The sequence below is a fragment of the Pezoporus occidentalis genome, unplaced genomic scaffold, assembly GCF_034315485.1.
Source record: "Pezoporus occidentalis ecotype Australia unplaced genomic scaffold, CSIRO_AGI_Poc_V1 ctg41, whole genome shotgun sequence".
In the NCBI taxonomy this organism is placed as follows: Eukaryota; Metazoa; Chordata; class Aves; order Psittaciformes; family Psittacidae; genus Pezoporus; species Pezoporus occidentalis.
Window position 1 is genome coordinate 3,307,604 of NW_026915736.1, and position 144,179 is coordinate 3,451,782.

The 144,179-nt window shown below is 38.4% G+C and overlaps 1 protein-coding gene across 6 annotated transcripts; it reads left to right on the forward strand.

Moving 5' to 3' along the window:
- Nucleotides 1–203: 203 nt before the first annotated feature.
- CCSER2 (coiled-coil serine rich protein 2) lies at nucleotides 204–68,272 on the forward strand. Of its 6 annotated transcripts, none has more exons than XM_062634046.1 (12): nucleotides 204–308; nucleotides 13,598–15,068; nucleotides 15,961–16,163; nucleotides 33,731–33,821; nucleotides 36,900–37,062; nucleotides 37,719–37,914; nucleotides 46,642–46,725; nucleotides 48,543–48,629; nucleotides 49,134–49,232; nucleotides 57,315–57,399; nucleotides 62,660–62,699; nucleotides 66,460–66,543. In XM_062634046.1, exons 2-12 carry the CDS (start codon nucleotides 13,637–13,639, stop codon nucleotides 66,521–66,523), a joined length of 2,544 nt encoding a protein of 847 aa, XP_062490030.1. In that variant the 5' UTR covers nucleotides 204–308; nucleotides 13,598–13,636; the 3' UTR covers nucleotides 66,524–66,543. The 6 variants fall into 6 exon arrangements, with proteins under 6 accessions (XP_062490030.1, XP_062490032.1, XP_062490031.1 ...); XM_062634048.1 differs by having other exon boundaries at nucleotides 15,964–16,163; XM_062634047.1 differs by lacking the exon at nucleotides 62,660–62,699 and having other exon boundaries at nucleotides 66,460–66,697.
- The last annotated feature ends 75,907 nt before the right edge of the window (nucleotides 68,273–144,179 follow it).

Sequence of the window (144,179 nt, forward strand, 5' to 3'; positions counted from 1 at the left end):
TCCGCTCCCCGCCACCGCGCCACGTGAGCCGCTTGGAAGCAAGACGCGCCCGCGCAGCGCCCTAACGGACGGCAACGAGGGGCGGCGGCAGTGGCGCTGACGTCACGGTGAGCCGAGGGGGCGCGGAGGCAGGCGGCGCGGCTCCCGGCGCATGCGCGGCGGAGCTGGCGTGCCGACCCTCCCACCGCGGGCGGGGCCGGGCAGGGCCGGGCTGGGCGGGGCGGCGCGCGGCCGGTACCTGAGGGCGCAGAGCGCTGCGGCCCTGCCTGAGGAGGCGGCGGTAGTGCCGGCCTGTGCCCGTCCCGGCGGTGAGTGCAGCGGCCGCGGGGGGGGGCGGGGGGCTTGTCGCGCCGCCCTCCTGTTGCTCTTCCCCTTCCTCTCGCGGTGGGCTGAGCGGCTGGGGGTCCTCTGGTCGGCGCCGAGGGGGGAGCGGTCGTTGCTTCCTCCCTTTGCGCCGCCGCCGCCCCCCCTCGTCCGCCGGGTCTGGGATTGTCGCCTCGGCCAGGGGATGCTGCAGCATCACCGGCCGCGCAGGCCGCAGGAGGCTGAAGAGGGGCGGGCGGGGCAGCCGCCTCCTGCGTGTCCCTGCCGGGCACAGCCTTCACCTTTCTGGGGGCCTGAATGTCAGCTGAGGCTCCCGCAGTGCCGCTGGCTGCGAGCCGTGCCACACGTGTGGCTTCCCCCAGATGGCAGGACACTCGCAGCGGTGCCAGCCAGGCTGGTCGTGCCCGGGGCTTTCGCTCGGCTTCGTCAGCTGAGCTGATCTCGGAGGTTAAAGGCAATCTGGCAAGGCAGGCCTGCCGCTGGGTTCGTCCCTCGATTCCTGCTTTGCAGTGGTTTATGCGTCTTTTAATACTGTTTAGTGAGAGATACCTGCAGGTATATTGGGAACCACCTACTGAAGGCCCTGGTTGCAAAGATCTCTTTGTAGCCCAAAAAAAAGGGGAAGAAGCAAAAGTACCCACAATGTGGTTGTTCATAGACAACAGTTTAAGAATAAATAAAAAAAAAAAGTTGATTATCTAATTTAGCTATAATCTGTAAAGATTTCGATTATAACAACAGGGGATGTTATGTATGACGATTTCGTTTTGATGATGCCAAGACTTTGCAGTCTTCACCCAGTGCCCGATGTTATCAATGTATTCTTTTAAATGTACTTTGACACACAATGAAACGTAAGCACCTTCAGCCTTTAACTTTGAGTTGGAGGAAGTCGAGGTTTTTATCTTCAGTTAAAGAAAGCAAAACTGAGTGGGAACTTAAAGCTGTAGCAAAGAATTACTGTCCAGGCCAGACAACAAATTAAAGAGACAATTGTAGATCTTGTACTCTGTCCAGATGTATGTGGTATAAAGGTATTTACTGCTTTTCAAGGGAATTGGTTCAATTTGTAGGACTTGCGCTTCATATTTATAGTGCGTTTGTTCATGGTGTTTGTGGGCTTTGAGTCCCAATTTGATGCAAAAGAATTTTTCATTATGAAGATATTAAAAGCAAAATTAAGTTGGATCTAAGGTCTCGTTTTGCTACGTTCTGATAATTGAGAAGCACTTTAAGTATTATGTGAAACTATAATAAAATCTCTGGTGGACTAGTTGAAAATACAAAACTCTTCATCCCATTAATGTGAGGTATTAAATATTTACATTTTTTAGTGATACTGAATGACAATTGACAGATATTTTCTTACACATACAATGATCACGTAACTCAAAATTCTGAGGGCCCGTTTTGAATTTAATGATTCCAAGCTGAAGAGGTTATGGCCTGACATGGAAAATTAGTAATAAACAGCTGCCTGAATGTTAACCAAGGATCTACTTTAACATAGAACTTGAAGTAGAAAAAATGTTTTTAAAGTTGAAGTTATTTTTTGCTTACAGTTAGTACTTTTCATTATAGAAATCTCAGTATTTGGGCTCCAAAATCAGTTCAGTATTGTCTTCTAATTGTAAAGCTATTTAAACAGTAGAAATATTTCATGTTTAGAAGATTTCTTATTTGATATTTTTGACCACTATAGAACCTTGTGGTTTTGAAGTAAAGTAATAATATATATGGTTTTAGAAAAAATAGTAATGATGTCAATTAACATGATGATCTCATTTAATATATTGTTATACTAATGAGTAATCTCATTTAATGGTACTGTTCATGTAAAAGCTCAGTGGAGTAAAACCTATTACTTTTGGACCTGATCATCCTTTAAGAAGGATTGGTTATTTGGAATAAACCAGTTACAAAGAAGTGTTGGCACTGGCTCTCCAGATAAAAAGCCATCATGCCATCAGCCTTAATGTGAACACTGCTCACCTAAAATTATTAGACTGTGTGTATCTCTGAAAATGGAAGACAGATGAAGGAATAAAAGATAGCCAGTTGCAGCAGTTGTTGTGGTGTTCTCTTTTAGGTGCTATTTGAAAGTGTAAACAGCAGCACCATCTTAATTAGAAGCTTTCAGGCAGAGTTAAATTCTGTGCCACCAGGGATACTAAGAAGATCAAAATACTAATGATACTTTTGATAATTAGGTTTAAAATGTTGTATTGTATTTCAATTGAAGCAATAAAAAAGAGCTTATGTACATCTCTGGAGATCTGAACACATGTATGTTACAATAAAATCCCAACAGCATTAAAATAATTATTCTAGAGTTGATGTTTAGCTAGTCAGTGTAGGTCTTTGCATTTCTTCACACCTCTGGGACACGTATCTATCTCACTGTTAAACTTCTATCAAATAGGTGTGGTTTTGGAAGGCATCCTGAGAATATTGTTTCTTCCTTGATCCAGAGTAGCTTGATTTGCAGAGATCTGGATTTTGTTCACTAGCTATTCTGTATTCGAAAGGAAGGATTCAGCTAGAGCAGTTCTGAAAATATCCTATAGTAAGTGAAGCAAGAACGTCTTGGGGTGGGGAATGCTTATCCCTGGTCACATGGGGAGCTGGTGTCACAAGTTCTCAGTGAAATGCTTTTTTCACTACAGATTGCTGGGATTTTTATGAGCACTTAGTCCGTGATGAGTTGAGGTAGTCTGCTGCAAAGTGCATTTTATTGGCTTTGATTGAAGCAGAAGTATGGTTAATGTTGGCAGTGTTTTCGCTGCAAGGAGACTCCTTAGCCAGAGGAAAATGGCTGATAAGGTTTTACTTTTATGGGGTGGCTGAACAAGTTAGAGATCTGGAATAACCCTTAAATTGCAAATAATTTCTGAATTCATTCCCTGAAGCAGAAGAACTGTGCTTTTAGGCTAATTAGCCAGATGGCTTGTGACACACACAGCACAAGATAAGCAAAGTGTCAAGGGAGAACTGAACACCCTGAGTTCTCTTGACTCAATATCATGTAGTTTGAGCTGGAGATCCAGGAATCTTGTCTAGATGGATATAGAGATGTGAGCACAATGTTAATTTGTGTGATCTTCCACTCATGTTCTTTTTGTGAATCATATTAAAGACAGTTTTTACTTAAATGTATTTTTTATGTTATATGATGAAATTATTACACAGATGTGTTGATCAGTATTTTTTATGATTTGAAGGAAGCTATGTTTTTTAACTAACCTTGATCTTGATAACCAGCCTTGCATAGGTGGAAACTTGGCAAGACCAAAGCTACTGCTGTTAGTAACAGGAGACTTGAATAAAGGAGCAGAATCTGTACTCCTGCATAGCCTTGTCCATCAGTAAACAGAGTTTAAGGAAAAATCCTGAATGTAAATCTTTCAGTCATGCAAGCTCTCTGCAATCATAGTTTATAAAAATAATACTTTATCATGACTAATTTTGAGATCTTGATTAAACAAAACATGATATATATCAACTTCCTTTAAATTCAAGTGGAATATAAGCACAAATGACTGTCTCTTTGTAACTGCAAGCTAATGTGGGAGAAAATGATCACATGGACAAACTGTCACAAGTAACTGAAGTTATACATGTCAGTTTCGAGACTCTTTTTTTTTTTTTCAATTGCAAATGTGTGAGGCTATAACAAGTATGCATCTTCTGTACTGCAGAAAACTAACCTTGATAGGTATATATAGATAAAACTTTGTGTACCAGAAAATCAGTGAGAAAATACAAAACACGCTTTAAAATACTTGCCGAAGGTTGCCAGTCTGTGGTTACAAAATACATTGATATTTATCATGCTGTGGTGAACTTACAAAGTTGTTTGGTACTGAAATGTTTTTAGAGTTTGGTTTTGAGATTAGGAACAAATTTATAGAAATTAAATCATAGGCAGAGGCTTTACGTGTCTAGCACTACTGAAATTAACTTCAGTAGCAGCCAAATAGTACTTTGAAGGTGTGGGTCAACAATAAGCCAACAATAAGTGTCAACCGGAAGCTGTAATGTGCCAGTATATGTCTGTAGTATTTTTGCTTAAGGGTGAATGTTGAAGAGAAGTCAAACTTCACTTCAAAGAATACAAGTAATCCAGTATCTTCTTGAAAGCATATAGATTTAAACAAAATGATCAGTACAACTTGTATGCTTGGTAGCAAGGAGAGCAGAAATAAGTGGCCAATTCTTCCAATGTAGGGAATCTACAAGTAGTTTTCCCTCAGGAATCTGTGCAAGGCAATGAAATAATCTTCAAAAGAATTATTAGTAGGGCTCTGGAATTCTGTGCTTAAGGTGCTCATAGGTGGAAAAAACTTGGGGTCTCCAGGACAGGTTGGACAAGATAGCAGAGGAGAGATCTGTGGAGGGTTCCTAAACAAACTAGGTAAAATTCAAGAAATCCTATGAATTGAACGTAGTTGAAGATTGAAGAGGTCACATTTTATGCTTGCCTCATTCATCCTCTTCCTGGTGCACTTTTTTTTTAAGGCTGCTACAGGTGACAGTGTGACTTTTTATTCATCAGCTTTAGAATAAGGTTGGCTGCTAGAACTGTATGGCTGAGGGCTGAGCTGGAGAATTGAATCTGGATGTTGAATTTGATCCAAACCAGTTTTAAAGATTTTCTTTGTCAGTTTCTTTCTTTCATATTTTTTTTTATATATATATTTTTTTTTTCTTTTTTTTTTAGTCCAGCAGTGGCTGATGGTTTGACATGTTCTTGTCCCAAGGTTGTGATCTTCTGAAAACTAAACTATGTTGAAACAACATTGGCAATATGTAGAAAAGAAATTCCAAGAACTGTTTTCTTTTATCATCCTTCTGCTTCATCTTGTCTAGTCTTGCTAAATTATCACCTGTGAACCTCTTCAGGCTTACTGAAGATATCTCAGTACCAGCAAGTTTATGAATAGCATGCAGTCTCCTTCAATTATCTCTGCTTGTCATTCGGCTTAACCTATAACCAGAATTCTTTCTCACACAGTGGTGGAAAGAATGAGCGTGTGTGGCTGGAGGGGAAAACAAGATCTTATGTATTAGTGGTAAGCCTTGTTGCAAATTTAAACTAATGGGAATTTTTAATCTGAAGGTACATCTACATATATAAACTGTTCAGCAGTGGTTCAGACGAGTAGTATTGTTTCTGTCATTAGTCATGATATCATCAATACAAAAATATATTGAACCATATCTCTTTGTACCATTGTAAGTTGGTTTTAGCTCAAGACAGCTCGGTGTTCTTAGATGGAGAAGCTACTTCAGTTGAATAAAAGTGGAGGAGTAGGATGGACAAGGTGGCAGTCTCAAAAAACATATTTCCATTTATAATAGGTTGTATTCAAAGTTTCACTTGGCTTCCAGCCTGCCTGTTCTTATCAGCAAGAAAATCCTGCTACAGTAGCATGCATTACTAAGTAGCAGAAAACGGTAACTGGATGCTGACTTTTTAATTTGTTACTGAATCAGTAGCAAGGCAAGTCTTTCATAGTAGGGTTATGAGATGGGAGTAGGGTGTTTGAGTCAGTTGGTGACGCTGAGTTCTGGGAGAAACGGGAGGCTCCTCTCTTTTTAAGTGAAATATTTGGCAGACAACAGCATGTAGTTCCTGCTCATTTGCAGAATGACATTGCTTTTATGTCTGAACTCAGAGATAGATTAATCTGTTTTGTAGGGATAAATTTCAAAAGATTGAATTTGCCAATGTGAAATGCTGTTGCTGGAGGAATAATACCATCAGCAAAAGCAGCGGCGTGTTTCTGCTGTCAGTTGTTTTGGTGCTGACATAATAACGAATTTTTGAAAGGAGAGATTGATACCTACCATGTCCCTTCTAGAAAGTTTGGATTCTAGACTGCAGTTGATGTTTGGGACTATTCAGTCATTATTAACTACAGCATAAAATTTATTTTGCCATTTTGATGTAAATATTAATGTCAGCTTTAAAACTTTCCTTGAAAGGCAGCTATCTACATCAGATGGGAAAGATCAGAGTATTTTGGATATGTATGTAAACACACGCATACATATACACAACTATGGGTTATCTTCCAGGATTAAAATCCTGACAAATACAACCAAGTGTTAAAATGGCATAGGAGAGTAATGTAGATGTGCTTTATAGACACAGTAGTTTTCTTTGTGGGGAGAATAATGCTTGAATAATAGTTTAGTTCTCTGTAGCTGTATGACTTTGTCTTTAGGTTGCGGAGCACTAGATCTGTAAGGCAGACACATAATGTGTGTCTCTTCTTAGTTTGGTTTTACACTTTTTCTTTATTACCCTTCCAAATTTGGTAGCAATTTAGACTGTATTATGTCATCAAAGAATTAGAGCAAATACAGGCTCTTTGTATCTCTTCACCAGCAAAGATTTTGAGAATCATACATTTTTGCTGTTTTAAGAGCTATTAAGCTATTCTATTAAGAAGCTTGGTCTTCATGACTTGTTTGATAAGGTTGAATCTGTTGAATTCATTCTGTTCACAGAAGGCTGTTTCTTCTGCAACATAACAAATGAAGTAATCCATGTAATTCCTTCTTGCTGGAGTGTTTCTGCATTGGAGGTATATTAGTCATGATTACGTCTGTTTTTTCTGCTTATGATTTATTAAAATTTATCCCATCTGCCTCTTACAATGTTTTGAAAGCTGTTCTCTGTTCTTGGAATCAGCAGACTTTATGTAGTGTTTCTTATCAGCTGTACCTTGTGTTCTCTGGATTTCCAATGAAAGCCTTACCATGTTCTGGATCTTGTGTTTTGAAGAGGTGGTTATGAAGGAAGTGCATGGTATTTATAGCGCATGTTATTAATAGTTTATTAACTAGAAAGGATCTGCTGCATTTAGATGAGTGGTTGGAAGAATGCACAAAAGGAAACTTAAGGAAAACCCAGTGTCCACCGCTGTCTGAGCTGGATTTAGTTCTTACTAAAGGCATTTTCCAGAATTTTGACCGAGTCAGAATAGACCTATGTTTTGTCTCTGCTGTGGCAAGAAGCCACAAATTCCCTCTTTGAAGAGGGAATTGCGTATTTCCCCCAGGAGGATGCGTCAGATGATTTGCAGCTTCAGAGAGTCGTGCCTCAGCAGTGCTTTATTCCAGTTGCTAGCTGACCTCTATCCTTCAGAAAAGTTAGGCTGTCAGCACTAATGCAGAAAAGAGTGTTGTTGCATTTCGTGTCTCATTTTTGAATTAACTATAATAACCTCTATTAACACTTAAGAGAAATGTGAAAATACACTGTTTCAAGTCTATTTCTTCCTTTTTGGTGGCCCTGATACTCTGTTTTATTGGGAGTACTATAGCACTGCCACCAACTATCGTCTTCCATCTTATTTTTTTTTCTTCCTGAAGCTGTGCTTTTGCTGCAGCTGGCTAAGCATCTGCACCTTTCCTCCCTTATGCTTTATTACTCGTGTAAGAATGCCAGAAATCAGGACATATTTTACCTATATGAGAAACCTTAATGAAGGCTTTGCTTGTAGTTAAAATTTGCATGACTTTTTATTGAAAAAAAAAAAAATCTTATGGGTTTTATAACTGAAATCCTGTTTTGTTTCAACCTTTTTGATGTAAAAATTTGGGGTTTGAAATGTATAGGCTCTATTTTATTAATAAGGAAAGGTAAAGCGGGCAAATTTTTACAAAGCATGTTCTGGGCAGAGAGCACTTAGCCCGTTTTATTTCCTTGAGATGCCTGATACGCAATGTAAATGGCATTATGGCAGAGTGAATTGAGAGTGTGGCCGTAAGGGATGTGGATGGAGTTTTTGATTGTGGAAGTATTCTGGTAGCTGCCTCCTACAAAGAGAGCTGAATTTCTCTATTTCTTTTTCTCTGGTAAGTGCTTGTGTACTCTAGCCTTAGAAAGCATCAGGAAACAGTATTCTGATGCACAGCAACACCTTTAAAGACTGCAAGGAATGTCACACGTTTTTTGCTGTATTGACTACAGATACTGTCCGATGTTAGAAATACAGAAACCCTAATCTCTTATTATGTCTTTCTTTTTCTGTCTTTATCTCTATTCATTATCATGCTCTGCTTATATTCCTTGACCCTAGTGCCTTCTGACTGACAGTAAATAAAATTCAGCACAACAGCAGCTTGGATAAACTAGTTTGATTGGTGTTTGTAGATCAAACTGTTACAAATGGGTAGAACATCAGCATACCTAAGTGTGAAGGAGGAAGTTTAGAAAAAGTGTTACCTCTAAGCTCTCTGAGATCTGGGAACATAATCTGTAAACTTCAAATATAGAACAAGATGATTTCAGAGATAAGGTACACTAAGCATTGAGTGTCATATGTTATGACTATGGTACCTTCAAAGAATAGACTGTTAAAGAAGTTAGTAGTAATCACTATGCAGATTGGATATAGAACAGACAGTAAAATTCATGGATTACTTCATAAAGCATTGGGAATTGATTTGACAGAAGTGTTTCAGAGGCACTGAAGACAGGAAAAGGAAGGAAGGATTTTACTGCAAAGCTGATAAATCTTACTGGATCTTGGAGTTGAGAGAAAGCAGCTTTTTTACCTGGAGCCAGTCTGTGCAGGGTAAGCAACACAAAAGAATCCGATAGTTGTAAACTTTCAGAAGTGTAATCACTCGGAAGATTTAACTCATACAACATATACAATTTCCTCAGAATTCATCATCTTTAATTCTTCAGAACTTGTCCTGTTCAGAGCAGGTGTTTGCTGGCTAGATCTCATGCTGTTTTTTTTTCAGGTGGTAAGCTCCTGTGGACCTCTTAAAGCTGAAAATTGGCTTGCAGCTATGCTAGCATCTTGCAGTGTTCCTAAGTACTTGCTAAAGACTCTTTCTGCTGTATCTATTTCAAGGTCCTCCCTGGAATATTTTCCCTTATAATTCACTACATCCCTATAGTGGTATAAATAAGGTATTTTCATGTAACTGCCCATTTTAAAATTTCATTTAGAATGTAACAGTAACATCAAGTACTTAATGGCAGAAATATTAACAGAGCTTCATAGCATTTATTCTGTCAGTCTGCCAACACCAAATACCTCCTTTTCCCTGCTCCCCCCAAAAAAGCAAAAACCATCCAAAACCTGATTAATAATTGGTTTTTGCTGATACATGGATAATGATAGGCATGATTTCTTTTGGGGTAGGTAAGGAAGCTTGTGTACCGCTGTAGTTGCCAGGTTCTTACAGACCTACGTGAAAGCACCATTTTTGTTATCCAGAAGCAGCAAGGTGGTGTTAACTATCTTGGTTTTCCAGCACAATCCTGTTACAAGAGGATTGTTGCAAATGTATCAATCCTGTTACTTTAAGTTTGTCTCTGCCTCAAGAAAAATATTATTCATACTGGGAAGGAAGTTGCTCTAAGGAAAGCGTTTTAAGTTAGCTACTCGGTACTTCTGCTTAAGTGGTCTTAAAATCGAGAAAAATAATGAAGCATACATCTGAAACTGTTGACATAGCAATAGCTCTGCAGAATTGCTCATCTGTTGCCAGTCTGTCAGATGCGTTTCATCCAGCAGCTGTTTATTCCATGCTGCTGCGATAGTAGGAGAGGAGTTTGGTCCCACTCAGAGTAATCTGTTTGGAACTTGAAAACGCTGTTTAGCAATCTGGCGGCGTGGATCATAGGGATCACAGTATTTTAAGGTGTCCAAACACTGAAATGTGTGAACCTTAAGCTGTCTTCTGCTGTAATAATAATTCCAAAATGTGTAGGGTGGAGTTTCAGATACAAAGCTAAACTTTGCTGAGAAGCCGATATGTAGGAAGCTGCCTTTCTGGTGGTGTTGAAACAGACTGTGAACAAAGTAAAAGTGAATGTTGTGTTTGCTAGCTGACACTAACATTGGAGGAGCTTGTGGAGGTGTAAATAATCCAATGCAGAAAGCACAAAGGAGAGAAAGAATGAGTATCCTTTCGCTTATCAGCAGGATCTTGAATATCCTTGAAGGTAAGGATGTAGCAGTTTTTCAGTTAACTTAGGTTATACTTCAGAGAGGGTCTGTGGGTTTAATTCCTTTCCCTGGGTCATTATGTAAGGCTTGGCTCTTTATAATTAGCTTAATTCCTGATTAGGCTTGCGTGCACTAGATAATGTATTTCCCAAGGCAAAACATACAAGACTCATTTCCTAAAAGTCTGGGTTTTTTTGTTTTTTTTTTTTTTAAATGTATAGATTGCTGAAGTCTAAAAATACTTCTATTTTCTTTATAATACGGCAGACTACAACTTAAATTATATTGAACCTGAGTTTTGTGGGATGTAGAAATCATACTATAACTTGCAGGTACTGTGCTGCTGGATAAAGGAATGTAATGGTTAGAGTAGTTTTATTTCTAATAGTAAACATATGTCAAGATTGAGGATGTTTAAGAGAATTTAATAAGAAAATTTCCCATTTTCTGGGAAAAGAAACATCTTCCAGACACTGTACTGTTAAGTTTTGGGTTTTTTGTTTTTGGTGGCATTTTATTTCAGGGAAACAAATGCAACCTAAAATTGAAAAGGTGAGACAGTACTTATGCTTAAGTAGCTAATAAAACACAGACAAGTATTACTTGTCTTTTTAATTTAATTATCTGAAGTGTTTTAAGCAATCAGTACACTTTTGAAGATAATGCTTTGTCTTTCCCTAATCAAGGATAAATGAGCAAGCGCCCTTCCTAGAGAACTGAAAGGTCTTCTTTTCAAGTTCAATTTGCAGCATTTGGTGGAGGATTAAAGTAATCTAATTAAATGGCCTCGTTTAAATTTTGCAGTCACCTAAGAGATGGTAGACAGATGTGAAATGGGAATTATCCATAAAGCATGAAAGTTAAATTAGCAACTTTCTAATTTAACTTTTTTTAATTTGGAAGATTTCTTTGAGACTTGAAGATTTTTGTTAGAGTTGGGGTATCTTTTGATGTATACCCAGTATAATGCTTGTTTTGAATGAATTCATCAAGATATTAAAGGCCATGTTTAATACATGAGGTTTTTTGTGTTTTTTTTTCTTTTTTGTTGTTTTTTTTTTTTATTGCCTTCACTGTATATATTTGACAAATATCTGACATTTGATATTAAAGCATAATGATTTTTTTATTTGCAAGTTATATGGGTATACTGTAGGCAAGTTTCTTTTTTATGGTTACAAATACCCAAGCTCTTTTTTATGGTTATAAATACATGACTGATTTGCTGTGAAATTTTTTCCTTTTTTTTTTTTTTTAGTAGGTGGTCATCACACTGTTTTTGAGAGAGGTCTAACATTAGACACCTAAATCCACATACACGCACTTATGTATAATGAGTTTGCAGTTTGCTGTTGCAGGGAGTGGTGGGGGGAAAACTGTTGTGCTGCTTTGTACACCCAGGTGAGGGTGCCTCTGGTGTGCAAGAACTTTTTGAAAACTCTGGATTTGTGTGTTTCTAAATGGAAATGCATTCCATTTGTAGTGTGTGGATTCTGATATTTTCATTATGTAGAAGCCCTTAAATAGCCATGTCTCTGTGTTCTTCATATCTTTTTAATGTGTATCTGCTTACAGAAGTACAGCTCTGGGGCATCCTGTTCATTTACAAAATCCTAAGGGTGCTTCAGTTTGCATGAATTTAAGGCCACTTAAGATTTCTATCTTAAGTGTTACTTTGTGAGGTCTTGCAGACTGGGGAGTGACTCACTTTAAGATAATACTTGCTGTTACACAAGATATTTTCCATACCTTGAATAAATATAATGTTACTTGCTGTATGTTGATTCTCATCATGATTGTTGTGGTTAAATTTTTTTTTTTTTCAGTCCTGCCAGGTGTGTGTAGGTCTGTGAAAAGAGAAACATGGGTAATAGTTTCAGGGAATAATGTGTGAATGACTGTGTCTTTACACTGTTGTAAGACCAGCAAGTGGAACATAGGAAAACATGAAGTATAGGCTAGCAAAAGCGATATTCTTTTACAACTGTCTTGGAAAAAAAACCAGAAACTTGGTCTTGCAAATAGAAAATTTAATACAAAACTTGTCTTAAGATGTGGCATTGAAACTTTGAGACTTCTCAAGGCCTTACCTGAATTGCAAATCTTAATAATAACAGTTAGACAAGTTGTTTGTATTGTATAGCCAGGCAAAATGACAGGCTAAGTACTGTACAAAAGGGTGGTACAGACATTCTCCAAATAGGATGGATAGGTAGATGAGGGAGGAAGAAACAAAAAGCAGTATAACAAAGGAAGGCAAAAAGATATGTCTATAAAGCAGATATGGCTTTGTAAAATTATATGAAATAGACCAAAATGACATGAATGTAAGTTGAGATATTCATTAAAGAATGTAGTGGAGTCTCTGTACTCCAAATCAGGTTTACGGGAGTGAAATTCAAGATACAAGGGAGTGTGTGCATTCTGTGATTGTGCCTTATTTCATACTCTTGTAGCTAGGGTGATGCGTTCATGTATTGCCGCACAGAAGTAAGACTTTAGAATTCACTTACTAACACTGACCTAAACGAACTGTTGCTGTGTACCTGAAGTTTGTACATGAATAAGATAATGACCAAAATAGACTATAATTTTCATTCAGAGAGGAAAAGCTACCTAGGAATATTCATCTTGAACGTGGGACATCAATAAGATCTAGAAAAATAATGCTATGGTGAGGATAAATGATCATTTTTGTATCTCATACCGCAGACATTGGGGAAACTGGAGGGGAAAAAAGCCCAAACAAACATTAGCTCTTAGTCAGATTTTAGATTATAGTTTTTGCAGTTTTACATTGCTGGCCACAGATTTGTGTTATGTTCTATTTGTAGGATTTTTTTAAAATAAAAAGTAATTTAATAATCATAGCACAGTTGAAAAATTCAGTTTACTGCTCAAAATAGGTAAATGGGGGGGGGGAGGGGGGAGGAAACCAAACCCAAAAATACCCACCCAACAACAAACCCAATCCCTTTTTAAGCTTATTTTATAGATTTCTAAGGGAAGGGAAAATAAATAAATAAATAGATAAAGGGCAGTTTATCTAGAGAATGAAAGCTGGGAGCTGGGTGTGACCTGAATAACAATTACTGCCAACTAACTGCTGGTGACTGGTATTTCTCTGGAGTTCACAAAATTTGCATGGGCTAGTTTGTATCACCATACAGGTAGAGTTAGGCACAGGAATGTAATAAATTTATAGATGCAAATGTATATAAAATTATTTTGTTTAATGTGTGGTTGATTCAGGTCTGATATTATTGCTTTTTCTTTTTTTTTTCCCTTAGATTCAAGCACCCTGTAAGGACCAATGTACCACATAGCTCATGGAAGAAAAAAATCAAATCAGGACATCCTTGGTTTCCAGGCTACCGAAATATGGAACGAGAACTTCAGGAAGTGTTTTGCAACCTATGCCAAATGGGACAGCTGTTAGTTTAGCAGGGAATAATGGTGGCAAAAGTTTCAGCAAGCACAATGGCACTGTTCACATGTCTTCGTTTTCTTTCAACTGGAAAAAGTCAAATAAATACCAACTTCATGACCATAATGGGAGAGACACCAACTCTAGAAATAACTGTAATGAAAAATTAATTGATTCTCAGAAGTATTCTCAATCTCAAGGAGCATTGTGTAATGATGTGCTCAGGGTGGGTTTGAACAGTACTGCTTCAGTTACATCAAAAGCAGCAAAACAAACCAATATGTTTGTATCTTCTACTGAGGAATTAAACCCAAAGTCTTTGCCTGGACTCTCTAGTTCAGCAAAATTTGCCAAAGGTACCCCGTCAGGAAGGACCTCTTATTCTGGACTCAGTGCTCCAAAATCACATTTAAATGGATTATACGGAAATAGGACGGTGGTAGGTTTGCAGAGACCTAGAGCTAATTCCAGTTCCACAAGGACAAGTTCAGGAGAAGGCTTGGCACAATCTACAGACAACAGCAAGGCTTTTTCCTGTGAAAAAATGGTAAGATCACAAAGTTTCTCACATTCCATTCAGAATTCTTTCCTTCCCACTGCATCTTTAACCAGGTCACATTCTTTTAATAAAGCTGTGGATCTTACAAGGCCTTATCATACTCAAAATCTAGCTGCCAGGACATCTCAGAGGTCAACTTTGTTGTCAAGAAATGCATGTCAGTTGGATGTACCCAATGGAAATGAACCTGTGAAGTACGGATTTGCCAGACCCTACTCTGGTATGTCAACTTCTTGTTCAAAGAAGCCCCCACTATCAAATGGATCTGGGTCAGCACCTTCTTTTGGATACAGGTTAAGTCGACCTTCTCTGCTGAAGCCTGCCCGGCAGCGATTTGCTGGAAATATCAATAGCAACAACAGGACAACTCCTGACACGTGCATCATGGAGAACTCTGAAATTTCAACAAATATTAACAGAACAGTTGAGAAAAACAGTGTTATAGAGAGCAATGCTCAACGAGCAGAATCTGATGAGGGTTTGCATGAAAGTATGGGAAAACATGGGTCAAAAGTCATGTGTATGAGCGATGATGGAGATGAAATATCTATATCTTCTTTGTCATCCTCTGAAAAAATTGATTTGAGTGAAGACTTCAGTGATGATTTCATAGATATAGAAGACCCAAACAGAACTATACAAATACCAGAAAAGGAAAACTGCCATCAAGAATCAGATCATGGGAATATAATGTCAATCGAACCATTCACTTCTCTCAAGGAAAGTGGAGGATCTTGCTGTAATACTGATGAGTGGCTTGATATAAATGTGTCTGGTAAATACTTTATGTTCTGTTCTGTTTGAAATTTTATGTACTAAAGCAAGATCCTGTAACTGTAATTAAGTTGTTTTATATAATTGCCCGTTGCTTGTGAATTGTTTCAGAATGGAACTTTGCTCTATACTGGCCCATTTGTTTTCTTACAGTGCCTTTTCTCCACGATAGTTCTCCTTCCCAAGCATGACTTTAAAGAACTTTTTTCTGTGGGATAAGAATGAAAGATTCCTCCTTTAACCATGCTTGTGGTATGGTTGTGGGTTTTTTCATATCCTTGCTTTGTGATTCACTTCTCTGGACTGGTGATCTTTTAAGAAAACTTTTTTCTCTCCCTTCCGCCTTTGTAGGCAGAGAACAGCTGTAATGCTGCTGAGTAGTGGGAATAAGTCTAATTTAAATCAGTTAAATTTTAAATGGCAGTGTCACTATTGCCCCTTCCGCCCCATGCATGCTATATTAATTATTTAAAAAATAGTTGAAGAGACAGATGATGTTTTTAAAAGCCGTGTTTTCAAAACAGTGATGGGCTTCCCACATACTTGTTTTGAGAGAACTTACATTTGAAAGATTGGATCCAAAAGATAAACTTTTGGTCCCACCTCTTTTATGTTAAAAACATACTGATTTCTAGAAAGTAGCTTTCATGATGGGTGAATTAGTGCAATGTAAAAGGCCAGGAAAGATGTAGGTTGAAAGAATACTTAGTTGTAGCTACCAAACCAGCTTGAGCTTTTTTTCCCCTCTAGGATGCGTGAACAATACTGTAGAATGCTTTCAGATAGTCTGTTACAGTGTAGTTACAGACAAGTACCAGTAATAGACATCTTAGTATTCATTTTTGAAGTATTGGATTGGTTTTGTTATCTCAACTATTCCTATTTTCTCTAAGCAGTGGATGACAACAGTGAAAGCACAAAGCATACTGCTGAGAATGTGATTTCTCCAGAGATGAATTATAGAGCTGGTTCTTCTTTTGAGCTTTCTCCATCTGACAGCTCTGATGGCACGTATATGTGGGATGAAGAAGGATTGGAACCTATTGGAAGTGTCCATCCATGTGGAAGTTATGAGTCTTCAGAAATGAACAGCATAGTACGTATTTATATGTATAACTTGCTTAAATGCAGCATTTTGAGTTGATTGCTTAAATCTCTTTTGAAAACTGAAATAGTTTAGTTTGGATTTTTGTTGTTGTTTTGTTTGTTTTTGTTTTTTTTTTACTTCAGAATTGTTTCTTCTTTTGTCTGTAGTTGATAGGTTTTTGAAACTTCTTGTTTAGGAAGTTTGTTCCTGGACAGGTGACCTTGAGTCACACTTTTTTTTTTTGTTTTTTTTTCCTTATTCTCAAGTTAGGGCAGAACAGCTCCATCCTTACACAGTCTCATGGTGGTGCTCACAAAGAATAAAGAAAGGAATTTCCACAAATGATAGGTTAAATATCTCCTACCAGTCACTAAACTTAGGAGTGAAAAAGCAAGAAAATAACTATTGCCTGTCTGACTTGTGTCATCTTGTTTGTATACTGTAAATGCATAGGACCCTTCTGAACTGAAGTTTATTTTGATTTCTCAGCTTGTTCAAGCATAGAATCTGTAAGGTAGATACCCGACTGTAGCTCATATAGCAGGACTCTTTGTATGTCTCAGATGTGATACACAAGATGCGTAAGAACCTTTTTTCTTAAAGTTGTAACAGATCTGTAAGAAATCAGTCTGAGGACTGATTCAAATTCAGCCTTAAGAAAGGATGGAGAGTTGTTGCAGTGCTGTGACCCTCCAGCTGAGGTCAGGGAGCCAACCCTGGGATTTTAGTGGGCATGAGGAAAATAACTTACCTGTCTGTTCTTCATCACTTTTCACTGTTCATATTCCTTTACCTGAACAGACTTTTGAATAAAGCAACTCATATTTTAGTAACACAGTATTAAAAATGGGAGCTTCTAAGAGGAAAAAAAAATGGTATAATCAGTGTCATGCTTCATGTATTTTGAGCATGTTAGATACTGTGACACCACTGTGAATTTAGTAATGTACTTTTGGACTTGGTCAGGGTTTGTGGCACTTAGACTTTGATTTGTACTTTTAGCTGGGTTGTTTGCTGTAGTCCCAGAGCAGAACAGCAGAGCTTTCTCCTGAAAATTTGACATAGCTATGTAATTATATTCTTGTGTAACTGCATACAAATAACTGATATTTTTTCAGATACTTATGGTTTGCTTTCTCTTTTAAATAAATGATGTTGAGCGTCAGTGCTTACAGTCTAGAAATGGTTATTAACTTTTTGTTGTAATTGTGGCCAGCTTGGAAAAGCAGTTTGAGACTTGCAGAATGAGTTCTGTAGTTTTACTGATATTGACATACAGGGGACAAAAAAGGGTGCTGTAAAAACAAGCACCCTTTCTGCAAGCACATGCATACACATGCCAGCAAAAAAGTTTTTAAACTTTGCCCTTGAAAAATAATAAATATAGATATTTTGATACATACAGTGTTGTTTGTCAGACAAATAAAAGACACTACTTTCCAGTGTTTTGGACCCTGTGTATCAAGGGGTTTGATACATGTGACCTCCATGTATCTGTATGTGAACTGATAGTGTTCTGATTGACAGAAGCTGTTGAAAGCCTTGTGGAGCAAAGGTACATTAGAAGCTTTTGATATTTTTGTTCACTTTTTTGTTTATTTCTTCCTCTCCTGAAAGTAATTAACTTTTTAATGAGGGCTTAAAAATGAAGGAATGAACTTACTATGCTTTGTGGAAGCAGAGAAAGGAGGAGTTTTAAAGGCTTATGGTTGAATCTAGAAAGTTGTTGTGTTTTCTATCCATTTTAATTTTTATCCTGTTAGTGCTATTTCAGAATCACAGTGTTTACTGTGACTTTTTATCTAAATGAGGGAAGCATCAATAATATTTTATTTTTGTAAGACATAAATGTATTTTCAGTTGGGTTGGGTTTTGAGGGGAAATTGTAGCTCTGAAATGTTTGTTGAATTGGCTTTTAGTGGTGGTTGAGTTTGGTTTTAGTTTTTTTATTCCCTATGCATGTTGTTTTTGGTAGAAAGCATGATACGTTTAAATTCTTTAGCCTAAAGATTGAATAATTTTTTTAATCTGAAGATGCAGAGGAATTTCTGATGCAGTTAGTCATTATTTCTGAAGAATTATATTCTTATGTAGGTTAATGTAACTTTTGTTCCTTGTTTTTCCTTTTTTTTACATGCAATAAGAATAAGGAAGGAAAAAAAATAGAACTAAAGGCTTTGAGAATAATCAGCACATCAGATGCTTTGATTGCTGGGGGATATGTGATCAAATTATGTGGTTTCTATCTTCTGGTGTGGTGAGGGTAAAAGCAGTTAGCATCTGGCAAAATCCAGTGGTTAAGCATTAGAATTGAGAATTTTGAGTGTTTTTGAGCTGATGCCAGTTTAACTAGCCCTTGGAATTAATGTTTCTAGGGAAATCTGCAAAACATATAGTTGGTTCTAGAGTTTCCATGGCATCAAGCTGGAGTGAGTAGAAGCAATGTGGCTGAATTCAGGTAACTAGATGGTGAGTGACTGGTACTGGTTAATGCACAATCAGCCTTTTTCTTATTTCCATCTTACTGTTACATTGTTACTGTATTGACCTTAATATCAACAACTATTAAATATTTTTCCTAAATTTTTCCATAGATGGCAGTGCAGCTCTTGCTGGGTAATCTTAGATTAGGAATGTTTTGACCATTTTTGAAAAGGCAACTTCTGCAGAGGGACGTTAGCTAGGCTTCTGGAGTGACAAGAAGAATAGGAAGATGGTGGAAGGAGCTTGCTGGCTACTCAATCTTTTTATTCCTTTTTTTATTTTTGGGAGGGAGAAGAAAAACAAGTATCTTTGCTCTCAGTAGAGCTTGGTTTTAAGGGCATGGTGTGTGTAGGGAAATAAAATAAAATGCGGCCTCTTTTAGGACAGTCCTTATGTTTTTCACTAGCTGGCCAGATAGCTATGGACCAAATGCAGAATCCGGTGTTGGAGGCTTGAAAGTTATACAAATCTTAATAACCTCTCATAAGATGATGCCATGGGAACTCATGGGAACTGACGGCTAGGTAGGACGTGCACGAGGGGTGGTTTTTTTTTTCGTTTTTTTTTTTTTTTTTTTAGACCTTGTGAGGATTTTTTTTTATGTGTGTGTGTAATGGAAAACAACTTATTCCACTATTCCAACTTCCGTTTCATTTCCAGTTTTGAAGGCAAAAATCAACTGGTTAACATTCTAAGAACTGAACTCCTTTCAAGTCTTCAAGCATTCATTTCATTTCATTGATATTCCTTGTATTTCTTTCGACAACTGATCTTTGCTGCTGAGCACCAAATCGCTGGTGGAATTTCTGCTAATTCTGTGTGAGAAGACTGGTGCTTAGCAGAGCAGCTGTGATGGTTCTGTAAGCCACTGACATAGACAATATTTGTCAATACTTATTCTCAATATTTAGCTGTACTGTTTGCTCACGTTCTCTGTTTCAGCTACATACTGAGCTGCTTTACTGTTTCATGGCAGGAAGCTGGTCAACAATGTGAGGTACAGCTTCCGATGTGTTTTGTGTGTGTTTTTTTTGTTTTTTTTTTTTTTCTGGTGTTTTTTTGGTGTTTGTTTTGGTTTTGTTTAGTTTTTAATATAGGCTTTCATCAATTTTGTCACTAACTATCTTCAGCTCAAGTTAAGGGTATAATTAAAATGTTTTTGCGTTTCACTGCCACTGAGTGGTTGTAATCAAATTTTAGATTACAATTATTCAAAACCAAAAAAGCCTTGCAAACAAAATTAACAGTTTGATTACAGAAAGAGGAAAAATACGCAAACCCAAACCAACAAACAAACAAGAAACCAGAAAGAACCTGAACAAACATTAATGTGGATCTGCACATTTTCTGTGTTTCTAGGCTTGAATTGTGCTTTTGATTGTAATGCAACTGTCTTAATGAAAGAAACCCAAACCACTTTGATTTATAGAGCCAGGCTGAAGTCAAGGTTGAGTTTTTATTTCCTATAAATGAATTTCATTAGAGGGCAAGACTGTATCAGTATATTGCTTGCTTGTGCCTGAGTAGGGTTAGCATTCCCTTAGTAGAAGTCTGTTAGTTACGCATCTGAAGGACTGAATGTCTGATTTCTACGACGATTTTTGTAATAACTGCTTAGGACTGAAATAATTTTATTTCAGAAAGCGGGAAACAAATGTTTTCCTCTTTCCTAGAACGCGAACATGTACTATAGTGTATCATCCTTGCTATGTTTTTGCTTTCATTAGTTTTGTCTGGAAGGATGTTCAAAATACATACAAGCAATGTATCCTAAAACATGCATCCTAATTGAAGTCTCATTGCTCCTTTGCTTGATGACTAATGAAGCTCTTTTGCTGTATCAAAGTTTGATCTAGTTTTTCTCCTGTCCATTGTATGAAGTAGACACATAAAAAAACAAATTTTTGTACATGAACTTTGATTCAGAGTGAAGCTTTGAATATTTCTGGAAAGTCAAAGTTCTCATTTACGTAAAAAATAAGATAGCTAATACAGTTGTGTGCACTGCTCTGAGGTATGTTAATTTTTAAAGGCACTATGATTTTCTAGTGTATAATAGTTTGCAAGAAGTAAAAATTCAGATTGAAAATATTCCAGTAGTTTTGGCTTCTTTCTTTCATACACTCTAGAGAGTATGGTTGTGGTGTTCGGGGTTTTGTTTTTCTTTAAACCAATATCATTTGGGCATATAGGTTTAGAACAGGAAACTGTTTTGAGTGTTCCCTCACTTATCAGGTTGTAACAAGACCCTATGTTAGAAAAAGACTAAAGAGAATCTTCTTACTCCTTGTTACTGTAGACTTCGGTAACAATATGAGTCTTTATTTACTGAAATAAATAAAACAAGTGTTTTGGGTATATACAGAATGAGCATCAATGTAATTATCAGGATATAGGATTCTGGAATAATAATTGAAATCTGGTTTTAAGAGATAGATGTGCTTTAGTTGTTGAGAATTTAATTACCCTTGGAGTGAAATCTGGATCTCATTGGAATGAATCTGTTTTGTCGTTTCTTGGCATGTGGCTAGAATTATTTCTGGAGTGTGAATTTATTATGTTTTTCTCTTCTTCCTAGGTAATTTTTGAAATCTCATAATTCTGTTTTCTTCTATTTTTTCGCTTTGTGATTGAAACTTGGGAAAGGGCAATTCTGAATTAATTTTTGAAACTGGGCAAAATGTTTTCTGGTTTGTGAAGTGTAGATACGCACAGTGAAATATGCTGAAATTTGCTCCACTTAAAAAGGAAATAAACTTGCTAAGGTAGCATTATTTAGTTCAATCACTAATTTCTCACTGTGTAAGAAATTGTGTAATTTACTGTGTTAATTACCTTAATATTTTAATATTTTTAATAGTTCACTTTTCAAAATGACTTTATAGTAAGCTTTAAATTGTCGGTTTGATTTCTCAAATGGCTATTTGTTATGTGAACTCAGACTTGTGTGTATTTCCAATACATTTACTTCTACACAGTGAAGTGTTCTAGGTATTCTACCTATTCTTTAGTTGCACATCCTCCTCAGGGGGTTAATACCAAAGCATAGCTCTCATTGCGTGAGAGGCTAGGCTCTTAAAATTTTGGGTAGATTTGTTACGGCTGTAAAAAAAAAAAAAATGCAAGCTTAAGATAATGTAAAAGTATGGAATAAAACAGCTATTCAGATATACAAGGATTGATTTCAAAGTAACATTTGGGAGACTTTTATGAAGTGTGAACCCCTTAGAGGTTGCCATTTGAGACAAGATATATATTGCCCAGTGTGGATTTTTGATAGAAGTATATAATGGAAGTGCTGAAAATTTTTTTGAAATGGCACAATGCTAATTCCAAACAGATAAATATTGAGTTTCCATGCGGTGCTATCTAGATTTTGTAACAGCCATTGGAAGCATTTTCAGCACAAAATGCTTCTGAATTAAAAGCAGGTTTTATAGGCTTGAACATAATTGTAGACTGAAAATGAGCTGCATTCTCACTAAGTTTTTCATGAAGACTTTTTTCACTGTAGAAGTTAAATTATCTGAACCTTCTGGGAAGTGACTAAGAACAAACTCTGAGAGTGTCAGTCGGTACTTTGTATTGTATCTCCTTCTACATTTCCCTCTGTGCCCAGCATACTGGAGACCATTTTTATGGACAGAGCTGCATAGCACATACCATCACTAATGTGGAATAGCAGCATGAAGTTTTGTATTTTCTGCGCATTTGTTGCATTGATCATCACAGAAATCCTGTCCTGTGAAGGGCAGAGTGAGTAAGTGGTTGTTCACACTCCTTCACCTGAAAGCCTGACTTTTGGGTTTGTAGGCCAAGGTTTTTCTTCGCAAGAGTCATTGAAGTAGCCCATGAAGTCTCCTGTGAGATTGTAGCTCACTGGTGCATTCTAGAAAACAGCAAACAGCATGTCTGAATTTTACTTGTAATATAAAAGGATTTTTTGTAAATATGTTGTCTTGGTAAGCTGCCATTTCTCCTTAGGATGTCTGTGAAAGAGCTTTGCCTTACTCTGTTTTCTAAAATTCATGAAGTGATTCAAACTTCCTGCTCAGAAATACAGTGGTTCTGGGATTGGAATCTCATACAGATGTCAGCCTTGAAAGGTGTTTTTCACTGGCATGCATCTGAGTGCCACTTAGCCGAAGCTGGTGTTGCTGGTAGCCTCTGGTTAAGCTCATAAGGTCATATCTAAGTTCCATGCTCTTTTGTCCCAGCATCTTGATGCCATATTCCAAAATCTGACAAAAATGATGCTGACTCTTAAATTGTACTGTTCTCACTTAATATTTTTCATTAGGTTGATATAATTGCTTTTCTTTTTCCAATATTATAAGTATAAAAATCTCTGGCATTTGTTTTCCATATCATCAGTTTCTAAAAAACTTTCAGTTGCGACTGAAATGTTTTATTAGGAAAACCAGTAGACTGCTTCCAATTTCAAATCCTCAGAAGTCAGTGTCACAGTTTTGTGTTTAGTCTCCATTATGAGCAGATATTTGTGGGCATACTAAATTAGTGGGAGAGGATCCTTAATGTGTCCACGGTTAAGCTTTTAGTCTGAAACTGCAACTGCTATGTGGAAAAAAAAATATCTATTATTACTTGTCAATATGGAACTAAGAGTATAAACTTGTTTCAGTACATTCTGTTAGCAATGTTCCTCAACCAGTCTTTCAGCAGAGTTTGCTGGCAGATGGTTTTCTGCTTGTAGCAGGGAAAGGAAAAGGCATGAAAGTAGCAACTAATTTCAAGGTACTGTCTTCAGAGTGAAAATAGTCACAACCCTCCCATTGCTGCTCTAGTCTCCAACTTCAGAGCTTAACTATTGCAGCAACGGGAGGTAGTAAGAAACTGAATTACTTAATGAGATGGCATTTCTGCCTCTGTCTAATGTGATATGTGTCCCTGCTCTCAAATACTATTAAGAGGTTATGTGACTGTATTACAGTGCACAAACCTCTTGTGATGTTGGTTTGAGAAGCATGACATTTTTGTGAACAAGCTTTTATGGCAAATTACCTTCTTTTCCTTTGGGATTGGAAAGCTTATATGCCTTTGAGAGCTGCTTGGTTCAGAACTGACACAGTAAATCTTCTCATGCTGTTTTAGCTGCTAAAATCAAGGCAAGTTCAGTTGTACTCCTTTGTTTCAGTTGTGGCAGCCGTTAATGACCACTTTGAATTTGGATGATGGAGAGAGCAACAGCTGATGTGTTGGTGTGTGAAATATGAGAATAAATACTGGTAGAAATTAGCTTCTTTCTTTTCATCACCTTGAAAGTGGTGTTTCCTGGATAAGTTGGTAACTGCATATTAAGTGTTAAATTTTAATGTGAGTTTAAGGCTATTCCTTTTTAAATTTTGTTCTTTATTCTAGCAAGTACCATAGCTTTTTCAATAGCAGAAGGACTTCAGAGTTACTCTAGTGTACTTTATATAACTGTGTTGCTGAACTTCTAAGTTTTGCACATTGTTTTCATTATTCCTAGAAAATCTTCAAACCATAGTGAGCAGGTAAACATGTGCCCAAAGAGTAGTGTTAAAGTTGGTGCATTTGTCAAAGTTATGAGTATAAACAAGAAAAGCATTTTCTTAAAAGTATGCAAACCAAATTGACACATACATCTAGAAGCTCTGAGTTTCTGGACACTTTAAAGGTAACTGTGTGCCAATCTAGGTGTTTTTAATGATGTTTCCTTTTTCTTTTTACCTGAATATAAGTTATAGGAGCATTGGTGTTAAATCTTTTTCAAATTGCTTTTTGTTGTCAAGCATCAGAAATTTAGGAGAGGGGCAGTTTTTTAAACATGTTGGGGTCAGTTGTTGTTCTAGTACATACAGCTTTGGTCCCTCTGGATGAAATGTGTGCACCCAATTTCAGTCTTAGTGTTCCTACAGTTCTAGGTATGTGAAGCACTTCTTTTCAAGAACACTTAATATTGCATTGAGGCTGCAATCTGTTATAACTTTGTCATCCCTCTTGAGACACAAAATTCAGCAAAGCACTGTTCTTCCACATATGAGGTGGTTCTCAGTAAACAGCATTTCAGTGTGTTTTATATTCTTGGTTCATATTGAAATGTATCAGGATAATGTAGTGAGAATATAGTTTTGGAAGTGCAGGTGACGGGATGCTTCTGGTGGTATCAGCAGTTCATTTTGAGATTGGTCAAAATAGAATTACTCAAAAGTAGTTAAGATGTAGAATAGAATCATAGAATAGTTAGAGTTGGAAAGGACCTTAAGATCATCTAGTTCCATCCCCCCTGTCATGGGCAGGGACACTTCCCACTAAACTCTGCCACGCAAGGCTCTATCCAACCTGGCCTTGAACACCGCCAGGGATGGAGCATTCACAGCTTCCCTGGGCAACCCATTCCAGTGCCTCACCACCCTTACAGTAAAGAACTTCTTCCTTATATCCAATCTAAACTTCCTCTGGTTAAGTTTCAACCCATTACCCCTTGTCCTATCACTACAGTCCCTTATGAAGAGTCCCTCCACAGCATCCTTGTAGGCCGCCTTCAGATACTGGAAAGCTGCTATGAGATCTCCACACAGCCTTCTCTTCTCCAGGCTGAGCAGCCCCAACTTTCTCAGCCTGTCTTCATACGGGAGGTGCTCCAGTCCCCTGATCATCCTCGTAGCCCTCCTCTGGACTTGTTCCAACAGTTCCATGTCCTTTTTATGTTGAAGACCCCAGAACTGCACACAATACTCCAAGTAAAGTCTCACAAGAGCAGAGCAGAGGGGCAGGATCACCTCCTTCGACCTGCTGGTCACGCTGCTCTTGTTGCAGCCCAGGATACGGTTGGCTTTCTGGGTTGCGAGCGCACACTGCCGGCTCATGTTCATTTTCTCATTGACCAGCGCCCCAAGTCCTTCTCCACAGGGCTGCTCTGAATCTCTTCTCTGCCCAACCTGTAGCTGTGCCTGGGATTACTCCGACACAGGTGTAAGACCTTGCATTTGGCATGATTAAACTTCATAAGGATTTTTTTATTTGAGGATTGTTTTGTTTTTAGTTAGAAACAAATATATTAAGCTGACTGTTTAAGAATAGAACTCATTAATCCTGTGAAGCAAGCCTTATTCACATTCCCCCAAAACCTAGCTAGGGTATAATTCAAATTAACTACACATAATTGACCTGATAGCAACCGTGCCCATGATGTTCCTCTGAATTTTGAGGTTATGGTTTGGTTTCTTTCTCAGTGGGAGTTATTTGAAGCCTCCCAATTTTCCTTTAAGCTGAACTCCACACTGTTAATACAACTGCAAGTCAGTGGAGTAAGGATCTTTCTCAGTTATTTTTGACAATTAACGGGGTGTATAGCAATTACATATTGCTTTATAGTGTAAAGTGGTCAGTTATTTGAAGCAAATCTGTAAAAGTAATGCTGAACTTCTGATATTGGTAGACTTTCTGAAAACAGACTGGAAGCAATCTGTAGAAAAGACTGATTTTCCTCAGCCTCTACTTCTGTGCTACTACTTATGCTTACTGCTGATGGCTTTCTATTGTTGAGCTCGATAATAGATGGGAAACTTCCTGCTAAAAAGCTTCTGCCTATTTCAGAAAAAGTTCTTTTTTCCTGGAATTCTGCAGGAAGATAGTCAACATGCTTCCCTCACCTTATTTCTTTTTTGTAGGTTCATTACCGAAGGCTAGATGGCACTGAAGGAATACTTTTTGTAGCCGTGGGGTTTAACTTGACCAGCATGTTTGGAAAGTGCTGTGGTTTATGAACTGGCGAAGTCTTAACAGAATAGTTAATATTTCTGGTTTTCTTTCTATCATGCTGTTAAGTTTCAGATTTCTGACTGGGTCTAATGGCTGGTTTTGTAATTAAAAAAAACTTTAAAAACCAAAGCTATAGTGGGTAACAACTTCTGCTAATAATTTCCGATCTACATTCAGTAAACCTAGGTAGAACACACAGTGCCTCTATAATGGTGTTTTCAAGAATAGTAAATCGGTATTTAAGACTGTTATATCTAATCGTAAAACGTAAAATATCTTTGATTTTGAGAATAAAGTTTGTTGCATTTGTTGTCTTGGCAACCTTCTGTTACAGAATGTGAACAAAATGATGAAATACATGTTTGGATTTTGGGCTTAATTATCTTTAATGTGACTTGCAATGTACAGTGTTTAAAATAACTCCATTCCTAACCAGTTTTTGGTATCCTGCAGAGCTCTCTCTTTAACCTCTGTGGTTTTCTCTGTTTTGATAACTTTGTTTTTACAGTGTTTTTTTTTTCTCTTCAGCCTATAGTATGTTATGTACCTTCCTATGTCTTTTTCTTCTGTCTGTTTTCTGCCTTCCCTTAACAGTTCAGTTCTTATTTAACATTGCCTTTTTGGAGACTCATATTGAATTCCTATGTCTTTCCTTACTTCTTCTCTACCTGGGCTGTTGCAAAATGCGGAAAATAGCATTGACAAAGACCCTGGAAGTCTCCCTCTTCTCTGTTGTCAGCCTTCAATCATATTTGACGTTTGCAGTCATCTTTTATCTGCCCTCCAGATGTCTGACTCAGTCTGTTTAGGGTTTAATTTTAAAAGCTACTAAATTTTTTCATTCTTTAAGTACCTGAAAATACCCTTTTTTAGCTTCTGTAGTGCTCTCAAATTCTGCAATTGCTCCTTGATTTTTTGGGGGCACATTTTCCCTTTGCTCGTGCTTATCTTATGCTTGTTGAACTTTTTTTCTGTGGTCTTTTTCCTCCTCAAAATATATATGTGTGTGTGTGTGTGTATAGATATTTTATTTTTTTTTTTTTAATGAAAATCCAAAATCTTTAAATTTTAGCACCTCTGCATAGGAGATGCAGCATATGCAACTGCCATAGTAAAGGGGTGTGAAAGTGTCTGGACTTTCATGCATCTAAAACTGTTATTTTTTTCTGAGCATATAGCACATCTAGGTTTTTGCAAAAGTGTGTTTGAAATAAGAAACAGTGCCCCTTTAGTATAGCATAAGACTTGTAATGCACTTTGACACTATAGAGACATAAATCACTTCTAGATGCAAAATAGTACAATTTCTTCTCATTTCAAATGTTAAAGCACAGAGAATCATATAAACACAGTATATTTTCACTATTTTTTCCCAAATTATGCCAGCTCACTGCAGTGATCCCTACTTTCAGTCAAGTCAATGAACTCTTGGAGAAAATAAAAGGCATTCTGTTTTGTAAGTGCGACTACATGTTAATTGTAGTGTTCAAAGTTCACATTAGAAACATCCAGCTGGGAGATCTTAACAGCTGCAGAGACATGACGACTAATAATAAGGTAGTAGTATGTTTCATCTGGGATTTATGACTTTATATCCCACTGTCAACTGCTACATCTTCTGTTGTTTCGAAAGGCTTCCCCCATCTCCCTGAAGAAATGACTTTGATTGCTCTTTTCTCCTGTGTGGTATTATGTGAAATCAACATTGTTAAATTTATGGTAATATAATCATTGCCGTAGTATCATATTCCTGTTAAACACAGTATCATAGCTTCATTGTCATGCTGACATAGACACCAAACATTTCATTTAAATAGGATTTCTTCAGTAGTAGAATGGAGGTGACATCTGACCAGGATGTTTGACTTCTTTTTATGTTTTCCCCTATGGAACGTCACAAAGACATGTCAGCTTTAAATGATTTAGTGAATTTGACAACTGCTTTTCTAAATTTACAGAGCAGTTTGTTGTAATACAGAGATGCTAGTTTTTTTTCAAAGTATTTTTTTTCCCCCCATATAATACAGTATTTTTAAAATGTTGTTTCATGTACTAATTATCCAAAAGACCTATAAAAGTAATGCTGATATTTGGGAGATTCTGGTGGAAATCTCTTCAAAAGGCTTTTATTTATGGAGTTATATATATTTTTTATTTTATTTTAGGACAATTTAAATGTCATTCTTTAAGCCATTGCTTAAAATTGATATGTTAATTAGCTTAACTGTCATAAACTTAAATGTCAAGCTTTCTTCTAGTCTGTGTCCATTAGATCTTTTTAACATAACAACTGAAGAAAAAATTTTGTGTGGACAAACTGCTTTATTTCATTTTTCAGCAGTTTCAAAGAAACTGTTTATCCTGTTACTAAAAACTGAAAATCGGCTCAAGGTAGATGTAGGGAAAAAATAAGCATAAAACATTGTCCATAAAGACTTACAATGTTCAAAATAAGTAAAGCCCCTTTAACTAATGGAAGCCATAACCTTAATTTCATAGTGGTCATTACTGATACTTTCTATAATAAGTGTTCAACAAAAGGAATACGTTGTGGTACTGCAAGAGTAACTACAAGTTTGAAGTCTGATCTAACCTACTGGTGATTTGTTTGTGCAAAGAGATTAAAGTATGACTAAATAAATAGAACATGCTATAATGTGCTGTCATTCAGCAAAGTGACCTGTAATTACTGCTGTATTCATAGGTAAATAACTTTAAGATATATACTGGAAATAACCTAGCGTGTTTATCTTTCATAATATCCATCCAGTTTTAACAGTGAAGTTTTAAAATAAATTAGATTACCTTAATGTCAGATAAAGCTTCTATAAATGCATTGTCCATAACCTTGGAGAGTATTGTATGAATACTAACATCAAAACTAGGTGTGTTGGAAAGGTATTTATATACTGATGCTGTAGATGACGCATTATCTCTTGCTGCCAGCTTTTGAGCTTCTAGATGTGCTTTCTGTAGTTTCATTCATCTTCCCAAAGTGGTGATATCTATCCTGTAATATTGTTTGTAGTTTTTAAGGAGGTATAGTCTTCTGTATTAAATAATCTATATGCATTGCTCTTATAGTCTTTTTTGAACAAGAATTAAAAGATCAAAATAGGATATAGAGCAAACCACAGTGAAGAAATTTGAATGTGTATTCAATTTACTCACTACAGAATACTTGGCATCTGAGCTTTTGCTTCCATTTTCTACTGGCTTCAGAAATGCATAGTATTATTGAAATCAAGACCTAACTCACTAAATTGGTAACGAAAATAATTGTATATTTTCCTTTAACAGCCGATTTTGTAAAGGTAGAATAAATTAATGAGGTCTGAGATCTTAAATTGTGGAAAAAGTTAAAATATTGTTCCAAATATTCACCAACAGTTCATGACTACCTCAGTGCAATTTCTTTTCAAGCAAGATAGCGTACTTTGGTATGAAAAGAAGGGTACTGAATTGGTATTTTGAGACTAGGCTTTTCTCATTTCTGTGAACACTGAAATTTTGAGGGTTGCTTATCTGGAATTGCTTTGCATTTTGCACTAATCCAATGCCCAACTTTATTTCTTTTGAATTCTAATGTAATATGCGCTGTGTTATAAACTTTCACTAGTGCACACCTTGTAGGTTTAATAGGGAGGAAATGTAGGTATCTGTCCTTCTAATTTGGACATGTAATTTAGTTTTAGTTGCATTATATACTTAGTTTAAGAAATGGGAAGGCTAAGGATCGTGTATCTTGCATAGGACTTTTAAGCTAAATTGAACATAAGTTAGTGGGCTGAAAAATACTGCTCTTCAGTGGAAGAGAGAGCTTATGCACATAGTCCGAGGAATTTTTAGAAAGAACTTTTAAAAAATATTCTTAGTGTCCATCATAATGAACTCGAGTAGAATTCATATTGAATATTAAACTTTTTGTCTTCAGATGATTTTGCATCTTGAGAAACATGTTCTGAATGCTACATGTCCAACAAACTAGGCAAAAAGAACCCTCAAGCTATTGTAGGTGAACTGCCAGTATATGCTTGATTAACCTTTGGTAAGACTTGGCACCTGCAGGCAGTCACTTCAGTAAGAATTTGCAGGACATTAAAATAAACTTGCAAAGTGTGGTGTAATTGTTTGCCAGCCTTACCTTTGCCTCTGTTTAGTCTTTTATCACCTCATTATGCAGGGCAAGTGTTACCTGCTGTTGTAGTTCTCTGCTTGCTCAGTGTATGTGACTACTTATGCCACTAATCATACATGAACTGCTTCTCACCTAATGCTTTTCCTGCTCTGATGCTGTAAGAGAACAAAGCACTACTACCTCTGTTAACCTGAAAAATTTCTGGACGGAGATCTTGGACAGCATTGTAGCTTGACTTAAGATTTCACAGTCCCAATTGTAGGTTGTGCCATCTTGAAAATCTTGTGCTAAATCAACCTTGTGAAGCTACATGCCCTTACAGCATGCATTATTCTTTTCAACTATACAAATAAAATAGGATTCATCTCTTACTGTAACTTTTAATAATTGCTGAAACATGTAATATTCTGTGGAGCTGGAGCTGATGCACTTCTGAAGATTGTTTCCTTCTCTGTTTTAACTCATTGCCCAGAGTCACTTCATGATGATAATTTGTTCAGCACATATTATTAACAATGTTACTGCTGTGTAGTTAACTTCAATTCATTATACAGTAGTAATAACAATGGAAATCTGAAAATACAGCGTTTTTGTACTGATCTGTTGATGAAACCATGTTATCTTGCAGCGGTCTCCAGATGATGTTGCTGACATGTACATTTACATTCTGTTTTCCAAGTAGATAACATTGGGAATTACTAAAAATTGAATTGACATGTGGTCTACCTATTACGAAAACTTCACAGTTGTGTTTTCCCACATGGACTCGCTTCAGTGTGGTGCAGGAATGTGTAATTAGGGAAGCATAATGAAATGTTCTGTTGCCAGAAAAATGTATGGCATCTCAAATGCTGACCTTCTCTGTCATCATTAGACTTACGAATTTGTGATACAGAGAGAGTGAAGTGGCTTATCTAGGTTTATTAGTTGACATTCTGACACACACTGTTTTTATATTGTACTCGCTTTAATGCTTGTGCATAGCAATAGCAAAAGTTTTCAACTTCCTTAGATGTTTGTGGCCATTATTTGTGATTTGTCATGCTTATTAATTTTCCTGCAGTAGAAGAAAATAATGCTTGCTTGTACTAATTTGGAAGATCAAAGCATGACATAGAAACAATGTGTCAACTAAAAAACCAAAGCTACCTCTCAATCACACTTATATTTTGCAGGATTGTTTAAAAAATACATACTAGTTAAAATTCTTCTAGTTCCTCTATATATTTACTACTTTTTGTTTTAATTTAAATTTTTTCCAGGAAATTTGTTCTCCCAGATATTCAATCCACATTTCATTTAACTGGCTTCCATTTCTGTGAAGCTTTTCCATAGTGTTTTTTATTGTTACTCATTTTTTTTCAAGTAAATACTTGGGATGCTGTATGTAAACAAAATATTTCAGGTAGGACTTCGGAATACGAGAAAGCCAGATAGTTCTGTCTCAAGTATTCCATCTGTCCTTTATAGTGTTTGTGCTTTACAAAGTACATATTAACTATTTTCATATCATACTCTCCTTTCTAAGTCAATAAATAACTTCCCCGGCAGAACTGTAGAATGTTTAATGTTCTGTGTGTCACAATATCCAAAAACCTTAAAATATACTTAGCTTTTTTCACCATTTGGAACAAGCTTCCCAAGGGAAGTGGTGGAATCACCGTCCCTGGAAGTGTTCAAAAAAGTGTGTAGATGAAGCCCTTAGTGACATAGTTTAGTGGTGGTCTTGGCAGTCCTGTGTTAGTGGTTGGGTTTGATGATCCTAAAAGTCTTTTCCAACCTGGCTGATGTTGTGATTCTATGATTTGTAATAAAATATAGTAGTCCTTTGTGAACATTATAGGAAGACTGCTAAAGAACACTTAGAGCAGCAGTTCAGACATTCCTGTTGATGTTCTTCCTTTTCAGCTATGCATCTCTCACAAAGTGATCTAACAGTAGCCAGCAAAGGGATACCTTTCTAAGTGAATATTGTTTTGCAGTGTATTGGTAGTCCGTATGGAAGTATTTGGTTAAGTATTTAACAATCACTTTATTATCCAGTGTGACATAATTAGTAAAACACTTCATTTACTTTATATTTGGTAAATTTTTCAATATTGTTCCCACGTATCATCTGTAGGTGTAGCTATTAAACCCAAGAAAGAACTGCCTTTCTGCTCTTAAAAAAAGATACAGGTGTGAAGTTCCCAAATCTGTTTCTGTGCCTTGAAGCAATGCCTTTTTTTTGTGGGATATGGAAAATAGAGCTCAATAGTTAGCTGTATAACCGTTAAAATTTTCCTTAGACCAATTTTGTGTTGTAATCATTTAGTATTAATAAGTCTAGCCTTCTTTGAGTAAATAAGTAAAAATGCATTCTGGGTTCTCCGGTCAACTTCCACACTTTGTTGCCTGATGTAGCTTTTCAGTACCATGGTGCTGGCAGCATCCAATTGCTCCGTAAGTTGGAATATTCTACAGCCTTCAACTCTTGAGTTTTTCCTACTTTGGTATTAAAGGAAGAGGGGTTGGTTTCTGCCTTTCTAACACTGAATTGACTTGCCCTGACTACAGTCCTTTAATGCACCTAACTACACGTAATATGTATAATTTCATTTAGTACTATCACACTTCATTGCATTTTTCTTGAACTATTAACACACACACATGCATTGTGACAGTTTGTTAGTTCCTTTAGAAACAGCTTTATGTGAACCACAATCTTAAAGATAAAAGGCAGCAGAGGTTAGTGCTGGTAGTAGCATATTTTGTTTGTTGGCCCAAAAAGTCAAGGTGACATATAGGTTCCCCCTCTTCCTTTCAATGTTATGGTAATATGGTACTAGAGCCAAAATAAGGTGATAGAACATCTTCTAAGTGAGCAAAAAAATTTTGTTTTAAAATGCTTCCAACTGGAGGGAAGGCAGGATATTAATGAAAAGAAAAATCTGAAGTATTCCATAGGTGTGAGGCACAAAAATGTTTTAATCCGTATTTATTTCAACTAGCACTGTTACTGTATCATATTACTAGATGTGTGATGATTGTTGTTTGTATAAATTGTCTCAGGTAAAGTTGATCTTGGCCTCTAAAGAGAAGAAGCTGCTGATAATATTGGATATGTGTACAATGCAAATGTAATAAACCTTTGGAATAAGCTTTTTATGGCAGTAGGGTAAATGAAATATCATGAAAGCATCTGTATCTCATATTTTCTTTCCTGCAGGATATCTTGAATAATCTTGATTCATGTGATCTTGAAGATGATGATCTCATGCTTGATGTGGACCTACCAGAGGACCCACCTCATGATAAAGGTTAGTAAATTAGCCAAGCAATCTTAATGTGAAACTGCAATATGGATTTAGGAGATTTTTGAATTGTATTTTTCTGACTTCTGATTTAATAAGACAATGTATTATTAATTTTTTTTCTGTAAGTAACACCTCTTTTCTGACATGTATGAAATGTAATATTGCTGTTCTGCCAATTACAACTCTTGCATTTGAAGAAATCTCAAGTTAGAAATTTTCTGCCTCATGTAAAAATGCAAACTTGTTGCACTCTGTTTATTAAAATTATTTTGGTAGAATAAATGTCAAACTTTTAAGTTAGTCCTTCAGTTTCATGCTTCAGCTGCACTTGAAAATGCTAGAACAGCATTTTTTTAGCTTTGAATGACAGCCTTATTTTTTATTATTATTTTCTCCTACTAAATGACAATATATCCTAATATATTTTATGCAATTCAGAGTAACAGAAGCCTGAAGATTTACAATATGTTTTTTTCAAGATGTTTTTTATGCACTCTTGTGGTTAGTGTGTGTACTGGCAAACTTTTCATAAAGAGGGTAGTGGTAGCTAGATGCCCTTAAAATAATACAAATGCGGACTAGAATGAACTAGGTAAGGGAGATTATTGTCATGGTTTCTCAAATCCTGTCCTGGAAAACCAGAGACATTTGCTTTTGGGCATTCCTGACCTATTAATAAAAATTGTTACTATCAAGTGATATGGGTATTAGCTTTATTCTCCAAGCTCAATGGAGGCTAATATATTTTGAGGTGAATAGCAACATTGAATGTGGAGCACTGCAGCATCCTACCCTGTAATAACAGGCACAAGTGAAGACTCCTGTATGTATGTTGGATATGAAGCCAAATTATCAGTAAATAAATACAGAATTTACTATGTACCATGGTGGCACATCATGTTTTAACAGCGTGCACATATGAAATGTGAAATTAATCTCTTAAATCTCAGAATAGGTTTTCCAAAGGACTTCTGTGAAGGGTGCTTATTGAAAATAATGCTAATATTCAGCTTTTCTGCCCAGATAAGTGTACAGTTTTTATCTTTTTACTTTTTTAGTTTTCTAGAACAGTTAACAGTCCAAGCCTATGGGATATTCTTTCAATAAGGGTAATTCTAATTCTCTTGGGGAAAAACTAAGAAACATTTTTAAAGGGTAGATCAATTTCTTATAAGTTTCCTTGTTCATAAACATGCACTGCATCTGCATCAGTAATTCTATTTCAAATTACAAATTTAAAGAATATGTGCATTTTAAAGGTGAATGTCACAAAACGAAAAAAAATTAGTTTCCCATTTAATCTAGACACAAATGAGAAATTTTTTAATCCACTGCTTTCTAAATTTCATCAATAAACTTAAATCTACTTCCACTTCCACAGCTAAGTATCAATAATGTTTGTATAGCTGGAATATGCTTTGTGGCTGACAACCTGCTGTGTTTTTTTTTGTTTGTGTTTGTGGTGTTTGTGTTTTTTTTGTGTTTTTTTTTTTGTTTTTTTGTTTGTTGTTTTTTTTGTAAGTTGAGTTTCCGCATAAAGTTAATATGGTATAAACTAGGTGCCTCTGGTATAGTTGTTTCTTGAAATTACTGAATTAGCAAAAAGCATCTGAAAAGACAAATTCAAAAGCCACTTTCAGGCTTTCCTATAAGTAAACATGACTGCATGAAAAAGTCAGTGTCTCAATGTCGTTTTATAAAGCTGGGAATCATAATAATGAAATGGCATATAAAATTATCAAGGGCTTGTTTTGAGTAGACCCAGTTGAATTTTCATGTGTTATGAGCTGTAGAAGGAAGCTTGGAAAGGAAAATAAATTTTCTGTTACTTTCGATGAACAAGATTATTTTCTTAAGTAATTTTTTGATTATCAAAGTAGATGATAAAAACTGAATTGTAGGTATGAGTATTTGTTACAATAATATTTAACAGCATTTGTTGCCAGCACTCTCATAGTTATGTGCGACTTCAGTGACATTGCCTCTTAAGACTTTCCAGGTCCTCAGAAACCCTCCTTGTTTCACTTTGGAGTCTGGGATGCTGCTTAGACGCTATTTATAGAAACAGTTCTAGCTCAACAAGTATGCAGTGAGTGAGGATGGCAGTTTTAAATCACAGGGTAAAACTGGGCTCACTTCCCAACAACACGCAGGCTGGGAACTAAGCAGGAAGGAAGGCCTGTTTATGAGCGTCTTGTGCGCAGCTATGTCTGAGTAGGCAGCCGAATAAAACAATGTTTTCCTGTGTAGAGTTATTCTCCTAGCAAAGAACTGACAATGTGAGCAAAAACTCCTTGGGTAAGTACAGGAGCAAGTGTGATGGCAGGATAGCAGTTTACTACTTTTTTTTTTTTTCCTGTGTCTGACTGCATGGATAGCCTTAGTTTTGGCTTTGTTTCTTGTGGTTTACAAGCTTTGCCAAATACAGCTTTTGTTCCCTCAAGAAGTTCGTGGAATTTGCTCTGCTTTGCTTTGCAGAAGTTAGTGTTTTAAAAAGAGATCATTTTGTTTGTTTTTTTTTAAATTAGGCTTTCTGTCCAAGTAAGTAACGATTAAATGTCTCTGAAGTTGAAAAAAAAATACAAAGATAAATAGGATGAGAGATGTATGTATTTTAAAAAATGAAATGTTCTGTTTGGAATGAAGTACTGGCCTTTTTCTAAAATGTCATCTTTCTGTGTTGTTTGTTTGAGCTTTTTAAAGGCCTGAAAATCCGTCAGTAAGAAAAACAGGAAAACATTACTCTTGGATTTTTTGTGTTTTTTTTCTTCACCATAGCTCTGCCTCCTCCAAATGATTTTCTGCTTAAACTGAAAATACTGTTAAGGTTGATTTCTATAGTTTCTGCTACAGGTTACTGTTATTCTTGTAACAAGTTCATATGCTGGTAGAAGTGTGACATTGTTACAGAAATCTGCTTTACAGTTGTAAGATACATACATTTTTTGAATCAGTTAAAGAAAATAAAGCCCCACAGATTTTACACTGTGTCTGTTACCAGCACATACTCAATATTTTATTTACAAGGTCTTAGGAACAAATTTTACAGCTGCCTTTTTTTTTTCTTTTAACCTTATGTAGAGGAATGTGAAAATATGAGCCGTTATGACAGACAAGACAGAAATGCTAGGCAACATCAGGAGGGATTTTGGAAAAGAGCACCACAGCAGCGATGGAATACGCAGGATCACTATCATCTTGGCCATACTGATCACTGTATCCATGGTAAAAATGATTTAAACAGGTAAAGAACTACTCTTTTATTCCAAATCATTAAAATACTGTCATGAGCAATCTATTTTGGCACTAACAGGTCTCAAGTAATACTGAGTACAAGACATTTTCTGAATAGTTTTATGTCTGTAAATACATGTGTGAGTGGGAGCATCACTGAGTTTTGTAACAATTTGTTTTCAATATTTTTGTTTCTGTCAAGGTTTTTAATCCTAGCATATGTTACTTGTGTTTATATGGTATTATAAATGCTTGACTAAATTATGTGTTCTATGGAAAAACATTACACTGTCTTATTACTTGAATTTTGTAAGTTTAGAGAACTTTTTACTTATTCATGTGCTTTAAATTAAATGTAATCCTATAGTTCTTACAGGCTAGTTTGAATGACAGTTTATAGCAATATTTTTTAGGGTACTGGAGTTACTAGTCCCCAAGAGATGTGTGCAGAGTGGGGAAGAAAGCCCAACATTTAAGTGAAATAGCATTGGCATTTTCTGATTTATTTATTTTCTGCTGTATGCCACGGTATGTGAATATGGCCCACATTACATAACATTTCATTTTTTACTAAATGCTCTCTAGCTCTAGTTTGCAATTGCTGTGGTTTTAAAATATATATGTTTTTTGGTTTGTATTTTTTCCCTTTTTTTTTTTTTTTTTTAGGGGATCAAACTACCTAGAATCTCCTGTTGGTCACTTTGAAAGCTATGGAGCACCAAATTTTTACCAGGCTCCTAGGCAGGTGGTGGGCTTACCAGAGACTACTGTGATGCTTGATGAAATGACCCTTCGGCACATGGTCCAAGACTGCACAGCTGTAAAAACTCAGTTATTGAAACTGAAGAGATTACTGCACCAGGTGAGCTGTTTCAATGGAACAAAAGCAGTGACATACATTTGAGAGTGAGCCTGGATGGCTATTATTCTGTTCAGGCTTATTAGGCTATTGTAATTTCTGTTATACACTGAATTACAGTGTTCAAGAAAATGTGTACTTTTTACTTCCGTCTAAATGAGTACTTTTTCTGCTTTTTCACTACTTTACTAACTGCAAAAAATATTAAATATTGGATTACTGTTCTGCTTCTCTGAGGAAATAATGCTAAATAAGAGAGAAATATCAGTGGATGTCAACACAAGCTTTTATTTATAAAATATTGTATATCCTTAATAAGATCCTAAAAAGCCGGGAGAAAAAAAATTATTAAAAAATGCTAAAATCAATCCCATTGATCAAACTTCTGTTCCGCAAGTCAATGCTAATAGCTTCTTTTTAAGAAGGTATTTGTTTTTCTTACTCTTTTCATCTTCTTTGTGTGTTTTGATAAGAAGCTGAGTAAATCCTACAGGGTCTTCTCTATTAGAAGTGCTCAAATTTAACCTTTCCAGTGTATGAAATTACTGAATTGTTATAACCTTTTAAGGAGCTTTTTCATTTCACTCAAAACTTGGCAAATTGTGGGAGCTGGTAAACTGCTGGATGACTCCACAAGAAGTATGGCATTTCAGCTACAAAAATTGCTTAGCTATTCAAAAAAAAAAAAAGTCGATGAGACATTTTGGAGTCATAGACAAATTAGCATTGAAAAGTATCTGTATGATGTTCTCTTTAACACTAGATATACTTCCATTCTTTTTCTAACAGGATAATGTAGTGTGAATAAGTTTGTGTCTTAAAAGTAAGGTACTAAAACAAAACAGCAAAACAAAAAGCAAATCAACCTAGAGGCTACTTAAAGCGTATGACTGTGCCTGCTAGAAATGTGGCCATTTGTTTCTTGTGGTAACCAAGAATGCTGGAGATGTTTTTCCACTGACAAAATCAGAAATGCAGTTGGAACAAAAATTATGTAGTGTCAAAGGAGGGAGGGTGTGTTCTTAGAACTTAATGCCTCAGTAGTGGACAGTGTGAACTGAGACTCCCAACAGCCTCACGCAGACAATTAGTACATGAGGTAGCAATAAACTCTTTATCCAGAGCTTTAACCCAAGCACAATTAAACAACTAGATAGATGATCTGCCCATGTGTAGTTCATTATGTAAAGGTGTGCATGTTGCAGCCAAATAATGTGTTGCATGCAGAATGTTGAATTTTAAATCTCACTCTAGTTTATAATAGCCAGATTTCTATAAAACTTACAGAAAACAAACCTCCTTGCCTCAGGTAGCTCAGATTAAGCTTTTTTAAAAAAAACCTTAAAATCGCAGAAGAAACTGTTACCTCCCAAGGTGTATGTTCTTCAGAATTTACTGCTTCTTTTGCCAAAAGCTTGATCTTCTCCCCTTCCTCCCTGTAAGTGTGAGTTTTGTAACAATAAATATTATTCTTCCCTTCAAACTTTGCCAAGCATACTTCTCTATATTTTCCTGACCTAAATGTCCCCTTTCTTGATTTGCTGCTTCCAAAACTCATCAATGGACTTTGGAATGTTTATTCTACTCTTGTGTACTTTTTAATGTGTTATCTTTTTGCAGTTACAACTTCTAGCAATATTATTTAATTTGGATAGGTAGAAGTAGAGCTGTAGTCACGTCTTAGGCATGAGGGCTCACAGGAGCAGTTACAGCAAGATAGTAAGATACACTAATTAAAAGCAATTTTATACAATTATCTAATCAACGGTATTGGGGCTTACTATAGAACATAGCGTGTAATGAATATATACCTAGCAGACTCCTAGGAAAACTTAATGTGCTATACTGGATTCTTGCTGTGATGGTAGTTCACATAACTGTATATAAATTGACTATTGCTGCAACAGCAAGGGTTTGGTGTTGTGTTGCCAATTCTGCTTGGAAAAAATAAGTAGTTCTTTGAATAGTCTAGCCTTTTCTGAACTCTGTGTGACCACAGTACACATGCTGTTTACTTACTCCTCACATGCTGCCCTCTTTCTGTATCTTCAAACAGTGAAACCAGGAATAGGTGTTTTATCTCATGCAGAGGTTTAAAATTTTCACTTCAGTAAGTATAACCTCTGACAGGGCAGTAATGTTCACTCTGTAGGAATGGTATAAAAATGTACGTTCTTTTTTTGCACTAAATGCAGTTGTAACTGTTTACAGGAAGAGTTGAACTACTGGTGAATGTTCTCACTTAATATTTAACTGGAGCATTAACTTTATATTGTAAAAAGAAAATGCTTTGGAAGTCTAACTCTAGTAATAATTGACATCTAAATGTTAATGCCTCTTAAACATTGACTGAGGTACTCAATTTGCATGCTTAATAGAAATAAGTTTTCTTCTGATCTTAAAAATATCTTCCTGCTTCCTCCTCAGTTTTTTAAACCTGCTACTCAACTTGACTGATGAGGCTACAGAGCTAAAGTGTTAGAACATCCTTTTTAAAATAAGAATTGTACTATTTCTGGTGCCCTAGAGCCTTTGATCTAGGCAAGGATTGACCCATTCTCTGTAGTAACTTCCTCTCAAGACTGGCAGCAATGATTCACAACCATCTGTCTTATCTCAGATAAGCACTTACTGATATTTAAGGAGAACTGAAAGATGAAGAGGTTCACAGGGCCATGAGATCTGTGAAGCCCTTTTTTGGGGGAGAGGCAAGTCTTATATATTTCTTTTCAACTCACCATTCATGAATGAAAAAAATTTTCAAGTACAAATCTTTATTGTAACTTATCAGGTAGGACTAGTCCATTTATATGAAGAGGTATGAATGAATATGTAATCTATAGTGTGACATTGTTAAATGTACCAATATGTTTTTGCTGAGGCTTTAGATTAGTAAGTGACATACCTTTGAAGTACATATTCATTGTGTTCCCTTCTTTTTGCATCTGTTGAGATCTGCAGGAGATACTTATCTTTGTTATAAGAGGCCTGAACAAACAGATTTAATGAATGAAATACGAAGGTTTGTGTCATGTATTAAGTTGTATGAATTGCACCTACAATTGTTACTTTTTTCCTTAGCCACGAAGTAGTTCACCTCAGTGACTTAACTATAATTGAAAGAGACAGAACCAAAGAAGTAGCAAACAATAGCAGGTAAAATTGGAAAATTTTAAGTTTAAATGGTTAGCTGTTGGATCATTGTTATAACAGCTGGGCAGTGGAAACTGTATGACAGTTGTCTGCAGCAGTATTTGAGTGAAGCTACACTCAAAATGCCAAGGAGTGACCATGTGAATAGCACCCCCTAATTGATGGACACTTAATTTTTTCTGTGTCTGTAAAAAATGTTAGCCGAGGCTACTGTTCAAACGAGAAATTTGTACCAAGGAAAACTTTGATTTGGCATTCAAAGGCTAGACCTTGAGAAAACTTTAATAAACCTTGGTAAACTTTAGAAATATCAACTTCTTCATGAACTGCAGATGCTGGAATGTTGAAAGAATTTTAAAGATTAAATTATTAGTATACTGTTAGTAGCATATTTTTTAAAAAATCCTGGGGATTAAAAGGTATCTTAGGCTGTTAGGGAACAACAAGATAATTTCTGAAAATGCTTTTGCTTCTAATGGGTTACTTTTTGTAAAAGAAGACCTTAAAATACATTAGTATAACAAAAACAATTATTGTTGTTAAGCTTTGAGCTTTATATTTTCTTCTGAGGCAATATGGGAGGAGGTCTCTTCTGAGAGAGGATACCCTTTATCTCATCTCTTCTTCTAGAAGTTCTGTACCTTTTTTTTTTTGTGTGTGTGTGTTTTTGGGTAAAGCCTGAAAGCAATATTACCCAAAGCAAGCAAGGGGAAAAGGGAAGATGGAAAGAAAAGGCAGTAACAACATCTGCACTGTCTGTATGCTGTGTAGGAAGCACATGTTTGTAATGTTGAAATATATTCCAGGATCTATTACAGTCTCTTTAGTCATGGAGCTTGACTTTTCTTTTGATTGTTGGTTTGTTTGTTTGTTTTGGGGTTTATTTATGGTTTGGTGGTTTTTGTTGTTTTTTTTTTTTCTAAAGAGAGGCTCAGAAGATGACAGCATGTAACTGCTGAGAGTTACAGGCCAGTGTGGCATTTTTGAGCTGTTGAACTGTTTATCAGCAAAAACACTGCAGTGCTCAAAGCCCACCAGTCCATTAGGTAAACTGCTGCTGTGTATAATCAGCACAGTAGGTTAGAAAGTTAGCAAGGTTTTTATTAGGATGTTCATGACTAAATACTTGTATCTGATACTACTCTTGGTAAGCCAAATACTAAACACTGTAGTGACAGGTTATTATTTATGAAGTGCAAGTCAGTTCTTTGGGAATTTGGGAAGGTAAAGCAAACACAGGGATATATGTGTGTCATTCATTCTGGAGATTTCACACAAAACACTGGCATGAGACCATATTAAATACAGCCGCTCCAAAATATTAATTTCAATATGTGGCTCTTTGGGTGAGTTGTGCTGTACCTGTGACAGTCATGATGGAGGATTATTCCCATAACCTTTATCTCATGATCTTGGGATGGATTAAAAATGACATGAAGACTTGAGAAGTGTCTTGGACATGTAACATTTGGAACCGGGTATGTAAAAATGTTTTAAATGTAGAAAATAATTGTCCAGAGAAAAAAGGTGCATGACAGCATTATCACTTAGGGAAGAAAGGATTGTTACATATTTTACCTATACGTACAATTAAGAACTGTATCTCTAGATTTCACTGAGTTTGTCCTGAAACAGTAAAATCAACTGGTTTCTAAAAATCTAAGATGATGATACTAATTTTCTGAGTAGGTCCCCTTTGAAAAGAAATATGAAGCTGAAATGATATTAAATCTGAAATCTGACTACTTTGATAGTCAAATCCTTTGGATTTGCTACATAGGCACCTAGTATCAGATATAAATATTAAGTAACCATTACAGAAACCATTGCAAAATACCCACCGAGAAAATCATCTTAAATTTATTAATAACTACATAAAGAGAACAGGTAGCTGGGGGTGTGTGGAATCCACACACAAACTCCCTTCAAACTCTTTTAGAATACTCCAAGACTAATAGGTTGCTCTGGATAAAAAGCTTTACACTAACTTTTTGAAGACAAGTGTGAAGAGGTATTTTGTAATTGCTTCTGACTCCAGTTTTGCTGTAACTTTATAAGCCACTTTAATACATGAGGCATGTGATTACCTCAGTTTGGTACATAGGGATCACCCAAAACTGGACAAAAGCTGAAGTGTATGCTGTTGACTTAAGTCCAGCAAAACCTTTCCAGTAAATGTGATTGAGTTGAAAATCACTGTAGACAAGGAGTGACTCAAATGGGTTGCTGATAAGCATAACGCCAAAAAAAGGACTATGAAATAAGTTGCTGCCATAGTACTTGACTGTTTCTTAAATGAGCAATGTTCTTGATTAAACATCATATGCAACTACATGTATATATGAATTTGTATCTGGTTAAAATAATCAAGCCCGTAACTGAAGACTGTTCCATAATTAATTAAATGGGAGTGTCTGCAACATTAGTCCTCTTGTCAGTTTACATACTGCAAGTTATTTTGAGGCCTAATCTGCAAGTGATGTTTAAAAGTAACTGTACTGGGATTGTCAGAATGTACGAGGTTTCAGTTGTTTGTTGCAATGTTTTAAATTTAGGAAATAGTTACAAATATTGACAACTGTTTCTTCCTTCTGATGCTGCTGTTTTTTTAAAAGCCATTTTCTGCTAAAGCAATTAAAATGTTTTGTTGCTACTTACAAGTAATAGTTTTTCAATGCATTTTGTAAGCATTTTTTTTTTAAATATGACTAACAAACTATTCTGAATTCTTGTTTTTGCAAGCATCTTTTATATTTGGCACAAATGAGGCTAGTGCAACTCCTCTGAAGATGTAATTATACTGTAATAAATAATGTTTTCTACTATTATGAAAATGTTGGTGAGGTAAAAAACCAACTGGTAGCAGCATTTTATAGTGTCTATTGCAATGTCATGGTATCTTTTTATAAAGTTTATTGTTATTTTACCTAGAGGTTAAAAGTATATGTTTTTTCAAAGTTTCTGAAATTTGATGATATCTTAGTGTATAATTTCTAGGCTACCAAAAATAGCACATGCATATAACCAGTTGCTTTTATCTTGTAATTCTGTTGTCTATTTGCGAATTCAAATCTTTGGGAGGGCCTTTTTGTTTTTTTTTTTGTTTGGTTAGTTGGTTTTGTACATGGATAACCTTTATTCTGATAATTTCGTCCTCCCCAGTCTCATTTTAGCAAACGATAAGCAGGAAGGAAAAAGCCGAGCAAGACCATAGCTTAAAGCATTTGTTCACAACTGGATTCTTAAAGTCCCGCAGTTAGTGTTAGAACTGAATTTTATTTCCATTGATGTGTGTGCCTTACATGTGTTAAGATAATTAAGACGGTGGTAAGGGAATTGATGCAAATGAACTTGTTCTTGCTTTGCTAGTGAATATTAGTCAGGTATATTGTTGGAGTACTTGATTTAAATCACCAGAGGATAGTAACATACTAGGTTAACCTTTTCTGTGTTTTTTCCCATTCCTTTGATTAGTCTTTCACAATTATAAATGAGACCATCTATTGTAGCTTTTCTTATGAGTGCATGTGTTTGCATGAATAGTTACTTAAAATAAACAATGTTGATGAATTGTAAAATATAAGAAATATAGTTATTTTATATAAAATAAAACAAAGTATATGTTAATCTGTAAATGATTCTATGATTCTAATTACTCATTTCTTCGAGCATTTTATAAATATTTTTTAAATGTGTTTATTATTTTGCAAATTATTTAAAAATACTGTATTAGAAGTTGTTCATAACATAGACTGTAAACTACTGCTTTGTCAGCCTGTCATTTGCTGGTGATCTGCCCAGAAGGGACATACTGCTACTTGTGAATTGAACACAGCTGTGTGTTGGACAGTGTAAGCTGAAATATTTGCTATGCTAAGGAGTCGGAAGCCTTGCAATTTGACTGCTCTCACAATTAATAGCATTTAAAAGGAAGGGGGGAAAAAAAAGGCCAAGAATTGAAAAGAAAAAGCATAACCCCTCCAAAAACCAACCAACAACAGTAACAAAAAAAAAAAAAACAAACCCAAAGCCAACACAAAAAACAAGCCAAATAGAAACAAACCAATACAAATAACTGCAAATTATAAAATTAAACCCAAGTGAAATTAAATTAACTGTATGTAGTGTGGTAAAAGCAATTTGGAATTGTATGATAGTTCTTGGTACTCTTACCATTTAAGACTGCTGTTGGTTCTGTATATTTTGGTTGCAAGTAATTGGTGACTATAGGAAAAAGTAAAAATTGAATTGTTAAAAGTTCATTTAACTTAATTTTTTGCTTTTTTGCATCTGGACAATCTCAGTGTTTCTCCGCAATTTAGTTAAATTTGTAAGAAATATTTCTTATGGATTAAAAAGGAAAAAAAGATACCTCACAAAGAACATATATAGTCTATTGTTGGTTTTCCCTTTAATTGATCCTTAGCATTTGAGCAGCAGTTTTACTCTTGTGGGTTTTGAGGAGTTGCTGTCTAAGGCTTAGAGTGGTTTTAAACAGGTTTTGAAACATGCTGCTCTCTTATTCTGCAAATTCAGTGTTAAGCAGTGAGGTCACTGGGTAAAGATACTTCAGTCTGAGAACCTGAAAAAATATAAAGTAAAAGATTTGTTTATTTTGTATTTAAGGAGGTAGCAGATGGAGATGGACAGAGAGGGAGGTGGGGGAAAATAAACCTTTTGACATCAAGGAAATGGGGTAATGATATTCCATGACCAAAAAAATAATTGTACTGTCATTTGATATCACAGTGATTAGTCAGGACATCATGGGACAAACCTGAGAACATATCAGAAGAATAAACCATCAGTTTGTTCAGTCTGTGACTTGACTATGCAACCTACCTCAACCTTTTGAGGCTTGAGTGCCACAGGTTTGAGTACTGCACATAATGTCTCTGTGTTCATGTTTGTCACTGGAGTGTAAGTGCTTCAGGACATACCTATGCAATCATCTTTTAGCATCTTTGGTTGTTATTTCTATTTCTACTTGCTGTGCTTAATTTCAGAATTCATGGCTGTCATGGCAGGGGAAAGAATCGTTTTGTGTAGTTAGTTTTTATAATTGATGTTTAGTTCTGATGGCTGTGAATTTGTTTTGTATTAGTCTGCACAGTAGCAAATGTTGCTTTTTTGGTTAAGAATTCCTACCTGAAATGTTTTGGCTGTATATTTTGATACTGCTCAGACATTTGAATGGATGCTAAAGGAAACAAAGCTTTTAAAATCACATAGCATCACTGTTCCTTCCTCGTATAACACATTTGAACACAATGGCCAAATTGTTGCCAGATTTTTGTGCAGAATCATCATACTTTGATATAGCTGCAGCTGTTCCTTGAGCTTTGTGAGGAAAGACTGTTCATGACCCTTATTTGGACACTGCGCACATGCTGCAGCAAGGGAGACTCTCCTGTCAGGGGAGGAAAAAAAAAAAAGGAAACTTCATGGTGGCAGAGTTCAGATATTGTAACTGGTTCCACAGAGAGGTGGTGTATCTCCATCTTTGACAGCAAGTTTGCAAGGGAGTTGTTTCAGCAAGTAATTTGATGTCTTGTTCTTGGTTGTATTCTCTGATAGAATGATGAAAATGTGTCACTCCAGGATATTCGACTCTCAGTTCCGTCAAGTCCAGAACTGCAAGAACATGAAACAATTTTTAAGGTAAATAACACCAATTTACTCTACAGGATAAGAGATACAAACCTGTTTGTGTTTTAGAAACACAAACCAAAAATGTGTATAACTATGTATGTTTCTTAAACACTTTAATCTTTCCAGTTTTGTTAAAATAGGTTTATTTGACCTTTTAAAATACACACTTACAAATGCTAGCACAGTTTAGATAATTAACTTATGTTTTGGTGTTTGTAGCAGTCATGCGGGGATTAACAGTGTAACTTCTCTCAAAAGTTTTCTGCCTACTTGATAAGTGTTAGAATTTGAAAAGACAATTTTTGCTTTAAAGTGGGATCCTACAATATTACTCAGTTACTTACTCTGTTTCCTTATGTTTATTGTAACTTCAGTTTGAAATATCTTTAAAGTAGATTTTTCCCTGAGATAATGCAGGTATTGCAGATGTAACCAATGTGAACTCCACAGTCAAAGATGAGTTTATTTTTTTAGAATGGGTATTAAAGGGAGAAGCAATCACAATGGATGTTCCAAAAAGTATTATCTTTTATGATCATGGACTTGTAATGTCATGCTTTCTACAGTGGTAAGCTTTTCTAGCATTGCTTGGCTCATATTGTAAAGTCAGTATAGAAAGATCACTGATCCCGCACTTATGCGAGGGGAACAATACTTGCTGAAGAGCCAATGGAATTAGAAGTACTTCTTGAAAGCGAAGAACACTTATTTCTGTTTGAAAGGTCATCTGTCCAAAACCTGTTTCAGGGTTTGAGAGGCTTGCCAAAGCTATAGATCCATATACATCATCTTTTAGCAACCCTGGTTTCTATTAACCATGTTAACACTTAAGCTTTCTGTTTTCTTTAACTGTTGTCTGATGTATTTGTTTTGCCTGTGATTCTACAGTCATCTCCCTCAAACTCTTAGAATCTTAGTCTTAATTCCTACAGGAAAAAGTATTGCTTTTTAACTTCTTAACAAAAAAATGCTAGGATTAACTAACTTTTTGAGTTGTCACTTCTTAAATTGATATTGGGATATGGTTTGAAAAATTTTACATCAAATCGGTCTGGGTATTGTTCAAAAGCAGTAACTAATAAAATCTTTGGTGAAACTGAAGTAGTAGATGTATTCTACTAGATTGAAGTATGCCCCTTAAATTATGGCCTAGCCATAATGGCACAGTTATAAACTACATTGAAATGACATTATGATGAAAAATTGTAAAAAAAAAAAAAAAAAAAAGGGGGGGGGGTGAAGGGAGTAAAATCACTCTTGCATATTTACCAATTTTTTGACTTCTGAACTTTGCTACTCAAAAGTCTTCAATTTTTAGTAGGATATATTCAAATCAGTTATGCTGTTTTCTTGCAGTAAATGTACTTATGCATATGTTTCTAAATGATTTTTTCTTGTTTCTGTTGGTTTATATTAATGATTTTTAAATAGCCGTTCACTTAACCTTTAACCTACAGTATATCTTCTTGTTGGATAATGAGAACTATAGGTAGAGTTTGATGGCTAGAGTTGTTCATCTACCTGATGCCAGCTGCTTGTACAGCAGATTAATTACTGTGTGAAAAATACAGTTAATTTACTTACTCTGAAAATCTAGTGGGTCAGCTCAACTCAGTCTCTTACAGGGACTTATAGTCAAGTTTCTCATCATTCTTCAGGTTATATGCCTACAGTCCATCTCGCCACATGAGTAGGAAAAGGAAAGCACGTGCTAATGTTACTGCCAGTCCTCTGTGAATGCCTGATGTAATACGTCCTGTAGAGGTGTAGATTTAGATTGTCTAGCCCTTACAGAAACCCCTGTATTGCCCGTTGTTCTATTGCAGATGGATGATCTGCTGAATGAGATCAGGCAGCTTAAAGATGAACTGAAGAAAAAGGATGAAACAATCAACCAATTAGAGCATCAACTTGTAAGTATAATGCTAACCGCTTAACGAAATCCCAAGTGTGCACTACAGAGTGTAACTTCAATAGGTAATTCTTATGAAGGATTTTAGAAGGCTGAATGTCTCATTTTTTTTGTATGTTTGCATTATAACAAAGGTAGATTTGGGTTCTGTTTAGAATCATCTCACTCATCTGTCTGTGAAGGTTCAGCTAACAGACTGATTCTACATTTCTAGTGTGTAATTATTGAAAGGCAACTTAAAGAGTGTGGCGCCTCAGAAATTTAAGTGAATCAAAAACACTTACCAAAAATAAACATTTATTTTAGATAATTTCTAAATATACTTTTGGTAAAGAAGCAGTTGTACAGCACTGTAAATACTAGTTTCTACAGTTTACTTGTATTGTGCTGAACTGTCAAGTAATATATGGTATTTGAATACTGGGCCTTGAATGTGCTTTTCTAAGAGACTTATTTTCTAATAAATTCTTCTTTCTTTTTTTTTTTCTTTTTGGGGGTGATTAAGGCTACTAGGTCTAACTGCCAGAAAGACAGTCAAAAACCTTCAGGGGCAACATGCATGTATGCTGATAAATTTACGCAAACCTCCTGGAGGAGGAGTTCTGTGAGTAAAACGTGCTGTTTATTCCTGGGTATGATTTTCTGCATTTCATTCCTCAGTTCTACTACTTTTGCAGTCGCACAGATTGGCCTTGCTTAAGAGATACTGTGCTGTCTGTGAGAGTGGTATCCTTCCTGCTCTTCATCTCTTGCATTCTTTTGCAACCCTTTTATTTAAACATTTATTACAAACATTCCTTTTAAAATAAGAAGTCTTCTCTTAAAATAGTCTCCCATTGCGCTATGTAAGTTATAGTCAGTCCAAGCTGTATATCTAATCCTACATAACATATTTTCCTATATCCTCATTTTAAAGTCATAGGTATGTGTATTTGTTTTTTTTATAGTTAAAGTTTCATTTTTGACATTCTCACATTTACTGGGGAAAAGCAACAATGTAATCTAAGTTTCTGTCCATGACTGTAAAAAGAATGGTTAATCTTTTATTTTCATATTTTTAAATTTTTTATTTTTATTTTTATCATTTATTTGAATAACTGGAATCATTCAAAAGATAATTGGTTGAAAATCACTTTGGCAAAGGGCATCTTCATTCCCATATTTTGTTGCATGGGTCACGTTTGCTTCATGTATCTTCATGGAACACTACTAAAATGCTTAAGATGGGGGAGGGACAACATATTTAGTATTAAATAATAATAAGGAATTAGCTTTGAATGATAAAGAAGCATTTTGTCAGTTACCAGCAAATAGTTTTTGGATCTTGAAACTACTGCTCTAGCTAGAGAATTCTAAGAGATTTCTTTAAAAAAGGCTTAAAATGGGTTAGATATTTCTTTGTTTTTACTCTGCCTTGAGTTATTTGATGTTAAGGTTGTAGTACAAATAAATTACCCCTGCTATCCTTTTGAAATTACACTTTTAAATATGTAGTGTTAAAATAAATACCACCATTCTGTATGTTCACCACTTGCTAGCATACAGCGTTATCCTACTGACACCATGCTTTCCAACAGTCTTCTGCTTGATAAGAGCCCAATATAAAAAGATCATAACCTTAAGTAGCTTTTAGTTCCCTTTGACATCTCTGTTTCAGAATGTATGTGTAATGTCTTTGCTTATTCTGTTTGTTTCTGTTTTCCTGTTACTTTGGAGCTTTGGAGCTCTTCTGTTGTTTCTTTTTCCCAAGCTTTAACTTCATATATGTGATCTTCATTAGAAGTTTTTTTTCTTGTGGATATTATTACTATTGTTGTTTCCATGTCCCCTTTTTTTTTCCTTATCAGATTTCCCACATAAATTCAGAAGCAGATTAGTAACCATTGAAAGTTAGTTGCAAAATACAGAGCATTAGTTTGAGCAACCTGTAGTATTAAATGGTAAGACAGAGATATATTGGAAGAAGATGGGGAATGTGAGTTGAATCTTGGGTAAAAGGAGTCATTTAGCCCAATTATTTGTTTTGGTCAGGTTGCTCAGTGTATTTCTTTAACATTATTCAGTAGTTTTGTTTAAAACGACACTTTTGTTCAGGCTAAGGGAGAGGTGATTTTTTTTTAGGCTTTTTTTGGTTTAAATCCTCTATTGTTTTCATGGTTTGGTGTGTGTATGCATGTGGGTATCTATATACACATACATATGTATATGATCCTCATACCTATGTGTGTAGGCATATGATCATTAGATGTATATTGTAAACATCTCTTTTTTTATCTACATAGCAATTTTCAAGTGAAACTTTATAAAGGAATTAGGAAAACTCATGAAGTATTGACAAATTTTCAAAATACATTGCTTTTTCAGGAGCTTTTACAAATAAGTAAATGATACCTGAAAAATTTTGGGGAGAATGTGTGGGATTGCTTTTATTAAATGTTTTATTTTTATACTTGCAATTTTTAGGCTTTCTGTAAGCAAATACAAATTGATACAAGCTCCTTGATGTGGGATTTCTTAAAGTAGGACAGTGATCTTGCTGTTGTAGCCAAGTTTCAGTTCTTGACCTCAGCTTTCTGGTTTTACAGTTTCTCTGATAACATGCATTTGTGTATTTGTATGCTTCCTTGCAAGGCTTAATAGAAGGAGAAATACAGAAAAAACCTTGGCATGAAATCATTGTTGATCTATAACCCAATGATATAAAATGTTGCTTGCAACAGAAAAAAGAGACAATTGGCTCTGTTTTCTTGAGGTATGAATACAATACGCGGAAACAGCAGGAGACACTCAAGTAAACTGTATCTTCATAAAATTAGTTTCACTTTATTGACATTTCTCGTTGGCTTAATATAATGGACTTAAGAGCACAGGCTGGGAAAAGTTAGGTTTATTAGTCCTAAATGTAGTATGAATCATGAAATGTAGTTAATGTATATGAAATCATGAAGTTTTTATACAGGGTACAGTTTTGTAAAACCAAATTGTAATTGAAGTCTTGGCAATGGGAGAACAGCTCCTTTGAAGCTTTTATAAGCTTTTTTTGCTTCTTTAAGCTTGGTAATAGTTATCAAAGTTGATGAATATATAACTATTTCATATTTTCTTATAATTGTTGAACTGCCAGTCACTTTAAATGATGGTAAATATTAGGAAGTTAATTTAGTTTGGTATTCTACCTTCCAAGATTGTGACGGTTACCAAATTCTAGCAGAGCTGATAACTACATGTTGATTTCTGAAGCCTTGGTAAGTGTCTAGGAACACAGAGTAAATTACTGTTTCAAGAAATACTTTAAATGCTTCCAGAAATGTACTTAACAAACATTGTTAATATGTAGTGTTTCATAAAGAATAGATACTAGAATAAACTAGTAAATCAGCTACTAAGGGATTTCAGTTAGGAGTTTAAGACCATATGAGTTGCAATTTAATGCAATTCTACAGTCCATTTGAAATAGCTAGTATTTCTGATCACTTCATGGTTCTCCCAGTAAGTGGGCAAGTGAAATCATTATATGTACTCTTTAAAAAGTCATCTTCTTGTCTGTTTCTTTATTACCAGATATTTCTAGAATATTGCCCATCCTGATGTGATTATAAACTTGTCTGGAAGTTTAGAGTCTTAGAGACCAGTTTTTGAAAATACTTTTAAGGTTGTGGTTTTTTCCTATGTAAGGATAAATATGAACATAAATAGAAGCTATGTAACTTTAGGGTTAATCCTTGAAACTGAACACTTATGTGATAAAACTTAGTGGCTGAAAATAAACGTCAATTAATAGGTAGCTACGTATTGCCTAGATACTGTGTCTGTTACATGGTGTTTTTGGAAGTAGTGTCCTCACAGTATGGTCAAAGTTTACGTCATTTCCAACTGTTTATATAGACAATGAAAGAGAGAAGCATTAATTTTAGTTAGCCATCCTCAGGATAAAAGCTTGGCAAGTATTCACTAACAGGGTAGACCATGATGTTTCTAGAAGAATTTCTTACAAAAGGATCACTTACATGGAATTCACTTCCAGTAAATGGATGTCAATCACTTAACTATCATGGAAGAAAGAAACCAGCACCAAAAACAGGAAGAAGATATTGAAAATAACTTACATTGAACTGAGGTCCAGTTCCTTAGCAAAATGAAACTCCTCCTAGTTCATGGGTGCTCTCTTATGCCCTGTAACAATAGTTTAGTGTACAGGAAAAGTGGATTTTGTACTTCGTACTTGAGTAATACACAGTGATGAGAATAAGCTTTGGTTCCTAACTGTTCATTCTTTTCTGTTGTAAAATGACAACAAAAAACATCAGTTCACATGGAAGCATGTATATTCTTTGCTACACTTCTTCATACTTCAGCGCTCAGCTATTCTTCGCCTTCCACTTAGCTATTGTTCCAGTTTGTCATTCCAAAGCCTTTTATGGTGGTTGTTTTGATGAATTTTTGATAATACTTTGGCAGTCTTTGTACACTGTTGTCATTTTGGTTTTAGTATCTCCTTCCACCTTATCATTGAAAGTCCTATATGCTTTGACCCTGCAAAATGAATTTAAACTTCCAGGTTTTGAAGCCTAGTCACTGTATTAGTGTTTATGTTCACATTTAGACTAGGTTTCTCTCATTGTGTACTATTCTGCTGTTTTCTTGCTGATCTGTTATAATGTACATTCTTGGTGAGACAGAACCACAGCTGGACTAGGTCATCATGTTGTGCATCTGTTTCTTGCACTGTTACAGTGACTGAGCATAACATGTAGGCACATACACATAAGAGAGGTCTTTTAAGCCTTTCACAGGCAATTCATGTTGGTTAAGTATAAACCTGCACATAAGACCTGTTTTGGTTTGGGTTTATTTTATTTTTTCCTGAATACTTCAAGAAAGACTACTGCATATCAGAACTGCTCATTCATAATCCCTTTCTGGGTGTTAGGTTTAGCAAGAGGAGACTGCTGCAAAAACTTTTGGTTTTTGGTTTGCATTGTATATCATTCTAGGTTTGTTCGTGATGTGAAGCTATAAGGTTGTAAGACAACTGGATATGAGATGCAGCAAAAATCAGCTCTTGCAAGTGCTCAGAGGTTCCAGATGTATAGAAAAAGATGGATCTTTTCTGTATTTGTTCCTGCAACAGAAAAGACTTTTAAAGCAGTAGCTGATTAGGATATTGGGAAAAGAGCAAATTGCTGTGCACCAATAGCTTAGAAATCTTGTCCTTTTCTGGCAGAAGCAATTCCTTTTGTTCATGTGGTTGCTTATTCTAAGGTTGAGGCTTCTTCATAGCAATAGTAAACTCTGGCCTTAATATCTTCATAGTAGCCATTAAAATAAAACACATCGTGTCGTGTCCCCCCCCCAAACGTACCACCCTCAACCTTCAGAACTTCGTGATATGTTTAGCAGCGTTTCTACAGTTCATCAGGATCTGTGAAGAACATTCATCATTTTGTTCTGGTTTGTAGGCTGCATTATTTCAGCTTCTGTTATTTTTCTACTCCCAAGTCTCCCATTTTGCCTGATGGTTAAAATTTTGAATCACTTCTTCTTTGGAATGGTTTTGTTATTTAACAATTCTAGCATTTGGGAAATGAGATCAATGGGATTTAAGTTTAGTGGCTGGATACACATAACAACTTGGGGGAGGATCTGTTCTGACTGCTGTCTTATGCTAAAGTGCAGTTGGAAAAACTTGCATCAGATTAGGCTTCAGAACCCAGAAGAATCGCATCAAATGTTTTGGCAATGTTTATTATAGAAGCTGAGGTAAGTCACATTCTCATCTTTCAATTCTAACAGAACTTGCTTATGAGTTTTAGAGACTCTTTAATAAGCATAAAGTAAATTTTCATTCAGGTTTTCCTTCCTTATATTTAGGAGGAAACTGCCACGTTTTCTGTGTATTTTGAATATCTACCATAATCTGAAGAGGTGTGCTTGTTAGTGTGTGTTTCTTTTTTCCTCTTCTTTGGATTTCTTGGGAACCTCAGTTCATATTTGACTAATGAAAGGGGGTGGATGTGAGTTTTTTAAAGGAGAAAGCTTCATAAATTTCCTGGACTCTTGTAAAATACTGTTAAAAGTCATTTTTCAAAAGCCAGGCTTATTTGCAGATACTTACCTCTTCATGTGCTGTATCTGTGGGATCAGTAAAACCTTTATCATTTGTGAAATCAGTGTAAATCGTAACAACCATCTTAGTAAATTCCCAGTGCTGTATTTAGTGGTTATTATTTGGTTCAGTTGATGTTGATTTTAATTACCTTAATTGATACACAATTAAACAGTACTTATGGTTTTTATTTTTTATTATTACTTTTTTTTACAACTAAGACATCTGATATTTATTTGACATATGCCTTTATGGAGCAGTGGAAACTCTCAAGACAGCTGCCAGAGAAAGAGCTAGTTGTTCTTCTCAGACTATAGAATATTCTTCAGCAATCAGGAGAAGGGGACTGAACTGTGCCTGGAGAGCATGTCAGTCTAGCTGACAAAACACTAAAGAAGGCTACTTGCACTTTCTTCGTTTAATTCTCTAGTCAGAGTAATGATTAAATATCATGAAGAACTATCGAGAACACTGTACTTAGTGTGTGGGGCTTTGAAGTGCCAGTATGGATGCTTAAAAATTACTGGAATATATCAAGACATCTAAATATTTCTGTTCTATTATAATGATATAATATCTGCTATGTAGTGCAGCTGGCTTGTACTTCTCTTAATCTCTCTTTTAGAAAGAGGAAGGGAGAGGATGTAAAATTTTCCCCTTTTTCCTTAATGCATTAAAGTTATCAAAGAACTCTGTAAAGAGCTCATTGCCAACTCAAGTCTCTACAAGATGAGACCTATGATCATAATGTGCTTTTTACTATCTGAAGATTCAGTTATGTTTAGAGAATGGAAAGAATTTGTTGTTGTTCCTGACATAATCTAGGAGGGAATGTGAACAGGCCTGAAAAATGAAGTGTTTGTTTGCACAGCACTGTGAAAATACAAAGCTTTTGTTAATGTCTCATCAATCACTGATTGATTAAATTTGTGCTGAGGAATATTGCTGTATTTAACACCTACTTAGCTGATGGAACATATATCATTTTGTCATATAGCTTGACTCAAGCTAGTACTGCTGTTCTTTCATGCAATAGTCTAAAAATTGTGTTGGCATTAATGGCTATTGATGGAGGACTGTAAGAACATGCTAGGTAATCAATATCTCCATCTAGAGTTAATTGGATTAAAGAACTGATTTCATTTTGGATTTTACTCTAGTGATTGTTTTGTGTCTGCTTATGGAGAAGAATAAAGAAGCCTTGTCAGATTTATTATTTTTTTTTTTTAATTTCCTATTCTGGTTTAAAAATATGCTGGCTAGCAAATTCCAAGACTTGCTTAAATGCATGTGTTATTTGAAGTTACATTTTAGCAGCGTTGGCACTTGGAGTAGTGGTGGATAAAATCTAACTAGATTAGGATAACTGGAACATCAGTGTTTAAAATTCTCCTAGGATAAATAAATGCAGAATATCTCTTAATGGAAATAATATGGTACTTAACATTCCTTTAAAAGAAGCATGGAAATAAAATACTTTCTTATTGTTTGTCCAGCTCTGGCAGTATGATCTGCAGCAGATATGCCAGCAGAGAAACTGGAGAGGAGGGGCAAACTTTGTTCCTGTTTTCTTTGATACAGGTGTTCCTTCACATATCTTATGCCTGCTGTCTGAAAGAGTAGCTATAACTGGTTGGTGCTGATATCTGCTTGTTACTGGCAGCTAGGAGGCAATGGCGGTTATTGTTAGCACTGATGTTCATAAAAGCAGAAGTTTTCAGCTGCTAAACAGTGAAGGGGTTATAAAGACTTAAACCTGTCTTGCTTAAATGGGAAATCAGGGTTGTGATTTAAGAGAACAGTTGCAGCTTGGATAGGTTTCTTTTAAGGGTATGGAGAACATGTAAGACTGCATAAAATTACTTTTTCTTGGCTTGAGATTGCAGCTGCTGCAATGTGTCACTTTAGTGGTGATCTGAAACATCTGACAGGCAGACCCTGCATGGCATTAATGTGACAGTTCTCTGATCCTGTAATAGAAGGCCCAAGCTCCAACAGCAAAATGCAAGGAAAGCAGTTATACATTTTTATGTCACCCCTCCTCTTTCACATTCAATAATACTAACAAAAATATGAGTGAAGTAGACTCTAAAGCATGAGGACTTGCTAGAAAATACTTCTGTGCATTAGAAGCTATTCTAAACTATAACTGTGTGGGTTTCCAGTATATTAGTATTAAGCAACTTCGTACTTGGTGAGGCATTTTGAAAGCTGTAAAAATAAAATTTTTAGCATGTGTTTTTAAAATGAAAAGTTCAGCTTCTATACTTGTCCCATGAAAACATCTTTAACAGAAATGGGTGCGTATCTGTTGAACAAAAATGGAGGTATTCTGTAAGATTTCTAACTAGTTTAGGACATCATAAAGCCTTTTGTGGTTTTTTTGGTTTTTTGTTGTTTTTTTTTTGGGCTTCTGATCTTCAGTAGCATGTAGCATTTGCTTTAATGCAGTAGAACAACTGGGAAATATAATGATACATTTCTGGGGAAAAGGAAAAAGAATGGTGTGGCTTTTTGGTGTCTTGTTTTATCCTGTTCTCTTTTTTTATTATACTTCTCCCCCTCTCTCTTTCTGCACAGGGTGGGTATTCTGCTCCCTCCTTCTCTCCCTGGCAGGGCTCATTCCAGGGCATCCCTCGGACTGTTCCACCGCACCGCAGACAGAGTGAGTCTGTACCTCTCACTCATCTCCCTCACCGTGTTCCAGTAGAAGCTTCCCCTTTGCACGCACTGTTCATCTTGTAGTATCCTCCTTTCTCAGGCAGATTTACAGGCATACACAATAGTCTGTGGCTAACCAAAATGCTTCCTTCAACCAGTGTATAAACATCTACAATTTATGTCTTCATAACAGTTATTAAATGCTGACTTACATCAGCAGTTCTTCAGGCAAACCTGAATAGGCCCTTGTTTCCAGTCTTGTCTTACCATAAGTCTTGCTTGCTGCATTTTCCCTTTATTTTCAGTGGCTGTATTATGCTATCCTGTTTGTGTATGTGTTCTGTTTGCTTATAAGTCTGCACATGTGAATATGTTGGATATATTTACATAAATGTCGTGAACATACATAAAAATATTGGTGAGAAAGTGTTTTCATCACCTCTCATGAGAAGTTTCCTTAACTTTTCAGAATGGCTTCCCTAAAACTAATTTCCCCTCCCGCCTGCTCGGTATTTGTTGTAAAAAGGCTTCTAATACATTGAAGTGGCTGTTGCAAAACTTGCATGATTTATTAACATTCCTTATGTGCTAGCTACACTGTGGGCTGATATGAAATGCATTTGTTCTCTTGGCTTGGATCTGCAAAACAAAAGACAATTGCTGATTTAAAAATTGTATGCTTACATAGACATAGCGAAATGGTAAGTCTGACTTTGTGCTTTGGTATTGCATTATAAATAATTGTTCGAAGAAATATAACTAGTTTGTAAAGCTAAAGTTATATTTTTAAAATGTACTGTAATTTGAGAATTACAGTTTGTTCGACTGCCTAGCAAAGACCAAGAGTGTATTTGGACAAGAAATAAAGGAAAAGGTAAAATTACAGAAACAAGTAAGATTTCCAGTCTCATTGGAGATCTGAAGAGTAAGCTTAACCTTGGAATACCAAGCTTATATGTATTTCAGACAGCTATGATCCTAATTCACTTCAATTACAAGGAAAAAAAACAAACAAAACAACACAACCTTGTATTTTGTATATTGTTTCAAATACTCTCTTGATATTTCTGTGACAATGTTCATTTAAACAACTCATCAGGAATGCACAGCCTGTCTCATAGGCTTTTCTCTATGCAATGGAGGGATGTGCTTCATTTCCTGTAATGTTTAATGTGGGAATCTGTGTGCTGTGTGTTAATGAACATAGAACCTGTAAGGTCATCTTGTCTTCTGCTTCTGGGTAGAGGCCAGCAGTATCGCAGCCTGGCTGTTTTGCTGTCCTGTCAGCAGAAAGTCTGAGTTTTAAAAGACCAGTTTTAGACCTGAGGAACATATGAATGTCATGGGTTTGGGACTTGTTGATCCAGGAGTCAGAATGGGAGGATGGTGTCACAGCCGCTAGATGCGTGCCTCTGAGTGTCACATCATTCACATCAACTGCTGTACTGAAGAAAACTTTCCTAATCTCTTACCAATTATTTGAGCCCCCACTAGTCATTCCTCCAATGTTGGAAGCAGCTTCTTTTTCAAGGGTTCTGTGGTGATCTTCCATTACTAAAGGAGGTTGGATTTTTTTAATATACAATCTTACACATTACATTTGAGTAATTACTAGTAAAGGAAATGAAGTAAACGAAAACTAGCCCTTGAGTAATTAACCTAGACTGGTTAGCCTATTACTTAGTGTAATAAATCTCCTATATCTGAGCATTCCTAGCCTTTTTCTTTAAGTGTTAAGTTTGGTCAAAAGATACAGAAAATAAAAAATATAAATTAGGAGGTTTCTTGGACATTTTTGACACTTTTGCAAAATCAGTGATTATTGCTGTGTGAAGAGTCCCATAAAGTAGAATATTACCGGAATTATCACTAGCATCCTTCTTTCACATTACCTCTTCCCTTGGTTGAGTAGTTTTAGGTCTGCTAGTTTTTGAGCGATATGGAATGCCAGATGTGGGATTTTAAGACAAGAACTGAGATAAGTATTGTCATTGAGGATAGGAAAACAGCCTTGAAGTCAGTATTCTTTTGCAGTAGTATAACAAAGGTGATGGGAACATGAAGTAGTCTCAGCTTTTGTTTGGCTGTGTTTTCTGTCTGGAGGTCTTGAAATTCAAGTTTTTTTTTTGTTTGTTTGGTTTTTTTTGCTTTTTTTTATTTTGTTTTTTTTTTTAACCTTCTGGATCCTGAACCTGATACCAACTGCTCTTGTGAATACTGCAGGTTTCTTTCCTGTGTTGTTGAAGGCTGATGGATACATAGATCACTTACAAACACTGTAGATTTCAAGGGTATAAATCTGTAAACTGTTCATATTGTCATATATAAACAACTAAATATTAATTAATTACTGCTGTACAGACCAGTTAATATAACCTTGCTATGTAATACTACAATACTATCATATACTTACAATTCTTTTCTGTTAGCACGAGCTAGAGTGTTAGCATACCTACTGTTTAAGTTGCCCTATGAATTTATCACTGTGCTTTGTTAACACACTTCAGAATTGGATGTATATTTTGCACATTTAATAAGAATTATATTTTAGTATTTCCACTTTTATTGACTTGGAATCATAGAATCATAGAATCGTTAGGGTTGGAAAGGAACTTAAGATCATCTAGTTCCAACCCCCCTGCCCTGGGCAGGGATACCTTACGCTAAATCATATCACCCAAGGCCTATCCAACCTGGTCTTGAACACTGCCAGGGATGGAGCATTCACAACCTCCCTGGGCAACCTATTCCAGTGCCTCACCACCCTAACAGGAAAGAATTTCCTCCTTATATCCAATCTAAACTTCCCCTGTTTAAGTTTTAACCTGTTACCCCTTGTACTATCACTACAGTCCCTAATGAAGAGTCCCTCTCCAGCATCCCTATAGGCCCCCTTCAGATACTGGAAGGCTGCTATGAGGTCTCCATGCAGCCTTCTTTTCTCCAGGCTGAACAGCCCCAACTTCCTCAGCCTATCTTCATACGGGAGGTGCTCCAGTCCCCTGGTCATCCTCGTGGCCCTCCTCCGGACTTGTTCCAACGGTTCCATGTCCTTTTTATGTTGAGGACACCAGAACTGCACACAATACTCCAGGTGAGGTCTCACGAGAGCAGAGCAGAGGGACAGGATCACCTCCTTTGACCTGCTGGTCACACTCCTTTTGATGCAGCCCAGGATACGGTTCATGTTGTTTCAAAAGCCTTGGAAACAATTCTGCATTTTGTATTTCATAAACACTTTCATAATAGTACATTTCTTCTTGTCATTTTATGAACAAAATTGTGTGTGGTTTTTATTCCTATAATTCCCATATGTGTCTTGAATTCAACTTCCTTTATTTTTTTCTTGGTTATGGGATACAATTTGATGATATAGCAATTTTTCTTCAATATAATTTAAACCTTGCATTTGTATTCTGGAGCTTTTATGGTGCAGCTCTAGAAACACAGCATTTAGAATACATATTGTTAATGAACCAAGCATGAAATCCTGTTGTAATACAAGGATATTATAATGCTCTTCTTAGGCCCCTAGCCCCAAGTGCTTCTCCACACAGAGACACTGATGAAAACTGTTTTGTTACTCAAGCATTGCAGTTGTTTACATCTGTGCTTACTGTGCACTTCATGAAAAAATATTTTGTCATTTTGTATGTAAGCAATTCTGTCAGGTGACACGTAGCCAGCAAGAAAGCTGCTTGAATGCACATTGAGTATAAATCAGGTCCAGGCTTTGCTTTCTCATGGTTGCTTTTTGTTTGGTTTTTTTGTTTGTTTGTTTGTTTGATTGTTGTTGTTTTTTTTTAAGGTACCTTGCTTAGCACTGTGGAATATTTCCAAACATTTATTAACTAATTCAGGTTCCACGCAGGGTGTACTAAGTGCTTATGTTAGCGGAACCGAAGCAGTTTCAGAATATTATCTTGGAAGTTTTATGACTTGGGTTAAAAGAGTGACAAATTATTAAAAATTTCCTGGCATTACTGTCCTTTATATGTAATTATTTTTGCTCTGAGAAATCAGTGTTCAGCTATATGAAGAAATTTCTTTTAAGAAAAGTTCCCTTCTCCCATGTTGGGTAGTTGCAGATTGGACTGAAAGAGAAATGTCTTTTATACCTAACTAAATCTATATTTGCAAACAAAACTTTTACATGTTAGTCATATTTGTTGGGGTTTTGCTCCTATATCTGTATCTATGGATGAAATGCCTGCCTTGTAGTTACGTATTTCTTTCAGTAATTTTTCCTTGAGAAAGACAGTATTTTTATTTAAATTGGGATTTCTATACAGATTATGCAGGAAAAAAATAATTTTATGCCGTATTACCATTTGTTTTAGTACCCTCATGCTGTGGTGAATAGTGCTTTAAAAGAAAAAAATTAGGGTTGTATTGTATCGATACTTGAAGTTACAGTCTATCCTGTGGAATCCTATTTTACAATGTTAAAATATTGGTATAATATAGCTAGCTAAAAAGGAGAAAAAAAATAATCCAAAATTAAGGTGTTGGCAAATACCACAGATTTAAGGTGAGAAATCATGGTGTTTGTCAGAGGTAGAAAATAAGAGTTTTCCCATTTGGCCTTTCTTTCTCCCATTTAGCAAGGGTGTGCCTTCAAATGAAGGCCTGGGAAATAACAGCCTATCCTGTGCCAGTGCAGTGAGATAGGGGATGTCAGAACTGATGAGAACAGGAAAAACCTATGTAGTAGGGTTTGTGTGCCTTCCTTTCACCTCATCCTCTACATCTCCCTTCCAAAAGGAAGCCATATTATTTTGGAGTCTCTTCAAGGCTGTGAGTCATTGGGAAGATGGGCTACTGAACAGTACGGGCAGCATGGTCAGAATCTGTCATACAGTGTTTCTTATGATGTTGTTAATTTTAGATATCTAACATGTATGTATGTGAATGCAAATATTTTTGATGTATACAGTTATACACATGAATTTTAGTTACAGGTCTAAACAGTATTTAAAACATAAGAGATTAACTGTGTTAAAAGACTTGAAGTTAGAAGAGCAAAGCTTCTTCCGTGCAGGTCTTGCTATAAATATAGTCTGTACTTCATTATTTAAACACTATTGCTGCCTTTGTTTCTGGAAGGTGGATTAAAAACCAATGGGGAACATGGTAATTGCAATTTAAATGGTGAAAAGTTGTGGTTCTGTCATGGCAACTGCTCATTTGTTTTGTCTTGGTCCTCTGACATCATTGTCCTTGTTTTTTTCTTGTCTCTGCTTTCCCATTATGCTATTGGCAAGGAGTTGAGAAGTTAGTCCATTACTTCTGTGATAAAGCGTGGTACAGTACAACTTCAAATTTCTTCCCATCTCCTCCTCACGCATTTTCATTGGGTTGTTTTATTTTGCCCTATGCATGATGCATGTCTATTGGAGATGTGCATGTGGTTCTAGATTTCTCATTGCTTCACTTCCCTCTTTCCTCATAATACTGCAGGGAAAAAAAAATCTTTATTTTATCTAGAGAGGTATTATGTAGGGAATCAAGCTGGGAATTGATGTTAGACATACAGAATAACCAAAGCAAAACTGAAGGGAATCTTAAAGTAGTGATATTGCAATAAATATCACTGTCATAACCACATTGATTTAACTTCTTTCAATATAGCATACTTGTCTCAGTTTTCCAACACAAAACTAACACAGTCTCAGTGGTTCAATAATTGTGTGATAATGGTAATCCTCTCCGTGGATATGTTGTCATTTTTATCTGGATGATGTGACAGCCAGTTCAGTTTGAGAGATTTACTTTCTTATTTCTCTGAAGTAAATGTGGTAGGGACTATAATTTAGTAATTTTGACTGGTGTATCAGTACATGCAAGTGTTTGGCGCTCTTAGCTCTTACCAGTACAGAAATGTCTGTCGCTTTGTTATGCAAAAAAAGGAGCATGTGCACAAAGTGTTTTGTCTAATGTACTTTGAATTATGGAAGATCTGATTTTCTTCAGTTATGTTATGCCTGAAACGTTTTACAGTCCAACTTTACATTTTAAGAGCATCCCGAAGAAATGCAGGTGTTTGTCCACCTGAATATTTTCTTTATGGGACAAAAATAGAAGTCTCGTTAGCATAGCAGTCTACAAGGAGTCATGGTCTGTCCCACTCCTGAAATATTATCAAAAGCACACTCAGAAATTCAAATTATAAACTTTAAGACTCCCATGAAATAAAAGACTGTGCCTAGAAGGTGGAATGCTTCATCTTTCAGTCCTTCTTCTGTCTTTTTAATGGAATTCACCAAGTATTAGTCCATGAAAAACGTGTATATAAGGCAAACGTAAGCTGTGGATGAAGATAATGCAGTTTTGGTATTGGATACCTTATGAACTTTTGCCTGCATATTTAGGATGAGGTGGTTTTCACCTTTCAGTGTCATCTTGAACGTTAACACATGTAACAATTGGAAGATATTAAAATCTGCAATCGTGAAAATTGGACAGACTTTGACTAAACAGAAATACAAAATTAGAAAACAATACACTATGTAAAACAACTTAGTAAAAATGATACCAGGGCATTAGTGTCCTCGTAATTCTGAGCAGGTAGCTGTTCCCTACCTTTGAATTGCTAAATTCCTGGATATTAAGCTGCTTAGACCCTTTTAGGTTATGAAGAATAAAAAAGAAAATATGTATTTGGCTATTTTTATATGTAAAAATGCAAAGTTGTGCACATTGAAAAGCTGAACTGTTACCTGGTTTTTGTCAGAAGAGCTCAAAATAACATTATCAAAAACTTAACTGCTTTGCTGTATTTCAGTTGGTTTTGTATTTAACTCGGTTTTCCATACAAATCCAGTATCTGCTGTACCTTAGAAATTTTTCATTTTGATGATAAGCTTAACTAGGGTTATTTGATATAAAGTTAAGATTTGTAATGCTCAGATAATTATCTGCATTGTTTGAAGACTAGCATTTAGAAACCTTTTATAGGTGAGGGGGAAGGTTTTCTGATAATTATTTTTACATATTAGAATTTGATACAATACTGTTTGCTATAAATGTACTAATTTTAAACTTCAAGTTTGATTAGAAAACTTTTGTTGAGTATTTTTGTGGGAATCAGCCATATGTTGGTTTGGTTTCTGCATTCATTTTTAACAATTTTGGTTTTGAAGGTGAGGTCTCGAATAAATCATTTTGCTAACATCTCTCTTTTATCTCCTAAGCTGGAAGGATCAGGACTTCTGTAACCCCTACATGAACACTGAAAAATGACAAAAATATCAGGAGAATTTAGGGGTCTTTTAAGCTGTAACTCTATGTATATTGAATTATTAATTATGTTCAGCAATATCTTCACCTAGGATTGCTCTGTTAAGCTTGTCAAGGTGGTGTAAGGAAATCACAAAGTTAAGCTAGTTTTGGTTACATAAGAAATGGTGTTCTGATACTCATTTGACACCAATTTTGAGGGCTTTATTTTATTTTTTCTTCTCCTTCCTGTTTCCAAAACAGTCATATTCTGACTGCTCTTAACACTTAATCTGTCTAACATCAGCACTTGCTGATGTTAGTGGTCCATCTTAGATGTTATCTGTGCTAAGAGGTAGGACTGGTTTATTCCAAGGGGAAAACCGCTAATAAATCAAAATTAGCTTGGAAAACGTTGATATTTCTTTAATTAGCATTGAATTTTTTTCTTGATGAAGAATTTTGAGGATTCACTTTTCAGAAGTAATCCTGCCAAGGAAAAGATGAAAATTTTAAAGAATCCCTAGGCTTGCTATTGTGCTAGAAATGTAACAGGACTCTGGCATGCAGAGCTATCATTACATCTTCCTGCTGATCCTAAGAGCTAAAAAGACCAGCCAAAGAATTGTCTTTCTCAGTTAGAAGTTGTGAATAATTCAAAAGAGCGGCTGAAATGTCATTTTGAGTCAAATCTCTCAAAGAGAAACATAGCTTCTTTTTTTTTTTCATTGACTATATTTCACTAGTAAACAGATATAAGCCTATGTACATATAGTAAATCAGCTGGTAAGAATTTGAGTAGTTTAGGGATAAAACTGGCTTGTAGTAATTTGGTTTCCCTCCTTTATGAAGAAAATGAGAAATTCATCCAAACATGAAACTTCCTAAAACTATGGTTTGAGTTTTAATAGGTTTGGGGTTTTGCCATGAATCACTGAATTTTTTTCTATTTCCTCCAAGACCTGTATAGAAGTTGCAGCTCTAGGATGTGTTTGTGAAGCTAGCACACATATTAATATTTACAGTCTTTTTACAGAGAAGAGTAAAGAGAAAATAGAAATGACCCATAAGAGGTACAGGCAGTTCTCTGATACATGTCTGATTAGATTTTATCTTCACATAAAATGCAAAGTCTTCATTAAGTTATCTTTATCCCTTGGCTGTCAGTGCAGCAGTGTATGATCTCTAGCTTCACGTGCACTCTGTTTTACTGCTTTGCTGAAGGTGGTTTCTTTAGCAGCCTATTTGAAATCCATTCAAAATAATGCACTTGCCTAAGTCTAATCAGTAGCCTAATTACAACATAACTGCATCAGTTTTTCTGCCTTCAGTAACACAAGGAAGATGCACTATAAATTCATGTGGTCCATTAAACTCCTTTCTTGCTCGTACAGTACAGAACACTGCTAAAAGGTTTTGGATAGTAACTTGGGTAAGCAGTGAAGAGAAATTACAAGATGGATACAGTGTAATAGCGATTGCATTTGCTTATTAAGCACTTGAGGCAGAATTGATCAGTACTTGTGTGCCATTCTTAAGCTGTCTTGCAGATTTAGGTGAAATCATCAACCATGCCTTTTACATGTTTCTTTTTTAAAGCTAATCAGTTTCTTTTTTTGTCTTCATGTTGTGTATTTCAGTGCTGCTATAATTTATTCCATTGAAGTTACAAGTCACATTTGTACACATCCCATGAACCATCATGTTTTGCCAAAGTCAAAGTTTTGATTTTAATAAATCAGATATACAGCCTTTATCAAGCATCCAGTCAGCGCACGTTGGATTCAAAATATTAGCTGATGTTTTATTGGCCTAATGTATTTTTGTATTATTTTCTCTTTAACAGCCTCAAATACTACAGCCTTCCAGCAGCCTTCCCAGTTCCACAGACCTCGCCCAGGGAAAATTAATAAAAATACCACATATCGAGGCCCACAGTGAATATCCTAAAGATGGTCTGCATGAAAATAGTAATCATCAGAATCAAAATGCTGCAGATGTCTCTCTCACAAATAGCCTCAATAATGTAAACTCTTTAGTGAGCATACAGTTAAGCATGAAAGATGAGAATGCATCGTATTTGGAAAATTCGAAAAACAAAAGCACTGAAGACCTTGGAGAGGTGGCTAGTAATAAAGAAGGTACATTACTGTCTCGTTCCTGTTTTCAGACCTCCACACGAGCTGATGCTAAAGAGGTACAGACTGAATTAGCTCTGAAAGGTCAACCCTCATTCACAAACCAGGCTTCTCAGCCAAAGACTTCAAGAATTGCAAAGCCCCCAAATGCTTTAGTGCCTCCTACAATGGCCGTTCTCGCACGATCTGCAAACCATTCCACTGCTTCCAAGGAGCGTGAGCTTCTACCATTATGTAGTTCAGCTCAGCTACAGCCAACATCTGGTCAGGATAACCTAAATGGTAAACAGAGTCAGAAAGTGTCTAAACTTCGCCCACCAACTACGTCCTTTGTCAAATCTAAGCAAGTGAGCAGTCAGAAACCCACACCAGTATCCACAGAGCCTCAGAACACCTGTTTGAAGACTAACATCCCAAAGCCACCGGTACAGAGAAAGGAAAACATTCAAACACAGAATACCAGTTTGCATTCTGGGGATAGTTTGTCCTCTAATCGGCATTCCCGCCTCCCTAAACCAAAGACACACTGAGAACATCTCATTGAATGATGCCATACATTAAACTACTATGTTATGACTGCCTTTGAGGCTGCTTTATCTACAGCCTGCAAATCCTGAGTGAATATTAGAAGTAGCATCTTTAATGTTTGCTTACTCATCCTGGTATGTTCAGAGGCTCATGTTATGACCTGTGCAGCTTCTCTATATTGCAGGCCTGTATTAAAGATTGTTATTTCCCAGTGTTCTTAGGAATGAAGCAAATACCGAAGTCTGTGGTGGCCATGAATACCAGAATGCTGCACTATGTATTTCAGGATGGCAGAAATAATTTCTTACCTCTGTTTGTTTGAGTTATGAGACAATGAAATTACTGTTTGTTTTAACTTCTTGGTTCTGAGTACTCACTAGGTTAGAGCAGTGGAAAATTAGACTTGCTAGCAGATGTTTTATTGGCCATAATTCTGACTCTGTATTCCAGAGGCCTATGCAAAAAGTCTTGTATTTATCTTAAGACTGACATATTTAATGTTATTTAATCTGATGGGTTGGGTGGGTTGTGTTTTGTTTTGCTGTAATCTGAAGTTGCTCTATTCTTTATTTATCCTGTTTTCACTGTTCACAGACAATAAGCAGATTTCACAGGGTGAAGTGAATCTTCTCTCTTAAACATCATCATTTATTAAAATACTGTGGTATGTTTTTAGTCTGTTGAATAGACACATTACTGGGTAGATTTTTGAAACGCAGTGCTAAGGATACTCGTGCAAAACCTTCCAAATTAGGCTCTTACAAATTGGTAAGTAGGGAGCCTCTGGGAATAAGGGGTCCATAACACCTGTGTCAAGGTTGCACAACATGCATTTTAATTAATGTTTTTTAACTTTAATTGTACTACTTGTATTTATTGATTTCTTTAATATTGAAAGACTCTGAAGTACCTGACTTGAATTTTGCACAAACTTTGCCATATGTGTAAGAATTTGAAACTATTTTACAGAATAAAACTTGTATGAAAAAGCAACTAATTATAAAAATATGAACCCCACTTGTTTGCTTTGAGCAATCCTATTATGTTCTAGTCCAGAGCTGGACTAGAGTTTGTCAGAGATGTCTATTTTGGGTTGGGGTTTTTTGTTTGTTTTGGTTTTTTGTTTTGTTTCGGTTTGGTTTTTTTTTGTAATTTCTGAAGAAGTGTATGATAACTGGGAAGGAGCTTTTGGGGGAAATAAAGAAAAAATAAAAACCAAACCACAACAACAACAAAAAATAACCAAACCCACACCAACCTGTTCTCTAGGAGAAATATAATTTCTGAAAGTGATCTGGAAATACACGCCCATCGTGGTGCAACTGTGGGACCATGACATTTGTGCTGTGAGTTAAATATGTGCATATCCAGTGAAGCTTTCCAGACACTTAATGTTATGTCCCATCTGCAATTCTGTCTTCTTTCCTCTGGAATATTACTATCGGTTTGGTTGGGTTTTTTTTCTTTTGTTTGGGTTTCCCTCCCCCCCCCTTTTTTTTTCCTGTTCTTGGATTGGATTTAAAATCAGTGGTAATAGGCTCTTGCAATAACTTAGCTCAAAACTGGTTCTTGGACAGCATATCATGTCGGTAAAAGAAACATATTTTTTCTAGGCTTTGGCTATGCGATGTTGAGAGATAGCAGTATTTTCTTTGAAAGAATTAAATTCAATAGGTATAGCCACTTCATAAATAAAATCTACTATCAAATTCTGTAATATAAGCCCTTTAATTAGGGGTATCCTGGTGGATACCTGGGGGGGGGGGATGGGGACGACCCGACATAATTCTCACCTGAATTTCTCAGTACCTAATTAATACCCAAGAAAGTTTTTGGATTGGTCACGCTGTAAATTCTTTTATCTAACAAATAAATGGAAAAATTAAAAGCTTGGGGGTAAAAACAGGTATGGAGGAAGGTCTACTTCAAAACTGATTATATCAATCTGAAATAAGAGACCTGCAGGACTTTCTGCTAACTGGGGCAAAGACAATGCAAGCAAGAAGTAACCAGGGTGACATTGTTACAGTTGATACAGGATCAAAATAACTACAATTCAAGATTGCTGTAACAATTTTTCTCCAGGAAAAAATCCTTCCTTGAAAAGCACTGAATTAGATGGCTTTTGCTGTAAGTATTTACTTTCAATAAGAAAATAAAACTGACTTTTAGCTGGTCTTGGCAGCTAACTGTGTTTCTTGGAAGTTTAAAACTGCTTGAGGGAATGATCAGACTCCTGGTTTATTTTCTGGTCCATATAGATTTCTGTGGAAGGTGGGATTTTTTTACGTTTACTTTTCTTGAAGAGAAGCTGCTTTTATTTTTAGTTTTGTAAGATTTTTGGTAAAAAGATTATTTTCACTTAATGCTATTGACAGATGTTTCACCATGAACTCTTTTGCTTCTTGTTCTAGAAGTATCAGCAGCCTGAATTAATGATGTTAAAATTTTATGTTTACATTTAAAAGTATAGATATCTGCCTGCACCTTTACTGAAAATTAAGGAATGAATTAAAGAGATGATCAGTGTTTTCATAAAAAAAGATAGTTTGTAATTATTTTTTTCCAGAAAAGCAAAACTATATTTATTCTGTTGGGGTTTTGTTTGTTTGTTTGTTGGCTTTTGGTTTTTTTTTTTCTATGTTAAGTATAATTTTTTACTTTTTTATAGCATTTCCGCATTTTGTTCTGACAGATTAGTGAGCTATTGAGCTGGAAACAGCAGGATTTGATCACGGATGCGACAAATGCTAGCCTGAATTGTGTTTGTATTCATCTGCTGAGTTCGCATCCCTCTAAAGACAGCTACGTGTTTGGCTCTTCAGACTTTACCAGGAAAGGCTCTGTTGCATGTATAGTAAGTCCAGAGTATGAGCAAAGCTTGTCAGTAGATGGGCAGCTGAGAGAGAAAAATTGAAGTTTGAAGTTTCACTTCAGTGAAGGACAGGGGTTGGGAGGAGACGGCTAAGAGTGCTCTGTGTAGAGCTTGTCAAATGGGATTAGGCAAGTACTTTCCGGTAATGTATCTGCTTTAATGAAAGGTGCAGATACATAATCAGTACTGGTGCAGATTATCTTAAATGCGTAAATTAAATTATTTGATATCCTTAGGGATTTTTTTTTTAGGTTTCTGAAAGTGGTTTATTGCATTTTTCATTGGATTTCTCAGTCTTGTGCAATATTCACGAAAGTATTAAACTACTGTTCAGTATGTGTGTACAGAGGCAACTACACATTGTAACAAATTAGTAAACACACATTAAAAAAGCGAACCAGAACTGCACTTTAAATGAGCTTAATTGCTTGGAGTTGTGCCTAAAATAATCTAGATGCCTCCTGCTGTCTAGTATTGCTGTTTCCAAGGTATCTTCACAACATTTTCACAGAATCGATAAGCACTGTAGCATGTTTAAAAATATTCATATAGTATACTGAGTTTTTTGTTGTGCAATGACTTAATTTTACTGTGGAATTTTCATACTCATGATGCAGCTGGATTATTACCTTCCCCTTCCCTGAAGCTAGCACTTTCTACTGCAAATCAAGGCCAATGGCAAAAGTTCCCTAGGACTAGCATAACCCTTAGAGAATAATGTTCCCAGTATATGTTTTTATTTGAGGAAAGAAGTGCAATATTATCTCCTGGACCTACCATGAAAATATCATATAGCACTGATTTTATTTTTTTTTTCCACATAGTTGCAAAAAGAGTGGATTCCTCAACTTTACATCTCATAGCAGTGAAACTAAACATAGCAACTAGACTGCATCATAGATCAGTAAAATTCATTTCATCCTTGAACTAAATGCTGATTTGTTGTGATGATGCTAGAAAACTGAATGCCATGTGCGTGATTTACTTTGCATGTCATATCCATATGCACATTCTGAAGTGTCATACTTGGGTAGGTTGCATGTTGGGGGAAGTACTTCTGGTTTTGCACAGCATATAATACTCCTAATATAGACATTTTCTTGCCATACAAATGGAATCTGTTCTTGAATTGGGCTTCCATAGCTATTTCTTGTTACAGTGCTTTTTCTAAGCAGAGTTGATTTAATACATGATCCTGGTGGTAGGTCTCAGTATAGTCATCTCGCAACTATGCTATCAAGGAAATTTAGTCACTGTTGTGGTAAAGCTGCTCACTGCCTACTTAACTGTAAAAGCACCACAATAAAAACAATATAATTCCAGTGTCAGTGAACTCTTAAATTCAGTACTAGCTTAAACAAGAGGTACCCTTACTATCTGCTTCATTTGTTTCATTTTTTTAACCCAGGCCAGAGTAAATACTGTATATTGGATATTTGCTTGTAAAGTTGATTAAAAAAATCTGTATGTAAAAATTCTTTCCTCAGTGTTGCTCTAGTGAATAAAAATAAAAGTCATAATTCTAATAAGTATCTGTGTCTCCTGTCTGTTCACTTGTGTGTTTTTTAAGTCATTGACTGGAGAATTACAAGGCTGTAGACAGGAAATTTTGGGGAAGGGGGAGATTATGCTTATGGTTATTGTGTTTGCTCATGGAATTGTCTTTCTCCAACAGACTTTCAGGCTTTTAAAATGGGACTTTTTATTAAAGAAGAAAAAAAAAAAGGACAAGCTAAACATTTTAATGTATTGTTTCCAGATGAAAAAAGCCTGATGTGGCTAAAGTATGTTATTTCACCTGTACTGCAGAGTTGAGAAGAGTATTTCATAGGGTTTTCTTATGTAATTAACTAGTTAAAATTATTATTAAAAGATATTACTTTGAGAAAATTATTTCCCCACAGGAGTCCAAATCAATGCAATGTATGCATAAATATATACATTCATAAAAGTTTCTTAATCGTATACCAGTATTTTGACCATGGTTTGAATGGTTTATTATTCTTGAGGGAAGGACATCTGCTCCACTAACTTCATCTAACTTTTTTCAGTAAATGAGAGTTCAAGCTTGAAATTTCAATCACAATTTGGGGATTGGTAAAGGGCAGTCCTGTAGTTTGAAGTAAGAACATTTAGAAAATGCTGCAGACACTTCTAATCCTTAACCTAAGGCTTTATTTTGAGCTTCAAGATGATCCTTAAAGACTTCCACAGGCTTTTGGGGTGGGGGAACTCCTGCGTAGGGTTGTCAAGTCCAAACAAGTTTTAGGTACCTTCTTCAATCGAGACCCAAATAGGTAATTACATGTTGTAGGTCCTCTTGCCTTGTAGTTTCTGCTGGATAAGTGTGCTCTTTATTACTTGGTGGACTAGACTGTGTTACTGTAGTGGATAAGTCTATCCACCTAAGTGTGATCATGGGTGTGAAACAGCTGATGCAATGACTATGTAAATAATATCCCTAAAAGCTGTAATTCAGTTTCCCTGTCTTTCCGGCCCTCTCCCATCCAGAAGCAAATGCCTTGAGGCAGTGAAGAGCAAACTTCTGCTGACTGGACTGAGAGCATGGTCTCCTGTCATGCTTTAACCTCAGGTGCGTGGCAACTAAATATCATGCGGCCACTAGCTCACTCTGTGCCTCCGTTCCCTGCCGGTCCGTGGGATGGGAGAATTTGGAAAAGGTAAAACTCGTGGGCTGACATAAGAACAGTTTAATAATTGAAATAAAGTAAAATATAATGACAATAATGAAAAAGGAGATTAAAAATAAAAATGAGAGGAATAAAATCCGAGACAGACAAGTGATGCGCAATACAGTTCCTTGCCACATGCTGAGTGATACCCAGCTTATCCCCAAGCAGCGATTGGTGGCTCCTGGACAACTCCGATTTATATGCTGGGCACGATGTGCAGTGGTGTGGGAATATCTTTTTGGCTAGTTTATGTCAGGTCTTCCATCTCAGCTCCCTCACAGCTTCTTGTGTCCCTCCTCACTGGCAGAGCATGAGAGACAGAGAAGTTCTTGATCAGGGTAAGTGCTACTTAGCAACAGCTAAAACATTGGTGTTTTATCAACATTGCTGCCAGACTGAAGCCAAAACACAGCATTGCATCAGCTACTAGGAAGAAAATTAGCTCTATCACAAAGGAAACAAGGACATCTCCTGACATTGGAGCAGATCTGCTTCATTGTCATTGGACAAAATATTACACGTGAGAAATTTATGACATTCCTTTATTTTGTAACTGAGAATTAACACCCTTGGCACCTTTCCTTGTACAGAAATGGTTTATTTTTAAAAGTATGATTGAACCATAAGAGTAGTTAATATCAAAGCAAAAGTAACATCAACTAGGTTTATGCAGCTGCTGCTTTCCCTAGGTAATGAATTAGCCTATTAGTTTCAAGTAAGAATTGTCTTTTAGCAGAGGATTCTGAATATAAATGTCACAGATCTAAAAATGAGTTAATCAAGTATTAAGTGCTCATTGATCAATGTGAAGCATAAGGCATGGTTTTTCTGGTAGTTGTAGTTATTTTCTGTGAAATCAGAGGCAGTAAGAGTCCTCAGGGCTAGTACATGGGCTAGTTCTGTATGCTTGCTCAAAGTCTTCACTTAGTAGAGTGGGAGTTCTTAGTATGAAGCTTAAGGCAGAAGTAATTGCCTTACATAACAGACCAGACACTCCACTTTAAGAGCTTTTTCGATTTGCTTATTCCAAAGCAGACCAAAACCTTTACTTTAAAGGAAATTACTTTAAAGTACTTTAAAGCTGTTTAAAATTATTCCATCCAACACAGCCTCTGAAAATCACTTCAGTTGTTGAATGCATTTCATTACAGAGGTTGGCTTTTAAAGCCTATTACAATGGCAGCCTCTGAAATGGCCCAAACTGGCAGGCATTTAAAAATAATTGTAGAAATGGGACACTTCAACAATTACTTTACTTGGGTTTTTTGTTTGTTTGTGGGTTGTTTTTTTTTTTCTTTTTTTTTTTTCCTGGAAATTCTTTAGAAATGCAGCAATTTGGGAGAAACATAGAATCACAGAATCAGAGAATAGTTAGGGTTGGAAAGGACCTTAAGATCATCTAGTTCGAACCCCCCTGACGTGGGCAGGGACACCTCACACTAAACCATATCACCCAAGGCCTCGTCCAACCTGGTCTTGAACACCACCAGGGATGGAGCATTCACAACCTCCCTGGGCAACCCATTCCAGCGTGGCCCTCCTCTGGACTTGTTCCAACAGTTCCATGGCCTTTTTATGTTGAGGACACCAGAACTGCACACAATACTCCAGGTGGGCTCTCAGGAGAGCAGACCAGAGGGGCAGGCTCACCTCCTTTGACCTGCTGGTCACGCTCCTTTTGATGCAGCCCAGGATACCGTTGGCTTTCTGGGCTGCAAGCGCACACTGAAGCTGGCTCATGTTCATTTTCTCATCAACCAGCACCCCCAAGTCCATCTCTGCAGGGCTGCTTTGAATCTCTTCTCTAAAGAGAATCTAGATTTCTAGAACGTCTAGATTTCAAGGGAGCTTCACAGCCTTGATAGAATGTGGTTCTCTTAATGCCTCTCCAATCAAAACAATTGTTCAGATTTTATTCTGATGAGACCTAATAAATCATTATCTTGGGTGTTACGGGTAGAAAAAGAGGCACCCTTGAAATCAGCCTGTGTAAGTTTTCCCATTTTCCTTATGATCATCAGTATAGAACTGCTTTCCTGCGCAGACAGTGGTAAGTCTGAGGATGGTAAATACCACTAATTTAGCTACAGCACAAGTCCATGCATATCAAACTATGAGCCTTTAAAGACTTGCATCACTTAGTCTGATAGACTTCAGTGCTTAGTAATATGAAAGCCCAGCGATTCCTAAAATTCTTTGCTCCATTTTAATTGCTACTCAGTTTGACAAACCATAGTAATCATCCAAGCTACCTTTAACCTCTGTGCCTTAATTTCCTTATATATAAAATGAGAATAATATCAGTGGCAGCAAAATCAAGACTATGCTGACAGCATGATAAAATTCCCTGAGGAAGTGAATCCTCCCTCTTTTTCTTGACTATTACGTTAATCTCCCTGCATTTGCCTGCTTAGGGGTCTTCAAAGGCCTGAGCTAGATACAAAGCTCAGGTTTTTAATAAAAAGAAAATCTTGAAATAATTACTTACAAGGCAAGTTTTGTGGATCTTATTGGAACCATTTCAGTAATAGTAGATCCAGTGCATTTACAACTTATTAGGGTTCCACAGCAATTACTTGCAGGAATCCATAAAGTGTAAATGAGAGGGAATAGCGTCTCTGAGTTACACGCAGCACAACAGAACAGTACTCTGAAGCTCTGTAAGAAAGTTCTTATGGCAATATGTATTTCAGACAGTACACCAACAGTACCATGGGCTAGCAGGAACCTGTGTCTATATCTTCCTGAAAGATCTTGGAAGTGTACATTATGTTTATACAAAAAGTTGTGAGTTTATGCAGTAGGTTTGGGGTTTTTTACTTGCTTTCGGCAAACTGATTTGAGTGACCGATTTCTGCGTTCTTCAGGCTGCTACTGGCAACTCTTGAGTTCAGACTTGGGTTAGAAACCCTTTCAAGTTCTACTGTGTAATTTCAGCGGATTGTTGCTGTGTTATTTTTTTTGTACTAGGGTAGCAACATAGAAACCCCTAATCACAGGTGAGAGCTGTTTGTGTGAGATCTTGTATCAAACAGCAGCAGCGAAGCAGTTACTGCTGCAAGATACACAGCAGAAGGCTGTCAAGCCAAGTTGATCCTGCCAGGATCTGAACTTCTGTTTCTGAAAAGTCTGTGATGTTCAAACCATATGCTTATAAGCTGTTGCAGATTTGGTGTCACCATGCAGGGAAGCTTAATAATACACAAGCTCTCTGCTAATAACACTCCTGTGTATTTTATGCTGGCATTCAATTTCTTACTTCAAAAGAGTTGGTTCAGGGTGATGTGTGTGAGCATTATATTAATGGCTGTGGAAAACTCTGTGTGTGGCATTTCTGGGACATGCAGGATATTGAAAGACTACTGTGTAGTTATAGTTCGTATTTATACATGCTAAATATGTATTTCCTTTATGCTTCTAATAACACTTTTTTGAGCTGCTTTGAGGGTGTTAATTTTCTCAGGGATTATCTTTGACAGTTATTATTCTGTTGCGCAATATTGCCTGGTTTCATACAAATGCATTTCTTTTAAAGGAGAAATAGGGTCATGAAGGTCATTTCCACACCACAGTATGCAGTTCTGCTAACACAAAACACTGCAACACCTGTGTTTTGTATGTTTTCCAGAGTCTTATCCTGGAATGTGACTAGTATAGGTACAAACTAAACAAAGAAATTTGAGGAGGGGAGTTAGAAATATACTAGTGGGCACAGCATAAATGTTGTAGAAGGTCTTTCCAGCTGTTAAAATACGTAAGAGCATTGGTCTCTACATAGTGCTAACTGCTCTAAACTGAATACCACTTGCACGGGCCTTACCAAACATGCTTTAGGCAGTGTTTGCAGGGTAAATAACAAGGTCTAATAAAAGTAAAGCACTTGGTAAAGAACTTAGAACTCTACTGACATAAAAGGACAAGAATTAAGTGTTATTCTTTTAATTGTAAATGCGTAAAAAGCAGGTAGGTAAAAGCAAGTAAAATTAACTGCTTTGTCTGGAATAAATCCCATAGAAACATACTTCTGTCTACTCCCTTTCCCTCTTCAGATTGGCATAAAAGAGATCTCACGTTTTCATCTGTTTCAATAGTGAAAATTTCGGTTTTTGCCTTTCCTCCACTCATTTTAATACAGACAGAAGGCTGGACTTTTGCTCATGTGAACAGGAGAGGGCAGTGCAATGCAGGCAGCGGAAATACAGCACCTTTCTAACCATGGAATTTGTGTCTAATTTCTGTATGTCAAAACATCTTCCTAGGCATAGATGGGTCTGTGCCTTTTTGGCTAACATACCAATCATTTCTCTCCTTATCCTGCCCTATTTGCTTTGATGGGACAGCCCTTAAATAAGCAATAGTGATTTATTTTTTTTTCAGTGAGCAGGAGCAACCTTCCTCAGTGAAAAAAATGCTATCATCTGTTTGGAGGTGCAGGAAGTAAAACAGACATTGATAACCTCAATCGAAGAACCTGTAGAACTTGAACAGGAATAATTTAGTTGTTTTCCCTGTTTGGACTCTGTGACAGGCTCGTTTTGTTTCAGCCTGCTGTATTTCTCATTCAGCTCACTGACTGCTCGGGCTGGAAATCCACAAGGGATATGGGAGGTAAAGACTAAACGTGCAAATGTGTTTGCAGCTCCAAGCCCTTGTAGAAATCTTTAACTGCTCTTTCAGTGTGCAGACATACCCTGCAGAGAAACTCCTTGCTGGTGGGAAGCGGCGTTGTCTTTGCTATGCTGCACAATTTCCTGCGCTGATTGTCACTTCTAGAATATTACTTGAGGAGGACCTATGTGTGTTTTCTTTCCTGTCTAACTGAGCATAATCTTTACCGCATATAGTACAGGTTAAATAACCAGAAATCATTATCACTGTTGGGTCATCACTTTTCAGTGAGCTATAAATGAGCCTGATTTTTTGAGTATACTTTAGTTACATCTTTAAAGTAAAAAATTACGCCTAAGGTTCCTTGAATTTAGTATCCGGTCGGTAACACTTCCTCCTTAGACCTTCAGCAGCAGAAGTTATCACTTGCATTGCCTGCTTATACCACCATATTTCATTTCACAGCAGTCTTGGTTGTCTGTTGTTCTGTTAGGATTTGCACTTGGATATGCAGAGGTTATAGCAGTGAGCAGCCTGCTGCAGCAAGCCTTCCGTTCTGCAGAGGAGGAGGCTTTTACATATGAATATGTTGAGAACTTGATTTAATTTGCTTACCACTGAGAATGCACTGAAATCCAATAAGAATATTTAATGTGGAACAAACCTGGGGACGAACTTATTTCTTTGGATTTTATTTTTATGAAACATAAGGCCTGTTGTGATCATATTAATTTAAAGATAATGTTTCCACAAGTAGAGTATGAATTAAGGTTAGAAGAATTTATTAATTATATGTTACCACCCTGAATTAGGATAGAAAAAAAAGCAGGCAATTTTTCAGGGAATTAAATTGGTGATGCATTAGACCTGGGGCTTTGCATTGTGACTTGCTTGTTTGTTTGATTTGTAGCTCAGGCTACAAACTTTGGGCTCAGCCGTTTTTCTCCAGCACACAAGGAAAAAGATTCTTAATGACCCCTAAAATGCACTTGTTTGCAAATTTCCCTTTGAACCTTCAAGTACATTAAGTCCATGTTAGCCTGTCACCACATTCTCATACAAGTTTTTCAGTTCTTATTCACATAATTTTTCCTGGCCTCTCTTCTCTGAAAAACCGGTATTCTTATTTTGACTGATGGCAAAGAAATCCCTCTTAAATGACAATTTTTAATTTTAACAGTAAGCAATCAGGTCTTTGTACCTTAGGTATAAGCTCCGTGGAAATACAACATGGTACTCAACAAATGTGCTTTCTACTGCTAGATCTGCCTGGTGATCTCAGGATAGGAGTGCTTTGTACTATTACCAAGAGCAATTCGTTTTTTCAGACTGAATCCAGCAGAGGGAGTTTTTTGGTCATCTTTGGGTTTTTTTAATGTAATGATGGCTTTTTCTCCTATTTTCCACTGATGCTATAATATGAATTATGGTTGAAATGTGCCACTGAAGCATGAAGAACAGGAAAGCAGTGCTGACTTATGCCACTATAAAAGGCTTGTCAGTAGCTGTTGCAGGCTGGAAGGAAGCTGCATTACCGAAGCTGTATGAGAAAGCTTGTAAAATCTCTTGGAGGAAGGACTGGCTGTGCAATGAGCATGTTTGCCATGCAGCAGAATACAGTGCAGGCTTACCTGAGGCTGCAGCAACCTCAAGACCAGAAGCAGAACACCTACATTAATAACTATGCCTTTCTCATCTACATGACAATTCACAGTAGCTCAGGTTGGTGCTAGTTTAGGCACCTGTTAACCACATCATGTTCCAGTATATATGTGCCTTCCTGTTTCTCTTTGTTTCCCTTTTCTGCCCTTGCAAAATAAATCACAGACAGCAGGGCAGAGCTCACAAAGGCAGTTCTTTTTGAACTTCTAAAGAAAGCATGCATAAGCAGAAGGTACCTAGCCAGGCTTGAACCCCACTGTATGAATGTGTGTGTATTTTCTAACACAAAACGGGGCAGTGGAAGATGCATTTTAATGTTTTCTGTCTTGTCAGCTGTATCATACTCAAAGTAATGCTGGTGCAGGGTCTGGCAGAAAAGGTTGATTTCTATCTAGAACTATTTTGACTGCCTTTCCAAAAGGTTGTTGCTTTTCCTTTGACATCTTCAGTACCACTATGGACCTGACCTGCCCTGTCCAAGTTGGGAGGAGGAGTGCTGGAGGAATTAAGCAGTTGGGATGAGGCGGCTCTGCAGATGTCACCATATCAGTTTCATCCTCTTTCTTTTTTTCCCCTAGGATGTTTTCATACATGGGTACTGACTCTCACCTGCCATGTTTCTCCACAGTCCCCCTAGCTGTTCACATATATGGCTTCCTTTTATCTGTAATTATATGTAAGTGTATCAGCCCAGTAACATAAAGCATTCTGAATCTTTTCCCTTCCTCTCTTTTCTAAAGCTATCTGCTGACAATTTATATAGCTCAGCTTTTGAGCTCCACATCATTTTACCTGTTTTTCTTGTCAGACCTAGATTACATTTGGTCTTGGCACTTACTTGATTATTGGTAACTACTTACTTGTTCCTCTCTTCCACAGTGACCCATGGGCATTACCGAGTTCATCATTTTATGACCTAACTACAGAGGACACAAGCCTTTCACACAAGCCTTTCAACAGCACAGTGCAGGTACACAGTGAATTAACCTTTTACTAACAGAACCAAGGAAATCACTTTTCAGTCCTGAGTCTGCTCCTCAGAGATGTTTCCTTGTCATCTAAAGCCATATTGTCAGTCTCTGTGCTAGTGAGGGTATGGGAATAATTAATTCTCCTCAGCTTTGGGGTTTGAGCTGGTTTGTGGAGAAACTGAGCAAACACTGAATTTATTTTAAGTCAGCTATTGATAAGTCTCTTTAAAGCTGCAGCTTTGATAAAGATTCCACTTGTTTTCTTCCTTTAATTTGATCCATTAAAACGTGCTGTGATAATTGTTCATCACACCTTTGGCACTTGGCCTGTGTTCTGACCAGCTGCAGCTGAGCCTGCTGCCATGGCAGGACACCTGAGCGAGCTCCACTGGAAACACCCAGCCCTGAATCCATCAGCAGCTGGCCCAGCTGCTAGTAGCCATGCACAGATCTGTGGCTTTGTTTTCTTTGTTAATTCTCTTTCTTTGGAAGGTAATGGCCATGGGTTAAGGAGGCAGTTTCCCAGGAGGGTCCATTCATTCAGATATATATTGTTTGATTGGTTTGTTGGGCTCCTTGGGTTCTTTAATTGTTTTGGGGGCTTTTTTTCTGCTGAAGAGCTGAAGTGCCTTCCTGTTGTCAGGAAATCTCTGTCTGTTTGCCCAGGTGATGAATGTTCTGCAGATGTTCTTATTTGCAGGTGCAGCAGTTGTTAAGTTTAAATTGGATGCACACTAGTACTTTGCCCTTCCGTTGGTTGCAATGAGTGCCTGTCACAACTGACCTGACGAATCTCAGATGCTGGACATGACTAGTGCCAGGGATCACAGGAAACTCGCTCCCCCAACTCAGGGGTCTCTCTGACTTTTATGCTTTATGACATTTTCTGTGGCCTGATGTTTTGCAGAAGTTGTGGTTTTGCCTAAGGCAATCCTGAGAGTCCTGTGATCCCTAGGAACACGTTGGGCCTTGTCAGACCAGGAAAGAACCATGAATCAGAGTGCGGTCAAGGTCTGGTGTGGATTTCCACATCTCTGGAGATTTCTGGAAGGTGAATTGCAATCAGTAGGCATTATGCTGGTGGGTGATGGACCCCAACTGCCTTCCTCTCAGTGTGGAGCCAGCTGTGCTCTGGCTGGGGTTTTACATTCTGGGCTGCCTGGGGTAGTGGGTTAGTGGGGTGGCTGCTTGAGGGCACACAGAGCTTGGATTTCTCCTGCAGGATGGCTGGGATGGGAAGAGTCAGGCTGTGCCACAGGGCAGCTGAAGCACCTGGTATTGAACCAGTCTAGGACAACCAGACTCTTGGAAAGGATTAGCAGTATATGTTACTGTGTGTGTGATTCATGAGGGGCTTGAAAGGTTTCTTGGCACTTTTAAATGCTGTTATTTTCACTCTCTAAATAATGGGAAAAAAACGTTGCTCAGTTCTGAAAAAGAAAATTGTTTTCATTTTCTTGTCCTTGTGCTTGAGATGCTCCAAGGAAGCCAGTTCAGTGTCCTTTTACTTTGAACAGCATTGTTGTCAAGTGACACTTGTATCTATTTCAGCAACACCTAATTAGGACCTTATGGACTCACAGAGCTTACTAACATGAATGCCCTGGTCAAATGATGCTATTTTTTCCTGTTCAGGTCCCAGCAATTTTTTTGAGCCAAGGTGAAAGGCACAGTGGCAGACTTGGAGGTTCTGCTGATGTATCTCCTGGGATGGAGCTGGAGACAAAATTCTGACCCAGCATCAGCCACTCCTGCTTTAGTAGATTTAATTCTGCAGTCAAATAATCAAGTAATGGTGTGTGCAATATAGCTGATGTTTGGTATCCTGAATCAAAAGATGAAATGGTTCCTGCATAATGTGAGCATTCTGTGTACTTTGTGTATTTGTGTGTTAATGTTTTTGCATTATATTATTTGCCTCTGCAATGACATTCTTACAGAAAAACAAATGCATTTTGTTTTTCAGTTACAGTGAATTTCCTCACTATTGCCTGATAGCTTATTGCAAAGTTGTGGTTTCTAAACTTACGGATGCAATTGCTTTCAGGTAGTTTCGTGGTCTGTAGCACCAAATGCTTTGCTAAAACCCCAAAAGGTGTTATTTTTGACAGCACAGGGGATATTATGGATGAACAACAAAGATGATTAATGCATCTCTTATAAACACTATCTCTCACTAATCTCTGTGTTTCTGCTGTTGGTTGAATAAAATCCTGCCCACTGAGATTCCTGCTTCAGCTGGTGCTCCTTTGGGTTCTGATAAGTGTGAGGCTTCTGAGCTACTGCTCATTATTATTAATTAAGGATCAGCTCTGTTCTTGGCAACCTCAGGTGCAGCTTCATGAATCAAATGTGCTAAATGGGCTGAGATGATCAATGAAGAGAGGGATCTGTTGCTTTGTAAAACCAAAACCAATGCTTTATAATATAATGACTTTGGAGCTATTTTATTTGTAAGTTAATTGTTCTACGATCAACTATAAGAGGTGGTCCAGGAAGATCTCCTTTCTTTTGACAACTTTTGCTCTATGATTGTCCTTCACTTCCCATTACAACAATTGGGAGACAGATGCATGTTTCTTAATTGGTTTTTAATTACTCTCAGCTCTGGGAGGTGGTGACTGAACAGATACCCAATTTATTTATTGATCTCTGTACACAGCTCTGAATTATTCTTTTAGCAGCATTTACTACTGAAGAAGAATTAATAGAAAACATAAAGTAAAACAGCAACCAAGTTCTGAGCTGGTGCTCAGCTGAGTTCCCTTCTGTCTTTTCCAAAAGCCATACTCGGGAATGAGCACAGTTTGCATGAAGAAGCTAAGGGCTAGTTCCGTTTGGAACAGAGACCTGAAGGATCAGATCATAAATTCAGGTTGACTAAGCATTTGCTGAAGTTCCTCTACCAGAAAGTCTTAATATCCTCCCTGATAGACTGCAGTGGCTTCTGTACATACTGTTTATCATGTTGCAATTTGAGACTCATAAAGCTGCTACCTGAAGCTCATTTTGAATATTTGCAGACTAGTATTTTCTCAACAGAGCTGCAGTTGGACTGGATGCACTATTCAGAGGTGTTGAGCAGTGTTGGCATGCTTTCCCACCTGTATTATTCCCTGTTTTTTGTTTGGGATTATTATTGCTGGCTGGTCTTGCAGAGTGTAAGGTGTGCATGAGCACGTTGTAAACATGAAGATGAAATTATTTGCATTTTTTTTGTTTTCCAAATGCATTGCTATGCTTGACATGGACTGCATTGGTCCCCTCCTCTGCTATTTAACAGTTTTATAGGCCATGTGTTGAGTCAGGGCAGATGGACCCACCAGGGCTATTAATTCTACCTCACGGCTCTGAGCCTGATCACCAGTAGCAAAATGACCACTCACCTGGATGGCATGGGTTCCTGTGTGCCACCCCCCCAAGTATAACTGGTTTCAGGGAGCTGAGCTGCTGTCAGTGTCTCTGTTTTTGCCCAAGCCCACTTAAGACACCAGCCACGGATGCATTTCAGGAGGAAAAAAAGCGTGTTTTTGGAAGTCACGCTTGTACAGGAGTCATTAGAGAGTCTTTCAAATTACTACCTTTGGGGTAAGATACCCTACCTTTGAGGTAAGATATAAGGCAACAGTCTGAAAACTGGAGGAAAGAGAATCCATATGGACATTGCCCATGCAGAATGTTGCAAATATTTTATTTGCCATCAACAAAGCTTTAGTTTTGTGCGCGATCAGCTGTGGCTACCTCTTGCTTGAACGGGAAAAGGGACAGGCAGATAGGATATCTTCTCCTCACTTCCACCAGTAATTGTTTTCCTGGCTTGAATGCAGAATGAAGATGATGCTGTGTTGGACAGTGGCTATGTTAGTGAAAAGCATTTTGTGAGAACAAGCAGCTTTTGCTGCACTGGGCCAAGCTGGGTCACTCTTGGCATGAGCTTGATAATTAAATCTTGGAGGAGCAGCTAAGTTGTTTCCATCCCTTGCCTGCATGTAGTAATTAAAAGACCTTGTAATTGCTGGAAATCAAGTGGAACCTGTCAATTTGAGCTCTGTTTTGATGGTGAAGATTTGCACAGCAAAGCAGTTAGTTTCCTTTTACAGCTTCCATAGCTCAGAGCTTTACATGACCCTATGAATAGCCAGTGAGGCTTTACAGCTGTGTTAGACGTAATCTCCCTGTCCAGCCGGGGGGTGCAGGGTGGGGAGGTGAACTCATTAAGTATGTTGGACGAGCCTAGATCTTTCATTTTACCTGTAAGTATACGAGATTGCCACTCTAGTGATATCAGAACCTATGTGTCTGTGGAGGGGAGGGAATCCTTGGTTTAAATACATATGTGTATTTCCTTGGCAATGAGAAAAGCCTACTAATTAAAATAAACCCAGTAACTTCCTCCCCTCATTGTTAAGACTGCAATGCAGAGCTCTCAGAATTAGGAAGCTGCTGCAGTTGGTTGCCTGTGCAGTCTGTTAAGTGATGTCACACTATTTTTTGTTCTGCTGTGGAGCTGATCGCACTGAACAAAATTCAGCATTTCTTTAATACTCAACATTCAGGTCTCACTTATCTGTGCAGAATATGAAATAACTGCCTGCCTTCTGGGCTTTATATGGAGCTCGTTGCCAGGTTCTCATCTTAGGACAAATCTGGGGAGCTTCAGAATCAAGTATATGGAGGGCTGCAGAATTAGTGCTACAGATAATTTTCTGTAGAGTCTGGCCAGTGCCTCTAGAGGAGATTACATTATCCTTCCTCTTCTACCAATTGTCCCAAGTGTACCTGCTCTGAGAGAACTACACCTGAAGCAGAGCCAAAGTCCCTTTTTTTCACTGTCAGATTGCAGCGTATGAATTAATTGGAAGGAGTTCAGAGCATGGAAACAAAGTTGAGGAGACCCTGAAGGACAGAGCCATAGCAGAGACTGTGTACCAGGACCCTGCAAGCACTTCTGAAAAGCTATTTTATACCTACACGAAAACACACAGATTAAATAGATTTAAGGGGACAGTAGTCTGAAGTGTATGCATGTGCACATTCTCAAAGTAATATATGCATTTGTGACACTGAAAGGAGCCAACAGTACAAACAACTTGTACAAATAATGTGGAAGGCATTAGCATCAGAAAAAAGAGAGAAGGGGCTTTGAAGTGACATAAGGAAAATTGAAATTTAGAAAATAAGTTGAAATTAAGAAAAAATAGCAGGAAAAGTAGGTGTACCTACTGTCTTTTAGGTCCCTGGCCAAGTCCTCTGGTCAACACTGGTGCACATGCATTGGGCAAAAGCTGAAGACTGTGCAGAACATAGTGCTGTCCCTTGCCTTGCAATATCTGTAGGAGCTATAAACTGGGAGGAGCAGCTACAATGGCTAGTCATCACTGGGGACAGAAATTCCACATCCTGCTCCTTCTTGACTTTTGCAGAAAAGGCTGTGCAGTAGGAAATCTGGAGAGAGATCAGGTGTAGCTTACAAGTACCCTATACCTTCCATTTCTTTGTGAGTATCCCTCCTGGCTGCTAAGGGAAATTACTACCATCTGATACCTGGGGAAACGATGGAGGGAATCACCTCTTACTTACAGCCCATCAGCCCGTGCTGAGCTAGGCTCACTTAGTGAGATACCTCGGCAAATCCTCAGGCTGCCTCATAAACTGGCTTGGTCTAGTCACTGTGTGTATTGTGCTGGCTGGTAATTGTGTGGGAGTGGGCTGTGATTTCTGTTTGATGCTGTTCAAACAGGGATTTTCTTTCACTTGCACAGTTTGTATTTAACAAAAGCATGTATAAATGGGTTCTGATCAGTGACCAGCAGTATCAGGGCAAAATGAGTTCTTTATCTATTCATCTGAGGCAGTGCTGCTTAGATATCTAATGCTGTCCTTTTTGACTGGATTTTCTTTATCTGTACTCTAAGCAAAGCTCTAGTATTGCACTTCCTTTGGCTTGTATGGTAATTGCATTAATCAGAGGTCCTCTTTCTTGTTATAAAGCACACGAATGTTTTCTCTGGTTTTGTGAAAACAAGCATTAGAGGGAAAACAAGCGTTCGAGTGAAAATGCCTTTTGAGATTACTAATCATGATCTATATGTGTCCTTTGCACAAGCATTCTACGTTGCATGGCTGGGAGAATATGTTCCATTAGGCCTCTATCTGTTTGTGGTTTGAATAATTTCTTCCTGAACAGTCCTCTTCATCCAGAGTAGAGTAGCTTGAACTAGTTTTTCAGAGGAAGCCAGACTTGTTGCAATGAGCAGTTTGCATTGATTACTGTCCCACTGACCTTTGTTTAGATGGAAAACTCGCCATTTGATTAAAAAATGCAGATCTGTTGCTGCCTGGATTAAATTGCTTCTACAGGTCCATAATTTCTGTCATACCTCAGAGTAATTATATGCTTTCAAGCACCTGTTACAGTTCTGATGACAAGGTTGGCAGACAAACTGTGTGGAGTCCTTATCCCAGAATTTCTCTTTCATCAAAGATGTGCTTGTCTCCTTCCACTCATGGTTGAAGTAGCCTTTCCCTATTAAAACTGGGAAACCTGTGTCTCCTTTTGCATGTTTTGGTGATTTTCTTCCCTTCTAGCAGCAGAGGAAAACAAATTCCTGTAGGACCTGTAGCTCCCTGGTTCAAATTGCTACTGTAGTAAGGAATCATAACTTGCCTTCTCAGCAGGTCCTTGAACAACCGGGATATTCACTGACCAACTTTGCAGGAGTGGCCATGGTAGGGTTTCTGTACAATCTTTCCAGGAGCCTGTTCCTGTCACAATGAACGTGGATTCATCCTTCAATGCAGATTTGTCAAGTTTGTTCCCAGCATCCAGAACTCTAAATCAATCGGGAGGATTGATCTACAAGTAAGTTAAGAAAATAATTGAGCTGTACTACCAGAGATAAATGAGGCTCCAAGACATTGAGAAGAACATCGGCATTGACCAGGGGTGAATAGACATGTCTGCATCTGAGATAATGACCTTATTAAAATGGCCTACTACCTCTCTGGGATCTAGAAAGTATTGTATTAGAAGACATTCCTTCCTGAAAGACCCCAGAATTGGCTTATTCAAAACATGAGATGCAGGACTTCCAGCTGCTGATTTGCTGCCAGAGATTTTTGGAAGATTCACCCTACTTTAGCAGCTGCTTAGCCAGTTTCAACTGTAAAAATGCATGATGCAGTGGGCAAAAAGCTGGCAAAACCCCCAGGTCAATCTGTCTTTGAAGAACAAAGCGTCCAGGAGCCTCAACTCAGAGCGACGAGAGCCACCGAGGGAACCTCAGCTCACCGACAGGATCTGCCCAGGAGCCGGCAGCTCAGCTGGCGAGGGAGCAGCTGACTCACACGGGGCGGAGCCAGGAGCAGCGGCACCAGCGCTGACTGGGTAAAAACCTGACCCAGGGAGGGCGAGAGATCAGAGTGGGCAAACAGAGCGGGCTGAGGCAGTTCGCGCGGGCAGGCGGGCGGGGTGGTGAGCGCTCGGCGTATGATCAGGGCCCGGTCCGGGAGCTCTGCTCTGGCTGCCCCGGCGGTGGCCAGCGTAGGCCCCCAGACAGAGCCGATGAGAGGGGAGGCTGCAGCGCAGAGCTCAGGGTGTAGAGAGGAGAGTGCCTGCACTGGTCTGGTGAGGGGAGGGTGCACAATGGGCAGGGCTGCACTCGGTGCTCCCTGGTGGAGGTCCTCCTGCAGCAGGGGCTGAGCTGCGGGATGCTGTTAATAGGCTGCGAGATGTCAGGGAAGCTGAGAGGAAGCAGGAATGCTTGCTCCTGGCCCAAACTGTGCAGGGGCCTCAAGCTTCACCTCTAGCTCATGAAGGAAAGAAGGAGGCCGTTAAGTCAGGAAGCTGGGAATTAGTGACAAAAAAAAAAAAAAAAAAAAAAACAACAAAAAATAAAAACAGGAAAAGGACCACCAAAAGCAAGGGGCTTCCCCCTAAATCCCCTGTCCCCACGCAGAACCACCTTGCTGTCCTGCAGGGGGCTGATGAGGAAGCGCACTCGAGCCAGAAACAGCCGGCTGATGCACTGCTAAAGAAGATCTCTACTGGTGCTGCCAGGAAAAAGTAGTAGGGGACTCTACACTGAAAGGGACAGAAGCACTTCTCTGCCGGCCAGACCCCATCTCAAGGGAGGTGTGTTGCCTACCAGGGGCACGGATCAGGGATGTGGCAGAGAGGCTGCCTGCTCTAGTAAGTCCCACGGACTATTACCCACTCCTGGTGATCCATGTGGGTGCTAGAGATATAGATAGTAGTAGCCTGGGGAACATAAACACTACAGAGCCCTGGGAAGGTGGTTAGGGGCTCTGGAGCTCAGGTGGTCTTTTCATCAATTCTCCAGGGTACAGGGGAGGACCTAAAAAAAGCTAGGAGGATTGGCCAGGTTAATAAATGGTTAGAACGGTGGTGTCATAGTCAAGGGTTTGGGTGTCTTGAACATGGGACCCAAGTTTGTAGGCCAGGTCTACTGGGGGCTGGTGGAGCTAGTCTAAAGGGAAAGAGCAGTTTTGGTAGGAGGCTTGCCAGACTGGTCAAGGAGGCTTTAAACTAGATGTGTTGGGGGAGGGGGGCATCATTCCATTCCAACACACCCAGACAGTTGCCAGAACCTATAGTAAATGCTCAGAGCAATGTAGAGATATTCCAGCCCCTCCAGCCAATGAGCCGGCTTCAGTTGGAGCTTGGCTCAGATGCCTCTATACAAATGCCATTAGCATGGGGAACAAACAAGAGGAATTAGAGATGTGTGCACGTCTACGGGGGTATAATATAACAGGCATCACAGAAACATGGTGGGATGGCTCCTATGACTGGAGTGGTGGAATGGAAGGTTACAGGCTCTTTAGAAAAGACAGGCCTGGCAGGCGGGGAGGGGGAGTTGCCCTTTATATTAGGGATAGGCTGGAGAGTATGGAACTCTGTCTGGGGAGAGGTGAGCAGTCCACAGAGAGTTTGTGGGTCAGGGTTAAAGGGAATACAGCTATGGGAGACATTACTGTGGGGATCTGTTGCAGACCGCCTGATCAAGGAGAACCTGCGGATGAAGCACTTCATAGACAGATAGGAAAAGCCTCATGCTCGCAGGCCCTTGTTCTCATGGGTGACTTCAACCACCCTGACATCTGTTGGAAGGACGGTACGGCCCGGCACAAGAAATCCAGGAGGTTCCTCGATTGTGTGGAAGACAACTTCCTTCTGCAAGTAACAGAGGAGCCGACAAGGAGAGGTGCCATGCTTGACCTCGTGCTCACCAACAGGAAAGGGCTCATTGGAAATGTGACGTTCCAGGGCAGCCTTGGATGCAGCGATCACGAGATGCTCGAATTTGAGATCCTCAGGACAGTGAGAAGAGCATGCAGCAAGCTCACTGCCCTGGACTTCAAAAGAGCAGACTTTGGCCTCTTCAGGAACCTGCTTAGTAAGGTTCCATGGGATATAGCCCTAGAGGGCAAGGGGGCCCAAGACTCTTGGTTGATATTCAAGGATTACCTGCTACAAGGTCAGGAGTGTTACATCCCAACTAGAAGTACAGCAGGAGGGCCAGGAGACCTCCTTGGATGGATAAGGACCTCCTGAGGAAAATTCAAATGAAGAAAGAGGCTTATAGTAAGTGGAAGCAAGGACAGGCGGCCTGGGAAGAGTACAGGGATGTTGTCTGGGAAGCTAGGGACCAGGTTAGGAAAGCTAAGGCTAAGTTAGAATTAAACTTGGCTAGGGATAACAGGAAGGGATTCTACAGGTACATAGCAAATAAAAAACAGACTAGGGAGTATGTAGGCCCCCTCAGGAAGCTCTCGGGAGAGCTAGCTACACGGGATTTGGAGAAGGCTGAGGTTCTGAGTGACTTCTTTGCCTCGGTCTTCACTGGCAAATGCTGTGACCACACCACCCAAGTCTTGAAAGACAGATGCAGGGACTGTGAGAATGAAGACCTTGCACCCACTGTAGGAGAGGAACTGGTTCGAGACCATCTTAAAAAGCTGAACTTGCACAAGTCCGTGGGTCCTGATGAAATCCATCCGCGCGTCCTGAAGGAGCGGGCAAATGAAGTTGTGAAGCCACTGGCCATCATATTTGAGAAATCATGGCAGGCAGATGAAGTTCCCGATGACTGCCGAAAGGGAAATATACCCCCCATTTTCAAGAAGGGGAAAATGGATGACCCAGGGAATTACAGACCAGTCAGTCTCACCTCTGTGCCTGGCAAAATCTTGGAGCAGATTCTCCTGGATGGCATGCTAAGGCACATGAAAATCAGAACTGATGGACAGGGGTAGAGCAGCTGATGTCATCTACCTGGACTTGTGTAAAGCGTTTGACACTGTCCCACACGGCATTGTTGTCTCTAAATTGGAGAGACATCAACTTGCTGGATGGACCACTCAGTGGATAAAGAACTGGCTGGATGGCTGCACGCAAAGGGTTGTGGTCAATGGCTCAATGTCCGGCTGGAGACCAGTAACAAGTGGTGTCCCTCAGGGATCAGTGTTGGGACCGCTCTTGTTTAACATCTTCGTCACTGACATGAACAGTGGGATTGAGTGCGCCCTCAGCAAGTTTGCCGATGACACCAAGCTGTGTGGTTCGGTGATACCCTGGAGGGAAGGAATGCCATCCAGAGGGACCCACTTGTGAGGTGGGCTGATGCCAACCTTATGAAGTTTAACCATGACAAGTGCAAGGTCCTACACCTGGGTCAGAGCAATCCCAGGCACAGCTACAGGTTAGGCAGAGAAGAGATTCAGAGCAGCCCTGTGGGGAAGAACTTGGGGGTGTTGGTCAATGAGAAAATGAACATGAGCCGGCTTCAGTGTGCGCTTGCAGCCCAGAAAGCCAACCGTATCCTGGGCTGCATCAAAAGGAGTGTGACCCGCAGGTCAAAGGAGGTGATCCTGCCCATCTACTCTGCTCTTGTGAGACCTCACCTGGAGTATTGTGTGCAGTTCTGGTGTCCTCAACATAAAAAGGACATGGAACTGTTGGAACAAGTCCAGAGAAGGGCCACGAGGATGATCAGGGGACTGGAGCACCTCCTGTATGAAGATAGGCTGAGAAAGTTGGGGCTGCTCAGCCTGGAGAAGAGAAGGCTGCGTGGAGACCTCATAGCAGCCTTCCAGTATCTGAAGGGGACCTATAGGGATGCTGGGGAGGGACTCTTCATTAGAGACTGTAGTGATAGGACAAGGGGTAACAGGTTAAAACTTAAACAGGGGAAGTTTAGATTGGATATAAGGAGGAAATTCTTTCCTGTTAGGTTGGTGAGGCACTGGAATAGGTTGCCCAGGGAGGTTGTGAATGCTCCCATCCCTGGCAGTGTTCAAGACCAGGTTGGACGAGGCCTTGGGTGATATGATTTAGCGTAAGGTGTCCCTGCCCACGTCAGGAGGGTTGGAACTAGATGACCTTAAGGTCCTTTTCAACCCTAACTATTCTATGATTCTAACAGAATAAACTGTTTTGAAAGCTTCAGTACCTTTTCCCACATCTGGGAAGCTTATCAGAATAGAGCCCTGTGCAATGAAGCATGAATGGGAGTTGCCAGAGTCTTTCTCAAGGTCTCTTTTGAACGGCTGGTTTTGTAACAGCCAAACTTCGTATTCATCATGTCCTCTTTCCTGCTCTAACAACACCCCATTTCTCAGCCTCCCCTCCCTCCCTCCTGCCAGTTGCTGAATTGCAGAAAGGTCTTGGAACATTTCACAAGTAGCTTTCAAAGCCTTTTTTAGGGATTTTAACTGCTCACTTCCTGCTGTTCTTAATGGAGACAAGCAGCTAAATCCTGAACTTGAAAACCTGAAAAGGTCAGGGGAAGTTAAACTCCAGGTATGTGGTGTTCCAACATTGTCCCTGTGCACAGTAGGAGCAACTGTGACAGTGTGTTGAGTATACAAACTGCCTATCTACTGAGCCTTCTCTTAAGGAGCTCTGTGGTACCTAATATACTAGCATGGCCATCATTCATCATGCTACTGAAAATAACAAATTTGCAGGGCCAGAACTGGTGCAATCACTGTGGGAAGAGATTGCATGACACAAATTTATCCAGGTAGACGTAGTCCTGGAGAATACATGTTGGGCAATCTTAGATCTCCACTTTTGAAAACTGAATATGGATTTGCTTTCAGCTTGGTTTTCTAACTGAAAAGTGTTTTAGCCAAACACGAAATAAACTGGAAAGCCATTAGCAACTGGATGAATGGCAGAGAGACTTTTTCTTCGTCTAAGTGGAAGTTTTCTAGGGGAAAAATATTTACATCTGTACCTTGTTGGAATGGAGTAACTTGATTGCAGCAGCGCTTGAATAGATCCACAAGGATTTTATATGAAAGGATCGAGTAAGACAGTTGACGTCACTGAAGAATTTATATCTTGAAATGGTTTAATTTGCTGTTTTTTAAAGAATTACCTTAAAATTCCAGGTTGAGATGCTTCCTATGGGATTTCTCTGAAATTGTTAAAAAATATAATGCCATCTCTGTTTAAACCAGCTACTGCTTTTAGCTGACAGATTTACAGTGCATTGTGATGTATGGCTGGTTTTATGATCCTAATTAGTCTACTGAAAGAGTTAATAGATATCCATTTCAGAGGCTGCTTTCAGCATCTTCATTGCAATGTAACTTAAACTTGTGTGAGGTGTATTTATCTACGTAAGGTAATCAAAGCAGCCTGCAAAGTGCTAATAAATATTTTTAAGATTTTCCCTGTACTTGTTATTATTAATCTTTTTCATGTTTACATGTGATTCACCAGTTACTCATGCATCTCCTTTTGGATTTTGAATACTTGGGTACTTCCAGTGATATCTGTATTTGGTTTTGTTGTTGTTCTCAGTGCTGGAGTGAAAACAAGTGCTAGAAGCTTATTCCATCTCACTTGATAGTGTTTTTTTTTTTTATTTGCATACAGTTCATTCCATTAATGGACTTCACAGAACTTAGTGGAAGCAAGATGTTATATTCTCTCAAAGATGGGAACAATTAGAGGAGGAGGATGCTGAAGCACTTTAGTTACGACCAGATATGAAGTTAGCGATATTCCTGGACCACATCTCAGACCTTTCAGATATATTACTGGTGGAGAACCCTGTATATTTATTGTCATTATGAAATCATGCTGAGAACTTTTATAAAAAATGATAAGACAGGAGAGAACAGATTTTTATTTTTTTTTAGCCTATCAATCATGCACATTTCTTAAAAGAAAAAATGTGTTGTTGATGGGTTTAGGTTTCTCATAGCTTGTCTGTGGGTACAAACAAGATGGTGATTTAATACTACGTCAAAATAATATGCCTAAAGGTTGAAGTGTTTAAACAGGAAATGTTTGGTTTCAGTATTCAGCCAATCACCCCTTACTAGCAAGCTACTGATGATATCCATTCACAGGAAGAGATTGCTATTCAGTCTCCATGGGGAGGGAGTTGAGGGACTTGAGCATCCAACCAAACAACTTGGCAATTGTCAATGCATTACCCTTTGGAAACAACTAGGTGTAACTGTTTTGTGTTAGCTGCATACGTATGCTTCTCACTTGCTTCTGCTGTTTAGTCCTGGGTATAGTGCAGGTACCAGCCATGGCATAAATTGTTTTCCAGTCTCGGACGTACCTGTTACCATGCTTTTAGCTGCTGCCACCATTGTCATGGCTGAACTGTGTGTTAGGGCTGACAGCACATGTGAGAATTGTCAGACACACCTCTGAAATGGTTTAAGATTAAGGTCCACTTTCCCTTTTCTAGATGTTATTTTACTTGTTCTCAACCAGTGGTCTTTGCTTTCCCTGAGTTTTGTTTCTGTAAACTAAATTGACCAAATTATGCTCAGGTATCCAGGCTTGCTGATTAGGTTGTAAAAAGGTACCAACTGAATAAAAGCCTTAACAACATTTTGGACCATTCCCTTGAATTTACAATTTAACTGTGGAGTGGCTGCCTTAAAGGATTAGGAGTCTGATACACCAAATTTACCACCTTTAGATTACTGTCTTAAGTGATTAAGAACTGAGCCTACATCAGTAATTAATCTGCTTTGCTGTATGAGGTCTGGGTTCATTCGCTGCTTTGACCTATGTATGACCTGTGCCAATCCTTTCATGGGTAGTTGTTTGTAGCTTAAACCTGTCTTTCTGATCAGTTCAAATGCTACCTAATGCATGATTTTTCTCACTCTTCAGCCTTGCTACTGTGACGAGCAATGTCTTTAATTCCACATTAATGAATCCGTGTTAATGTGTACTCGTTGTCCACAGACTCCCACTCTCCTGCAGCAGCTTGAGAGCATGTGCAGTCATTTAACATCCCAGTGGCCGCAGGAGGCACAAGGGAGCTTTGCCTGCCTACGGCTTTTTGGTGGAAGCTTTCCAAAATACTCTCATTTCCTGCCATTATTTGACTCTTCAGTATTTCTTTGTTGTGTCTTTCTTGAAACAGCTTTCAGCTCAGATGTGCTGTTAAAGCACATGGGCATCTATCACACATTAAGCAATGGCCCATTTGCTTTGTAAGTTTCCTTTGGCTGTGAAACCGCTCTGTGCTTGAGGTTGGCTTTCTGCTTCTTACCGTAGTCTGATGATCATGCTGGAGAACTGCTGCAAAAGAATTCTGGGTTTGCTGGGGTGAGTGTGAGAGTTCAATGTTACTTTCATAGCTTTGGAAGTGGTACTGTGTGGGACATACTGCCAGAAGAGATGAGAAATCTGCACCTGGAGCTATGTCCAAAGGACCGGAGGGAGTGCCTCAGCAAGACGTGGGCTGGTGGGACTGAAGATCTAGGTGCAATATAAGACAGTATGTCAGGAAGCGAGCCTTAGCATGTTTGAAACAAGCTAATAGGTTGTTCTTGACCTAAAAGGTTATATAGCTACTTTGGAGAAGTTAAAAGCACATGAAAATAAATGTATATATAAAAATAGAGAGCACTCTATTTCTGAGTAATATGAAACATCAGTCATAATCCTTGTCTCATGCTTTGCATTAAGGTTTAGTACACAAACATCTTAGTCTGTGATGCTAGGACTAATAGTGCTAACAGTGTTTTAAACACTTGCCTCTCCTTGTTTTAGCTGTGACCATTTCCTGAAGTAAGGGGTCATTTTCCTCTACAGAAACCACACTTTTTTCAACAACACTAAACACTAGTTTTCTGGGTTTCTTTCCAGAAAAGGTAAATCTCTCTGGGTTTTATTTTGAGAGATTTCAGTTTTTGTGCTTTTCTGACCTTACATCCTGGGCTGGAGCTGAAAAATGGATGTTCATGATCTGATCCCCTGACTTGTAAAGAAAGAACTCTTCCCTGCACCTATTTACCAGGTTTTAAAAAAATAGAGCTGTGAAGCTTTCACTCTTCTTACTGAGCTGTATTTATCTGAGTAATTCTGCAGTTTGTGCTCGATCTTCTGCCCGCCCCCCCCCCCCCGGCATCTTCTCAAATCAGCTTAGAGCAGACTTTAGAGAGGCAATGTTAAGAACAGCCCTGTAAATGTATAGTCAATGACTGTTCACTCTTCCTTCCCTTTTGAAAATGGAGCTGAGCAGCAGCAGGGATAGAAGTGAACACTTCTGAATGAAAAGCCATTCTGAAGATCGGTGTTTAGAGGAAGATGGAAGGTTGGACTTGACTGTCAACTACCTCTTGTACCACAATTTTATATGTCATTTAGAGTGTGCTGATTGCCAAGAAGTAGTCTCTGAGCTGAGTGGATTTTTTTCCTTTTTCATTTTCAGGTTTGTGTTTATTATTGCAGTAACAAAGATTGTGAGAACAGCTTATACGTGTCATTCCATCGCAGTGAAGCCAGAATGGGTTTTCATTACTCTTGTTTTTCTACACGTTAATGTGACAGGGCAGCTCTTTCAAGCAGGGCGTATCCATGCCTGTGTATTTTCTCACTTAATGTTTAGTGCAGTTATCAATTGTGAGTTTGCGATGGTTTTCTGGTGTAAGGTAAGTAATGTATTATTGTAGCTCTTTAGCTAGTAATTACAGCTGAAGTCGTCTAATGAACTGTCCTGAGGACAACATAGTCCAATGGCTTACCTACACATGCAATGGAATAGAGCTATACTAGAGTCCAGACCATGGTGGATTGACAGTTACATCCTAAAGGTGAAACTGGCAAGTGGCAAACACGCATGGTGCTGGAAGGATCCGTGCTGGATCTGTGTCAGAAATCTACAAGAAGAGTTACGGTAACATTACCAAATCTAGCAGAAAAGTGAGGAAACAAACACTGTTTCACACATGCTCTGTCTGCCTTGCTATGAACTCAACCCAGAAGCACACACTGTTTTTCCATAAGAAGCTAAGGCTCTGTTATCTGAAAACTGGAGGGAGTCTTAAGAAAAACTTTCAGCTGGAAAGGCTTTGAGGTGTACTCGGCGAAGAGTGAGCAAAGCCTTACAGAGATGCTGCTCTGTTCATGGATTCAGTGCACCTCAAAGGTAAACTGTAGCATCTGCCCACAGTTTCCAACAAGCTGGTTGGTGGCTGGAGCAGGAGAGACTGAAAGTGCTACTTTTTTTCCAGCCTGGAGAAGAGAAGGCTATGAGAATTTCATATTGCATAATCTAACAGCAGGGAGACTGTATGAAGGACAGAGCTAACGTCTTCCTGGAGGCGTTTAATGACAGGATGAAAGTCATCAGAGGCAAATTTCAATGAGGGAAATTCTCATTAGGCATTAGGAAAAACAAATTGATCATAAGGGTGGTGAAATATCGGAATAGGTTATGCTGAGAGCAAGCTCAGATAACAAACCTGACCTCCAGAAGACCTTGCTTTGAGTGGGAGTTTGTGCTAGAGGAGCTCTAGATACGTTCCAAACTATCTTTTTGTATATTTTTTTGCTTCAAGCTTTCCCCTGATAGTGCTGTAAAACCAAGCCACATACTGATAATTCCTGTGCCTTTTGGAGAACCTGTATGAAAATTTCAGTTGATGAAAAACACTGACAATTTTAATTAAGCCTGCTTGTGCCTTCTGAGCAGTCCTGAGGAAGCAGATGTTGCAGAGAGGGTGGCATGCTGCTGAGACTAATGAAAGCAGGCTCCAACTACTCACTGTGTAAGTATTTTAGTAAAGGTGCAAAGTTTGCTGATATGAATCAAAGTGCTCCTTGAAACCTGGCAAATAATGAGTCCCACAATACTCTTAGCCCCTACCAGCAGGAGGCAACCGCCCCTGACAGAGTTAAACACATCCCTCTGGCAGCCCCCACAGCATTAAACACAACTCTGTGCTGCCTGTGCCTCAGTCTCGTTTCACACTCTAAGTCCAGAAGGACGTTAGTTTTTCTGATGTTTGCAGATATGCAGTAAAATATGTCAGAATCATCATGGAAACCATGCAAAAGGGAAATTCTGGCATGGAAACAATATCACATCTTTTCTGGATATGCTAAAACTATATTTAAATAGCTGGGCTGAATATGACAAGCAGTGCAGAATGGCATGGGTTAGTTCACCATGCTGTTCCATAACACTGCCTTTGAAGGTTTCTTTTTGCAAGTTAGTTTCATATTACTATTTCCTTTGTTCCTGTAGATAAGGTTATATGGAAGCTGTTTGCTTGAACAAAGCTCCGCAGTAGCAGGGGATAGTTATGCTCATGGGGCTGAAAGGATCTGTGCTGAATCTGTGTCAGAAAGCATCAGGAGGAGTTAAGGTAGTATTACCAAATCTAACAGAAAAATGTGGTGAAAAAAACCCAAACCCAAGAAAGGGCAGAAAATAAAACCAATAATTCCAAATCAGAGCCTAAATCATAGCAAACCAAGAGTGTTTTACTGTACTGTGTTCAGCTCTAGGGCCCCCAACATACAGAGGTGGACCTGTTGAAGCAAGTCCAGAGGAGGGCGTAAAGACATTGGAGGTAAATGATCTTCAAAGTCCTTTCCAACACAAACCATTATATGATTCTATGATACTAGTTGTGGACAAGTGCTGGTCTGCTGGGATTTCTTTTTGGACATACAAAAAATGGATGGGACAATGGATGATAAGGCAGAAACCATAACTCTAATACCATTTCTATGTTGCTGATTCTGCATTTAAATGACACAGTACTTAACAGTTGTCAGCTATAGAGACCCGTTGACTATCAGTCCATTAGCCTGGAGAAGGCTGTGTGTAGACCTCATAGCAGCCTTCCAGCATCTGAAGGGGCGCTATAGGGATGCTGGGGATGGACTATTCATTAGGGACTGTAGTGACAGGACAAGGGGTAATGGGTTAAAACTTAAACAGGGGAAGTTTAGATTGGATATAAGGAAGAAATTCTTTGCTGTTAGGGTGGTGAGGCACTGGAATGGGTTGCCCAGGGAAGTTGTGAATGCTCCATCCTCGGCGGTGTTCAAGGCCAGGTTGGACAGAGCCTTGGGTGACGTGGTTTAGTGTGAGGTGTTGCTGTCCATGGCCGGGGTGTTGGACCTAGATGATCTTAAGGTTCTTTCCAACCCTAACTATTCTATGATTCTATGGTTCCTCTGTGATTCTGTGATTACCAATATGATACAATGTCCCAGACTGGAAATAAAATATCCTTTGGAACTTGTCAGGTTGTGTTAAACAGCTGAAGCTGTAGGCTCTTGAAGGATCCCTGCAGTTGTGCAGCAACTGGGACTGGTCCTAGTGTCCTTAACTCCTAAAGCAGCCATTCAGTAAGGGAGCTGGACAAGCAAACACAGACCAGCCATAATAGTCTTTTCTTAAATGCTGCCCAGCCAATGTTTTCAAGATGTTGATTTACTTATTTTGGTCTATGGTGCATAAAACCCACTATTGTCTTCTAGAAAGAAATGCATGACAGAAAGCTCTTTTGGCTGGTGGATGAGAAACCTTTCTCTACCAGTTACTTTAAATTTGTGATATTTTTACTGGGAGTGTTAGGAAATGTTATTTGAAAATAATTTGGTGCTTTGAAAGTGGGATGAGATAAGTCCTGTGTGGTTAGGAGTTGTTTTAAAGATTTTCTGGTCTCTGGTGCTCTGATGTAACTTTCATTGTTTAGTAGTGCTCTTTTTCCATGTGTTATATCTTCGGAACACATAGGCAATACTTAGTGGTATTGTGTATTGGCAATGTGCTGGGATGCTGTGAATATCTATCTGGCTGTTAGATATCCTGACAATACTCTTGTGATTGAAAGTAAAGTTGGTACTAAGAGGAATGGATGAAAATCTTTTGCTTTTTCATATTTAGATTTTTGGAGGGACACAAAACACACTGTAATAGCATTTGCTTCATATTGTCCCTAAGGTTTATAATTTTAAACTTGATACATTAGGGGGGTGCTGCTTGACAAGAAGCTCAACAGGACCCAGCAATGTGTGCTTGCAACCCAGGAAGTCAACTGTATCTTGGGCTGCATCCAAAGCACTGTGACCAGCAGGTCAAAAGGGGTGATCCTCCCCCTCTACTCTGTTCTCATGAGACCCCACCTGGAGTGCTGCATTCAGCCCTGAGACCCCAGCAGAAGAAGGATGTGGACCTGTTGGAGCAAGTTCAGAGGAGGGCTACTAAGATGATCAGAGGGCTGGAGCACCTCTCTTATGAAGACAGACTGGGAAAGCTGGGGTTGTTCAGCCTGGAGAAGAGATGCCTTAAAGCAGCCAAGAGTGCCTAAAGGGGCTGACAAGAAATCTGGAGGGAATTTGTAAAAGTGCATGTAGTGACAAGGCAGAATGGCTTTAAACTGAAAGAGGTGAGATTTAGGTTAGATAATAGGAAGTTTTTCACTGTGAGAGTGGTGAGGCACTGGAACAGGTTGCCTAGAGAAGTGGATGCCCATCCTTGGAAGTGTTCAAGGCCAGGTTGGATGGGCCTTTGAGCAATCTGGTCTAGTGGAAAGTGTCTCTGCCCATGGCAGGGGGTTGGAATGAAATGACATTAAAGGGCCCTTCCAACCCAAACCATTTTACAATTCTATGATTTTAACCACACTTTTGGCTTGTGGCAAATAAATAAAAAGTTATCTTTGTGTAGGGCAACAGAGGCGGGTGTGTGGTGCAGTGTTTTTCATCTGTTGTTCAGGCATCTCACCACTCAGACACACTCAGGGTTCTGAACACTGTTCAGTTTTGTTTTGTTGGGTTTTTTTTCCTCATTGTTTTCATAATGACACTTAACGTTTGACAGCAGCATTTATCTTCAGGCATCCTGCTTTTGTCCCATCATTGTGCTTATAGGCTCAACCTATGTTTAAATCCCTCTGCATATATTAATGACAGTTTCCGTTTTCTGGAACTGCTCTGCATGCTGGAAGAAATGAGGGTGGAAAATGGCAAAATTGATATTCCAAGCCATGTTTTGCCGAGATGTACCTAAATTGCTTCTGTAGGACTCAGTTGAAGAGAAAAAGAGGAAAAAGGCATGTGTAAACAGGCATTTGAGGGTGGGCCAGAATCTGGGGACACCTGGGCTTAACAAACATTGTATCAGTCGAGTGAGTGCGGTCAGGTTTTGCTTCTATATATACCCGTTTTGCTGACTTTTTTGGCCTTTGTCTCAGGAGTGATAGAAGACAGAAATCTTGTTACTTGAGAGGATTTAGCTTTGTCTTAATTTTATTGCTTAATATAAGAATAATATGCAGCTGGAGACAGTCCATGTGATACAGTCAAGTTGTGAATGCATGCATAATTAGCCGTATGTGGGCTATGCCCCTACAAAGCTCATTTGACTTTCAGACCAGGATAAGAGCAAGATCATGACTGGCCATAGCTGTCTTGTCTCCCTGTCAGTAAAGTTCCCTTGTCTTTTTGTGGCCCTTTTTCTGTGGTGTCTTTGCAAATGTTCCTCTGCCAGGGAAAAAAGAAACCTTGAACTTATGCTTATGTTAAAGATTTTGGTTTACAATTGCACTGTATTTTCCGTATGGAATTTTTCACTCCCTCTGCTTTAAAATGCCAGCATTTTCCTTTCCTTGAAACTGTCTCCTTTGAAGAGCATTTTGCAATGTTACATATAAGAATGCTACGTAAAATTAAATGGCGTTGTATTCTCTCAGTGTATTGTTTTTCTTGCAGCTCAGACTGGGTTATATTCTAATCGGGAACAAGGCAATTACATGAGCATCTAGTGCTGTCTGTACAGTGTTATTTTTTATTATAGGCACAATAATAGGCTCCGCCTTCTGCCAAAGGCCCTTTCTTTACCACCCTTCTTACCTTCTTCTGTTTGTATAAGATTAGTGAAGTATAGAGAATGTTTAATTAAGTTTAATTGCATGACAGCTTAAAAGTGGGAAGGTAATTACTCATTTAATTATTGTGCTGCTTCGTGCTTAAAGTGTGTGTATAATTGCTCTTTTTATAAGGACACTCAGCTTTGCAAGCTTGCATGAAATTATAACAGCCTCATACCTTTAGCTCCTGTTTAAAGTGAAATTATCTGTAAAAGCAGATAAGTTCATTCTGTTACCCCAGGCATTCTCCCTTTGTTTAGTTTTGAGGGTGTCATTCTCCTGCCATGACATTTCTGTACTGGGAAGGTCTGTAACATTAATCTTTTTCAAACACGTAACTCATTGTCTTTTGTGTATTTTTCATTAACAGTTGTAGAACATGTTGAGAACTTGGGATTGCAGACATGCCAGTGTAAATTGTTATTTTCTGTACTGTTTTCCTTACTTATTTCTGTAATGGCAACCCTATAAATCATGGAATTTGATTGCATGAAACAGTCACAGGTTAAGAGACTCCTAGTTACGAGTACTGATAAAAGGAGACTTTTCCAGCGTAAGGGCTCTCAAAGGTATCTAAACAACTGCCCTTCTTTGCAACAGTCTATTTATCTTCCACCCTTAATACTAGCAGTAAGGCTGAGATACTGAGGTTTTGACAATCCAACTCCTAAAGCAGCTAACTGTGATGTCCAAAAGATGATTTCCCTGTAGAAGTCACCTGAGTGGAGAGAAGCAGAGCAGTGAAGGAGAAAGTCAGCTCTTCAAACACAATCACTTTTGTAATTGCAATGGGACTCTGTCTGAGGTAGTTGCAGGCTCTGTAAGATGATCTTTTGTTTAAATAGCAAACAGTTAGATTACATGAAACCCCAGTGCAAAAAGCCCCTCTGTAGCCATTAGGCAAGCTAAAGTATTTCCCTAACTCTCTCAAATTTACTGTCAAATTAATTTCTGTACTGATGAGTTTCTCTTACCTTTCCCAAGTGAGAGAGAATACATGTGTGTAGGGCAGGGGATTCTTATGGTAAGTTAATGCATTTCTTTGGTAACTCTGATGTGACAGATCAGGACTAAGATGATGCCAGTATTGTGTGATACCTCCCTGCCAGAGAACTAAAGGGCTTAAGCAGCACAGGCCCAGAGAACTGCATATGTGTGGTTTGGGGCCCCTCTACCATCTTCAGCTATCCTGGTTACTGCCTGTATGTCTCCAGACACTCTTTCTCCTTTTGAGGGTAAGGAGACCTAGATAATTCTCAGGCCTGTCCTCTTGGAGTAGCCCAGAGCCCCTGTGGGATCTCTTTCCTGTGCAAGGGAAACTATTCCTTGCCCCTGTGAGCAGCTTTCAGCCTTCCCTTCCTCACGGTATCTATATCCTGGTTGCCTCTCTGAATTCATTCTAGCCTTGGATACTCCCAGAGCTTTTCCATCTTTTCAGCAAACCTCCCTGCAGTTCAGGCTTTTATTTCCAAGTCACTACTTGAAGAGATGATTTGGCCTTTCATTAACCCTTTAGGAACTGGAACCATTCGGACCATATGCTTCTCATTGTGTATCCTGTGGCTGTTATGGAAAATGTCAACAAATAAGGTTTAGTGTTAAGGCAGTACACACATTTGTGGCTCAAGTACTGGAATAAAAAAATTTCAGTTAAAATATGTACATTTTTTTCTTGCCTAGTCTATTTATTACTGTCAGTGAGGAAAAATACATGCTATTTTCACACAAGCAAACAGAAGAGTGCAAATTTCGTGTCTGGGTATTTCAACCCATGGTTGCATAATTCTTACCAGGGGAGTGCAGAGGTAGGATTTAGAGGGTGATAACCTGAGAAAACAAGTTTCTTTGCATGGTCTGTAAAAGAGAGTGTGAAGCTGGTGTTAAAAGTACAGTGGGGGAAGAGAAGGGTTCCAAACTCAGCAGGACTCCTGATGTGTTTGTTCAAAGAAACTACTGCTTTGCACAGGGCTATGCCAGCCTTTGATGAAGTTCTCCAGAGCTCTTGGGAGAAGCATTCTTGATAAGGCAGCTTCATTTAAGCACTGACTGCTGGTGCCATGTGTTACAGCCAGTTGTCTGCTCCTTGCAAGTCAATGTCTTCCAACTCATGATGATGTTCTAGAGAGCTTTGTGGAGAGAGCAGCTTTGTGCAATGAAGCAAGTACCCTGTCTTCTATAACGCAGTAAGCTTCTGAGCCAGCAGAGTCTGAGCATAAAGTAGGGCCTAGCAGAGCATAATGTTTACAGCCTTGTACTGCTGTTTAATCCGTGTTTCACTAAGAGGAACTGCAAGGAGGAATAGACTGGAGCAGAACAGAGAGACTCAGCTGTGGCTAAGTGAATTTTTTACATTAATCTCCTGGAAAAAAAGCACCACCACAGGGTGTGTAGATGTGTTTAGCTAGTGTTAAGGTAATGATATATATCAGGCAGAGTTGAACAAAATGAGTGAAATATGAACGTGTTGACATTAATGCTGAATTAACCTTATATGAAGAGTGTTTTGGGGATAATGGAGTCTTCATTTGATGAGTACCAGATAAGCTTGATTTTCTTCTCCTAGCTGCCACCTGAACTTCCTCTTCTGATTTGATTATTGATTTGGAAAAGCAGATAGATGTGTGACCTGTGGTTTCAAAGACTGGAAATTTCTGTTGACCATCCAGAGGCTGTAGTTCCCCAAATGGGGACATTTTATTGTTACATAAGTGCTTTCTGCTGTATTAAAAAGGAGCATCTCTCTTGGGGTACAGCCATTTATCTGAAAAGTAGTATGGGAAATAGGCATTGCCTGATACAGGCTGATACAGCATTACTGCAAAAACAACCATAGGTAAAGAGCTGTAGATGGAAATGTGCTTGAATGCTTTGCTAAATGGAGACCTGAATCCTCAATTTGACTTGTTTGAACAAATGATTTTTTTTTTTTTTTTTTTTTACAGAGGCAAAATAATTAAAATATTTCTTAATTGGTGTTTTGCACATAATAATAATGTCCTGGTGTCAGTAAAGCTAATAAGGATGTTATCTCCGGAGATGCTTTCTCTCAGAAGTTCTGTTGGCACTTGTGGTTTGTTATAAAATGTGCTAATCTTTCAGGCTTTTTCTCCTCATTCAGTTTTGCTGTGTTTAGTGCAAAAAAAGAATTAAAAAATTAAATTAATGCTTACCTCAGTCTAAGTAGCAATAGGGAAACAATGACTTTTATTTCTTTTTCCCAGGAAATTAAAGTCTTACGCTTCATGTTGATAGTACAAAAAGAAGTTAATAAATCCAGTGCCAGTGATTTTGTCCCTGCAAATGTCACACAGTCATATCTATAGAATTAGGCATTAATAGATGTTTTTATCATAATTATACATACTTTCTTCAAAAATGTAGAAGTGTGTTGGAAAAAGAGAGGTCAAGGAGAAATGGTTCCATGCAATTTTGGTCTTTGAAAGCATCAAGCATAACTGAAACTTATAGAAGTCGTCTGGAGGTAGGTCCAGTTACCTATTGGTCTGAAAGAGAGTAAGAGATAGGATGTATGTGGTGACAAGCTTACTTTCCTGGAGAAAAGGGAATAATCTACACAGTTAACCAAGACTGTTATTTCTGAGAAGTGAATTAGCTTTATCATTTATGTTCTTATTTTACTTTTTATTCTGAAAGATTTCAGGGACACCTGATACTCTGAAGTTTTCTGTTGATCAATTACATTTGTGTGATTCTCCCATACTTAAGAAGCTGAAAACAAATTAATTTATCCTAAAACTTATTGGATACCATGGCTTAGCAAAATTGAATGCAGAAGTATTAGCCTTCTTGGATGTTGCTAGCCTAAAGGATAAACATTGTTCCAGTGTGGTCACTGGTGCTTCCTTTCTGATTAAGTGTAGGTTCATCAAAGTTATAAACCTTTAAAAAAGTGATTGTGCCTTTATCTAGCTATAAAGTAGCTCTAGATCTCCTGAAGTGGCTTCTGTGTTTCTAGGCTGGTCCACATGTTATTTTGATCTCAACAACTCTGGGAGTTTCACTTCATCTTTAATAACAGGTACTCAATTCTGCTGGGCAAATTCTTGGTTTTGAGACACAGTGACCACCACTAAGAGTGCGTCATGACTGCCCTGGCCTCCCAGGGTTCTTGTTTGTCAAGCTGATATACCCAACATGGGTACAGGACCCCAGGAAGGGGAAAAAAACTGCAAAGGTAGGAGAAGGGTTAGGAAAGGAAAGCTCCCCAGCTTTCTATGTGAGGGAGTAGTCTGGGAGAGGCTGGCAGAAACTGCTGTGCAGTATGTGCAGAGGAGGTGATTTGTTGAAAGAAAGATGAGGGAAAGCAAGGTTTTCAAAGGGCAAGTACTTATAAAGATTAAATGTTACAGAGCTTGATCTGCAGCTGGTAAACAGGAAAATGCCAGGGTGATATTTCCAACTTGAACGTCTCTGCAGATTAATGGTAATTAAAGCTGGGCTTAGTCTGCTTGGGGTTTTCTTTTCCTTAAGTGTCCACATGTTTATCCATTAGTGTTAAGAACTAAGTATATTAATACCATGTTTAAATGTCTTTTGTATTTATATATATAAGTTCTAGTAGGTTATGGACAAAGCCTGTACTGTGTAGTCCAATTGCTCCAGTATGGCTTTGTACTTCCTATATATAATTGTTATGGTTTAAGCCCAGCCGGTAACTCAGAACCATGCAGCCATTCACTCACTCCTAATTTCTTCCTAACCCAGCTCATGGAGGGATGGGGAGGAGAACCAAAAGAATATAACACCCACGGGTTGATGTAAGAGCAGTCCAGTAACTAACGTATAACACAAACCACTGCTGCTATCACCAATAATAATGATGATAAGGCAAATAACAAAGGGAGAGAATACAAGCGCTCACCACCCACCGATCGATACCCAGCCCAACCAAGCAGAGATCTAGCCCTTCTGGGTAACTGCCCCCAGTTTATATGCTGGGCATGAAGTGCTGTGGTATAGAATACCTCTTTGGTCAGTTTGGGTCAGATGTTCTGTCTCTGCTTCCTCTCAACTTCCCCTCCTCCCTGGCAGAGCATGAGACTCAGAAAGTCCTTGGTCAGAGTAAATATTACTGAGCAACAACTGAAAACATCGGTGTTATCAGCACTGTTCACAGGCTGAAAGTCAAAAAAATAGCGCTGAACCAGCTACTAAGAAGGAGAAAAATGACTGCTACTCCTGAACCTAGGGCAATAATATACTGTGTTTAAACTTCCCCACACAAACCACTCCAAAGTCACTAACATCAGTTACAGTGGTAACACAAGTCACAGACAAGTTGGGTATCTGTCTACAAAATTCTCTTTTGCTGTAGACCTGCTTAGGAGCAGATGTTTTCTGGTTTGTTTTGTTATTTGTTTGGTTTTCTTCCTTCTTCTACTTCCTCTTCTCATTTTCTCCCTCCAAGAATATTTGCATTGAGAAAGAAAACACTGTCTGGAAGATGCTTTTTTATGCAAGGATGGCTTGCACTTGAGAATATAGAATTCATACAGTTGCATGTTTACTTTATGTGTGGGTACAGTTGTGACCTGCATGTTCTCACTGAGTAGCAGCTGGGACACTTCATCTCCTTGACCTTGGCCCTGATGTGATTACAGCTGAGTTTTTGTATGCACTTCTCCCCTGCCTGCCCCAAGTATGATGAGATAAGACCCTGCTATCCTGACACAGCTTTCTGGCTTATATACAATAAGCAATCACAAGGCGACTGCGTCAGAAGATGAAATCTAGGGACAAAGATTGTAACCTAAGCCACTGTATTAGCATAACATTGCATATGTATATATTCTAGCACCATCTAGCACATTTCTAAGGTAATGTCTATAATAAAAAAACATAAAATGTGATTTTCACATAACAAGAGGTAAAACAGTAAGTGAGAAGGAAGAAGAGAAAACAGTAATGCAGGAGGAAGAAAACTGTCCCGACTGTAGCCTGGCTTTACTCAGAATACTCAACTAGTTCGGAATAATTTCCTGAAGTGGCAGCCATTCAGCAATTCATGAGAGCAGGGAGAAAACCAAACTCTGTAAAGCACTATTGTGGTGGGTTGACCCTATCTGGATGCCAGGTGCCCACCAAAGCCGCTCCATCACTCCCCTCCTCAGCTGGACAGGAAGAGAAAATGTAACAAAAGGCTCATGGGTCAAGATAAGGACATGGAGATCACTCACCAATTACCCTCATGGGCAAAACAGACTCAGCTTGGGGAAATTAGTTTATTTCAATCAAATCAGAAGAGGATAATAAGAAATAAAATCAAACCCACAAATTTAAAACGCCTTCTCCCAATTCCTCCATTCTTCCTGGGCTCAGTAATACCCCTGATTTTCTTTACCTCCTCCCTGCTCCAGCAGTGCAGGGGGACAGGGAATGGGTGTTGCTGTCAGTTCATCACATGTTGTCTCTGCTGCTTTTTGCTCCCCAGGGGGACGACTTCTCATACTCTTCCCCTGCTCCAAGGTGTGTCTTTCCCACAGGCTGCAGTTCTTCAAGAACTGCTCCAGTGCGGGTCTCCTGCTGGGTCACCCGTCCTGCAGCAAACCTGCTCCAGTGTGGGCTCCTCTCTTCATGGGGCCACAGCTCCTGCCAGAAGCCTGCTTCAGTGTGGGTTTCTCATGGGGTCACAGCCTCCTTTAGGCATCCCCCTGCTCTGGTGTGGGGTCTTTCCTGGGCTGCAGGTAGAGATCTGCTCCCCCATTTACTTCCATGGGCTTCAGCGGCATAGCTGCCTCTCCATGGGCTGCACCACAGGCTGCAGGTGAATCTCTGCTCTGGCACCTGGAACACCTCGTCCCGCTCTTTCTGTGATGACCCTGGTGTCTGCAGAGCTGTTTCTCTCACATGTTCTCACTCCTCCCGTCTGACTGCTGTTGCTGTTGTGCAGGTTTTTGTCCCCTCTTCTTAAATATGTTATCCCAGAGGTGCTACCACTGTTGCTGATGGGCCTGGCCTTGGCCAGTGGCAGGTTGTCTTGGAACCAGCTGGCATTGGCTCTATTGGACATAGGGGAAGCTTCTAGCAGCTTCTTACAGAGACACCCATGTAGCCCTCCCACTACCAAAACCTTGCGATATAAACCCAATACAACTATCTAGCGCTTTCATTGGCATTCAGTGGCTTTAAGAAATGCTTTATGATGACGCCCTCAGTCACTGGTTCTTTGTCTGCTAATGTGTTAGCAGCAGCAACTCTATTGGTAGCCCTTGTATCAACCATTCCCCACTTTGCTCTTAGAGAAGGTCGGATTTAAGATTTTAAATGCTTAATCAAAGTTTTGCCTTATGTGCAAATGTAGCCTTATGGGACTGTTAGATCCCATTTATTTCCCATTTCTGCTAGTACAAGTGGCATTTGGAATTAGGCACAGTCTGTCTGTTAAGTTCTACTGATAAGTAAGGTCATACCCAGCAAAGTGTTTGTATTTCTCAGAGAATCAATTTATCCACTTTGCTGTCTTGATTGTGATGACTGTGACACATCAAAAAGAAGAAAGGTGGTCTGAACCACAACAGTGCAAAGCTAACATTTCAGTGACCAGGTCTATTCAGGAGGTGCAGTGGAGTCTACCTGTTTCTTCCCCCAGGTGATATCCTGTCCTACAAGTGCAGTGGTGCCCAGTTCCAAGAGCTAAACTGACAGACAACTAACCTCATAAAACCATTTTCCCCTGTGAAGAACATCAGCATGCTCAGCATATATGGTTTATGAGTCAGACTCATTAGAGTAATTATCTGTTGGTGGGGAGGAACAGCAGTGGATTGACTCTAGGCAGTTTTAAATTACCACCCCCCCCCCCAACAAAAAGATAGAACTACACAGTTGTTAATACACAATTACTCACCTTATGTGATGTGAGATGTGAAATGAGACCCATGACAAATAAAAAGGCTGTGATTTTTATTTTTTTTTATTTTTACTGAGCATATAATATCTCTGGGATCCATCTTGTTCTCACTGAATGCAATAGAGTCAGGTTAAGGGCAGGGAGATAGCTCAACAGTTACTGGTATAAATGCTATAAATATGAGGTTGCGAGACAAGATTGTGTAAAGTATAAGATATGGCTGTTGTTTTTTTAGGGGCAGAGATAAACACCATCATAGCAAACAAAAAACCCAATCATATGGTGTCAGATTAAAAAAAAAAATAAAAAATCCCAAACCATTATTTTATGGTGAATAATAAAACTAAATCCCTACTAGCTTGAAAAAACAAAACAACAACAGAAAGAGCAACCACAACCAAAGCCCAACCAATCAATAAACCAAACCCTCATCCCAGCATAGGAAACCACCAAAACAAAAAAGCCCAACTCTAAGCAAGCAAGTTTGGGGATCTCTGTAAATCAGTTTCCTCAACTTATTTCCAAACAAGCAATTGAAGACCTCAGTGGCTGTCCTGATGAGCATTTAAATCACTAAGCTCTTATCAGCAAAGAGTAGAATAACTTTTCTTTCAGCGGATTTATCCTGTCATTTCACTTGAATTCAGCAAAATCCATTTTCACAGTGTCACTTTCCCAGGGTTAGTGTAGCTGTTGTATATTCTCTGTTTCTCTTCTTGAGGTGGGAAAGGCTTCATCCTGGAGCAGTCTTCCATGAAACTTGACCAAATTGTTTCACAGTAGATCATAGCTTGTCACTTAGTTGTGCTGTTGGCCTGGGGCCAGATTGCCTGGTGCTCTGCATTTAATGACCTTGTCTGTACTGCTGCCCTCATTCTTACAGGCTTACCCAAGAAAGCACGTGATACTGTGCTCTGATTTTGGTTGTCTATTGGCTATTTTACATGAGTGTTAATAGGAATTTTGGTTTCAAAGGAAGTTGTTAGTTTAAGTGTTCTCCCCCTCAGTGTCTTGATGAGGGGACCTTCAAACTCAGAAAAATATGGCAATGTGTGTTTTGTCAAAAAGTAAGTGTTTGAGGGCATTAAGTTTTACTTACCTGTGGATAGGTTCCTTGGTAGTTTGAGGCATCTTGTCATTGATTTCTTTTGTTTCAGGAAGTGAAAGCATTACAGATAGTTATTTTCTTGCAAAGTGCTAGAAGTGGTAACAGTAGACAAAGTGACTACATTGGTCTACTTCGTCTTTTGGGCTAGGGTGGGAGCACCTGAGTGATGTCTCACTTTTGGGACACAGGTTTTAGAACCTTGAGCCTATCCCAAAACAACAGCTGTGATCCTATCCATCACTCCAAAAAGGGAGAGAATGTATCACACTTGACCTGAATATGCTACTTTATGTGCCCTTGTAGTCCCTACGGGTCTTTAAAGTTGCCTTTTCTAACACATGTACGTCATAAAGCAGTATCATACCAAAGGTGGGGAATGAAAGTCAAAACCTTCAGCTTCAGAAACATAACCATTGCTTATGCTTCCAGACTCTTATGTCTGACCAATGTCTAAAGACCTCCTTACCTAGTATATCTTCCAAAATTGCTCAAATATGCTGGATGTCATCTTGTTGTTTCTCTCTTAGTGCAAGTGAAAATGTGGCAAGCTTCCAATTCCTAAATTCAAATAGAGTGTGAGAGAGACTTATTTTCTTTTTCTGTGGCATCTCATTCCTTATGAGAAAATGAAAACCACTATGTATTTAATACAATCAGGAACTGGAAGCAGATTGTCATCTTAAGGTGTTTTTTGCCTTTGAGACTAGCTGTTCTGGTCACACTTGTGGTTCAATTCTGTAACATCAGACTTTACATTGTGAACCGTACAAAATTAAAAGGCGACAAAAATACATTTCTTTCCATGAATTGTAAATATCATGATGCCTTTCTAGGTATTCTTGAATGGAAAAGGAGTAGACACAAAGGTCTTCTGGTGTTCAGGAATACCAAAATTGCATGGCCAATAAACCTGCAACCAGGCATCAGATTGATCCATGTTCTACAATCAGATCTAAATATTCCTCTGATATCTTAGTCCGAAAAAAATTCTATTTCATAGAATCATAGAATCATAGAATAGTTAGGGTAGGAAAGGACCTTAAGATCCTCAAGTTCCAACCCCCCTGCCATGGGCAGGGACACCTTATGCTAAATCATATCAGCCAAGGCCTCGTCCAATCTGGTCTTGAACACTGCCAGGGATGGAGCATTCACAACCTCCCTGGGCAACCCATTCCAGTGCCTCACCACCCCAACAGGAAAGAATTTCCTTCTTATACCCAATCTAAACTTCCTCTGTTTAAGTTTTAATCTGTTACCCCTTGTCCTATCACTACAGTCTCTAATGAAGAGTCCCTCCCAACATCCTTATAGGCCCCCTTCAGATACTGGAAGGCTGCTATGAGGTCTCCACGCAGCCTTCTCTTCTCCAGGCTCAACAGCCCCAACTTTCTCAGCCTGTCTTCATACGGGAGGTGCTCCAGTTCCCTGATCATCCTCGTGGCCCTTCTCTGGACTTGTTCCAACAGTTCCATGGCCTTTTTATGTTGAGGACACCAGAACTGCACACAATACTCCAGGTGAGGTCTCACAAGAGCAGAGTAGAGGGGCAGGATCACCTCCTTTGACCTGCGGGTCATGCTCCTTTTGATGCAGCCCAGCTTTCTGGGCTGCAAGTGCACACTGAAGCCGGCTCATGTTAAGTTTCTCATCAACCATCACCCCCAAGTCCTTCTCTACAGGGCTGCTCTGAATCTCTTCTCTGCCCAACCTGTAGCTGTGCCTGGGATTGCTCTGACCCAGGTGTAGGACCTTGCACTTGTCATGGTTAAACTTCATGAGGTTGGCATCAGCCCACCTCACAAGTGTGTCAAGGTCCCTCTGGATGGCATTCCTTCCCTCCAGGGTATCAACCGAACCACACAGCTTGGTGTTATCAGCAAACTTGCTGAGGGTGCACTCAATCCCGCTGTTCATGTCAGTGACGAAGATGTTAAACAAGACCGGTCCCAACACTGATCCCTGAGGGACACCACTTGTTACTGGTTTCCAGCTGGACATTGAGCTGTTGACCACAACTCTTTGCATGCAGCCATCCAGCCAGTTCTTTATCCACTGAGTGGTCCATCCATCAAATTGATGTCTCTCCAACATAGAGACACACAAGGATGTCGTGTGGGACAGTGTCAAACGCTTTACACAAGTCCAGGTAGATGACGTCAACTGCTTTACCCCTGTCCATCAGTTCTGTAGCCCCATCATAGAAGGCCACCAAATTGGTCAGTCAGGATTTCCCCTTAGTGAAGCCATGCTGGCTGTCACCAAGCACCTTGTTGATTTTCAGGTGCCTTAGCATGCCATCCAGGAGAATATGGTCCAAGATTTTGCCACGCACAGAGGTGAGACTGACTGGTCTGTAATACCCCGGGTCATCCATTTTCCCCTTCTTGAAAATGGGGTTTATGCTTCCTTTTTTCCAGTGGTCGGGAACTTCACCTGACTGCCATGATTTCTCAAATATGATGGCCAGCGGCTTTGCAACTTCGCCAGCTCCTTCAGGACCTGCAGATGGATTTCATCAGGACCCATGGACTTGTGCAAGTTCAGCATTTTAAGATGGTCTCGAACCAGTTCCTCTCCTACAGTGGGCGCAAGGTCTTCATTCTTACAGTCCCTGCATCTGCCTTTCAAGACAGGGTGGTTTGGTCAGAGGCTTTGGTCAGAGCATTTGCCAGTGAAGACCGAGGCAAAGAAGTCATTCAGAACCTCAGCCTTCTCCAAATCCCGTGTAGCCAGTTCTCCTGAGAGCTTCCTGAGGGGGCCTACATTCTCCCTAGTCTTTTATTTGCTATGTACCTGTAGAATCCCTTCCTGTTATCTTTAATACCTCTAGCTAAATTTAATTCTAGCATTAATACTAGTTTAATACTAGCATTACAGCTGAAATTTCAGCCTCAGATACTCAGGCTCCAGGGGAATCCAGGGGAGAGCACCAATCCAGTCAGAGGGACTGACGATTAAAAGCTTAGAATGCAGGCTGATTAGACACATGGGCAACTGGAAGATCCATTGAGGTATTACCATGTGCCACAGAACAGTTAAAACCAGTTTCTTCCAGTTGGGTTTGGACAGTTTGATTTGTCTTTCATTAAAAAAACTGATATTCAGCATATCTGAATAGATACATTTTAAAGGTATGGATATTTGACAGACTTTGCTTTCCAGATTTATAAAAGCAAACAAAAGGAGCTGAAGACATTTTGGTACTTCTAATATAATGTTGCACAAAATATACACATGCTTGCTTCCTCTGTTTCTAACAGATTTTATTAATGGGAGAGTTTAAGGCAGGTTATATACTTACTCGACAGCATCTGCCATGTTTGGCTGGTTATTTCAATTGAAATTTGTGATTAAAGCAATAACTGTTTTCCAGGGATTTTCTGGAGATTTGGGTCTGGAAGGGAAGTCTGAAAGGGTCTGATCAGACCAAAGGAGTTATCCTAGTAATTTGTGCATGAAAGCGGAATTTCTGTTTGACTAGAGCATTTATCTTAAAAGAACAGGTTTTTGAGTTATGCATTATGCAGGTAATAATACAAGGTGTGATTAGTGTTCCCTAAGGTGGCACAGTTAAATATACAGCTACCTTATTCTAGTTTCTCTGAATACTAATGTAGAAGTTTCTGTTGCCAAGGGGAGGAGAAAGTTATGCAAAATAAGCATAAGGACTAATTTAGTTCATTTAAAGGTGAACACCTTTAAGCACATATGTGGGGTTTTTGAAGTTGATGGAATTATTTGCATTTCTAAACTATGTATTCTCAAAAGTCCAGCTGAGTGGGGGACAGGGCGGTTGATTCATAAACAGCTTCTACATGTGGGATGGACACAAGCAAAAAGGAATAATTCGATTTACCTTCTGGAGCAGAATAGTTGCTTCACATTAATCTTTTTGTGGAGACTCTCATATATAATTAACTGAATTTTAATTCATTTTGTCTCAATTCACTTCCAAAGCCAGTTAAGCTAAGCTAGAGACATATTTTTAAAAACAACTGTAGACAAAGCATATGTTTGTTTAGCAGATGCCTGTGTCGTGCTGTTGCCAAAGGCTACCATTCATGTTCTGGTAAAGAGAAGATAAGTGTCTTGCAGCTGTACCAGTCCAACAGCCCAAACTGTAAGATGGGGTGATTTGATTAAACTGGTGAGGTTCATCAAAGACTTGCGAGCAAGTACTAGTGCTACCAAACAGGCAGAAACTGAGCAAACGGTCATAAAAATACAGAGGTAATTTTTAGACATGTTTGAGAAACATGCATTTGCAGATTAATCATAGAATCACAGAAAAGTTAGGTTTGGAAAGGACTTTAATATCATTTAGTTCCAACTCCCCTGCCATGGGCAGGGACACCTGACACTAGACCATGTCACCCAAGGCTCTGTCCAACCTGGCTGTGAATACTGCCAGGGATGGGGCATTTATCAGTTCCTTGGGCAACCCATTTCAGTACCTCACCACCCTCACAGTAAAGAACTTCTTCCTTATATCCAACCTGAACTTTCCCTGTTTAAGTTTTAACTCGTTACCCCTTGTCTTATCACTGCAGTCCCTAATGAAGAGTCCCTCCCCAGCATCCTTGTAGGCCCCCTTCAGATACTGGAAGGCTACTAAATAAAATTAATATAAATTTTTGACTATGCTCATGAAAGTATCAGTCTCCGAAGAGTAAATTTCTCCAACCTTTTGTTCCTATGAAATTGTCAAACGTGATGGTCATTGTCAGATTTTTAGCAAATATTGACTGCTAATAGCACACAGTGTATTTGAGTGAGATATTATTTGTAAGTACTCATTGTTGACTCAGTTTCTATGGTAATAGGGGGACAAATGTCATTACCACTACTGCAGGGAAGCAGGGAATACTTTGCTATCTATGCCTTTGTCTTTCTTTGTTAAGATCAAAGACTCCTCATGAATAATGAATGCACTGTACACAGAAATGGAGCTAGATTCAAGCTATAGTGGAAAAAGAAAACATTATTGATTTAGCTTTTTTTTTAGGTCCTTTCCAACCCTAACTATTCTATGATTCTGTGACTCAGTGCTGTTCAACATATAGTCTTGAAAATTTTCATGGTGAAAGTAATCTTGAAAATGGAATGGATAGACAGGTAGCAGTTTACTGACAGTCCTAAGAATGTCAAGATAGTAATGACAAAGGCCAGCTTCAAAGAATTGCACATAAATCTTACTAGCTGAAGTCATTGAGTGAAAGAAATGGCAGAGGAAACTGTGTAGATAAATAAAAAGCGATGCATATAAGAAAAAAAAAATCTGTACATATAAAATGATAGGTTCTGAGCTGTCTGTTTCCAATTGGGAATCAGATTTCAGCATCCTGATGGATGGTGTGGTGAAAATATTAGCTGAATTCTCAGTATTACCTTAAAACCCAAATAATATGCTAGGTATATGATGGAAGTAGTAGAAGAAATCAAAACCATCACTAATACTATGCCTATTCCTGCTTCTCTCTCGCCAGCATTGAAGTAGGCTTCTGGATATAACTGGAAGAGATAAGTAGGAGAGTAGTAAGGAAGTCCTGAAACTTCTTTACAATCAATGGTATAGAGAAAGATTCTTCAAGTTAGAAAAGAGGTGGCTGAGAGATAATATAATGGAGAAGTGGAAATAAGAAACAGTTTGTTCATTTTTTTTCTCCTCTAATACAAGAACTAAGGGATATAAAATGAAATCAGCAGGGGGCCAGTTCAGCACTGATAAAAAGCCATAGCTGATTGCACAACATGCAGAATGTTCTGAATGTTGAAAGTTTACATGAGTTCAGAAAAGCAACGAGACAAATCCACTGGGACTTGTAGATATAACGACAATGCTTCTGGCTCCAGAAATCTCTGAACTACAGTCTGCTGGAGACTGGAAATGTGTTTTGGGGAAATAACACTGTATTTGTTCAGCTCATGTACTAGTTCTTGTGTGATATACTCTACTATCAAACAGCCAAGGTTGGAACTACTGGACATGGTGGGCCTTTGATCTGATCCATGATTATATCTGGATGGAGAAAAAAAAAGGGGGGGGGTGTGGTAGCAACAAAATATCCCTTCCCTTCTTTGTCCCTTTCCTTCACAGTAAGTCCCTATATACCAAAGAATAAGAAAAAAGAAAAATCTCTGCTTGATTTAAGGAGAACAGATTGTACAGTTTCTTATGCCAATTCATTTTCGGAGTGTTACGAAATGGAGAACTATGTGAACAATGGAAAAGGCTGACTCCAGGTATTTTTCTCCTTTAAAAAGTACACTCCTGAAAGCTCGTAAGCATTCCTGCTTTGCTGGCTATACTGGCAAATGCTAACTTTAATGGAGCATGCATTAGTGTTTCATAAATTTAAGTTTAAAATTAAAACCTGAAAAGATAGTTTCTCCTATCTCATCCACAAGGCAATGATGCTTTGTTCAGCATGCTGGAGCAGTTTTTTTGTGAAAGCAGATCTAATCTGAGACAGAATAAGATGTGTTGTTTCCCTTTCCCTTTGTTAACCATTTTGTTATGTTGTCTATCCTTTTACATTGGCATGCTAAGAAAAAAAAAAGTTTAATTGTAGAAGGGGGATAGTTTGCACACAATTTCTTCCCCTAAGAAATTATTCTTACTCATGTTCACTTCTTCAAACTCGTTTCTCCTTTGTATAAAGAGCCTTGTGTATGTATTGGATTTGAGTTTACCATTAACTTCAGGTGTAAGTCTGCTTGACCATTGCCCTTGTATATGACCAAAGCATATTTGACCCATCTGATCCTGCTCCTGACCAAGGAACAATTTATTATTGCCCATCATTAAGCAGGGCACTTTTTTGCTAACATGGCAGAATGGTTGCTCCTTATCCTCAGCAAAGAAAGTAATCTGAGGTAAAAGTGGGGAAAATGCTCATCAAAGAGAGGCATTGGCTGGACAGAAGATTTGCAGTGGTAGCAGAAGCCTGGTTTCCCACTAAATTTCCGTAATACATATGAAGGTCTCTCTGCTGAGCTCATACCTCTGCGCTGTTGGCATTTCCATGGGAGACAAAAATGTTTTTTATCTCCTCAGTTCATTTTGTGATTTGGCTGGAGAAATCACTGCAAATGAATTAATGAAGAGCTAAACACCTGTTTTCTCTAGCATTTCTAAGTTTGCAAAGAGAATAAAACCAAGAAAACATGGGAATGATTATTAGTATTATTACTATTGATTTCCAGATTGTGCAAACATTTGTCCTACCACAGGGAGAGCCTGTCCCTGTCTTCTCCGAACTGCTCAGTGAATTTCCTTAGAACTAAGCCCCGTATTTAAGGGGGTTTGTTTCTATGAAGAAGCAGGAATGTTTTTGAAGGTACCCAGCAATTAAGAGTTTTTAGAAAGTCCTGTGGAGAGGCTTATTCAGAAGATTTCACTCTTTATTTTTTCCTCTATTTTCTCTGTTTTTCTAGTTTCCTTTTGTTTTTACTTTTACTTGTCTCTGACTCACAGAATATATGGAGACGTAGCTTTTAAAATGCCTGAATGTACTTATAAGACCTTGTTTTTTTTTCACAGAGATTTTAGCTATATTTTACCAACGAATTAATAAAATGAGAGAGAGGGACTGAAAGAAAGGATGGGTAAGTTTTGTCGCTAAAGTTGACTATGCCTTAAGTTTGGGGAATTTTTGCAGTCTAAGTAGGCTGAAATGTATACTTTTCTTTCTAGTTATTTTTTTTTTTATCATGTGCACATCGTTGATTCCAATGACTGCCAGGGTAATTATTTCCTTGTTTGCCAGGAACATTAAAATTGCTGTGGTTTCTAAAGAAAATGTGCTCAGGCTTCTTGAAAGTAAGTACACAATAGGCTATTACAGCTGCCTTTTTTACTGGAATTATTTTAAGTAGTAGTGGTACACAGCAATTAACCCTTTGTGCTTGAGAATGCACATAATAGTCTCAATCAATGAGCACTTAAAGAATAAAGGGACAGGAGATGTGCAGTTTCAAGATTAATTTCTGAAGAGTGTCTATTTGAACTGCTGATATCTTCAATAATAGTCATCTTTCAATAGCGTATTGGATTTTTCAAACCATTATCTCATGTATTACATCAAAAAAATACTTGGTTTTACTCATGTTGAAAAATGTGTGGCTGAAGTTATAAGTTGGAAGAGTGAGATACCACATCTGCTGCTGGAGACAACTCTGTTATAAGGGACAGGTGTTATGTAAACTTTACTGACTTACGGCCTTGCCTGGAACCTGGACAAATTTCAGGTTTCCACGTAATCATGCTAACACCACCCCCTTTTAATTTGCTGCATAGATTATTTCCCATTTCTGTTCCCCTGAGAAGAGGTAGCTTTTCAATTATTTTTTTTTTATCTGAAAAAAATTAGACCAGTGTATTTCAATCCAAAGCTGAAAATGGTATTGAAAATTGCCAGGTGAGTGGATTAGCTTGCTTCAGCAGTCTTGAATTGGAATGCAAAACTGATGCCAAAATGCTCACCTTTGGGTGACCTTTAAGACAGGCAGAGAATCCTGCCATTCTCACAGAAATGTATCCAACATTGTTGAAGTTTTAATACCAAGTTAACTGAAGTCAATGGAGAGAAGTCCATGATTGGTTTAATGGAGATGTATACAACATTTTCTCTGCTTCTGGTACTGGTAAATAAGCAATTACCTGAAAAGCAATACAGGTTTATGGAGAATTTACTCAACTTTAGCATGAAAGTATGAGATCTTACTTTAAGAATAAAAAGGCATTTAAAAAGATATTTTCCATTATATTTTAATCAAACTCCCAAACTCAGGTACTTTTCTGTGGATTTTTAAAATAATTTTTTGATGCAAGAGCATGTAAGCAGACCTCATTGTGATTGCATCTGATCTGTTAAGAACACAACAGATTCCTTCTTATGTGGTTAAGTCTGCTGGATGCAAATCTGAAGAGAGCCTCTCCTTTTTGCTATTTATAGTTAATCACTACTGGTGTTAGTAGTTGCACATTCTTATTTGCACTTCAATTTTCCACAGCATTTTTTCGGTAGAGAGAGAATGAGTAAAGAAGTATAAAGCCTGTTGGCTTGCCTGAAGTTTCTTAATGCATTGTGTACACATTTAATAGATTGACAAGACGCATTTTTTGATATGGCAGCTGTAGACTTTGGGACTCTTTGTAGTGACAGAATTTGTAATTTGATAAAATCAGAGCAATAAGCTCAATAAATAGGGGAAAACAATGAACACGAAATGCAGTTGCTTTTGACACACATTTCTCTTTTCAAGCTGACTATATTTTCCTCTGTGCACCTCAGCGCTTGTAAAGCTCTCCAGTGAAAACTGGCGCTGGTTTGAATGGCAAAAGAGAGAATGGGATCTGTATATTCACAGGGCCAATCAAAATTAAACTATTACGTTACTTGATTGAATTTAGTGCAATGAAAAAAATAAAAAGTGTTCTGTGTTATGAGAGGCAAAAAAAAATGGTTATAGTTTTATGTTTAAGTATTCCTGCTTCTTCAAATGTAACTAATCGTTGACAATATGTTTGCTTGGGATCTGAGATTCTTCTACATTGGTATTTAAATTGCAAGATTCTTCCTGTTGCTGTATTCCTAAAGACGTGAAATTCTGCTGGGCGAGCAAATTTCTTTTACAGATCAGGTGTATCTTGCACTTGACTGCATCAGCGGTTCAGATAGTGGCTTTGATAAGGGATTTTGTTGTGCTGTAATGTAATTTGCAGTTGGGGATTCTTTTCCCTTCATTGGGTCATTTAAACTGTGTAGCTGTGATAAATAGTAAAATGTAGATTATCTGTCAGACAGTATCTTTGGTGATGTTGATTGGAGTGGGTTAGGAGAGCTTTGTAGGAATGCATTAGGATTTAGAGACCTTTGAGGGGGTTCCTTGTGTTTGGTATAGTTTGTGAGAAAGTGTATGTGTGTATCAGGGGAAAAGGTCAGGCATAGCAGTCATGATTGTTGTTGTTTTCAGGGTTTTTACCTGGACAGTAAGAAATCCAAAGGGTCAAAAGTCTGTGGTAAAGACTGGAGAGACTTGAAACTGGATCCTAAATAATACTGCCTGTTCTTATTAACTCTTCCAGAGTGTATATGCTTCTCTAATTATGAAACTCTACAAAAGGTCTTTGTTTTTACATGGAAAATTCAGTTTGTACTGAAAAGCTTTGAAAATATTAAACCATTTCTGCCAGATGTAATACTCAGCACTCTGAAAGTTGACTTTAATTTTAAACAGTAATAATAACCTCCAGGCAAATCCTGGGAAGTGTTACTTCCAGTTTCATTATGTGCTGGGCACTCAGCAGCTGGAAAGCAGCTTGATAGAAAAGGCCCTGGGGGTCCAGGTGGACCAAGTTCAACAAGAACCAGGAATGTGCCCTCATGGCAAAGGTGGCTAATGGTATCCTGGGCTGCATTAGGAGGAGTGTTGTCAGTAGATGGAGGGAGATGATACTTCCCTTCTACTCAGCACTGGTGAGGCCACATCTGGAGTACAGTTCTGGGCTCCCCAGTACAAGAAAGACATGGAACTTATGGAGAGAATTCCAGTGAAGAGCTATGAGGATGGTGAAGGGAATGGGACGCCTCTCCTAAGAGGAAAGGCTGAAAGACCAGGGACTTCTCAGCCTGGAGAAGAGAAGGCTCAGGTGATCTCATAAATGTGTGCAAATACTTGAAGGCTTTCTGTAAAGAATGTTAAGCCAGGCCACTTGTGCCTGGAAAGATGAAGACCAGAGCCATGTAAAAGAGAAAAGCACTCAAGAAACTCCAGGTCCTGCTTATCACTGTAACTATTCCTGCTTTAGGGATCAGTACTTGGCAATCACTGTGGGCATTGTCAGTGCCTTCAGCAGTGGAGGCATATACAGCATAGAGACAGAAAGAGATCAAGCAAATGCTGAAGTACTGTAGCTATAATGCTTCAGGTCCTGCAGGACCAGTAATGCTTCAGGTCCTGTAGCTTGTGTATCACATATGTGTCTGAAAGAAATAAACCTCAGGATCCAACTGAGGTTATTTATTACAGTAAGAATTTTGAGAAAGGACATCAGAATAAATGTTTCTGATAGAGCAGACTTTATAATCTTCTGCCTCACCCTTTTTCACTTGCACACAAAGAAGCAAGTATGAGAGACGTTGTGTTTTATTACATTAAGTAAATATCCTTCCCCTTCAGAGATTTTGGTAGGCAGAATCCTTGTTGATAACGTGTGATAGTATTGCAAGTGCTTTGGCACTGCACTTGAATCAAAGCCAGAATAAATCTGAAATTGAGATTTGAATGTGAGTGGAAAGCCCCCACAAAGGCTCACATTTTACTGATAAGATAGTAAGGATCATTTATTTGTTTGCAGTGTGTTTCTACCTGGGTTGTAATATATATATAAAAATATATAAATATAATGTAAATATATAAATATAATATAAAGTATTGGTGTAACATAAAGGTAGGGTAGTTCATGTGCTTGATGAGCAAGAGCTATCTTTCTTATGGTTTGCTATGTAACATAGTATGTGTTTTACCAGACAGGCAGTACTTTGCCTTCATTTCTACAATTTGATTCATTTGCATTTTCTCATAATTTGCTGATGATAACAATTAACCCTTTCTGAATATTTTAGTAACCCTAAATTGCCCATCTCTTTGCCTGTTTCACCCTGCTGTATTCCTCTTTCCCTTCAGATTCTTTTCTAGTTTAGTTATTAGGTACCTAATTTATCTTCTAGTTCTATTAGATTCTAGTTTTCTGTTACGACTTTTCTCATATTACCTTTTCAATTGAGACACCTTCCTTTCTTTTGGAGACAGCCTTAATCCAATTCTATTTAATAGGAAGCATCTCAAAATACAGCACTATTCACGCAGTACTCTCAAAGTTGTGGTTGCTCTTCTCAAAGGTAAAAGGCTATGCTAAGCAGCACTTGTAAACAGTGGTGGATATTTCCATCCCCACGGTCCCCTCTCCCCCTTTTTTTTGGTCTTCTTCCTAGCAACCCTTACCGCAGTACAGCTGAACATTGACATTTCCAGAAGAGCTAATATCTTAACAATTACTACCATACAGCAGTAGCAAAACCAGCTCACAAGACCAAAATATTCTGAACCAGCTCTGTGAGCACTATGTTGTGGTCATATATGTTGTAAAGCTTTAGGACAAGGTAAAGGATTAAGCTACAGATATGTTCTGTCTGGGTTCTGACACTTGCTACTGCGAGAGAGTCTGAGTAATCTCTGTGAGTCTTCAAAGACACTGTGAGGTTTTGAAGAATCTAGCTGATGATTGTTGTAGCCTGGATAACCTAAACATATGAAAGAGAAGCAGCACAGGGAGGGTGTCCTTTATTAACCAAATTGGTGGAGTGGTGTTGGTTGTGTTGGCGTTGTCTAAGGCTGTTTTTTGGTTATTTCAGTAAAAGTTTAGAGTGCCATGCATAGTGTTTGGATATAGTTTTGGGCCTTGTGATAGTATTTTACTTGAGTATACTTGAGGACAGGGATTCTCAGCTTTTATGAAATTCTCCTACAATGCTGCATAGTGTCCTTGAATGTTTGTGAGATAGTCAAAGGGTTCAATGCTAAATATCCTGGGGACTGCAGTGTTTTATGCATACAGAGTAGATATTGTTTTTCATTTTGGCCTGATTTTTTTCTTACTTTACACAATCTCTAAACAACAAATTTAGACTATATTTTCCATAAAAGTAGATATGGTGGACAAAGGATAAAACAATGGTGAATTTGTAGGGAAAGTTACATATACATATATCTGTCTGTATATGTGTGTATATATGTATAGATTTTAAGACCATTTGCCAATGGGTGTATAAGTCTTTCCTAGAATGTCTTCTGATATTTGGAAAAATTAGGTGGCTTAGAGAAATACTGAGAAAGTAGTAGCTGGAATTCTGTAGTTATCTTCATGATTGCTTTTCAGGACTGTATCTCACTGGCATGTTTTTATCTCTCCATATTCATTGCTCTTGCATTTGTCAGCAAAGTCCATTCTTCGTTGCACTGTAGAGACAGGGAAGCAAAGCGAGTCTTCTTTTAATCCCCATAAGGCATTTGGGTATCTGAAACCCATCTATCCAGATATCCTAGCAAGTACAGTTTGTTTCCACAGTATGAAGAGAGGTACTAGGTCTTGTTCTGGAGCAATAGATGGTATATACTGGTGATACAGAGCTTTTGTACAAGTGAAGTTACGTTGAGAAGCCTGTGGGAGGGCAGTAAACCAGCTGGAGAGTACTATGGTGGCTACAATAATAAAGCGCCTGAAACTACCAGTGGTTGAATTTTAACAGTAGCAAAGTAGAACAGAGTTCAGAAGAAACAATGACTCTCAAGGCCTTCTGGCTGTAACAGCAAAACAGCTGCAGTTTTGTAGTGACATTATGGTCATGGAGCAATCCTTCTAATATTCTCTGGGATTCAAATTGAGGGGAGGGCTGAGAATACCCTGCCACTGCACTTTTCAGAAACACTGAGAAAATGTTATTTGTGCGTGCTCAAAAGCATAACCATGGAGGAACTCCCTTCCATTCCAACCCCCCCCCCCCACCCCCAAACAACCAGTGACTAGCTTTGGATAGTTTTTCTTGCCAGTTTGAAAGAGAAAAATCAGAACACTATGCAAAAAATGATGGCGAAACACATGTAGTCAAGTCACAGCCTCTGTATTTGACAGCAGCATTCTTTTGAGTGGCTACCTCATACATATCCCTCTGGTGGAGGTAAGTCTTCTGGATCATGATTGTTTTTCCTGTATCTGGTTTTCCCAGCTTTGTGGTAGTTTATCCTTACTGTACTATAATTTTTTTCTCTTCCCTCCTATAAGCGTTACTTCAATATGAGGCGCTTTAATTACTTCTGCTGTTTTGTCTCTTTGTAGTAGCTAATCTCTCCCCATTTTTGCTGGTTAATGAAGAAAAGGCACCAAACTTCACAGCCCAATGAATTTGGTTATACAAGAACAATCGTGTGCAGCCCTGCACACTTTCGTAATATTTGTGTGTCTGTCTTGCAGGGATATATTGCAGGATAAAAAGCTGAATAGAGCAACAGTACTGGACAAGCTTTGAATTTAAGAGAAAAAAAAAAACCAAAAGATGTAGTGCTTTGATCCCCTGAGTTAGCACTATAGTGCAAGAGCAAGATTGCAGACAATGAACCGAACAAGCCACTAATTTCTTTGTTGATTCTGTAAAAATGGGTCCCGTTAATGTTAATGAAACTGTTTATATATGCAAAACCAAGATTGCATGCCTAATTAGAGACTGAAGGCTGCAATAAGTTACCAAAGAAAGTGAGAACATTCACTAGAAAGACATCCAGAAAAGACAGACCAAACTGTATCACTTGTTTGGGGCTGGATAAACCAACTCTAGTAAAGTTTTGAAGCAAAAAAAAACCAAAAAACCAAAAACAACAAAACCCAACCAAACAAAAAAAAAAAACAAACAAATAAACCACCCAAATAAAACAGCAACAAAACCAAACAATCAAAACCACAATCACCAAAAGCTCAAAACAAGGAATCAAGCACACCCCCTATGCCTAAAATGTGTAGAAATTGACCTGAATTATGCCTGAACTTTATAAAAGTTCAGTATCTCATTCATCATTCATTTAGCTGTCTTCCAGAATGAAAAGAAAGTGATGAAATAGGCTAACCCACTTGAGAGAAGGAAATAGTTCTACTTGTGGTTCAGAGCTGGAAAGCTGACAAATGATATTCAGTAAATTATCTGAAAGTATTTAAAGACACGATAGATTCCCCAATAATGTAATGTTAATGCTGTTGCTCATCAGAGACCTATTTTGTTACTGTGATCAACCTCTTTTGCTAGGAGGCTCATTGAATTTAGATACCTTTCTCTCTATGTGTGACTTTTTATGAAGCAGCCAGTTAACAATCTTAGGGAGAAAGGATAGGAAGCTAGAAATAAGTCTCTTTAAATGAACTGCCCTGTGCCTGAGGTATGCAAGTAACTTACAGCTTAGCACAAGTAGATGCATTTTGTCTGTAGATAGTATGAAACTATGCACAGGCTGGCAGGAAAGCTAACTTTCATTTCCCTTCTCTGTGAAGTAAGCTCTGTGTGAAAATTCATTAGCTTATATATATATATATTTATGGATCTGAAGAATCCTATACAAAGTGCTCTAATATATTTTATGAAATTAGAAGTTATCACCTTGAGACCACAAATGTCAAAAAAAGCAGCCCAAATTTATATTTTGAGTTGACAAGGTAGCTGATCATTTAAACTCCCAAGAGCCCATGTGCTATTTCAAGCTTGTGTTTTGCTGTTCAATCACAAAAATAATTCTCTCTCAGTCACAGGGTTTGAACATTTTCCAAAGGTTTTAAATGACTTTTTGAATAATCTGACAGAAATTATTGAACATTTGAAAGGCTCTTTCCAAAGCCAAGTGGATCTTTCAGGAGCATGGAATAATATTTATGGTCATGCTATATTGCCTTTTAATTGAAAAAAGGATCTGGAAATAGAAGATGTAGGAAAGGAAGATGTAGGTGGCAAAAGAGATGTAATTTGTCCTATTTCCCTTAATTCTAGCAGGTTTTTCATACTTTGGCACTTGGCTAATTGAAAGATGGTGGAACTGTGGAGAAGAAGATGATCAGAAAAAAGTCTACTGCAGCAACCTGAAGTATCATCTGTTGTTTACTTACTTGCTAGGTATTCTTGATTTCCATATTTATATTAACATATAAGCTGGAATTTTGTGCTTACAAGATGTATTTTGATACATGTAGCTTCCTATTCTTCTTGCAGGGACCTAGGCGCTTTTTTGACAACATCTCTGTGCAGAGGTTTAACAAGACAAAGTTAATATAATTTCATCATTGTGAAACACCAAGGAAATATGACAAAGTACTAATGTAAGGTGAAGTCCCTTTCCTGTTCCAGAGGAAGTCGGGATTGTAAGAAGAAGGCCTTTTCTCTTGAGATTTGATTGTGTGTGCTTTCTTCAGTATCTCAAAATAATGGGCTTGTTGGCACTTTACCTCCATCTTAGCTAGGTGATCTGTCTTGATGTAACCAAACTGTAGGGGGCTTCAAACATCACCACTCTTGTGACTTTGCTACTGCCTTTCTTCCAGGGTTCCCAGTTCCTGTAACCAGGTTGGCTAGAATGGGACTTGAATTTATAACTTCTCTGATTCGCTTCACAGTCTGGACATTGAATGGAAAGCTGCCCTGGGTGATTTCATGTAACAGTTTAGATTTCAAGTGGTACAGCCAGGGATGGTGCTGTTTCCCACACAGGGGCATCTCTGGGGTCACACTACAATTCCAGCACAGGATGTGAAGACCGTAACAACATTTGCCAGAGCTCACCTCCCAGAGAATTTAACACAGTAGATGAGCAGTTGCTGTAAGAATAGTTCCTGTAGTGGAACTGGTGCTACAGAGAAGCTCTCAATCTCTCTGTGACTACAGGCCCTTCAGCCTAATGGGACTGGTGTTTAGACAGTGTCAGCTCTACTGGCCTAGGTGGCATTTTTGTACCTGCAGAGCTCTATGCAGAAAGAAGAGGAATTATTATTTTTTTTTTTTTTTTTACTGTCTTGAACTTTTGTGTGCCTTCTAAAATTTTTGCAATCTCACAGCAATGTGAGGAGGGATAACTTTGGATCTATAACTGCTGAGTGATATTTAAATAAATAGGTACTTTATAGATGTGGAAATTTATTTTGTCTGGATTTTTTGCTGACGACTTGAGTGGCAGGATACTGAATGCTTAACTTGCTTTTGTCACTGGAATTTATGTTTTATTTTGAGATACCAAAGAATTTTACCTCTAAAGTGTAAAATTCTGGATATGGTGTTTGCACTGTGGAGGTATTTTCATTACTGATTCTTTGCGTGCTTAAGAAAAAAGCTGGAATTAAAAAATCTTGCTGTGAGACAGAAATATTAGTGCCTATTTGTATGCTTATAAAGTATTTTTCTTTCCTTTTTGTTTCCTGTATTTTAAAGGCTGAAGTATTTTTTTTTCAGGTTTTGCATTGGGGAACTATACCAACCCTTTACATAGCTACCCAGAGGAAAAAAATATGAAAGCCTGAGCTGTACCAGTTAAAAAGTGTCACCCGAGGAATGGCTTTAATTTGTTACCTCAGTGAGTATCATGATGTGTTACTTTTCCTTTACCATGTCTGTGATGCTTAGAATAATAAATAAAAGTGCTGCTTTGTTCTTACATGATGCTTTTGTCCATAGATATCAGAGAGGATTATAAGAAAGAGGTCATTGCCCTGTCTCAAGATGGAGAAACAAAGATGTGAATTGAGTTGCTGAAGGTTATCCAATGTGAGAGCTGGCAGAGAAATTACTGTCAGTGTCACTTTTGATTAGAAAAAGCTGATTCACTGAAACTGAAACTTTTTATGTAAATTCATTAATGTCCTGGAAATTATGCAGATCTAAAAGCAAATGAAAATGACAGACTCTGCAGCAAGAGAGTAGCTGAAGCCTGGTGGCAAGGATACACAGTATGGACAAGGAAGACCTAGATTTTACTTTTAGAACTGAAATGAAAAGGAATATGAAGCTGTCTCCTTCAAGAGAATATTAGTTTGTAGATGTAGTATGTTGGTAGACATGCCCACCTGTCGGGCATAGTGCAGCCTTTCTCAGACAGACAGCCCAATGAACAGTGGGTCTAGTGAAGTGGTATAGTCTTCTAAAATTGGTTCCCATGCCCCATTCTTGATGTGGATTGTTTTTCTGTGTGTTAAGGAGTGGGTGGATTTTATAGCTTGCTTTTCTTCAGTAAGTAGGTAAGAAAAAAGTCACTGGGGTCTAAAACTTTTACAGCTAAGAAGACTCTTCTATGTGGCTGCCTTTTCTGTGAAACTTTTTGGAACTGCTCATATTTCAAACTTGGTAATGGATTAAAAATACACTTTGAGGAAAGAAAGGGATGAGAGCAGAAGGGTGGATGGACACAAATATACCAAAAGATCGTGTATGATATGTTTCCTCAAGAATCCTGGGAGAGTTATCAGAGGGTTTGGGATTTAGCATGACCCATGAAGGAAACTTTGGAAAAACAACCAAACAGGTGTTCCACTTTTCATTCCAACATCTCCAGCTGACAATTTTGGAAAAGGGACCATGTTTGCATGGAGAGAGTGGTGGCTTTTTGCCAAAGAAAAACTGAAAATAAAAATTCAGACCAAACCCCTCTGGCTAAATATTTCATACAGCAAATTCATTCAGACTTCAAAATAGAAGTATAGAACAACTGTGAAGTTTCTGTTGCATTTCATGTATGTAAGCATGAAGACAAGGAAATCTGTTGTGCTCAGGAGGCTGGAGCATCCATTGAACTTTGGGAGAGACAGCTGGAGGCAGCTTGACTCAGCAGAGAACAAGAAGATAAATAAAAAATAGCAAATTTTTTTCAATAATTCATATTGAAACTCTGAAGAAAGGGTTTATTTTTATGCAAGTCTTTTGAAGACTTTTTGGCATTTTCACATAAAAGAGAGTTGGGAGACTGTTCAAGGGATCAGCTAAGGAGGCAGTCTCTGTACACCTTTTTATGGGGAGCTCAAGTCAGATAGGCAGAAGAAAAAGAGATAAAAGAACTTCAGCAGGGAGGGAAAGGAGAATCCTAATTGTGTTGTGAGTTGTAGCATTACTGCAGTGGGTAAGACCGTTGTTTTTCTCCCACTTTGCCACTAGAAGTGGATGTGAATGTATGTTTCATAAAGATATGTCCCTGCCCATGGCAGGGGGGTTGGAACTAGATGATCTTAAGGTCCTTTCCAACCCTATGTATTCTATGATTCTACATGGTTTGTACAGCAGTGTCTTGAGGGTTGATTTGAAGTTTGGTTTAGAGACCTGTGGTTGTTTTTGAAGACCTGGTTTAACTAAGATAAAGAGGGACCTCTGATCCTACAGGACCCTAATGTGTGGTAGGAGAGGGGGAGAAGAAGGTGGAAGAAACATGGCAGTACGCAGGAGAGAAAATTAATTCATTTAGGTGAATGGTTGAATGGGGCTTTGAGGAGCCTGGTCTAGTAGAAGATGTCCCTGCCCATGGCAGGGGCTTGGAGCTAGATGATCTTATGGGTCTCTTCCAACCCATACCGTTCTATGATTCTACAAATATCAGACTGGGAGCCTGAGGCATTCTGTGCAGCACTGCCTACTGTTTTCTGACTTAATTCCTACAAGGGATCTGCCATACCAGTTATCATTTTCTCACAGTCGAGTTAAGAATTCCTGCACATGGCTGCCACAAGTGAAATACTTCTCCTGTCCTCTGAGAATTTTTAACAGGCCCCCATCACAGGAAAGTGCTGCTGACTCCTCACTGCCTTTTAAGAGATCTTTGCTATTGCCTTAGTCAGTAATAAATTGTCCAAGATTCACAGCCAGTATAACAGACTCCTTGACTGTGACTGTCAACCTCATTATACCCTTTTTGCCTGTACTGAAAGTCCACCTCTTCTTAATCTTTGTCTTATGTTTATAAATCAATTCCTGTCATGGGAAAGTATTACACAAATTAAAAAAAATAATAATTGTGCAGCTGCATTAATCAAAGGAATACTGGGCTGAAGGGAATGTCAGGCCTAAGAGCTTGTCAGTGATCAGAGGTAAAAAAGCTGTTTTCAGCTAGTTTGCATGGTTTCTTCAACACTAATTAACAAACTCAGTACCTTTTGAATTATGGGGGGGGGTGGGTGTGGCAAGGGGAGGGAGGAGGAAGCCTGAAGATGTGTATTACTGCAACAGGAGTGGAACAGATCTGATATGTGTAAGGAGCTTTAGCTCTAAGCACCCTTGTCTTAAAGGTGTTTGCACTGTGTCTAATTTTGTTAGTAGAATGTGTGTTTCCTAATAATTGAAAATCCTAAACTAGTTATCAGATGGTTGTCACTTTTCTTTCAAAGAGTTTTCAGTTGCCTGGATAGACAGGGAAGGCAGTAAGGATCATGAACTTTATATGCCCACCTGCAGGACAAAGCTACCATGGTAGCATATGACTGTGACACTCTGGAGCTAATTTACAACTCCTTAGAATCTACAAAAGTCTGATTCTGAGTTTGTGATTATAAATATAATTTCTGAATAATTACAAAATTGTTCTGTGTTTCAGACTGCTGGTGGTGCTGACCCTGTTCACTACTGTCACTGGGTTACAGACAGCAACATTGACTGCTCAGATGCACCAGGGAGGAGTCTTGTGATGAAGAGTAGAAAGTATGTGTTTTGCAGGGACACAGATGTTGTTACTATGCTGAGAAAGCAGACATTGATCACTCAAGTGTGTCTAAGCAGCAGGCAAAAGAATGGTCTTTTATTGTTTCAGTTCTCACGAAACCTTACTGCCTGGTGAATGATCTGTTCAGTGCATAAAAAATGCTGACTTTAATCATCTTTCGTAACATAGGCTAGAAACTGTTCTGTTGATATGAGAAAACTGCTATGAGAGAAACATCAACTAACCACCCTCTACCTGCCCTCCCCCCCCAGTGATACATTCACGAAGCAACCAAGAGATGGAATTATCAATGGTTTTCTGAGCTCTGAAAGGAAAAAAAAATCATGAGCTGTTTGGGTTTAGTGAGTTATTAGGTAAGCTAGTCCACTGAGCACCTCATCCATCATGGTGATCTTCCCTCATCCACTATTTAAATAAGATGTTCACACACTGTGCCCCCAGTTCTTCATCCAGTAATTCTACCACATTAGATATAGAAATCTATGCTGTATCTAGAAAAGCAAAAGACATCCTTGGCGTTTATTTTGGCTATGCTATGACAAAAGGCAGTGGTTGTACCAATCCACAGCTGAACAGGATAACGTGCAGCAAAACAACTGTTTATCAGAAGAGCTGACATGAGGAAAAGCCAAGGGAGTCAGGGGGTAAACTTTAAGATGACCTAGAATCAGAATTAAGAATGTACTTGGGACAGATACTTGCAAAATTCTTATCACTAATTTTGTTGTCATTCAGAGATGTCTTATAATTCATGCTTTTCAGAAACTCTAGGGGTTTCAACATGTAAAGCAAATGGGTTCCAGTTTTCATCCTTTTTCATATAGATCCATGCACACACTTAAATGAATAGTTCAAAGATTAAGCAAATAATTTCAACAGTGAGAAATTCACAATGAGGTTCTTCCTTTGATTCATTAAGGACATTCAGTTATAGAACTTTTCTTTCAGAACAAGAAGCAACATTTTGCTTCATGATTACTGATTACTTTTTGGATGTAGTAAATTCCAGTGGAATTACTTAATGTTAAGCATGTATTTAATTGCTTTTGCTGGATAAGGATATTCTTCAGTATGAAACTGCATATGAGCTATTGTTAAGGATACAGTGGCTGTTATATTTTCCCATTATGTTACTGCATTTATTCTTCACTCTGAATCCAAAACCTAACCATAAGTTATAAAAAGTTTTTACCACAAATCCCCCATTTTTCTGATACAATTCAGGGTGAAAATAGTCAGAATTTACATTACATACCTTATGGTCTCTGAAGCGAATTACCAGTTAAAATTCTCTCAGAAACATTTATTTTATATTTATATTTTGGTTTTGTTTTGTTTTGTTTTAGTTCCTAATAAAGGCCAGTACATGCTGATGCATATTTACATCTATCTCACTATTTTTAGCAGAGATGGCACAATTTCAAAGAGAATTGAAATTAATCCTTCCCTCCCATCATTCTATGTGGTCTTTACATGCCAGGCATGTATGAAATGTACTGAAAGTGTGACTATGCTGTTCCACTGCCTCATGAGAATGTCATATTGTCCACAAAAAATGCTGACAAATTGGTATTTTTAAGCTAGTTATTTTCAAATGGCCTTTTTATGCAAATAAATTGGTTTTGACTGAATTCGAGGATAAAAAAGTCAGGACAAGCTTCAAAATACAAAATATTCTATTTCAGCTGTAAGAAGATCCTCAAACAGCCCAATTTAAGGGATATAACTTAAGAAGTTAGCCTTTCTACTCTCCCTGTGTCATGGTCTAAACCCAGCCATGCAGCTCGTTCACTCACTCCCCCCTTCCTCCCTCCCCCTACTCCCAGAGGGGTGGAGTGGAGAGTCAAAAAGAATGCAACTCCCATGGGTTGAAATAAGAACAGTTTAGTAACTAAGGTATAACACAAATCACTACTGCTACCACCAATGATAATAATGATAAAGGAAATAACAAGGGAAGAGAATACAACACCTCACCACCAGCCAACCGGTAACTCGCCCCCCTCAGCCCGACCACGCACTGACTGATACCTCCTCCAACCCCGCAGTCTCCCAGCCCTTCTGGGTAACTCCCAGTTACATCCTGGGCACGACGTGCTGTGGTATGGAATACCTCTTTGGTCAGTTTGGGTCAGGTGTCCTGTCTCTGCTTCCTCCTGGCTTCCCCTCCTCCCTGGCAGAGCATGAGGCTCACAAAGTCTTTGGTCAAGGTAAACATTACTTAGCAACAACTGAAAACATCAGTGTTTTCAGCACTGTTCCCAGGATGCAAGTCAAAACCACAGCACTGCACCAGCTACTAAGAAGGAGAAAAATGACTGCTACTGCTGAACCCAGGACACCTTGATTACTCAGTGGGAGGAAACAGCTTTATCAGAAGTGGTATTCTGAGGGCCTGTTTGCAGGTCCTGCTCTGACCTGCACTCCAGGAGAACTTCTTTCTTTCCTTTATCTGCATGGAAGTTAATCTCTTCACTGAAGCTACCACCTGGCACCCTAAAACTGAGGCAGCAGGAGACCTCCCGGGGTGGTGAATAGAATTAGGCAGATAGGCTTGTTTGCCTGAAAATAAAATGTTCAGGTCCATTTCTGACTTGCACCTGCACTTTAGAGGATGCCATGTGAAAACAATCAGTGGTGCTATAGTTAGCTCATTTTGGTAGCCTTCTGTACGATTGAGCAGATTGTTAGCTAAATTAAAAACAAACAAACAAAAAAACCTCAAAACCAAAAAAATCCCAAACCACCACCACCTGCCAAAAAAAAAATCCCCAAACAAACAAGCCCCCCAAAACAAAACCAGAAAACTTAAACCTGGTGTGTATGTGTGATTTTTGTCCTAGTTACTAAAACAGAAAGAAATAAAGCTGGCATACTTTATTTTGCTCCACATGGTGCATCTCTTATGACCTTCCATTTCAGACATTGGCAACAAAAGCAAAGAATAGATTTCTTTTGTTGGAAATGCCTTTTTCCACCTATGCAGCACATGGAAATGTAGAGAGCATTCCCTCTTGAGCAGCCTGGGTTAAAGAAGACCAGTCTCAAAATACACCACACTGATGCCAACACCAGTTTGGAATCAGGCTGGGGTGGTATTTGAATTTGGAATAGCATGTGGATGAGCAAGAAAGATGCATCTTATTAGGAGTACCCAAGGAAACATTGTGTAGAAAAAGGTGGAATAAGCATTATCATCTTTATCTCTTAAAATGAATACACTTTTTTTCCCAGGTTAATGGCTACTACAATTTTAATTTCCACTCAGCAGCACAGTTTTCCAGTGGCTATCTCAAAACTATGAAGGGAAGCTTGTCTCCTGCTGCTATGAGTAGCACGAGACAAAGGTAGAGTGAATGATGTCATGGAAAAGATACTCCTGTGGCTTTTGATGTGTAGGTAGAAAATGGCTGTAATTTAGAGATATTTTATTCTGGACAATGGCAGCTACCATTACACAGTGAGTGCTGAGTCCCCAGGGGCTGCTAGCAGTGTTTGGGAGTGCAATTTAATCAGTACTGCACTTTCAACTTTGCAGCTTCTTCCAGGTTCTCTTAGAGCTCGTTTTGTGATGGCCAAAGCACCGAGTTTCAATGGTAGAAAAGTAGGTTTGGCAACTACTACTTCTGTTCCTTTCTCAGTAGGAGATTAACTAGCTACTCAGTACCATGTTCTGTAGCTCTGTTTTCTCAGGTGGAAGAACACAGACTGTTGATGATCTTTTGTGAGGCTGCTGGGAATGCAGGTTAGTCTTTTGCTCTGTAGGGGAATTTAAGATTTTCCCGAGTACAAGGAGCCAATTTCATTGACCATGACTGAAGCCAGCTGCTAGGCATCATGTTGAACTCCGTTAAGATAAAGCCAATCAGCCTCACAGCCCAGTGAGGATTTCTTGAGTTGCTGCCCATGCTAACATTTATCTCTTATATTGGGTTACATTTCAGGGAAAAGGCAGAGAAAACCTTTGGTTTATTGCTGTATGAAATTAAGATGCAGTTAAGTCACTTTCTTGCAGAGCAGCTTTGAAGTATCTGTGTGCTGTGAATTATGCCTGATCGTTTTGGTGACAAAAATAAACCTTTACTGCTTTTTATTTGTCAGCCTTGCAGATTCAGCACAGCTGTGGATGAGTTCTTACAAGTAGCTCCAAGAATCATTAACTATTTGCTGTCTTCATTGAAAATCATTAACTATTTCCCTATCTTTATTGTTGCTGCTGATGTACAAGCTTGAAAGACTCAGTTGGATTCTCAGAAGACTTCGAATTTTCAGGGCTGGCAATTAGGAAAACCATCTTTTCTTCTAAATTGAGCAAGGTTGATTTGAAAAGCAGAGAAAGTAAATGCATTACTGTTATTTCACAAGGTCACTTTAGAGAGTCTAATCATCTTTCAATTTGGAGCAGTGCCTTTGGAGGGAGGCAGGCAGCACTTTATAGTAGAGGAAAGGGTGATACTTTTTCATCAGTGGTTTTGACTTAAAAATTCAATGAATTAATGCTTTTGTGAAGTTATGAAATAAAAGTAAACAGTAAAAATTCTCCAGACCAATGATCCATACTTCTTTCCCTTTCAGGATAAGGAAGAATGGCTGTAAAAGTTGCATTTACTCACTCGCAGGTGGTGTATTGCTGAATGGAATGATAGTAGCTCTTCGAAAGTCTGTGTCATGTTTCAGGGGGCTTAACTGGTTGGCAAAGGATAAATCAATGGCAAGAAGAACTTGTATACAGCTTGCATAAATGTATCCATCCTTAAGCAGTTTATCTGCAAGTCTAATGGGTTGCATTACTGATAACTCCACCTTAATGCTTAGCCTCTGCCAAGATTTCAGTGGTGACTTTGGCTCTCTGAGTACCAAGGAGACCAGTGTAAGTAGGAAACCCCATTCAGATATAGCCTGTTCTTCAAAACATTGCAAAAGCAGAAGTTCCTTGTGAACAGATGCACACTAGCATTCCTATTAGGAATAATGTTTTCTAAAGATCCTCCTACTATTTATATATAGGACTAAGCATAGGTCTCTTGAAATGGCATGCTTCCTTCAGATAAAACAGCCTAAGCAGTTAATTTTTAAAAGCTTAAAATGCTTAGGAGTTGTAAAGCAGGTAAGAAATTTGCTGACACACTTCACCTTTGTCCTGTAGATGGTATACTATTTTTATTTGACAGGCTAAAGCACCCCAGTTCTCAGAGCAGACTAATAATTTGAGTTTCCTTTAGCTCATAGAATGCTGATTCTGAGCGCTCTCATGGAGCCTGTATTCATGGCATTGTAAACATGGTTCCCTTTAAGTCATATAGTCTTTCCCACTTGCTTTATTTCCCATTTCTTTTAATATAGAAAATAAACTTTGTCTTATCAGCCTTCATCCCCAGGTTCCCAGCAGATCCATGAGGCAGGCAGGTTTTGGTGTTTTTTTGCTTACACTGGAAAACTTTTTGTGAGGTTTTTTTGAAGTCTTAATCTAAGAGAAGCAGTCCAAGAGAATTTCAGTTGCTCTAGTCCTTTTCAATGACAGTAGACATATTACCTAGGATACTTGTTTAGGTAATCTCCAGGTAGGGCTGGCCACCTGGTGTGCTTATCTTAACGAGCCTGAACCATTCATCATAAAAAGCAACCCACAGCTCAAAGCAAGCACTGACTGACTCTTCTCAACTACCATGTGTGTACATACACAGAAGTGCTTTCTGTTCTCAGCTGTACAGCAATAAATCTGTATGTTGCCTTAATAAAATCTCTGTTGGATTGCTGTCACACATTCATGTGATTTTTTGTGTCCTCAAACAAGCATTTTCTCCTCTGGTATGTTGCCAAACCCACACTCTTATTGGTCAATCTCTTCTGGCAGCGAGAAGATTTCAAAAGACTTTTAATCTATCTCCAAATCCTTCCAAAATAGAGAAGTGTAAATCAGAGTATTGAATGCATGAAAATCCGTATGAACAACTGGAGCCAATGGAGGAAACTAGTATGTGTGAAAGTAGGAGCCTTTGGTAAAGATAACAATTAGCTTACAATGTAGTATTGCAAAGAAATATGTTTTTCAATAAATCACTGCTGTGTTGCAGAGCATTTCCATCTGTTCTGAATTGTGCAGTGGTGCTCTATTCCCCTGTGCTTGTTGTTTGGACATACCACTGAAACTGCTCTCATATTTTGCTTATCAGGAAACACTGGGGGTTTTGTTTCAAAAGTGGAATGGGAGTTGTAGGTCTTCACAGCAAAACATTTTGTCTCAGAGGAAGTAAAAGTGATACCTCTCTACTGGAGATGTAAGAGTTCTTTTTGTTTGTTTTTTTTTTTTTTCAGTTGTGATTTTCTTAGTTTTGTCTTAATTTTATTACCCTACAACTTCATTTTGGTAAATGGAGACAATTACCAAATAACAGTAAAAACTGTTAAAATGCATATTGAGTTTTAATACATTTTCCTTGTTTGACAGATTTGTTTCAGAGTTGAACAGAATGCCCGTCTAAAGAAAAGAACCTACCTTGGGATCATAATTTTGAAGAAGTTTTGACCAGTTTTGAAAATCAGCCATGTCCTTTAAGGTATTTGCACATATTTACTATGGTTGACATCTTCATTGAGTGTATTCTTTCTGAAGCTATCAAACATTTTAGTTGTCATACGTCTTTCTTGATATACTTGGTAAGTATTTCTGAAAATCCATGGGTTTTTTTTTAACAGTGTCCTAGACCTTGAAAGCCTTTCCTTATTTAAAGTAACCTGAAGCACTGATCTTGAAGGAACAATCTATATAGATTAATGGATTTCCTGAGTACCTACGTAGTGTTCAATTATAGATTAACATTAGCTGATGGGCACATTGAAGTGTTATGTTGTGATTTTGGCAGGTTTGCGTCGTTCTGTATTTTTCCTTGTCAGCAGCAATACCAATAATAGTGATTTAAAAAAAGAAAGAAAAAAGTGCCTTTTTCTTTTTTCCCCTAGAGAATGCATGAACATTTCTGGAGGTAATGAGCTTCCCCAACATAAAATAAGTATTAATTTAGCAATCTGTCACTTATGTGAGCGCAGTCTTTGACGATATAATTTATTCATTTCTTGGCTCACAGTCTGAGTCACTCCAAGTATCATTGGTGGCCTTTCTGCTAGAACTTCTGCCTTTTGGCCTTTGTCATGTTTGCTCTAAGTTCCTGTCTGGGCTGATACCAGCTGAGATGCCCACTTGGCACTTTTTTCTTGATCACAAAGTTTTTAATCTTGTTCCTTCACACTGCAGTAATTTCTATTTCACTATAGGACAATAGAACAGGTTTTCATGCACAGACAAGGCACCTAGCACTGCACAATCCTTCATTTATCCCACCATCAGAATATAGTCCTGGTCCTGCTAAATTGTACTGTGTTCTGGTCCCTTAAGCACAGTGGAAAATCCCAGTGGCATAAAAGTGCTTTTCCTCTTACCTTTAAATTGAAAAATACCTGGAAGTCTTGAAATTATGTTTGATTAATCTTTTCATTAAGTCTAATTCTTTCCATTGTGTTGGTCAAGAGAATTGCTCTTCCTTCAAGAAATGGCTCCATAATATTGTTGCTTTTTATGAATATGCAGTAGTGCATGTTCATGGAGTGCTATAAAATGTCTGAATTCTATATATGGATTATAGATAATTCTACTGTTGTTCTGGGCACTCATAGAGATTTAAATGACTAGGATTATGAATTGCATATTTAAAAAAATGTATTTTAGAAAATACACAATGAAAGAAACTTTGTCTGATGTGTAGTTGTAGGAAAATCTACCTTTTGTTCACTAGTCTTGAAGAGATAGAAAGGTCATATAAAAAAGCACGTTAAAAAGCACAGGTAACACCTAATGACTTAGTCTGCAACTGCAGGTGCTCAGCATTTTGTAGTAATCAGCCCTGTGTGTCCTGATAATTATGACCTTGTGGCTTTCTCATCTCAATTTTTCCACAGCTAATATAACCCAAACTATATTATCCTATTAGAAGACTATATTTTTTTCCTCCAAGTAGCAGCATGTGCCTGTCTACTCATCATGAGGAAAGCAGTGACAGTGTTCTCCCTCTCTTGTTTCAGTGTTAAAGGAGATAATTCATGCTGTAAATAGGGAAGATCGAGCTTGTTGAGCTAAAATGAGCACATTAATTCTTGAATGGAGCCCTGCTGTATGGTTTTATTCCTTCATTATTCATTTTCTGTATCTTGGCTGTCTCTATGGTGGATGGGGAGAGAGGCCATTTCAGAGTACAATTTACAGCATCAATCTCAGGCCCCTATTTGGAATAAACATACTGTTTCTTTTCTCTTGCTGAGGAACGCAGCCCTGGAGCTCAGTAGTGTGTGCGTCTCCACTTAAGCACATAAGCTAGTTAGCACATTCAGGGTAGAGGTGAATGGTAACACTAAAGAGAAACTGCTATGATTTAAAAAGTGCTTCTACATTATAATAAGTAATGAAGTACCAGTCATGCCTAATGTCAGGTTTGAGCTGATGGGAGCTCTCACTGCAAGTAGATATAAATGCAGCTATGTTGTCAAAACTTTGAGCTGTTGCATAGTCTTTTGAGCAAGGAGGACTGTGTTACAACAAATCATTTCTTTTTACCTCCTTTCCCACCTCCAAGATTAAGTTCTCTTTATTCCTTCAGAGGCAGGCAGCTTGAAGCATTCTGCATTTTTCCAAGTGCATTATGTGGTACATTATACCAAATTAAACTTGCAAAGAGAAATGCTGCTTGGGAAGTCACAATTCAGCCAACTGAAAAACTTGAAAGGCAAAAATGATATTTTTAGCTATAGAAGCTCTCTAACATCATGTGAAGCACAGTGAAAATGGTGTTCAGGTTTTCACAGGACTGCAAAAACAGGTCTTTTGCAGCTGTCTGGACAGCCAGAGAAGCCATTGGAACTACTTCTCTTCAATTGTAAATATCAATCTCTGCTCATGGAGCTGAGGCTTTTGGCATATATTTGTGTGCCACACAGAAAATGGCATATATATGCTGCTTGTGTGTCGTGTTCACAGAAACATTCAGTATTCTGAATAGAGACTGCTATGTGGGGGGAAAATGCCTCAGCCTTCAAGCTCAGAATTTCCCCTTTCCTTCTTTTATTATCCCTTTTCTCCATTCTTTATTGTTAAAGCTTAACAGGTTGATAGACAGGACGAAAAGCAAGACTAACCATCATGAATGCCTTTGAAAAGCATTACTGCTGTGAACCATGGTAGATGGCAGATACCCCTGAGCAGAGGATGGATCATATCTGTTTACTCTGCCTGGTATTCTTCAGTGAAAGGGAAAACAGATTAGAGCTGAGGTCTCCTGTGTTAGTCTATCACTGTGATAATGATGGCAGCCAACCCATGATAAACTGCTTTTTGCATAATGAAACATCTATGGTGAGAGTCTCTTCATTATAGTCTCCCATAGCCTGGCAGCTTTCTGAAATTATTCTGCTGTTCAACTACCACTGGTGTAATAGCGCAGGTGCGAATGTTGGAAGATACAACAAAACTGTTTCCACTTCATCTCTTACTTGCACCGGATGTGCTAATGTAGCCTTAGCCAGAGCAACTGTGTAGCTCTAGATGAAGAGGGAAACCACTGTTCAGGTTTAAAGAGGGACAGCCTATGGCAGTAATAGCCTTTTGGCAGTGAAACATATCACAAACTGTGTGATTGCTGCCACACAGTCTCTGCTATAATGGGAAGGGGCCAGTGAGCCCTTTGAAAGTATGCACTGAAAGTTTAAATATGTAGAGTTTATTCCATGGAGAGCTAAACCCAGACTTCCTCCTGCTGTCCTTCAGATCCAGCTGCTGACATGCAGTTTTTGTGCTCCTCTTCAGCAGGCATCCTTGCAACAGGTTGACATGGGATAACTCTTGCCAAGCAACAGCATCATTCAGTGAACTCATATATTGTGTTTCTTCCTCATCTTTTACATGATATAGTTAAGCAATCCTTTGGGATTAGGCTGTTTCTGTAAAACAGGGAATGGTACATGCTGCTCAGATAAGTCTCTGACTGAGAGAATGAGACATGCCTACTGAAAACTGTCTGCCTGCACTATCCATCTGCTCTCTGTTGCTGTGTCTAGAGTTATGAAACCTTAATTTTGAGATAGAGCTGGGGGCTGAGTCAAAGAACTTCTGAAACAGGCTTGGATTTTTTTCCACAGAAATCTTTAAAGAGGTTCTTGAAAACCCTTTGAAGAACGATGGTATTTGAGTGTGTTTTGTGTATAATTTAAACACACATTTTAGCTGCAGATTACAGCAAACATTACACAGTTTATTTGTTTAGTCAGCAAGGACCAGTTTTTTCAAAGATTGCAGCCATCATGAGCAGTAGTGAGAGTTAGAAGTACACAAATGCTGTTTTTCCTGCTTGCTGAGGTGCTGAAGTCACAACAGGCTGTTACCTTGTGAATTGGGAACCTGGTTTTGAAGATTAACACCTGAAAATCTGTTTCTCTCCTCACTCTTAAGAAGCGGTCTTGATTTTTTTTAATTTTTTATTTTAAATTTTCTTTCTCACAGGTCAGTGTCCCAACACTGTAGAAAGCTACTCTGGATTTTGCCTGTTGGCCAAGTCTGTTGCCTAGACTTGATTTTACAAACTAGAGTTCTGTGTGTCTACAGCATACTTCATGTAACTTTTCAGGTGAGTAGTCTTTTGAGTTCAAGAACAGTTGGATAGGAGAGTTCAGATAAAGAAATCCTAAATGGATGAATTGTTTTTGTATTTTGTTGGGTTTGGTTTTTAATGAACTTCTTCTACCTCAAATTTACCTCCATATAGTGTCTACCAAAAATATGTGTGCTACTGAATGTTTCAAGCTAAGGCTAATAAACTCCTCATAAAAACTTATGCATCAGCTCCTGAACAGAAAATTTCACCTTCAGAGTCCAGGATCAAAAATGTCATAGAAATCATTGCTCTGATGTCTCTATTGAAAAGACAGTATCATTAGTACATTTTCTAAGTGCTATTTCTCTCTAGTGTGCATTACCATTAAAATTTTCAGTACTAAAATCTATATTACTTTCCTTTCGAAATGAGGTTTCATTCAGTGCCTTCTCTGGATGCTTGAGCTATGAATGATTGGCTCTGCATGAAGCACTTTGTAGCCCTCCTCATGGAGGAAGTCATATAAAAATAAATGCTACCATCAAGTGTATTTTGCATGCTGTAGCTGTGTGTAATTACTCAGATTGGGATTCACCATTCTACCGACCCTGACACACCTGATGTGCTTTGGGCAGGTTTTGTGACAGTTTAAACAAATGTAGCTTCAAGGGATTACAGAGATTGCAGTTGTCATTTCTGTTATGCAAGAAAGAAGAATAGGCAACTAGTATGTAATATATCCAAAGTTATTAAACCATGTTCTTCTTTGAAGGACAATCACTTAAGGGTCTGTCCTTACAAGATTATTAACTCCTCATTTTCAAATTATGCTCTATGGATCCCTGGAGGTCTATTAGCTGCTTCTGAGAGATCTGAGAAAGGTAATTAAGAAAGGCAGGGGTATTGCTAGTGTGCTGACACAGGGGGATCCGAAGGGAAATGTTTAAAGTTCTGCAAATCAGCAGGGAGGAAAAAAAAAAAAGAAGGCTGAAACCCTCTGAACAATAATTTCTAGGTAAAACACATGGGCAAACCGTGTATTTTTCAGGTCATTCTAATGGGAAATGTTGAATCTCCCTCAGCAGATTTTAAATTCTGTAGTCCAATCATAGCTTGGAGGGACCTTAAGGGTAGATACTATAAAAGGTCATATTAAGTTACGTATTTTTTGTGGAGAATAACACTAATGTCCTGGGTTCAGCAGTAGCAGTCATGTTTCTCCTTCTTGGTAGCTGGTGCAGTGCAGTGTTTTGACTTTCGGCCTGGGAACAGAGCTGATAACAATGATGTTTTGGTTTGGCCAAGGACTTTGTGAGCCTCATGGTCTGCCAGGGAGGAGGGGAGGCCAGGAGGAAGCAGAGACAGGACACCTGACCCAAACTGACCAAAGAGGTATTCCATACCACAGCACGTCATGCCCAGGATGTAACTGGGAGTTAGCCGGAAGGGCTGGGAGACTGCAGGGTTGGAGGAGGTATCAGTCGGTGCTTGGTCGGGCTGAGGGGGGGCAAGTTATCGGTCGGCTGGTGCTGAGGTGTTGTATTCTCTTCCCTTGTTATTTCCTTTATCATTTCCTTTATCATTATTATCATTGGTGGTAGCAGCAGTGATTTGTGTTATACCTTAGTTACTAAACTGTTCTTGTCTCAACCCGTGGGAGTTGCATTCTTTTTGATTCTCCTCTCCGTCCCTCCGAGAGCAGGGGGAGGGCAAGAAAGGGGGGGGAAGTGAGCAAATGAATTACCTGACTGGGTTTAAACCACGACAACTAAGTAACTGAAAGACTAACCTAGAAACTTATATAGGCTTCTGTGAATAATGAAGACTGCTTTTTTACTAATGTCCTTTATTACTATTACAGAAAACACAAGTTTCTCAAAAAGGTCTGTGAGGATCATCTGTAAGGATGTAAAGGGGAAGTAAGTAAGTCATATGCTCATCTGACATTAATCTAGTTAGCTTTAGTGAAACTTTTTAGAGAAGGTATACACTAGCAGGACTTAACTTGGAGGGCTGCATCAAAAGGAGCTTGACCAGCAGGTTGAAGGAGGTGATCCTGCCCCTCTACTCTGCTCTTGTGAGACCTTACTTGGAGTATTGTGTGCAGTTCTGGGGTCCTCAACATACAAAGGACATGGAGATGTTGGAACAAGTCCAGAGGAGGGCCATGAGGATGGTCAGGGGACTGGAGCATCTCCCGTATGAAGACAGGCTGAGAAAGTTGGGGCTGTTCAGCCTGGAGAAGAGAAGGCTGCGTGGAGACCTCATAGCAGCCTTCCAGTATCTGAAGGGGGCCTACGAGGATGCTGGGGAGGGATTCTTCACTGGGGACTGTAGTGATAGGACAAGGGGTAATGGATTAAAACTTAAACAGGGGAAGTTTAGACTGGATATAAAGAGGAAATTCCTTCCTGTTAAGGTAGTGAGGCACTGGAATGGGTTGCCCAGGGAAGTTGTGAATGCTCCATCCCTGGTGGTGTTCAAGGCCAGGTTGGACAGAGCCTTGGGTGACATGGTTTAGTGTGAGGTGTCCCTGCCCATGGCAGGAGGTTGGAACTAGATGATCTTAAGTTCCTTTCCAAACCTAACTATTCTATGACTTAAACAGCAAGTGGAAATTTTTTATTGCTGGTTGTGTCTTGAAAATGTCTGCAACAGACAGGTCTTACAGAAAATTCAGATGCACCTGTGTACTGCAGTAGGAAACAGGAAAGTATTGTAACATTGTTGACCTTGGTTATGATTTGTTGTGTTGCCTGGGAACAAACCAGTTTTCACTGTAAAGGTGTATAATGCTTGCAGTGTGATTCCTAGTGATTCCTGAGAATGACCTTGTTATTTCTATAGATGATATATAAGCATCTGCATTCAGTGTGTTATGTGTACATTCCCCACATAAAGAGGTAAAAATGATATGACTGCAGTTGCTACCCTGTTCAGCACTGTTCATGTTAATGAATGGCAGAAATGGTCTGGAGTTCTCCAAATCAGCATCTGTCTGGGCTCCTTT

What these genes read in the sequence shown, in the direction of transcription:
- CCSER2 (XM_062634044.1), top strand. Translation starts at nt 13,637, where the DNA reads ATGGAAGAAAAAAATCAAATCAGGACATCCTTGGTTTCCAGGCTACCG. An exon ending in GGACCCACCTCATGATAAAG is followed by an intron (nt 33,822 to 36,899) that starts GTTAGTAAATTA and finishes AACCTTATGTAG; the next exon opens with AGGAATGTGAAAATATGAGC. An exon ending in AACATGAAACAATTTTTAAG is followed by an intron (nt 46,726 to 48,542) that starts GTAAATAACACC and finishes GTTCTATTGCAG; the next exon opens with ATGGATGATCTGCTGAATGA.